The 144,179-nt window shown below is 47.4% G+C and overlaps 1 long non-coding RNA gene across 1 annotated transcript; it reads right to left on the bottom strand.

Annotated features, from left to right (window-relative positions):
• Positions 1–80,357: 80,357 nt before the first annotated feature.
• Positions 80,358–131,021, bottom strand: LOC138102776 (uncharacterized). The gene is made up of 3 exons (XR_011147534.1): positions 130,934–131,021; positions 112,134–112,182; positions 80,358–80,547 (listed from the first exon to the last, which is right to left on the bottom strand). It is a non-coding gene; the product is annotated as an uncharacterized lncRNA (long non-coding RNA).
• Positions 131,022–144,179: the final 13,158 nt, after the last annotated feature.

Here is a 144,179-nt window from a genome sequence, read left to right as displayed (position 1 = left end):
GAATTTTTTGTCCAATCATCCCAAATTACTTTTACTGCAGAATATGGAGTAGTAGAAGAAGAAGAAGGTTTGGAGAACAACAATCCTCCGTTTTGGTGTTTTTTGCTCTTATCTATTTGCTACAAAGAGAAGCCCAAAACCTCTAAATTTTTCACTATATGACAATCTTACATAGTAGTCTATCACCTAATTCACACCATTGTATTTTCTAGTTCTTGTCTGATAGTTGGTAATTTTTTCCAAGGACGAAGGTCAAAACAGTGTTGTTCAGGGGGTTAAGAACCCTTCAAAACAGGCAGAGAAATATTCTCTGCACTCTGGGTTCCTACAGGGTTCCATGGCTTTAGGACCACTGACCTTGACATCAAACATATTCTCAATTCTTACTGATTATATTCATGTCTCAAGTATCCATTTAGAGCCTCAAAGTTTGATCTGTGGCTAGAAGAACCATAAGAAGAAATTAAAATATGAGATTAGTTTTATCTTATGGTAATTTGATTTATTACTGTGGCAGGACGTGTGTCCCCCCCCCACCAACACCTCAGCTGGTGCATATGGATGAGATAACACAGGCCAGGAAAAATGCCTGACAGGGCGTTATCTCTGGCATCAAGAGGGCTGAGACCCCTAGCTAAGAATAAACATCTTGGTCTAGAGAGCAGATGTAGCGAGAGATAAAAATTAAATTAAATATCATTGACTAAAGGCACTGTGTTACAATATAAAAGCTACACAGATTTTCATGGAGACAGAAGCCTATTACACACTCCTTGGAAACGTGCAGGGCTTCTTCCATGAAGTTTGGACACATCTCCGTGGATACTTTTCCGGAAATTGAGAGGAAGGGTCCTATGTATGCCCCATCAGAAATTGGATGGTAAAATACATTGAATCCTTGTCGGTGATGAAAGAGACGGGGCAGATTGCTTGGATGCAATAAGCCAATTTTATTGATACAGGGTTGAGCATTTATACCTTTTTAGCAGTTATATAAGCAGTTATATAAGCAGCAATCACTATAACAACAATATCTATGTTTCTTAATAACATTGCAAAACTAGAAGCTAGCACTGACTATCACAGGTACATACCAAGCATGCCTTTTATGCTGACTGTTTCATTATAGGCCTTACTGCCTGCCACGGTTTGCGGCCTAGCAGCCTTAGCGCTTCTACTTCTGACATGAGTTTAGCAGTGCTCTCACTTCTGCTTTCTAGCTGTATCTCCACATCTCCCCCTTTCTTATCCACGAGTAAAATTTTCTTTGTTGACTTATCAATCAGTCTCTGAACACATTGCAAAACACATGGCAGACAAATCATCACAAGCAACAGCATGGATAAAATATAAATTCCTGCTTTAGCTAAATGCTTAAGCCAGACAGTAAGTCCCCATCCTCCAAGTATGCTTCCAAGCCAGTCGTTATCGTTTACAACTCTCAGTTTGCTAACACTATCCCGAAGGGCTCGTATGTTAGCATGAATAGACAGGGAGTGATCAGACAGGTTCATGCAGCATAAGCCTTCAAATTCATCACAGCTGTGTCCATGCGCTAAAAGCAAAAGGTCAATTGCAGCTCTATTCTGCAGTGTAGCATGTCTCACGCTATCTACGTCTGTTAATAAGCCTGTTAAAGCAGAGCAAGTAGCATTAGTCTGTTTTGCAAGCCAGAAGCCAAGGTTATTCAAGGTTTTCAGGGCATGAGCCATTCCGATAGATGGAATGATAGATGCAAACACTTGGGCTCCTAGGTTCCAAGATTGAACATTATCATCACAATCTTGGCTATATTTGTGTGCGCTGAGTTTTGCTCGCACCAGTTTATGCAGAGATGGCAAGTTTCCTCGAAATGAGTGAAACATAGTTAGTCGCCTGAAAGTACAAGGACCTCCTATAGCTTTGCCTGGTATTCCTTTCCATGCTCTGTTTCCACATATCAAAAATATATTGTCCAGCAGTCCAATAGCATCACTTCCAGGAATGATTGGTTGGGGCAAAGTATGATTACACCAGGCAGAAGCATTGGTGTAAACTCCTGTTCCTGAAACATCTAAGCCAAATTTCCTGCTGGGGCGGTTAGTATAGTTTAAATAAAAACATGCAAAAGACTGCGTGGAGCCAAAAATATCCAATTCTTGGGGCTGCATAGGGAGAGGGGGAAAATTAAGGACCTTTTTTATTCCTAAACCCCTGTCGTTAGAAAAGTACCATCCGGCTGATTCACCAGCCTTTTTTTGCCAACTTTCCTGGCACCACCAGGTCGGCTCAATTCGGCTCATAGCAGTACACTCCCTTCGAACTGTCAAATTGAATAAAGTATCCCATTCACTTTTCACTAGGGGCATAGCCACCAAACAGGTTTGGAAAGGGTCACCAGCGGAGGTCATGGACAGGCACAGCGTAGACTCATTTAAGGATTCAGCTAGCGTAAGCCAAACATTACGTTCTGGGAGGGGTGGCATTGCGGCCACTTCTCTGTCGTCGAGAAGGAGCCCTGCTAAGAGGACTAGCCTGAGAGGGCAGGTCTGGCTCCCAAAGATACAGTTGTGGAGGCCAGCCATACTCTTTCCACAGCGTGATCCTTTGTGCTACACAATTATAATAAGAACAGTACAAAGGATCTCGCTGTGGACAGTGTCAGGCCACTTTCGACTTGATGAGAATAATTTTTGCAAATAAAACAAGGAATAGGGTTGCTCTCAAGTCCAAGTATCTCTTTAAACCATTTCCAGTACTGCTCACGGAGAGAGACTTGATCTGCAATTATATTTTGTACTTCTGCTGGGGTCAGTTGTCCCTGGAAATCAAAAAGTGGTGTAAAATCAATAAGTCCCCTGGAATCAAGTAGAAGCTGGTTGAGCTGATAGTCGGGGCGAGGTGTCCTCTGTGGTCTCTGGAACTGAGGCAGAGGCTGGGATGGCCGGGTCTCTGCTGATAGTGTGCCAGGGTGATCAAGATTTTCAGAGTCCTCAGGAGAAGCTTTTAAGGATTCTCTGAAGGGTCTCATGTTCTTGGCTGGGATCCACCTCGGGCCATTCTCTGTAGAAACACAGGCAAAACCCCTTCCCCATGTGATGAGGGGATAAGGTCCCAGGATCTTACCTGTTTCTGGGTCTTTAACAAGGACTGGGGCCTGCTGTTTGACTTCTAACTGTCGGTTACTGCCGAAGTGCCTTACAATAGGAGGGTTGGGATCCATCAGGGAACAATTTAAAAAGTTAAGCACATACAATGCCTTCTGTAAGCGTTCATCTGGGGTAGCATTCCCCATTTCCCCTTTCTGTTGTAATAAAAGATGCTTTAGTGAACAGTGGGCTTGCTCAATATTAGCTTGGCCTGTCTTGTGTATAACTCCCCAGAGGGCAAGAAAATTTGAAACTCTCTGGGAAATATATGCTGGGCCATTATCACTTTTAATTTGTGAAGGAATTCCCAAGACTGCAAAGGCACTCGTAAAGTGACGGCAAACATCTTTTGCGGATTCTCCTGTATGACAAGATGCAAACAGGGCACCTGAAAAGGTGTCTATAGAGGAATGTATATACTTAAGTCTGCCAAATTCAGGAAAATGAGTAACATCTGTTTGCCAAATTTTGAGGCTCTGGAGTCCTCTAGGCTTAACACCTCCAGCTAGAGAGGGAAAGGAGTGTCTTTGACAGTCTGGGCACACAGTCACAATATTAGAGGCTTGGCGAGAAGGCAAAGCAAAAGTTCTCGCAAGTGCAGTAGCATTCTGATGAAAAAATGAGTGGCTGATTTTTGCTTGGGAAAAGCGATCATGCACTACTTGCCCAGGTAGCATAAGTAAATCCGCTTCCCGGTTTCCTTCTGCAATGAAACCAGGTAAGGTAGTGTGAGATCTAACATGCATTACAAAACTCCATATTCTGCAGTAAAAGTAGTTTGGATTGATTGGATAGAAAATTCCGCAGTTCCTAGTCATGTTACTGAATAATTGGTAAGAAAGTAAAAATAATGTACGTTTTTAATAACTATTGGTTAAAATGTCTTTAAAAGGCTGTGTAAATCTTGATAATTAGTCTTTCTTGCTCTCACTCCTACTTTGCCTCTTTCCATGCTGTACCTGGGTCACGCTAGTGGCTCAGTTTCTCTGATAAGACTTAATAAACAACTATCTGGAAGCATTGAAACTACAGAAGATGTCTTGTTTTATCTTTTAAACTCCTCGCAAGGACTTTCAGCAAATCCTCTCCCATTAGGAGACACTCAATTTATGGCACAATAAACTGTCACTTGGGAAAAGTGATCAGGCACTACTTGCGCAGGTAGCGTAAGTAGATCTGCTTGGCGGTTCCCTTCTGCAATGAAACAAGGTAAGGTAGTGTGAGATCTAACATGCATTACAAAATATGATTCTTGTCTGTTATCTAAAAGAAAAACAAGTTGTTGTAACCAATAAAACAAATCTGCATTAGGCACATCTTTCAACACAGCAGCTTCAGCTCTTTCCACAAGTCCTGCAACATAAGCAGAATCAGTTATTAGGTTAAAAGGAATAGACCAGCATTCAAAGGCTCGTACAACGGCCACTAATTCAGCAATTTGAGGAGATCCTGAAACAGTGGTGACATCTGTCTCGGTTTGAAAGACAGGTGTCTGCTAAGGAAGGCAGAAGCCTCCCTTGGAGTGGCAGATGTAACCCCTTTCCCTCTGAGTTATTATAATTTTGAAATCAAGGGTCTTTAGGCAGAGATGTGGGAAAATAGGAATAACAGTTCTTTACTATATATATATATATATATATATATATATAAAACTAGTCAAACAAAACAACAACAACTATGGCAGTAACAGCAAACACAAACCCAGTCCCAGCCTTCTCGGCTGTCAGGCTATTTCCCCTCGTTTGCAGTTCCGCTCTCAGCCGACAGGGATTGCTGGTGGCTCCCGGTGAGCAGGGCAGGTGCGATGGTTCCCCCGCGGCTGCAGGGGGCGCTCCGGAGCGAGCTCGGGAAGCACGCGGCTGCTCTGATGCCCTGGGATCCCGGGGAAGGATGGAACAAAGGAGCTTCAGAAACCGGTGGGCAGCTGGTCCCGGGTTCTCGGAAACAGCAGGCTGGACTGGTAGGCTGGAGCGGCAGGCACAAACACAAATCCTGGGTGGCAGACGAGATGTATCCAAAAGGGGAACCCCCCGGGGCTCCAGGCAGGCAGGGTAAGCATGGCTACAATGCAGCGAAGGCTCGAAGCAGCAGCGGGGCGGGCGGCCACAGCCCACGCTCCAGCAGGGCAGGGAAAGCAGCTTTGGGATCCCCGGTGTTGTTTCCAGCAGAAAGGAAAGACGCCGAAAAACGGGAACCAGCAGCTCCTCTCTCTGCACCTTCTCCCTCCAGACGCTGAGAGCGAACTGAACTGCCCGCCAGGTGAGAACAAAAGCCTGGCCGGGCCCTTTTGTCTTTCTTAAGTATGGCTATCTCCTCTCAAGTATGGCCATTTATCTCCTAGCAACATGCTATGGGAAAAAATTCCTTTAACAGAAAAAAACTAGGACTAAACTAAAAACCCCAACATTATCCACCCCGAATTTTTTTCCATACTAACATGTTACATGAAACTTAACTTTTTAACCATATAAATACAAGCATCACCTAAATTATATACATATGTACATGCTGATACTGATACAAGTACAGAGCCATGGGTAGTTCACCCTAAAACAAGGTCCCCTTGCGGTATGCATCGGGTCTCTCCATCCCTTTGCATCACCCACCAGGTACAACCTGGTCCCTGAGCAAAAACAACCCCACGGATGGGTTTGCCTTTGCTCAAGGCAGACTTTACCCAAACAGTTTTTCCAAGCATACCTCTCATGTGCACCACTGGAACCTTATCCCCATCCGTCGTTTGTAGGGGTTCAGATTGGGCAAGGCCTGCTCGGCTGGTGGAGCCTCGGGTGTTAACTAACCAGGTGGCTTTTGCTAAATGCACCTCCCAGTTTTTGAAACTCCCCCCACCCAGTGCCTTCAAGGTGGTTTTAAGCAGTCCATTACACCGCTCAACCTTCCCAGCTGCTGGTGCATGGTAAGGGATGTGGTACACCCACTCAATGCCATGTTCTCTAGCCCAGGTGTTTATAAGGCTGTTCTTGAAGTGAGTCCCATTGTCAGATTCAATCCTCTCAGGGGTACCATGCCTCCAAAGGACTTGCTTTTCAAGGCCCAGGATGGTGTTCCGGGCAGTAGCATGAGGCACAGGGTAGGTCTCCAGCCATCCTGTGGTGGCTTCTACCATTGTGAGCACATGGCGCTTGCCTTGGCGGGTTTGAGGCAGTGTGATGTAATCAACCTGCCAGGCCTCCCCATACTTGTATTCGGACCACCGCCCACCATACCACAGGGGCTTCACCCGCTTGGCCTGCTTGATCGCAGCGCATGTCTCACAGTCATGGATCACCTGGGAGATACTGTCCATGGTCAGATCCACCCCTCGGTCTCGTGCCCACTTATAGGTGGCATCTCTGCCCTGATGGCCTGAGGCATCATGGGCCCATCGAGCTAGGAACAACTCTCCTTTATGTTGCCAATCCAGGTCTATCTGGGACACCTCTATTTTCGCAGCCTGATCTACCTGCTTGTTATTACGATGTTCTTCATTAGCCCGGCTCTTGGGAATGTGAGCATCTACATGACGGGCCTTCACAGATAGCTTCTCTACCCGAGCGGCAATGTCTTTCCACTCCTCAGCAGCCCAGATTGGTTTTCCTCTGCGCTGCCATTTTGCCTTATTCCACCTTTCCAGCCAACCCCACAGAGCATTGGCTACCATCCATGAATCAGTGTAAAGGTAGAGCTTTGGCCACTTCTCTCTTTCAGCAATGTCCAGAGCTAATTGAACGGCTTTGAGTTCAGCAAATTGGCTCGATCCACCTTCTCCTTCCGTAGCCTGTGCAACTTGTCGTGTGGGGCTCCATACAGCGGCTTTCCATTTCCGGCTAGCGCCTACAATTCGGCAGGAACCATCAGTGAAGAGGGCATATTGTCTTTCACTCTCTGGTAGCTCGTTGTATGGTGGGGCTTCTTCGGCACGCGTCACCTGCTCCTCTTCTTCTTCAGAAGATAACCCAAAAGTCTCACCTTCTGGCCAGTTCGTAATTATTTCCAAGATCCCAGGGCGACTTGGGTTTCCAATTCGGGCGCGCTGCGTGATGAGGGCGATCCATTTGCTCCAAGTAGCATCAGTGGCGTGATGCGTGGAGGGAACCTTTCCTTTGAACATCCACCCCAGCACTGGTAGTCGGGGTGCCAGGAGGAGTTGTGCCTCAGTTCCAATTACCTCTGAGGCAGCTTGGACTCCTTCATAGGCTGCCAAGATTTCTTTCTCTGTGGGAGTGTAGTTGGCTTCGGACCCTCTGTAGCTTCGGCTCCAGAATCCCAGCGGTCGGCCACGAGTCTCACCAGGCACCTTCTGCCAGAGGCTCCAGGACAGACCATTGTTCCCGGCTGCAGAGTAGAGCACGTTCTTCACCTCTGGTCCTGTCCTGACTGGGCCAAGGGCTACGGCGTGAGCGATTTCCTGCTTGATCTGGGCAAAGGCTTGCTGCTGTTCAGGGCCCCAGTGGAAATCGTTCTTCTTGCGGGTAACCAGGTAAAGAGGACTCACAATCTGGCTGTACTCGGGAATGTGCATCCTCCAGAAACCTATGGCGCCTAGGAAAGCTTGTGTTTCCTTCTTGTTGGTTGGTGGAGACATCGCAGTGATCTTATTGATGACCTCAGTGGGAATCTGACGCCGTCCATCTTGCCACTTCACTCCCAGGAACTGGATCTCTCGGGCAGGCCCCTTGACTTTGCTCTTCTTGATGGCGAAACCAGCTTTTAGGAGAATTTGGATTATTCTCTCTCCTTTCTCAAACACTTCTGTTGCGGTGTTCCCCCACACAATGATGTCATCAATGTACTGCAGATGTTCTGGGGCCTCACCCTTTTCCAGTGCAGCCTGGATCAGTCCATGGCAGATGGTGGGACTGTGCTTCCACCCCTGGGGCAGTCGGTTCCAGGTGTACTGCACACCCCTCCAGGTGAAAGCAAACTGAGGCCTGCACTCTGCTGCCAGAGGAATGGAGAAAAATGCATTGGCAATGTCAATAGTGGCATACCACTTTGCTGCTTTGGACTCCAGCTCATACTGGAGCTCCAACATGTCGGGCACAGCAGCGCTCAGCGGTGGAGTCACTTCATTCAAGCCACGATAGTCCACAGTCAATCTCCATTCCCCATCAGACTTGCGCACAGGCCAAATGGGGCTGTTGAAGGGTGAGTGGGTCTTGCTGACCACCCCTTGGCTCTCCAGCTCACGAATCATCTTGTGGATGGGAATCACAGCATCTCGATTTGTCCGATACTGCCGGCGGTGCACTGTTGAGGTGGCAATTGGCACTCGTTGCTCTTCCACTTTCAGGAGCCCAACTGCAGAAGGATTCTCAGACAGTCCGGACAGGGTGTTCAACTGCCTAATGCCCTCTGCCTCCACAGCAGCAATCCCAAACGCCCACCTGAGTCCCTTTGGGTCTTTGTAATAGCCATTCCGGAGGAAGTCTATGCCCAGAATACACGGGGCCTCTGGGCCGGTCACAATCGGATGCTTTTGCCACTCCTTCCCAGTCAGGCTCACCTCAGCTTCCAAAAGGGTCAACTGCTGTGATCCCCCGGTCACCGCAGCAATGGATACAGGTTCTGCCCCCACATGTCCCGATGGCATTAAAGTACACTGTGCCCCAGTATCAACCAATGCATCATATTTTTGTGGCTCTGATGTGCCAGGCCATCGGATCCACACTGTCCAGAAAACCCGGTTCTCCCGTGCCTCTTCCTGGCTAGAGGCAGGGCCCCTCTAGCCCTGGTTATCATTCTTTCCCTGGGCATACATACTAGAGGTACCTTCGAGGGGATCTGACATATCATCCTCCTGTCTGTAATACCTGGCAGCTCGGTCACGGGAGGCTGAGGCTACTTTCACCTTAGCGGAACCCCCTCGGTTAGTGCCTCCCTCCTTGAGTTCACGCACCCGCGCTGCCAGGACAGAGGTAGGTTTCCCATCCCACCTTCTCATGTCTTCCCCATGCTCACACAGGAAAAACCACAGCTCAGCTCGTGGGGTGTACCCTCTCTCTCTAGCAGGGGGACGACGGGCTCTGACCTGGGGGCCTGTGACTCGCACTGGTGCCACACTGACCTTCCTCATCTCCTCCCTTATCTCCTTTATCTCCTCTTTGAGGTCCTGGACCACAGCAGAGACATGAGTTTTCAGTGGACCATTGACCATACTGTCATAATTCCTGAGCTTGTTGGCAACAGAGCCCACTGTTTCTCGGTTATTGTCAGCATCAATGGTTGCAATGAAGGTGGTGTATTGCGATGGCCCTAGTCTTGCCAGGTTCCACATCATCTGTCCTGTGCACCTGACCTTATCGGGGTCATTACCGTGCTGTCCATCCCTCCCAAAGAGTACCTCTAATACTGCCACCTCTCTTAGCTGTTGGATCCCTTCCTCAAGTGTCTTCCACTGCATTCTATGATGGTACTCCTGCATTCTCTCTTTGTGAATGAACCTTTCTCTCACACTCATTAAGAGCCGGTCCCAGAGAGAAAGGGGTCCTGGCTCCCTCACAAATACCTGGTTCACACCTGGGTCCTGGGTCAACGATCCCAGATACCTTGCCTCACCACTATCCAGTTGCACACTTGTGCCCATAAGGTTCCAAACCCGAAGCAGCCAGGTGGTATAAGGCTCACGCCCCCTTCGCACAATGTCGTCTCGCATACCACGGAGACTGTCGTACGACAGGGACTCAATGATGATTTCTGGCTCTGGCTCCCCTGCTGGTTGTGAGGGCCCTGGTTCCCCATCATCATTAACTGGTCGTACTGATTTGGTCTTACACTTCCTCCTTTGCACAGGGGCGACTGCTGCTGGCTGTACTTGTCCTTGGGGTTCAGCTGAAACCTGGGCGGTTGTAACATCTGTGGGTTCCACTGCTGCACCATCGGACTCACCCTCTTTGGGGCAGGGAGAGGTTTTTTCACTAGCTGAGGAGGTGTATTCCCTTAGCAATTGGCATATCCCCTGGTGCACCTGGCCCATCTCCTGGCGCACCTGGCCCATCTCCTGGCACATCTCCTGCATCCCTTTCGCCAGTACCCCCACCCATTTCGGGTAGTCCATTTCTGAGGTGGGCTGTTGGGCGGTATCAGGCTGTGGGGCAGGGTCTCTAGTGTCTGGGGCTGTGTCAGGCTCTGGGGCTGAATCAGGCTCTGGGGTAGGATCTCTAGTGTCTGGGGCTGTGTCAGGTTCCGGGGCAGGATCAGGCTCTGGGGAAGGAACTCTACTCTCTGGGGCCATGTCAGGTTCTGGGGCAGGGTCAGGCTCTGGGGCAGGATCTCTAGTCTCTGGGGCTGCTGTCTGGGTAGTTATCCAAGCCAATCTCAACTTATCTTTGAATGCTAAATAGAGTAGGCCTACCAGCAGCAGGTGGTTAGTATTCAGAGGGAATCTAAACCCTTCAAAAATTGATGGGGTGGGTCCAAATAACTGGTTGAGGGGTTGGGGGAAAACTTCCCCTGGTGTCATTTCCTCACAGAAGGTACCATTGTTAACATAACCCCAAAAACATGAGCTCAGTGTGTGATAGCCGTTTATCCACGTGCCCACATTCCGGAGGAAGTTAAAAACCCATGAATTCCTCACCTTCTCGACCCATAGCACAAGCTGGATAACAGCAATGGTAGCCTTAGTGAGAGGACCCATATTCAAGTAGGGAGCTGCAAAGGGGAAGAATATAGCCACGGCCACATGCCACCCGAACCAGGGCAAAGTAGACCACATAGTGCTGCCTACCAAGGTTCCTATATCCAACACACAAACTTAAGTTATTCAGGAACTGTTATTCCTTTTTCACCTCTCTCTCTTAATGCCCTCAGGCCCCACGGTTGGGCGCCAAGATCTGTCTCGGTTTGAAAGACAGGTGTCTGCTAAGGAAGGCAGAAGCCTCCCTTGGAGTGGCAGATGTAACCCCTTTCCCTCTGAGTTATTATAATTTTGAAATCAAGGGTCTTTAGGCAGAGATGTGGGAAAATAGGAATAACAGTTCTTTACTATATATATATATATATATATATATATAAAACTAGTCAAACAAAACAACAACAACTATGGCAGTAACAGCAAACACAAACCCAGTCCCAGCCTTCTCGGCTGTCAGGCTATTTCCCCTCGTGTGCAGTTCCGCTCGCAGCCGACAGGGATCGCTGGTGGCTCCCGGTGAGCAGGGCAGGTGCGATGGTTCCCCCGCGGCTGCAGGGGGCGCTCCGGAGCGAGCTCGGGAAGCACGCGGCTGCTCTGATGCCCTGGGATCCCGGGGAAGGATGGAACAAAGGAGCTTCAGAAACCGGTGGGCAGCTGGTCCCGGGTTCTCGGAAACAGCAGGCTGGACTGGTAGGCTGGAGCGGCAGGCACAAACACAAATCCTGGGTGGCAGACGAGATGTATCCAAAAGGGGAACCCCCCGGGGCTCCAGGCAGGCAGGGTAAGCACGGCTACAATGCAGCGAAGGCTCGAAGCAGCAGCGGGGCGGGTGGCCACAGCCCACGCTCCAGCAGGGCAGGGAAAGCAGCTTTGGGATCCCCGGTGTTGTTTCCAGCAGAAAGGAAAGACGCCGAAAAACGGGAACCAGCAGCTCCTCTCTCTGCACCTTCTCCCTCCAGACGCTGAGAGCGAACTGAACTGCCCGCCAGGTGAGAACAAAAGCCTGGCCGGGCCCTTTTGTCTTTCTTAAGTATGGCTATCTCCTCTCAAGTATGGCCATTTATCTCCTAGCAACATGCTATGGGAAAAAATTCCTTTAACAGAAAAAAACTAGGACTAAACTAAAAACCCCAACACATCTGAGTCCCATTGGTTGAGATTCGAATCCCACCACAACATCACAGACTTGAAGCTGCGACCAGACCCATCTGTAAAAGCAGTTAATGCTTGCAAGGGAACTTCGCTTCTTTTGGGTCGTGTTAGAAGATTGAATCCTGCTGCTACGAGCTTGTGTTTCGGGGGGTGTGTGGAAAGCTGTCCAGAAAAATCGTTAAGAGACATCTGAAACACTTCAGACTGTTGATAAAGCCATTGTAAATAAACAGCAGTAACAGGCAAATAAATCAAATGGAAATCAACACCTGCAAGTGTAACAAGTCTCTGTCTAGCTTTCACAATGAGCAAAGCAAACATTTCATGTTGGGTACTGACAGTTTTAGACGTGGTGTGGCAGAAAAATCCATTCAATAATTAATAAAGGGTCTGGCAAGTTAGGGTCCCACTGAAAAATCACAGCATGAGGCTGTTTAGCTGGATTTAAAATTATTAAAGAAAAGGGCAACTCTGGAGCCCAACGGGCTGCTTGCCCATTTGAGATAGCATCAGCTACCTTTTGCAATGCTTGGTGAGCTTCCAGTGTAAGCAGCCGAGGTGATTGTAAATCAGGCTCTCCTTTTAACAGTGCAAACAGAGGGCTCAAATCTGCGTTTGAGATTCCTAACAGGGGACGAACCCAATTAATTGTCCCCAAAAGTTTCTGAGCATCATGCAAAGTAGAAATGTTAGTTTGAATTTGTAAAGGCTGAGGAGAAATACTCTGGGTCCTAATTCACCAGCCCAGGTATTTCCAAGGGGGTTGACGCTGAATTTTTTCAGGAGCAACACAAAGTCCTGCTTGAGTTACAGCATTACTGACAAGGGCTAAGGCTTTCTCCATGACTTCTTGTTTTTCTGCAGCAATTAAAATGTCATCCATATAGTGATACAAAAGAGTGTCAGGCATGTCTAAGCAAACGGGACTGAGAATTTTTGCAACAAACCACTGGCAAATAGTGGGGCTATTTTTCATGCCTTGGGGCAGGACAACCCAATGATACCTTTGCAAAGGTGCCTGCATATTGGTGCTTGGGGCAGAAAAGGCAAATTTCAGTGCATCATCAGGATGCAAGGGAATGTCAAAAAAGCAATCTTTTAAATCAATGACTGTCAAGTGCAAATTTCGGGGGATCATGGTAGGAGATGGGAGACCAGGCTGGAGGGCTCCCATGTCCTCCCTAGCAGCATTAATTTTGCCGAGGTCATGGAGCAAGCGCCACTTGCCAGATTGTTTTTTAATAACAAACACGGGTGAATTTCAAGGACTGGTAGAGGGGACTATATGTCCCTTTTGAAGCTGTTCCTGGACCAATTCAGTGAGTGCATGCAGTTTAGGCAATGGTAGGGACCATTGATCCACCCAAATGGGTGTCTCTGTTTTCCAGGTTAATTTCAGGGTGTTGCGTGCCTCAATGGTCCCTATTAAAAATCCGATTGAATTCTGAAACCCCATTGTGAGAGTACATCCCGTCCCCATAACACTATGGGCACAGGTAGAACAAACGGCCTTACAGAGGCTGTGTGGTTTTCTGGTCCTGTCACTTGAATCAAATGGCGACTTTGATAACTGCGACAACTTCCTCCTATTCCAGTGAGGGCCATAGGCACCTCTATAAGGGCCCAGTGAGAGGGCCACTTATCTTGAGAAATGACAGTAACATCATCTCCAGTATCTAAAATACCGGTGAGTGTTATTTGTTGTCCCTGCGATGACAGGGTGTACCGACAGGTAGGACGCTTATCAGAAATTGATTGTGCCCATAGTATTTGTGGGGTCCCTATAAAACCAGATTCTCCCACCTTGGTACCATATTTTTCTACAAAGGATGGTGAATCATGTGGGAGAAGGATTAATTTAGCGATACAGGTACCTTGTAGGATAAAACATGGAGGGTTAGAGGTCCAAACTATGATCTTAAGTTCATCTTTAAAATTTAAGTCCATAACTACAGGGAGAACAGACAGTCCTGGAAGGCTGTTTGAGGACTTTCCTAAGAGTAAGGCACTCTTTTGGGATCCTAGCGGTCCAAAAATTCCTGTAGGGAGCAAATGAACAGAAGAATTGTTTAACGTTACTGTGGTTGAGGTGTGTAGGTCCAATCCGGCACTCCCTGCAGTTGCTGGACGAAGACTTGAGGGGCGCTGCTGCTGGACATCTGCGAGGCTGACATCTGTGGAGCAGGAATCTGCGGAGCAGGCATCTGCAGGGGCGGCTGAGGCATCCGTGTCAGAGCGTGGCACCGCCGTCCCACGCTCTGGTTCCAGTTTCCCTGGTATCCTTGGAGCAGGTGACCTTCGGAATCATACTTAGAGTGACATTGGTTAGGAGAATGTGGGCCTCTGTGGCACCGTGAGCACACAGGAGTGGCTTTAGGTTTATCTCTTTTTGGAGCAGAACAGTCCCTTTTCAAATGACTGGGTTTGCCACAGCTGAAACAGACTCCTGAAGCTTCAGGGGGCCCTCTCATGGCTGCAAGGGCTGCAGCCATGGCTGAATATTGGTGTTCTAGGGTTGCCAACACGATTGCATGCTTCAATCATTTAGACCAGAGTCGGATTCTGGTTAGGCAGAGACTTAAGGAGTTTTTTACAGTCTGCATTGGCATTCTCAACAGCGAGCTTCAGTAGCAAAATTTCATGGGCTGCTGCATTATCAATTTGGCATTCAAGCGTCTGCTTAAGTCGGTTGATAAACTGCATATAGGATTTTTGGGGCCCCTGGACAACGATTGTAAATGATTTCTGAGGCGTTTTTGCATCAGGGACCTTCAGGAAAGCTTGGCGAGCCGCTTTTCAGACTCCCTCAAGGGCTTCCTGGGGAATGTCTCCAGCTTGGACATTAGGGTCGATATATGGTCCCGTTCCCATAAGTTGTTTAATTGTGAGGGCCGCCAGGGTCTGATTAGCATGACCCACATAAGTTAGGAGCAGATCCTGGAGACCTTTTTCCCACTCCTTTTCCCATAAAGCGTTTTGAGTGGGAGATAGCAGCAGCCGTGTCAGTGTTTTTAAATCATATGGTGTCATAATATGAGCTGCAAGCACAGAATCTAGCAAGGTCACAAAATATGGTGAACTGATGCCGTGCTCTGTGGCTGCCTGCCGAAGCTCTTTGATCTCTGAAAAAGATATCTGTTCCCAATGGGCATTCCGTTTTCTCAGTTCCATATACAAGACCGGTGCCACAATCTTGTCTGCAAAGTCTAAGTCCCCTTCTTTTAATGCTTGTTGTTTCAAGTGGACCCAGGTCTCATGAGGGTTGGGGGGGAACAAATCTGGCTCTTTTTCAGGATCAATAGATCCGGGGTCAAAGGGATCCTCTCCTTCATCCTCTCTGCTGTCAGCTGGACCGTAGCCAGCGGTAAATGCTTTTATAGATCGTGAGGAGCCCTTCTCCTTTTTTGTTGCAAGGGGGGCTGAAGCTTTTGGTGAAGGAGGCACAGTTTCTTCAGATTGTAAAGAGTTCTGAGGCTCCGCTTCTGTGGAGGGGGAGCAAAGGGTATCCCCATTATCTTTAGCAAGAGATTTTTTATGAGCTTTTAAAGCTTCAAAAATTATTTTCCAGGAGGAAATAATTTGTGCAGCATTTTTATCACCGTTAGCCGCAGCATTCCAAAGTTCCACTCCTACTTTATCCCATAAATCTGCCGTAAAAATCGTGGACTGAGTTACTCCTTCTAGTTTAGAAGCGGTCCATTGAAGTATAGTTTTTAAATCTTGCTCAGGCAAAGATTTGCCTTGCTTGTCAAGCAGCGTAGACATAAGCTCAAGCACGTCTCTTTCTAGGGTGGTCATCCCCTGACCCTGGCCCATAGTTCCCTGCAGCGACTCACCTCTTTTTCAGAGGATCAATTGCTGGCCGGCGTGGCTCCTGCTTCTCCCAGCAGCTTAACCACAGTTCCCAAGGCTCCCACTTCCCCCGCGGCTTAACCTTCGGCGAAGTTACTGAAGTTCTGCAGGGCGTCGCCGACTGTCACGTAAGAGGTAGCCCAGTCCTCACACGGAGGCACCAGTTGTCACAAGACGGTTGGCAATGAAAGAGACGGGGCAGATTGCTTGGATGCAATAAGCCGATTTTATTGGTACAGAGTTGAGTATTTATACTTTTCAGTTATATAAGCAGCTATATAAGCAGCATATATATATAACAACCATATCTATGTTTCTTAATAACATTGTAAAACTAGAAGCTAGCACTATCACAGGTACATACCAAGCATGCCTTTTATGCTGACTGTTTCATTATAGGCTGTTGGGGTTTTAGTTTAGTCCTAGTTTTTCTTTTCTGTTAAAGGAATTTCCCCCCCCCCCATACATGTTGCTAAGGGAACAAATCACTGATCATTGGATACTTAAGAAAACAAAGAGCTACCCACTGAGGGTGGGGTGTGCCTGGCTACTCTTTTGTTGCACCTGGGTGTGGGGTCAGTTCGCTCTCTTCGTCTGATAGAGAGAGGAGTCTGCTTGCTTCAGCTACTTTGCTTTCTGCTGGAAACAACACCGGGATCCAAAGCCGCCCTCCCTGCCCCACTGGAGGCCGGGCTGTGGCCGCCCTGCCCCGCTGCTGCTTCGAGCCTTCGCTGTGTTGTAGCCATGCTCAGCCTGCCTGCCTAGACCTCTGGGGGGTTCTCCGTTTGGATACATCTTGTCTGTCCTCCGGGATTTGTGCTCATCCCTGCCGTTCCAGCCTGCTCCAGCCTGCTGTTCCCGAAGCTCCAGCCAGACACCAGGGCCAGCTGTCCAGGGGTTTGTGAAACCTTTGTTCCATCCCTCCCGGGATCCCAGGGCACCAGTGCCACGTGCTCCCCGAGCTCGCTCCAGAGCGCCCCCTGCAGCCGCGGGGAAACCACCACACCTGCCCTGCTCACCGGGAGCCACCAGCGCCCCTGCTGGCTGCGAGCAGAACTGCACCCGAGGGGAAAAGAGCCTGACAGCCAAGAAGGCTGGGACTGGGTTTGTGATTGTTTGCTGTTACTACCATAGTTATTGTTGTTTTGTTTGACTGGTTATAAATATATATATAATAGTAAAGAAGTGTTACTCCTATTTCCCACATCTTTGCCTAAAGGCCCTTGATTTCAAAATTATAATAACTTGGAGGGAAAGGGGTTACATCTGCCACTTCAAGGGAGGCTTCTGCCTTCCTTAGCAGACACCTGTCTTTCAAAACCAAGACATAGGCCTTACTGCCTGCCACGGTTTGCGGCCTAGCAGCGTTAGCACCTCTACTTCTGACATGAGTTTAGCAGTGCTCTCACTTCTGCTTTCTAGCTGTATCTCCACAAATCCTAATCTATACTATTTCATCACTAGCTGTAACGTAGGTGTTGCGGTGCCTAAGTCCACTTTACACCCCTCAAATTGCCTTATAAGTGGTCTCTCCTTACAACACTGTGCCAGAAAGTTCTCCCTCTGTCTAGATTCTGCTGGTCACTGGCCCTCTCCCCTCTCCCATCCCTTTTCCCATTGGCCCCTGTTATGTCATTCAACCTTGCCTCTGCCCCCTAGCCCTCAGACTATTGGTTTTGGATGCTCTGCCCACCTTTGAGAATTTTCAGGATAAAACGGGCGGGGGCTTTTGGTTGCCGTTCTTTCTTGCCTCTGTTCCCTTCGTGCGTGTTGCCATTAAACGCCTTGGAATTGCATGCAGGGAGCCCATCTCACCTCTTTGTCTCCGGTTCTTGCATAGACTGTGTGTGTGAGCAGCTGTTCACAACCACCTGCGAAGGTGAGATTGTGTGCACATGTAGGTGCTCGGAGATTGCCGCCTAAGCGGTCCACGAGGGACCCAGTAGGGACAAATGCGGCATCGATCCACCGAAGCTGCCTCTGCTTTAACTGGCGCATCGAACAGGGACTTCGGCTGAAGTCTTTGGAAGAGTGTCCCCCGGGGAGTTAAAGTCCCGAGGAGCCACCGTTCTGAGATGCCATGAACCCGACAGGAGATCTAAATTCTATTAGACCTGCCTGGAAGGACAGCCAATAACTCTCAGTGTGAGGGAGCCGGCTGACGAACAGAGAACCATCCACTGAGATTTTCCTTTTACCCGGGAGCTGGGAGCCAGAGGGCTTGGCCCGGCTCCGTGCTGGACAAGCCGCGCGAACAGGGAAGCCACAGCAGGGCTCAGCAGAGCGGCTTCGGAGTCGGTGAAAGCCGACAAAACTTGGGGTGAGTGAAGCTGAGGAAAGCTCATTCGGGTCCCTTTTCACCTTTTCTTTTACTAGCTTTTTTCTCTCTGTGTGGTCTTTGGGGAAAGATGGGTGCGAAATTCTCAATTCCCCAACGAGAGGCTTTCCTCCAAGTTAAAAATACCCTAAAAGCAAGGAAAATCTGTTTCTCTAAGAGACTTTTGGAACACTTTATGTAGTGGATTTTTTATTATTTCCCTAATGTTTCAATAGAATCTGTTAAGAACCCTGCGTTTTGGGACGGGGTGATTGAGAGGCTGGCTTTCCTGAGGCAAGGTGGGGATGAGTCGGTTAAGAAGTTTTTCCTGTTAGCAGTTTTAGTTTATAAAGCGGTCTTGGAATCAGAACAGGGGGCTATGACGCCTGAGAATGCCGATTCCCAGGTGGGAGACGCTCCTCCTGGCCGCACAGCGCCCTCCGTCCGCTGCTGACATGCTGCTAGCCTGCCCCACCACGGTGACTTCCCCAGTTCCAAGTTCACGCGCTCCAGCCCCAGCCCTGGCCCTGTTGCTGCCTGCTCTGAGCTTCCCCTCCCCCTCCCAAAGACACTTGCCCCTGCCATGTGCTCCGAGCTCCTTTGTTCTAAGCGCAGGCAAAACCAAATGTAACTCAAACTCTTTAGCAGTGTCTGATTGGCTGGTCACCCCGGGTCCACCCCCAGTCCTCCCCTTTCCCCTTCTCCTAATAAAAGAGATCATCAAGGGAGGCCCCGCCCTCTCTTGGCTCAGCTATCTTCCAGTGAACATCTCTTCTTGTCTGTCTCATTTGAAAGCTTCTAACTGCAGCTATATTTCTCCCTCTTTGCTTCAGCTGATGGTATTTGCTTTGCAGCTGATACAGGTACCGATTTAGAGCTACTAAAGTGCTAGATCACCCGTGCTACCTCTCTAGGCTTCTCGAAGCTTTCTAAGGCATTAAAGTACTAGCCTATCCGGTATAAAGCTAAAAAGATACCTTCCACACCGTGTCACAAACATGGCTCAGGCCACATGGCTGGCTCCGGCGCCTCACCCCCCCCCCCACCCCCCGCTACAGGGTCACCCGCTCCTGCCCTGAACAATGGAAGCCACGTGTCAGCTATGGCTTCTCAAAATGACAGAGACCATGCAGTGGGCATTTCGCAATCGCGCGGTCCCCATCCCCTGCCTTCCCCCACATGCGTCAGTCGAGCCGGGTCCCTCCCCTACATCAATGGGTGTTACCGTGCCGGGACCCTCCTAGGTTACCGGGAATCCCTTCTGTGAGGCAGACCCCACCCCTGTGGGCAATCCCTTTCGCGTCACAGGCTCCGCCCACACCCCCGCCCCTTCCTTCAGTGGCCCCTCCCCTAACCCCGCCTCCCCCTTTGGTTCCCACGCCTCCCCCTTCGGTTCACATGGTCTCACAAACCCGGAAGTAAACAGACACTGGGAGTTCATAGCTGCCCCTGTTAAATACAATAGACAGGGACAGAATCCCCAGTGGGAACCATTCCCATTTGCCAGTTTAAAAGAACTGTGTAAAGCTGCAAATGATTTCGGGCAGGAATCCCCTTATTTCAAAAACCTAGTTCAGGCTACCTTTGCTGCAAGTATTCTAGCGCCGCATGATATTAATAGAATCATGTCCTGCCTGCTCTCCCCAACTGAAAGTCTATTGTGGGAGAGGACATGGAAAAGGCTGCTCTGGGACCTCCATGCGAGTTACCAGAGTGATCCCAACAGATCAAATTTAACCCTAGAGCAGCTATGTGGCGAAGGCAACCTAGAAAAGCCTTTAGATCAGGCCTGGACACTCCCGGAGCCGGTCCTGGGTGACTTGAAGCAGGCTGCAAAGAGGGCGTTGTCCCTTACCCCCACCGGCTCTACCCCTCCTTCCAGCTACTCCAGTATAAAGCAGGAACAAGGGGAGAACTTCATCAAATTTGTAGACCGGTTAAAAGGGGCAATAGAGATCCAGGTCAAAAGCATAGCAGCTCAGAGAGAGCTGCTTAGAACTTTGACAAGAGATAATGCAAATGCAAGATGCCAAAGTGTCATAAGAGCCCTCCCCCTGGATCCTGCCCCCACTTTTGACCAAATGGCGGAAGTGTGCACCAAACTAGTGGGGGAAGAATCCACTGTTAACCCAAGCTTCCAACAAGGGGTGGTGGGTGCATTAACAGCAGGAAAGGATAATAATGAAAGGCCCCGGTGTTACAAATGTGGGAGTTTTTGACACTTTGCAAAACACTGCCCTAAACCCAAGAAATCTAACAGGAATGGAAAGCCTGTTGTTACAGACTATTCTACCTGCAAGCACCAGTTGGGAAATGCCCAATGAAGCGCGGCCTGGCCTCCTCGCACTTCGACACCAAATCAGCTGCCGTCTCTCCCTGCCCTGCCACTCATGCCATGGACAGTGTGTCCTCTCCGCAGTGGGAAGCAGGCAAAAGACTTTTGCTTGTGAGTACCTGTGCACACCTTTTCCATGACAAAACTCAGCAACCCATACACGCAGTTTTTGAAAAACTTTTTGGGTAAAACAGTAGACATTTTAGTAATTGGAGACACCGTGCGGGGTCCACCTGAGCTCTCTATTTCACCTGAGGTGCACATGGTAGACCCCAGTGGACAAATACAGATTGCTGTATCCTGTGCTAACACCCCTTGGTTTCTACAAAAGGGTCAAGTGATAGCACAGGCTATCACCCTGCCCGAGGACTTCCCCAGGTGCTACAGGACGCCGTCCATATGGTGGGCACAAGTTGTGGGGCAATACAAACCAACCCTTCATTGTAAACTATGCAACGGGAAATCCACAGCCACACTGGGGGGGATGGTCAATACAGGGGCTGATATCACCATCATATCTGCAGCAGAGTGGCCATGGCAGTGGAAACTTAAGCCAGCTGCTGGAGTGGTTACGGGGATTGGGGGTTCTGCAGCATCTATGAGGAGTACAAATAACATCATTATCGAGGGCCCAGACAGACACTATGCTTCCATCAGGCCGTTTGTTATCCCATCAGGATTCACCTTATGGGGCAGGGACCTCCTTAGCCAATGGGAAACTCAGCTGGTAATCCCACCTCCATCTTGGGATTTTTAGTTGGGGCCACTGGAAAGCATGCCACTCCAGCTCTTACCTGGAAGACAGACAAAGCTATCTGGAGCAAGCAGTGGTCCCTATCGACTGAAAAGCTGCACACACTTGAGTCCTTTGTAGAGGAACAGCTGGCCAAAGGCCACCTTATTCCCTCCAACAGCCCTTGGAACTCCCCTGTCTTTGTTCTAAAAAAGCCAAGCAAAGACAGGTGGACGCTTCTGCAGGACCTCCGGAGAATTAATGAGATAATTGAAGACATGGGTCCCCTGCAGCCCAACCTGCCCTCACCCTCAATGCTCCCCCAATGGTGGAAGCTTGCTGTTATAGACATTAAAGACTGCTTCTTTGCCATCCACTTTACACCCACGCGATGCCCCTCGGTTTGCCTTCTCCGTGCCATCCCTGAACCGGCAGGCCCCCTTGTGCAGATACCATTGGCAAGTTCTACTCCAGGGTATGAAAAATTCCCCGACAATCTGCCAGCGGTACGTCGGACATGTCCTGTCCCCTATCAGGAAAGAGTTCCCCCGGGCTATCCTACTCTTCTATATGGATGACATCTTGATCTGAGCACCTGACGACAATTACCTGGACTTGACCCTCCAAGAGACTCTCTGAGCCATCGAGAATGCAGGGTTTGAAATTCAAACCGAGAAGATCCAGCTTGCCTGCCCGTGGACTTACCTTGGACTCTTCATTGGTGAACGGACTGTCGTACCCCAGAAGCTCACCATCCAAGACTACCCAAAGACCCTTCAGGACTTGAATCAGCTTTGTGGGTCCATCAACTGGGTACGTCCTCTGCTGGGAATTGCAACAGAAGACCTCTCGCCCCTGCTCGAACTTCTCAAGGGTTGTGAGGACCTGGACTTGCCACGTGCCATCACTGCAGAGGCCCGAGAAGCCATCAATAAGGTGCAGCTCGCCCTGTCTTCTCAACAGGCTCACCGGACCCTTCCACACATGCCTTTCAGTTTCATTGTTCTAGGTAAGGTACCTAGATTTCATGACCTGATCTTTCAGTGGGACACAGCGCAGAAAGACCCTCAAATCATTATAGAGGGGATCTTTCTGTCGCATCAGTCACCCAAAAGCATCACAACACCTCAGGAACAAATGGCCCAATTAATCATGAGGGCCAGGGCTCGCCTCTGAACCCTCGCTGGGTGTGATTTTGCATGCGTACATTTGCCATTAACAGTTAGTAACTTGGAGCATTTGCTCCAGATGAATGAACATCTCCAGTACGCTCTGGACAGCTACACAGGCCAAATTTCAGTCCACAGACCCAAACATAAACGGTTTAACACAGTGTAGTGGTTTGGTCTAAAATACTCATTACTGTTTACCTTCTGTGAGATAAAAATTAGGAGAAATGCAAAGCAGGCACCAAACTTGAAAGAATATAAAGAAGTTTATTAACAGACCTAAAAGAAGGAAAGAAAAAAATTATACCATACCTTCAGAACACTTCTCCTCCCCCCACCTTCCTCCCTTCTCCTACTGACAATGTAAAAAGACAACCCTTAAGATGTTCAGTCTGTTTACCACTTCCATAATAACCTTGTTCAGTCCATTTAGAAAGAGAAGTCTCTTCTTGCTCGTGCTATGAAAACATTATCACAACGAGACAGCCACCCACTTCCAAATATTGTTCAGTCCATTTAGGAAGAGGTCTCTCTGCTCTCGATGTGAGTCCCTTCCCCCAACTTGCAGCTTTTCCCGCAACTGCTTTCAAGGGTCCACTCTTGAAGCTTTTGGGGTACAATTTTAAGGTTGAGCCATTCAGAAACAAAAAAACAGAGGCCCTTCTCCTTCCCTTGGAGCAAAGGGTCTTCCTCATCTTCATCATTAGGACTATCTTTGGGAGCATCTCTAGGAACTGAGGTTTTCTCCTTTCCCGTTTGGAGCAAAAGTCCTCATCTGGTCCATCTCTCCCTGTCCAAACTTCTCATGAAATTACAGCTGCGTCAGCATCTGCCTATTGCTTACGAGTTGAACACTCCACCCCCCATATCTTCATGAAATTACAAAGGGATACTCTGATATATCATAGCTTCACAACAGACTTTCAGTTTTAAGCATCTCCTCTCTCTCTTCCCTCAGGTTTTCAGCTCTTCACAGCACTAAAAGGGTTAATCTCACCTCGGCCCTGCAGCTTTGCAGCTGGAATGTTGAATTTTTCTTATCGCAGTGGAGAGGGGGGAGAGCCAAGCCACTCTGGCTGCCCACGGCAAGGCAGTGGGGGGGGTTCCACGGGTGGAACAGGTCCAGGATGGCCGTGGCCGGGCCTGCTGGCCCCCACATGGGGCCTGCAGCCACCTGTCCCTGCGGCGGAAACGAGAGAGAGCTTGGGGGGGGGGAGTTTGTCTATTCTTAAGTGTGTATCACAGAGGCGGTCACAACTTTAAGTGGCTTAAAGAATTGTCCATATTCAAACTGGCCAGCTGATAGGTTCTATCAGGTCCCAGAGGAAACTGTAAGCACCCCTTAGCAAGGACATCCCTTCTGGGACTATGCTTGCTAACCTATTACACACAGCATTCAATCTGGTGCCAAAATCACTGCTAAGTCGAACCCCTCTCAAGCCTTTGACAGTCTTTACGGATGGTTCAAGCTCGCACAAATCTGTGATGACTCAGAGGGACCCCAGGACACAGATGTGGGAATCTGATGTCCAGGTGGTAGAGGGATCCCCACAAATTGCTGAATTGGCAGCTGTGGTTAGAGCATTTGGAAGATTTCAAGAACCATTCAATTTAGTCACAGATTTGGCCTATGTAGCTGGTGTGACCACCAGAGCAGAACATGCCCTGTTAAAAGAAGTAGCAAATCCCCAATTATACCAACTGCTCTCAGAACTAGTCTACCTTCTCTCTCATGAAGAGCAGCCTTATCATGTGATGCATGTAAGGTCACACACAGATCTGCCAGGACCCATCACAGAGGGAAACCGGAGAGCTGATCCCCTGGCCATGGCTGTGCAAAGTCTCAACTTACCTGACACCTTTGCACAAGCCAAGTTAAGCCACCAGTTTTTTCCACCAAAATGTTCCTGCCCTCATTAGAATGTTTAACATTCACAGAGATCAAGCAAGGGCAATTGTAGCCATGTGCCCTAGCTGTCAACAGTATCAGGTACCATCATTAGGCACAGGGGTAAACCCCCATGGCCTCAGCAGCTGCCAATTGTGGCAGACTGATGTCACCCATGTCCCCCAATTTGGGAGACTGAAATATGTCCACGTGTCAGTAGACACTTTCTCTGGAGCCGTCTTTGCATCTGCCCATGCAGGAGAAAAGGCAACAGACGTGATAAAACACTTTCTCCTTGCCTTTTCTGTCGGGGTCTCCTCCCCCTGCCATGTAGCCCTGGGAGAGGGGCCCTGGGGGGGAGACAGGGGTTTCCCGAGCCCCTGCTCAGCCTCGTTGCCCATTGGTTGTTTTGTGTTTCCCTGCGAGGGCAAGGACCCTCAACCCAGACTGTGAGGGTTCCTCGGCAGAGCTCCGGCCATGCGGCTGGAGAAATAAACATCTCTGAAACATCTACCAAGAATCCGTCCATATATACTTCTTTCTACGGGCCTCCTGGTTTGATATACGCGTGTTACGTATACGTATACGCTGTAACACTTTTCCACCCTGGGCATGCCCAAAGAAGTGAAAACAGACAATGGCCCTGCCTATGTTTCTAATAAATTGCAAGATTTCTTTAGTCATTGGGGCACCCAGCACACCACAGGCATACCCCATTCCCCCCATTCCCCCACAAGACAGTCTATTGTTGAAAGGACCCACCAAACTCTCAAGAGGGTCCTTGATCAACAACGTGGAGGTGCAGAGGTTAATTCTCCCATTGTGAGACTCTGCAAGGCTCTCTTTACCATCAGTTTCTTAAACAACTCCTTCTCAGAACCCACCCCCCCTGTATTCTGACACTACCAATTCAACATAGGCTAAATTAAAAGAACAGCCACTGGTGATGGTCAAGGATCCAGAGAGCTGTCAAATTCAGGGACCCTTTCCACTCATCACCTGGGGAAGGGGATATGCTTGTGTTTCCACTCCAGCAGGTTTGAAGTGGGTGCCGGGAAAGAAGATCAAACCCTACCTTGGACCACCGACAACAGCTCCTGAGAACATGAGAAAAAACACAGATAACCCTGATGCTGAAGCAGACAAAGACAAGACTAGTGCCGCCTGGAGGCAACATCGACCCAAAGTGACAAGCCACGTGAACATCTAATTTGCGCCCCCTCCAGACTGGTTCAGTTTAAAATCCCCCTGAACCCCTCTGACCTTCCCTCATGGTTTCCCTGCCCAAATAATCCCTTACCCTTCCTATACCCCATACCTACCTTCTTTTTTGAAAAAGGGGGATGGAAAAGGGAAACTGACAAAGGGAGAATGAACATTTCCAGTTTCAGGTATTCTCGAGTCATTCGACCTTTCAATAATCTTGCCATGATCCTTAACAACTTTGTTTGAGACCCTTACAGAGACACTGGCCCCAGCTCCCCCATGGAACCTGGCACCTGTCACCCTGCCGTGTCCTAGATGTCCCTAACCCGAGCAAGTACAAAGAGACGCTCCTGTGGCTACAGATGCTGTGGCTGATAAGAGCATGGAAATAGCAGCCTCGGTAGCTCAGAAAGGTCCACCGCACCCAGCATCATCGAAGGAACTCAGGACTTGTTGGGACACTGGGAACTCAGGGGAGGGGTTGCCTCCCTCCAGAGGCTTTGTGGGTGTTTCTGGTTGTTCTGCCATCCATTCATTGTTTGAAATACTGCCACAACCCTGGACCCTCACTGTCAAAATCAAAATACACTTTCCCCACTCATAGAAAGGGGAAGAACAATTCCCACATTGGTTAGTTCCGAGTAAATGGAGGAGGCCTGCTTTTAAGGTAAAATAGGGGGAGATGTTGCCGTGCCTAAGTCCACTTTACACCCCTCAAATTGCCTTATAAGTGGTCTCTCCTTACAACACTGTGCCAGAAAGTTCTCCCTCTGTCTAGATTCTGCTGGTCACTGGCCCTCTCCCCTCTCCCATCCCTTTTCCCATTGGCCCCTGTTATGTCATTCAACCTTGCCTCTGCCCCCTAGCCCTCAGACTATTGGGTTTGGATTGTTATGAATGTATTGTGATGTTGGCTTTTTGCATGTTCCTTAATGTTAGAAAAACTTTACCTAGGTTCTGTAATGTAATACATGTAGTCAATTTAGAAAAGATAGGCAGAGAAAGTCTTCACATTCCTGGAGTATCTTATCAGAGAAGGAAGAAAAACCAGAAACCAGAGAGAGAAGAATTTATGGAGGGAGCAGAGACGGAATGGAGCCAAGGAGGAAGATAAGGCTGATGGGATGATACACAGAAACTCCAAAGAATTTATGAATCATGCATGACTGTGATGAATATGCAATAAGAGATGTACTTTTAAAGACGATCTTTTGGATGTAGAGGTGTGCCTTTGGCTCTGCCAAAGCACCCGGCCGTCATACCCTTTTTGCTGTTGTCTCCTAATTGTCCCTTTTATTAAACTTTTCTTAAAATTTTATAAAGAGTGAACCTCTTTTTTCCCAATTGGTGGCCCATACAGGGAAAAGGCCTCTGAGATCTCCCGGGGAACCCAGAGCGGGGGGGGGGGCGCCCCCGCCTGCTTTTGGCAGCCTCACTTTGTGTTTCCCGGCGTGGTCAGGGGGGTTTTCAGGTCAAACACCCAGAGGATGAAAGAGGAGACAATAAAGCAAAAAGAAAGGAAAGAAAAGGCTCCCTAAGATACTGTGGTAGTTAGGCATGTAAAAATCTTGTGCACAAAGGCTCAGAGAAAGGTGAGTATTTTTTCTTTCCTCTTTTTCTTGGGGGAGGAGCGGATACGGGGGATGAAAGTGTGTGTATGAGACGCGGGCTGGTTACCCCCAGATCTGCGAAGCGAGCGAGGAGCTTCTGAGGCTGCATTTCTGCTCTCCCACGAGGGAAGCAGTCAGTAAAGAGGCGAAGCAAAAGATAAAAGGAGTGAAAGAACCCCCGGTTTAACTGGGACTGGGTTTCAGGGGAGGGATTGGATCCCTTGAAGGAGGGGAGTCAAGAGTTTCCTAGTACAAACGATGAGGAAACGAGACAAAAAGTAAAAGTGCCCCTAAAGATTTGCCAGGTTGAGGATTGGATCCGAGAGATTTAAATTTTGAGACTGCCGGATTGAGGATTAAAAATTCCAATAAATCCAGTCTTAATTCTGCTAAATTGAGGATTACTCCAAGAAATTTGGATTTTGAGACTGCTGGATTGAGGATTAAATTCCAAGAAATCCGGGCTTAATTCTGCCAAATTGAGGATTACTCCAAGAAATTTGGGTTTTGAGACTGCCGGATTGAGGATTAAATTCCAAGAAATCCGGTCTTAATTCTGCCAAATTGAGGATTACTCCAAGAAACCTGGAACATTGGGCCCATGGGTGAATATTAGCCAACAATTTGAAATTAAAAGGTACCTTATTGGGGTGGCTCAGCCTGCTCTTGGGCTGAAACCATCAAATGTCAGTCAAACCAGGGCCATCCACTGGGTGGATTTCTCCACCCAGGACAGTGGATCGGAAGGCAGACCAGACGAGATCTAGGTTACCTCCCCCCTGGGTGGCTCCCAATCCTAAATTACCTGTTCCAGAAAGTTCTCCCTTTCTTAGTTATTAATTGGTTCCCTGTTATGACTCCTGCCTCCCTGCTTTCCCAATTTGTTCTGAAAAATTGTATCCTCCCCTCTGCTTGTACCCCATTGGTTGTTTTCTCTCTCCCTGCCTTGCTCCACCCCCCCATAAAGGGGTGAGCCTGCTTCTTCTCGAGGCTTTTTTCTGGTTCCTTGACCCTCCTGCAAATAAACCTGTTGGAACCCATACCAGAAGCCCCTGCCGCCTTCTTTGCTTTCCGGACTAACGCAGGCCTAATCCATCGGCCGCCTGACATGCTTCCTCTGAGGAGGAGCCAGCCCACGCATCCATCGCACGCCTATTCCACTGAGCCATCCAGCGAGGACGTTGTGGAGGCTAACGCTGCATCCCCTCTGCCTGAGGGCACACCGAGGCTTGTGATTACAAGCCCCCGGTTGTGTTAGGTTGGCGCCCCGAACAGGGACTACACGCACTTGTGTTCCTGCATCGTCCTCACTGCCAGGGGGCTGCGAGTGTGAGCGATTCGGAGCCACCGACGCCTCTCCCGGCAGCGCGCTCTGTTTTAAAAGCCGCGCTCCAAGAGGAGGTTGCCAACTCCTGCCAGGAGAGCAGCCTGATCCGGAGGACCCCACCGTGCCTTTTTGTTTCTTCTTCTCGTGTGTGTGAGTATTCTTGTGATTCCCAGCCCCTGGGAAATTACTTTTACTTTCTCCTTTTTGCCAGTGGTGGGTGAAGTTGAGGCTGAGGTTTAAGATGGGAGCTAAGTTTTGCCAGCCTCAGCAGGAGGTTTATCTCCAAGTTGGGGAGTCCCTGAAGAATTGTAGGTTAAAGTTATCAAAGGGGTTTCTGAAAACGTTTGTTAGGTGGCTCTTCTTTTATTTTCCCCAGATGTCCCCTGTTAATTTGAAGTCGGCCACATTTTGGCAATTCGTGGGGGACAAAATATTAGAATTAAACCAAAGGGGAGATCCCTCTGGAGAGAGGTTTCTCTACATGGTCTGGGCTTTGAGAGATATACACAAAGCTAATTGGAAAATAAAAGAAAAGCCCCGAGTTCTCCGCAGTTCTTCCCAAGTCCCTCCTTCCCCCCCTCGCATTCCTCATCCCACTACCCCTTCGCTGAGAAGACTGGGAGGTGTAAAATGCCCAGAGGCACAGGGCTGCCACCGTCTCCCTGACTCTTCTCGATCCTCTCAGCCACCCCGCCGCAGTAGCCCTGGCCAGGCTATTTTGGCTTCTACCCAAACCCGCTCTCCTATGCCCTCTTTCCAGGTTGTTTGCCCAAAAAGCGGTTCCCAGTTTTATTGCCCTGAAAATGACGGCGAAGGCTTTTCTTTGTCCACCGTTTTGTCCCCTTTCCCTGCTGTTCCTGCACTCCCCCAAAATGGAGGAGACCACATGGCACAGCCCCCCTTTTTTCCTTCTTCCCACAAACCTCTTCTCCTCCCTCCTCCTCGCCCTGTCCTGGCCCCGCCCCCTCCTAACGTGACGGCTGTGAGGTCCTCCTTCACGTCGGGTACCGCCCCGTGCGTCGGGAGTCCCCGCCTTTCCCATGGCCACTCCTCTTTGTCCTCAGTCCCCGCCTACTGGGAGGAGCCTTCTGGTTCCCACGCCTCGCCTTCCGGTTCCCACACTGTGGAAACCGGAACCGATGCCATCTTGAACCCGGAACCGGGAGCCTCCTCAGGTCCCTTCGCCGCTCCGGTTACTTATAACCGAGCTGGTGGCAACCCCACTTGGAAACCCTTTGACCCTGCTGGGCTCAAAGTACTTTGTAAAGCCCAGAAGGAGTTTGGGAGGGAGAGTCCGTATTTCCGGGATCTCCTGCGGGCCACCCTCACTAATACAGTGTTGGTCCCAGCAGACCTCCAAAGCATTTTTTCTTGCTTGCTTTCTCCAGCTGAATTTAAGTTGTGGGATGACGGGTGGAGAAAGCAACTAAGAGAGGTCCTCCCAATCCTGTTGCAAGACCCTAATAACGCAGGGATTTCCATGGACCACCTTGCCTGTGAGGGGTTGTTGGCCAAGCCACAAGACCGGGCCCGAAACACCCCAGAGCCAGACTTAAATGCTGTAAAGCATGCGGCGGAGCAAGCATTTTTAATGATGCCCCCTAAATCGGTGCCTCTACTAAATTTTACTGAAATTCGGCAACTTCCAAATGAGCCATTTATTGACTTTATTGACAAATTAAAATTAGTGGTGGAGAAGCAAGTGGAAGATACAAGAATTAGAGAAAGCATAATCACTCAAATAGCAAAAGCTAATGCAAATGAACCTTGTAAGAGAGTGATTATGACCCTTCCACTTGATCCTCCACCAACGTTAAAGCAGATGATTTGACACTGCACAGCCTTAGTTCCAATTGGCCAACCAAATTTAAAAGCGAGGGGGAATGTGGTAGGAGCTGCGGGTGCCGCTGAGGCAACGGCACCTCAGGACAAGAGGATGACAAACAGAACCTGGACTTGTCATAGATGTGGCAAGCCAGGACACATGGCCCGGAACTGCAGAGCTCCAGCCCCGATTAATCAAAGTTCCTGAGCTGTTTCCCCAGGGCAAGTAGCATTGCCCACTCCCATGGAGGTACAGCCGGGAAACTGAGGACCCAGCGCAGATCTGTGGCCCTGCGTGATGACATAAATAAAGAATCCGCAACCAGAAAAACTGTGACTACCACTACTGCAACCACGATGGACTCCATCACACCTCGTCGGGTCCTCGTGGGTTGCGAAGGACTGAAAATCTGCTGCTTGTTTATAATGGGAGACACCATGCGTACACCACTAGAGATCTCAATAACACCAGAGATTGTCCAAGTAGGATCACAAGGACTCTTTACAGTTAACATACAGTGTATTAACCCACCTTTCTTCCTTGCAGCTGGCCAGGTTCTTGCCCAGGCCATCCTCATGCCCAGAAGTTCACCAGAAAACTACAACCCATCTGTCTTCTGGGCTGAGGTGGTAGGGGAAGATAAGCCGATGCTAAGCTGCAAGATTTCATGCCAGGGCTCGGACATCAGCCTAGCAGGGATGATGGACACCGGGGCAGACGTGATGGTCATCGCCTCCAACAACTGGCTGTCACATTGGGGATTGCAACCGGCAGAAGGTATTTTTACGGGTGTGGGAGGATCTGTGGCTGCCCAGAGAAGCAGGACTCTCATCCAGGTTGAGGGTCCAGAGGGGCGGATTGCAACAGTCCGTCCATTTGTTATTGACTCTGCGTTTACATTGTGGGGAAGGGATCTCATGTCCCAGTGGGGAGCCCGGGTTGAGATCCCATCTCAACCCCGGGATTTTTAGTAGGGGCCACTGCGGAGCGCCCAACCCAGAAATTGAATTGGCTCACCGATAAAAGGGTCTGGGTGGATCAGTGGCCTTTAAAAACACACCAATTGAGAGCACTCACTGCACTTGTGGAGGAGCAGCTGGGGAAGGGGAACATCGAGCCTTCCAACAGCGCTTGGAACTCCCTGGTCTTTGTGATCCGGAAGCCGGGGACAGACAAGTGGAGACTCCTTCACGACCGGCGGAAAATTAATGAGGTCATTGAGGACATGGGACCCCTGCAGCCCGGAATGCCATCACCCTCTATGCTCCCTAGGCAGTGGAAGCTAGAAGTCAAAGACATCAAGGACTGCTTCTTCCAGATCCCCCTACATCTGGACGATGCACCCCAGTTTGCCTTCTCGGTGCCTTCCCTCAACCGAGAGGCTCCCATGCAGCGCTACCACTGGCAAGGCATGAAAAACTTGCCCACCATCTTCCAGTGGCACATCGCTAGCATTCTGTCCCCTGTCCGGAAAAAGGCAGTTAGAGCTGTGATCCTACATTTCACGGATGATGTTTTAGTGTGTGCGCCCAAGCAGCAGTACCTGGACTGGACTCTGGGGGAGGTAATCAGGGCTTTAGAGGCCAATGGATTCGAAATCCATCCCGAGAAGGTCCAGAAGACCTCACCTTTTAAATATTTAGGACTAAAAATAGAGGAGTAGACAGTGGTGCCCCAACCATTAAAAATCAACGATAACCCCAAGACTCTGCAGGAACTCCATCAACTCTGCGAGTCCATCAACTGGGTGAGGCAGCTCCTGGGACTGACGACTGAGGGCATTGCTCCTCTGTTCAACCTGCTTCGTGGGGACGAGGATCTCAAATCCCTGAGGCAGTTGACAGAAGGGGCAAGAAACTCCTTCATCATGGTCCAAGAGGTGCTGTAGATGCAAAAATGCTGTTAGCACGGATTTGCTTGCTATTTTCTAGGTCCGTGAGAGACTTTTCTTTCACACGGAAGAGGTAGCAGGGAATGTAAACAACCAAGACACCTGCAACCTTGAAAAGCCTTGTTTATGGTATAGTAGAAAAATATTTTGACAATGGATGTTTTAGGATTTTAGCCAATCACCCCAAGGGGTGGCTGATCCTTTGTCCAATTAGACTATGAAAGAAAAAGTCTATACAAGAGTTTGTAAAATAATTAAATAGATCAATCTTGCTTCACAATTCCTGCCTGCTGGATTTCTCTCCTCCTCCTCCCTATGGCTGCGGGACACAGTGATATACCCTAGGGCCCAGGCCTGTGGTAATAAGGCCTTGTCGTCTCTCCAAGCCCATCGTTATGCCTCAGGTCTTCCTTTCAGTTTATAGTGTTGGGGAAAATGCCATACCTCCATGGGCTGGTTTTCCAGTGGGATAAGGTGCAGAGGGATTCCCTTCTGGTTATTGAGTGGGTTATCCTCTCGCACCAGCCGTCCAAAAGTATTACCACGCCACAGGAGCTCATGGCTCAGTTGGTGATAAAGGCTAGGTCTCGCCTCCGTACCCTTGCGGGGTGTGATTTCACATGTGTTTACCTGCCACTAACAACCAGTGCACTGGACCATCTACTTCAAAACAATAATCATCTCCAATTTGCCTTTGATAGTTATTCGGGACAAATATCGGCTCACAACCTGAAACACAAATTGTTCAATTCAGCCTTTAAATTAATTTCAAAAGAAATTCAGAGTTGTGAACCCCTCAATGCCCTAACGATGGTTACGGATGGTTCTGGGGCATCTCAGAAGTCTGTCATTGCTTGGAGGAATCCTTGCACTCAGAAGTGGGAGTCTGATGTGCAGGTGGTCGAAGGATCACCGCAGGTTGCAGAGCTTGCCGCAGTGGTCAGAGCATTTGAGCGGTTCAATGAACCTTTTAATTTGGTAACAGATTCCGCATATGTAGCAGGAGTGGTGTCCAGAGCAGAAAGAGCACCGCTCAGAGAGGTGGTGAATCCAAAATTCTATAACTTGCTTTCGAATTTAATTCAAATTGTCTCCCACTGAAAGCAACCCTTTTACGTAATGCATGTGAGGTCACACACTGACCTGCCAGGATTTATTGCCGAAGGGAACAGGAGAGCAGATGCCCTAGCTATGCCCATCGAGTTAGCAAATCTGCCTAACAGATTCCAGCAAGCCCAGCTGAGCCATGCAATGTTCCATCAAAATGCTCCAGCTCTCGTCTGGATGTTCCACCTCACTCGAGACCAGGCGAAAGCCATTGTGGCAACATGCCCCAACTGCCAGAAACATCAGCTTCCATCATTAGGTCAGGGGGTTAACCGCCGAGGCCTACGCAGTTGTGAGGTATGGCAAACAGATGTCACCCACTTCCCCCAATTTGGCTGCCAGAAATATATTCATGTTTCAGTGGATACCTTTTCTGGTGCAACCTTTGCCTCAGCCCGCCGTGGGGAGACGGCCAAAGATGTCATCAACCACCTAGTCCAGGCCTTCGCTGTGTTGGGGACGCCAAATAAATTAAAAACTGACAATGGCCCTGCGTACACCTCTGCAGAGTCAAACAGATTCATGAGTTGTTGAAAAAGTTCGACGACTTCGGCGGGGGAAGACATTGCAGACAACCAATGTGATTGATAAACCAAGCTCCGTTTATTAGTAATCCAGAGGCACTTATATAGTATACCAGCTTGTTAACTCTTAATTGGCTTAAACCTATCAAAGTGCATTTCTGCTTCTACATAATTAGACTACATTGGCAAGCTTCTACTAGTTATGTTATGATTAAAGAATTCAGAGTTCACCCTCCCTTCTCCTGGTCAGTACATCTTATCTGCACAGCTGCACATTCTCAAAACTCCCTTTTTGTTCTCAGGCCTGTTTCTCACACAGGTGCTTTCTCATGCAGGCAGTTTCTCACACTAGCCTTTGCTTCCAGGCCTTTTGCTTGTACAGTTCTTTTATTGATCCCATAATTCTATCAATGACCCATGCCCCTGATCCTCAACAATGCAACAATGAGTGAGTGGGGTGTGGATCACATCACTGGCATCCCTCACTCGCCCACAGGCCAAGCCATCATAGAGAGGAAACATCAAACACTAAAAAGACTGCTAGAACAACAAAAGGATGGCAATGAGATCACTGCCCCCATCATAAGACTGTCCAACGTGTTGTTCACTTTGAACTTTTTAAACTGTTCCTATGAGGAACCTGATCCTCCCATCCTGAGACACTTCACAAACTCTGCCAAACATAAACTGACTGAGAGACCTGAGGTCCTAATAAAAGACCCTGATACTTTACAAATACATGGCCCAAACCCCCTAGTCACCTGGGGTAGAGGCTATGGGTGTGTTTCCATCCCAGAGGGTCCAAAATGGATCCCTGGGAAGTGGATCAAACCCTTTTTGAGACCACCTGCGGATGCCAGGCAAAGGAAAGAAGCTGCCACAGCCGGGAAAAGAAGAAAAACCAAACCATCTGGAAAAAAGACTCCTCCAGGCCTGAAAAACAAACCTTCCACCTCTCAGTCTCCTTAAAATGTGTCTCCCTTCCAAAAATGACCCCTCAGTTTTGTTTTGAAAGAGAGGGAGTCCAAGGGAGCCATTGTTATTTAAGTTAATTGTATTTGTATTAATTTATTTGTGTTATACTGTCCCTAAAGTTATCTCCCATGACTGCATGATGACATCCTACATGCTGCTGTCCCACCTGCTGCTGCAGCTCCTCCTGTACACCGGGAGCTCCAGAGGCCGGATTCCTTCCATTATCAAGGACATTGTATGGAGTTTTCTTTATGGAGTTGTTAATTTTATTAGCCTTTCACATTTTTAAGTGTTTGGTTTTGAAATCCCTTAAGCCTTTCCCCTCATTTCAATGTAATAAAGAAGGGGGAGATGTTGGGGTGGCTCAGCCTGCTCTTGGGCTGAAACCATCAAATGTCAGTCAAACCAAGGCCATCCACTGGGTGGATTTCCCCACCCAGGACAGTGGATTGGAAGGCGGACCAGACGAGATCACTGAGATCTGGGTTACCTCCCCCTGGGTGGCTCCCAATCCTAAATTACCTCCCCCTGTTCCAGAAAGTTCTCCCTTTCTTAGTTATTAATTGGTTCCCTGTTATGACTCCTGCCTCCCTGCTTTCCCAATTTGTTCTGAAAAATTGTATCCTCCCCTCTGCTTGTACCCCATTGGTTGTTTTCTCTCTCCCTGCCTTGCTCCACCCCCCCCCCCCCCATAAGGGGGTGAGCCTGCTTCTTCTCGAGGCTTTTTTCTGGTTCCTTGACCCTCCTGCAAATAAACCTGTTGGAACCCATACCAGAAGCCCCTGCCGCCTTCTTTGCTTTCCGGACTAACGCAGGCCTAATCCATCGGCCGCCTGACATGCTTCCTCTGAGGAGGAGCCAGCCCACGCATCCATCTCACGCCTATTCCACTGAGCCGTCCAGTGAGGACGTTGTGGAGGCTAACGCTGCATCCCCTCTGCCTGAGGGCACACCGAGGCTTGTGATTACAAGCCCCTGGTTGCGTTAGTACCTTAATCTTGTGTGGTTGTGACTGATGATGATTGAGAAAGAGAAATTGGAAAAATTAAAAAAAGAGTGAGTGAGAATGAATGAAAATGTATGTGATAGAAACGTTAAACCCTGCAATATAACTTTATTTTCTGGAGGGAGGCATATTGTATTAAGAGGGGGGAACTTTTGTATTCTAGGAGAGGAAAAGGGGAAAGAGGGGGTGGGGTCCGAATTGTTAGGTTTTTTTTTAATTAAAAAAAAAATATATATATATATATAGTGGGAAACAAAGGCCTGGGAAGGGTGGAAAAGATTCTGAGAAAATGGGACATAAAACCAGTAAGCAAGAATCAGGAAATAAAAAAGGGAATGGAGGCGTGCCAGCAGAGATACCCCAGGAAAGCCCTCTGGGAGTTATGTTAGCTAACCTGATTACTAACCCAAGTACAGGAAAAAAGAGCAAAGTCAAAATGATACAGTTTTGTATGTTTGATTGGGTCGAGAAGGAAATAAGATCCGACCATGTTTTCTGGCCCAGGTATGGCTCTTTTGAAGTTTAGATCTGTCAGGCTTTACAAGTATTTGTAAATTCAAAAGAACCCTTTAACACCGAAGAAGGCAAGTACGCTTCATGCTGGGTGGGAAACATAGAGCCTAAGGGGATAAGAATTTTAAAGTTATCAGAGACCCAAGAAAAGGAGAAAAGGGAAAACAAGAAAGAGAAGGTCTGGGACCCCCTGGAAGCATTGCCCCCTCCATTCCTGCTTGCCCCCCCCCCCCCCCCCAAGCCCAGGCTCCTGTTGCGGCACTCGCAGCTGCACCGCCGGTCTTGGGGCCCAAGGTCCCGCCCGTCCTAGCTCTTATGGCACCACCCGCGGCTCCACCACTTGTCCCAGCGGCGGCGGCTCCGTCGGTACCCCCGGCGTTCCTGCCGCCCCCTTCAGCCCCTGCGGGTCCTGTGGGAGCCCAGCCCACCCCCTTTGAGGTCCCCCCCGCCCCTACCCCGGCTTCGGCCCCGGTCCCGGTTCCGTCTCCGATTCCTATGTCCATGGCCGTTCCATCAGCCCCTGCCCCCGCTGCGTTGCCTGCCACGGCTTCGCCGGTAGTCCCGGCATTCCCACTTCCCCCTCCAGCCCCTGCGGGTCCAGCGGCAGCCCAGCCCGCCGCTTTCAGTGTCTCGCCCATCCCTAGTCCGGGTCTCTGTTCCGCGGCAGCCCAGCCCGCCGCTTTTGGGGCCCACCCCGCCCCTGCCCCTGTCCCGGCCCCGGTGGCGGCCCCAGTCCCGGCTCCGGCCCCAGTTCCGATGTCCGTGGCCATTCCACCAGCCCCTGCCCCTGCTGCATTGTCTGCCACAGCTCCATTGAACCCGGCTTCGGCCCCGCGGGCTGCGCTGGATCTGCCGGCAGCACTGAGTCCTGCCACCATGGCTGCTGTGGACCGTGTGCAGAGAGTCCACACTAAACTTTGGTATCCTCCAGAGGAACTTGTCCCCTTGGCAGTTCCGGTGGCAGTCTCCGCCTACGCCCCCCCACTCCGGGAGGAATCAGCTTCTGAGAGGACTCCCACCTCCTACCCCCCCTCCCTCGCCTGCACCGTTCCCCTGGCAATGACCGCTTCTGCTGTTCCTCTTAAAGAGGAAGCAAAACACCAAAGTACGGGGAGCTCAGTTACAGAACAGCTCTCTCCCAACACCCCTCCAAGACAGGAAATAAGTATCATAAGAGAAAAAGGACACAAGAACTGGGATAGGGAGGTCCCTTTGTTCCCTTTAAGGGAAGTTCCAACGGGAGCTGGGGGAACAGGATTTGTAAACGCCCCCCTCACTTCTTCAGAGGTTAGAAATTTTAAGAAGGAGATCAAAGGATTATTAGCGATCCTATGGGTACAGCTGAACAATTAGATCAATTTTTAGGCCCAAACATTTTCACTTGGGAAGAGATGCAAGCAATAATGAAAATACTATTTTCTCAAGAGGAACGAGAAATGATTAGAGTTGCGGGTATGAGAATTTGGGAAAGAGAAAACTGGCAGGGACTACCAGGGGACCAGAAGATGCCATTGACACCTCCTGCTTGGAATCACAATGAAGGGGCTGGGTGAAGGAATATGAATGATTACCATAATTTAGTAATCAAAGGAATAAAAGAGGCAGCACCTCGAGAGCAGAATTTAAAAAGGGCTTTTGAAGGGCAACAGGGAAAGGAAGAGTCTCCAACTGAATGGTTAGAGAGACAGGAGAAATATGAAACAACTTTCTGGGATAGATCCTGAGACAGTAGCTGGGCAGGCTTTACTAAGAGTCAATTTTGTCACTCATGCTTGGCCAGATATTAGGAAGAAATTAGAAAAAATGGAAGACTGGCACAAAAGATCATTAAATGATTTATTAAAAGAGGCTCAAAAAGTTTATGTCGGGAGAGATGAAGAAAAAGCCAAAGTAGAAGCAAAAATTATGGTAGCCACTATGAGAGAAAGTAACTTTCAAAGGAATCTGAACTCCACAAGGGGAAGGTCTTTTTCAGGTGCTACTGATGACTGAGGCAGCGACCCGGACCAAGGACCGAGGGTGGATCCACGCCAGCAGAATCAAAGGACCCATGGAAGAACCTAAGGAGTGGACTATAACATCTAAGTCTGGTGATACCAAGTTAACTCTTAAAAGGGAACTGGATGGTAAGGCACTGGGAAGGCCCAAATAATCCAAGAGATACACCAAGAATCACACCTGACTGGGAAATAAGGCCAAGCTTATATCAGTGGTTTCAAGTGCTGCCTGGACAAGTCCTGAGACACCTCCGATACCCTCCTTGGGGAAGAATGCTTCCACTCCAAACAGGAGGATCAGGACTATTTCGGTCTGAGAGTTCTCATATTCTGGCCTTAGCCTGTGACTTATTACAAAAAAGGAGGAGAAATTGCCACTTCCAACAGTGCCATACCATATACCCTGTCTGATTCATCCCAATACTGGACATGCTGGCTGGGTTAAATATAAATGTCTAGACTGTAAACAATATTGGTATTGTAGTTCACAGAAACGACACTCATTGCATGAAGTGTTGAACACCAAATCTATTCCTCATCCAGGTAGAGCAAAGAACAGCTGAAATAGTAACCTTGCTTTGTGGATGGGAATTACAAGTGCCTGTTGAATGGGAGATACCTGAGGAATGGTGGGAAGCTACAATTAAGAAGTGTCAAAAGCAATTTGCCTGGAAATCAGCAAAAAGGAAGTGACGAGGAAATAGAAGGCAAGACTGAATTGACCACTGTACTTGCCACCAAGAAGATCATATACCCCTGCTGTGGGTAGCAACCCCATAGGCATGGGAGGTGGAGGTATAAGCCATATCGAACTTCTGTTATTCCTTTATCTGTCACTCCTTTTGTGTCTCTTCCCTCTGGGGATACCGACAAAGGCATGCCATAGGTGTTGCCAAAGCTGTATATGGAAAAACACCGAGGTTCCTTTTTCATTGCGCATACACATGTCAACAGTCACTGTTATAACCCATCCAAAGTAGAAAACTGTATACAGAATGGGAAAAAGTACTGGATTGCAGAAAACTTAGGAACAAGTGGTAGCAAGTTGGGAAGTAAATGTCCCAAAGGTGAAAGCTGGATTTGTTTCACATATATTGTTGGGAGTAAAGTCTCAGGCTTAGTAAAAGAACAACTGATAAACAAGAAGGCAAAGCTGGCACAGCAATCTAACTCTATATAGACCCCAATTCAAGACATGTATGTGAAACTCAAGCAACAATTACAAAATGAAAAGGATATCTCAAAATTTGGAAAAAAACCTGTTTGTGGAATTAGGGGAAAGGATAGATAAAGAGCTTAATGTAACCAACTGTTGGGTCTGTGGAGAGCCTCTGATGACAGAGGAATGGCCATGGAAAGGCAGTAGCTTAAGCCCAATAGAACTCCTTAAGTGGAATCGGACAAAGATAAGGGGAGAAAACCGACTAGAAGGGTGGGTACTGAGTTCAACAGTGATGGAGAGGAGTGTCTTTGGCGTACCAGGAACAATTTCCTCAATGAAGTAAGAAATACTCCCTGTAAGAGATATAAGGTCAGTAATAGAATTTTTACATGGTGGGTCCCCAAGAAACCAACTCTGTATTGGACTCAGGAAAAAACAAAGGAAAAGAATTGTAAGTACAATAATGACAAACTCTTTCAATGCAATGATACAAACAAAAATCCTTATTTTGGGATCCCAGACATTTCAGAATTTTAGGAAAATATAAATCAACAAAAATTTGATTCCTGAAAGGCACCAGATGGCTTATTTTGGATATGTGGAAAAAGGGCATATGCAAAGCTCCCCTCTCGGTGGAAAGAGAGTTGTACCCTGGGAATCATACACCCAGGATTCTTTCTTTTACCACAGCCAGACGGAGATCAACTAGGCATACCAGGATCTAGGAACTAGGATCTAAAAAGAAATAAAAGAGAATTGATTGGAGGATCTCAAAAATAGAGAGACGAGGAATGGCCCGCTGAGCACATAATTGAAACGTATGGGCCAGCCACCTGGGCACAAGATGGGAGTTGGGGGGTATCGAACCCCAATTTACATGCTGAATTGGATTATAAGACTCCAAGCAGTTGTAGAAATAGTAACGAACCAAACTGGTCAAGCATTGGAATTACTAGCTAGCCAACAAAGCCAAACAAGAGCTGAGGCGTATCAGAATAGGTTGGCTTTAGACTATCTATTGGCTGAAGAAGGAGGTGTTTGTGGAAAATTTAATACATCAGACTGTTGTTTGAAGATAGATGACCATGGGGATGCCGTCCTAGATATAGCCAACAATATCAGAAAAATAGTCCATGTACCAGTACAAAGGTGGGAATCCACACTAAAACTTAGCTGGTGGGATAATGTATTGGGAATAGAATGGTGGAAGAAGCTAGGCTTCTTCCTTTTATGTGCCACCGCAGGCTTGATATTACTCCCTTGCCTGATCCCCTGTTTTATTCGATTAATATCTACCGTGGTCCAAGGCATGCAAATAGTACCAATGCCTATGGAACCAAAATTGGCTACATCTGGAATGGCACAAAAGATCACGGTATAGAAGAAGCAAATTGATATCAAAGACCCCTTTGAAGAAGCAAGATTTATTTATGGAAAAAAAAAGAGCAAATAATAAAGGCTAGAAAACAAGGGATACTGCTCAAGCCAAATGATCTGTAAAAAAAGAAAAGTGAAGTATTGTTATGAATGTATTGTGATGTTGGCTTTTTGCATGTTCCTTAATGTTAGAAAAACTTTACTTAGGTTCTGTAATGTAATACATGATATAGAATGTCTACTGTTTATGTAGTCAATTTAGAAAAGATAGGCAGAGAAAGTCTTCACATTCCTGGAGTATCTTATCAGAGAAGAAGATAAACCAGAAACCAGAGAGAGAAGAATTTATGGAGGGAGCAGAGACGGAATGGAGCCAAGGAGGAAGATAAGGCTGATGGGATGATACATAGAAACTCCAAAGAATTCATGAATTATGCATGATGGTGATGAATATGCAATAAGCGATGTACTTTTAAATATGATCTTTTGGATGTAGAGGTGTGCCTTTGGCTCTGCCAAAGCACCCGGCCATAATACTCTTTTTGCTATTGTCTCCTAATTGTCCCCTTTTATTAAACTTTTCTTAAAATTTTATAAGGAGTGAACCTCTTTTTTCACAGGATGCTCTGCCCGCCTTTGGGAGTTTTCGGGATAAAATGGGCACGGGCTTTCGTTTGCCTTTTTCTTGCCTCTGTTCCCTTTGGGTGTGTTGCCATTAAACGCCTCGGAATTGCATGCAGAGAACCCCTCTCGCCTCTTTGTCTTCAGTTCGTGCATAGACTGTGTGTGTGAGTGGCTGTTCGCAACCACCTGAGAAGGTGAGATTGTGTGCACATGTAGGTGCTAAAAGAGTGCCACCTAAGCGGTCCAGGAGGGACCCAGTAGGGACAAACATGGCATCGATCCACCGAAGCTCTCACTTCTTTACATAGGCACCTCAATCGTGCTGTATTGTTTATCTACTAGTCGTGTTTTTGTTTATCCTGTGTAGTAAGTAATTTGTTAAAGTCTTATGTCTGTTAAATTTGTATCTATCAAATAAATAATTAATTTTGTAATAGACCTTATCGGCCATTATTAAGAACTTGCAATGAGAGTGGGCTTTGGGGTGCTGGCCACCTCAATAAAAGTACTGTCTACTGCCAAAGGCCTGGGCAAAGGCAGAAACTTGTTTAAAACTCCCCTCTCCATTTGTAATAATTACATTTGTCAGCCATGTTATTCTACCAAGTGAGCTTGCCAAGGTAGAGCTGGAAGCAGGTGTGAGACATCATCTACACAAATGGAAATCTGACCAAAGGATGGAAAACCAGATGCTATTGAAGATCTGATTTCTAAGATTACTATTAAAATGAAATGTTGAAAACTTATCTAACTGGCCAACTGATTTTCTGCTACTTGAGTAGAAGCAGCCAGTTTTATTATTAGTTCTACTGGATTCACTACCTCTGTGTAGAAAGATAGTATTGGTTCATGTCACACCTTGTCTACTTGTCAAATTTCGCTGTTCTTTGTGTCCCTGCTCTTGTCTGTTAGAAAAATTAATGTAGGTGGGGGTTTTATTTCATTTAGTAAGATCTTTTTCATTATTCAAGGCTTTTTCAGTACAAACATCTCAAGGGTAAATACCTTTGTAATTCAACAGATGTGCTTTGAAGACCATGCTGCTAGAATTGACTAAATTACATTGCTTGAGTTGTTCAAAGCTGAATAACAGTGGTGGGTTAATGCCAGCTGCCCACCAAAGCTGGTCTGTCACTCCCCTCCTCAGCTGGACAAAGGAGACAAAATAGAACAGAAGGCTCCTGGGTGGAGATAAGAACAAGGAGAGATCACTCACCAATTACTGTCATGGGAAAAACAGACTCAACTTAGGGAAATTAACTGAATTTATTACAATCAAATCAGAGTAGGATAATGAGAAATTTTTAAAAATCTTAAAATCACCTTCCCCTCACCCCTCCCTTCTTCATGGGCTTAACTTCACTCCCAAATTCTCTACTTCCTTCCTCCAGTGGCACAGGGTGATGGGGAATGGGACTTGTGGTCAGTTAGTCACATGTCCTTTCTGCCTCTCCCTCCTCCTCAGGGGGAGCACTCCTCAGACGCTTCCCTTGTTCCAGGGTGGGGTCCCTCCAACAGGAGATAGTCCTGCACAAACTTCTCCAATGTGAGTCCTTATTGGCTGGAGCTCTTCATGAACTTCTTCTGCCTGGGGCCCTTCCATGGGGGCCACAGGTCCTGCCAGGAGCCTGCTCCAGTGCAGGCTTCCCACAGGGCCATAGCCTCCTTTGGGCATCCAGTTGCTCCAGTGTGGGCTCCTCCACAGGCTGCAGGTGGATCTCTCCACCCCCGTGGACCTCCTTGGGCTGCAGGGGGACAGCTGCTTCACCATGGCCTTCACCGTGGGCTGCAGGGAAATTTCTGTTCCAGTGCCTGAAGCACCTCTCCCCCCTCCTTCTTCACTGCCCTTGGTGTCTGCAGGGTTGTTTCTCTCATATTCTCACTCCTCCCTCTGGCTGCAGTTGCCATTGTGCAGGTTTTTTTCCCCCTTCTTATATATGCTATCTCAGAGGCACTACCACCACCACTTATGCCTTGGCCAGCAGTGGGTCTCTCTTCTAGCAGACTGGCAAAGGATCTATCAGACAGGGGAAGCTTCTGGCATCTTCTCACAGAAGCCACCCCAGCAGCCCTGCCGCTACCAAAACCTTGCCATGCAAACCCAATACAATAACTAATCATGAGAAAATAAAAAATACTGAAACACTTATGGTCTAATATTTTGATTGAGCTATGCAGAGGATTTAAAAAATGAGAAATAACTTAATCAAGTTTATAAAAAATCCTCATAAAGCAGTGTAGTGGTTTGGTCCAAAATAATCATTACTGTTTACCTTCTGTGAGATAAGAGTTAGGAGAAATGCAATGCAGGCACCAAACTTGAAAGAATATAAAGAAGTTTATTAACAGGCTTAAAAGAGGGAAAAAGAAAAAAAATAAAATCATACCACACCTTCAGAACTCTTCTCCTCCCCCCACCTTCCTCCCTTCTCCCACTGACAGTGTAAAAAGACAACCCTAAAGATGTTCAGTCTGTTTACCACTTCCATAATAACCTTGTTCAGTCCATTTAGGAAGAGGAGTCTCTCTTGCCCATGCTATGGAGATATTATCACAATGAGACAGCCGCCCGAGTTGGTTCTCTGCTCACATGTGAGTCCCTTTCCACGACTTGCAGCTTTTCCCGCAACTGCTTTCGAGGGTACACTCTTGAATTACGGGGGTATAAATTTAAGGTTGAGCCATTCAGAAACAAAAGTTCTCTTCACCCATCTCTGGGAGCATTTCATCTCTAAGAACAGAGGCCCTTCTCCTTCCCTGGGAGCAAAGGGTCCTCCTCATCTTCATCTCTAGGACTATCTCTGGGAGCATCTCTAGGAACTGAGGTTTTCTCCTTTTCCATTTGGAGCAAAAGTCCTCATCTGGTCCATCTCTCCCTGTCCAAACTTCTCATGAAATTACAGATGCTTCAGCATCTGCCTATCTCAGCGCAGGTGCTTTTGCTCACAAGTACAAGTTGAACGCTCCACCCCCCATGCCTTCATGAAATTACAACGGGATACTCTGATGCATCATAGCGTCACAACAGAATTTCAGCTTTAAGCATCTCCTCTTTCTTCTCCCTCAGGTTTTCAGCTCTTCATAGCACTGAAAGGGTTAATCTCACCTCGGCCTTGCAGCTGGAATTTCACTTATCGCTGTTGGTCACATGATCTTTTGCCGGACAGCAGGGCAGCTTCAGCTGAATCTTGGCCGCACTGGAGAGGGAGCTGGGCTGCTCCAGCTGCCCACAGCAGGGCTGTGGGGGGGTTCCATGGGTGGAACAGGGCCCATCAGCCCCAGGATGGCTGTGGCCCGCTGGTCCCCGCACGGGGCCCGCAGCCACCTGTCGTAGCACCGGAAACAAGACAGAGCCTCTGCCCTGGGGTCTGTGTATTCTTAAGTGTGGATTACAGAGGCGGTCACAACTTTAAGTGGCTCAAAGAATTGTCTATATTAAAACTGGCCAGCTGATAGGTTCTGTGAGGTCACAGAGGAAGCTGTAAGCACCCCTTTGCAAGAACATCACTTCCAGGACTATGCTTGCTAACTGATGACAAGCTGTTTGAGTGTGATGACATACTTTTTTGTGTGCTCAATTTATATTTGGGTTTAGACAACAGATGTTACCCTTCTTACCTTTCTACGGCTTACTAAAGTCAAACGTGGTCAAACTGTGGCTCTTAGGATGACTCCCTCAGGTTTACTAGTTGGACCAGACAAGGTCTGTGTCTTGGTTTGAAAGACAGGTGTCTTCCAAGTGAGGCAGGAGTCTCCCTTGGAATGGAAGAAAAAAAAATTGCAACCTCTCTTCCCTCCCACTTATTATAATTTTGAAATTAAAGGGCTTTCAGGCAAAGATATGAGGAACAGGAATTACAGTTCTTTACTATTATATATCTATATGCGTATAACAAGGCAAACAAACAACCATAACTATGGCAGCAACAGCAAACAGAACCACAAACCCAGTGCCAGCCTTCTCGGCTGTCAGGCCCTTTCCCCTTTGGTGCAGTTACTGTCGCAGCTGGCAGGAGCCCTGGCGGCTCCGGTGAGCAGGGCAGGTGCAATGGTTCCCCCACGGCTGCAGGGAGTGCTCCTGAGTGAGCTTGGGTAGCACGCGGCAATGGCGACCTGGGATCCTGGGGAGGGATGGAAGAAAGGCTTCACAAACCCCCTGGGCAGCGGATCCCGATGTCCAGCTGGACCCTCGGGAGCAGCAAGCTGGAACAGCAGGGACGAGTGCAAATCCCAGGTGGCAGACGAGATGTACCCAAACTGCGGAGCTGCGGTGGGAAGCTCCCAGAGGTCTGGGCAGGCAAGGTGAGCACGGCTACAACGTAGAGAAGGCTCGAATCAATGGTGGGGACAGGGCGGCCACGGCCCGACTCCCAGCAGGGCAGGGAAAGGCGGGCTTGGGAATCCAATCCCAGGGTCTCTCCGGTAGAAAAAAAGCAGCCGAAGAAGCAGCCTCTCTCTCTGTCCAAACACCGGGAACTGACTGCTCACACACCCAGGTGAAAGAGAGTAGCCAGATGCACCCCTCCCTCTGTGGCCAGGTCTTTTGTTTTTCTTAAGCAGTGAGTAATTTGTCCCCCTGGCAACATGTATGGGGAAAATTCCTTTAAGAGAAAAAGAAAACAGGAGGAGAACTAAACCCCCAACAGTCTGGAAGGGAGTTCTGGAGAATTCACTTTGTTGCGTGCTTTGTCTGGGAAGTCATATTGATCCTTCTCTTCTTTGGGAGGCAAAGTGCAATCTCGTCAACAACTGCACCCATCTGATTTTGTTCCTCTGCATGAGTAATTCTTGGGTTTCTCTCAGTAGTACACACTTGCAAGAAGAGGGTACTCCCTCCAGTTTGGGTGAAAGGCAGTAGTTCCTAATTTCTTTTGACAGAAATAATGGAGTGATAACATAACCATGGGGTATTATATAGTCAACCTCTCCTATGAAGACAGGCTGAAAGAGTTGGGGTTGTTCAGCCTGGAGAAGACTCTGGGGAGACCTTATAGCAGCCTTTCAATACTTAAAGAGGGTTTACAAGACAAAGACTTTTTACCAGGGCCTTCAGTGACAGGACAAGAAAGAGGCAGCAGTTTTAAACTGAAAGAAGGTAGATTTAGATTGAACACAAGAAAGAAAATTTTTTACGATGAGAGTGGTGAGGCATTGGCACAGGTTGCCCAGAGAAGTTGTGGCTGCCCCATCCCTGAAAGTGTTCAAGGCCAGGTTGGATGGGGCTTTGAGCAACCTGCATGACTGTCTTGGCTGACCCAAAAAAATCATCAGGTATTCCATATCTTCTCTACGCCAACTTGCCCAAGATTATTACTGTCCTGTCTTTTTAAGACTTGACAACCTGGGAAACTGAACTTGTGCATTTTGCCCCAGGTTCACAGAAGGGAAGCATGCTGAGTCCCTTTAAAAAGAGGGAACGCACACACACGAGTTGTCTTTCATTCTCTCTGGGCTGCTGAGAGGGTTGCCTGGGGCAGGTCTCCTAGTGGTGGCTTGAGAAGCTGCATTTAGCAGTCCAGGTCTGTTACAGAGTGAATTTCGTGGTGCCTTTCCCCAGCTGCCACACCAGGCTGGGACTGACAGGGAAGGGGCCACAGGTTTTGATGCCCGGCGAGTCTGTTTTCCTCCCCCTCCATTTGGACAGTGACCCAAGACCGCAGCACTGACACCGAGTGCAGCAGGTGGCAGGAGGAGGCAGCAAGCGGCAGAACTGACCTCACACACGTACCGCCTCTTAGGACCTCCCGACCCGGGGCCCTATCTTTTGGTGCTTGGCAGGACCGTTTCTTTCCCGGCAACGCAGCAGCAACTTGGAACTGCAACACCAACACCAACTGGGTCCAGCCAGGATGAAAGAGAGCAGGGAGGCTGATGCCAGCACCCCCATCTCCCACCAGAACTGCTTTGTAAGCTCCTACCTTCACTTTTTTGTTGTTGTTGTTCCAGGGAGAAGGTTGAGCCAAGCGGGGCTTCTCTGCCATATTGTCTTTGTCTTCTGTTCCATGTGGTCGGCTACGGCAGCTGCCATCTTGGGAAGAGGGGCTTCTCCACCATCTTGTTTTCTTTGTTCCTGGGGAGTCCACGGGATTCAGTACCTTTGTATCTAGTGGTTATTGCTGTTATCTTTGTTGTTGCTGTTTTGTTTTTTAGTAAACTGCGTTTTTTTCACTTATATCTTCTCACATTCATCTCTCCATATTGGTAAAAGGGGAGTGGTTAAAGCTAAAGGGGGGATAGTTCTTTTTGGAGTCTCCGCGCCATATAATTGTCTTAAGATAAGACAAATTTGGTGCCCAACTAAAGGGTCTTAAGAGAGAAAGTGAAAAAATAGCAATTTTGACCGAAACATTTCTATATTGGGTACAGAACTCCCTGGTCACCATGCTACTCAGGCTAGTCATGGAGGTGTGGCACCTAACCTTGTATATGTGTTTGTATATGTGTAACCATTTGCCCATGATGGTTCTCTGTAGAGGGATTCCTTGTGGAACAGGGGCATATGATACCCCTGGAAAAATTGGAAAACCCAGGGTTGCTGAGGAAAAACCCCTGAACTGGCCCCTGGCTGCAGGCAAGCCTGGAAAACACCTGGCTGCAGGCAGCCTTAAAAGTCATTGGCAAAGTTATACACTGGTCGGCTCCCCGGCGGATTAGAGGCCATCTAGAGGGACTGGGTGTGAATCTTTGCAAAGTAGATATAAGCTTGTATAGGTAAACAATAAAGCGGAGAACAATGCTCAAATCGTATCTGTGCATGGGTCGTTACTCTGGCTAGCTCTTCAGACTCGAGCCCCTAAACCTGGCACCTAAACAGGGACTCAAGTGATTTTCGCTTAAATGCGGTTTGTTTTCTCTTAAATGCATTTAGCTTAAATGCGGTTTCACTTGAATGCGGCAAGACTCCGAATTACGGCAAGGATGGTGAGAAGCCTGGAGAACTAGAGCGGGAGTGTCCCGGCAAAAAAGTTGAGTGGAGCTGGAGACTGGAGCTCGCGCAGCTAAGAAAGCCCCCGCAGGTAAGAAGCTATGGAATGCGAGGCTGGCACTCGTCTACTAGCCAGTATCCTCTCTAAGAGAGGCAAGACTGTAAAAGATCAAGATCTCTATAGCCTAATTACGTGGGCCTGGGAACAAGGGTTTTTGGAATGCACTTCGCTTTTGTTCTCGACCGAAGGGTGGTGGGAAGTTGGAAACAGACTGTGGCTGTCCACAATTGAGGGTGGAAAGGAAGGTAAAGAAGCAAAAGCTCTGGGATTAACTTGGAAAGCTGTGACTAATACCCTCGCAGAAATGAAAGCAGAGAGGAAGGTGGCCACGGCAGCCATGGAGCCCTGGGGGGTGGCGGCCCCGGACAGGAAAGAGACAGGGGTCTCATGGAGTGGCAGCCGGAGGCCAGGGCAGAGTCCAGGGTTGCACGATTCTTCGGGCTGACTGCAGGTCGACCGATGAAGGGAACAGCAGCACCTGTACGTTCGCTGTGGTAGCTGCTGGAAATGACGGGGAAGGAAATTACCCAACAGAAGTCTGAGGGACAAATGTACGCAAAGGCAGAAGTACAGGCTCCTGACCCTGGGGGTGGGGCGCAGGTGAGCAGGGGAGAAACGAGCGGTCCTAGCTCCCTGCCAAAAACGGCAGCGCACCACCTCCCTCTGCCAAACAGCAGATCATCGTCCGACTGCAAAGCAGCCTCTGCGACTTTGTCGCCTGCAGAGCCAGAGCCAGCCAGGGCTGCCAGGGGTCAGCCTTAAGAGGAGGAGAAGCACCGAGAGATGATGCATGAATTAATGAAGAAGCTTGTTGAATTGTCTTCGAGTCAGGACGCGCTGGAGTCTAAGGCTTGTGAAACCACACCATCAGCACAATGGCATCCCGTGGACCCACCAGTCAAGACAGCCACCAGAACTCCTACGTTCCCATCAGGATAACTGGGCACAGTGCCTACGGCCCCTCCCTTCCCGCAAGAGGAGGTGCAGCCATTGCCTTCATCAGCCCTGACGGAGAGGGCTGATCCATTGCGAAAGAGATGGAATGGAGTTATCTGTGACGCAATTATTGAAGGAGATTGGCAAGCCATAGATGCCCTAGCCTGCCCTGTACTGACACAAGGGGACACCGCAAAGTGGGAACCCCATGACTGGAAAATCCTGCAGCAAGCCAAGCAAACGGTCACCACGCATGGCCTATGGTCCGAAGCTACATGGAGCATCCTGCAGTTTATCTTCACAGCAGATGTCCTGTGTCCTAATGATTGCAACAGCATCACACAGTTGTTGTTAACCCCTTCACAGTTCCTGCTCTGGGAGCGAACATGGAAGCGGCTAGCACAAGAAGAAGCTAGCAAACACCAAGGTGATACACAAGACCCACTGTATGCGATCCAAGCAAACATGTGTCCTGGGTTGAGGTGTATTCTATTACCATCCTCATGAGCTGTGGAAATCAGGTGAGGCAGTGTTTCCTTGCCTCTTCCCCCCAGACTATCTTGCTGTCAATGGCCCATCATTGTCCTGCTGCATGACTCAGAGATAACTCCCTCCGGACTATCTTCTGTTAATGAGCCTAATCAACACCTGGCCTCATGACTCATTACCCCATTGTAGAGATGCTCCGCCCAGAGGGAGGAACCAAGCATCCCATCGTGGATATAATCTGAGACTCTAAACACCAGAGACACTCTTTCCACTGGATTTCCAGAGGACAGGAGCTACACAGCCACCACTGGACTTTTCTGAGGAAGAGCAGACCCCTTCTACTACAGGATCACCACTCCAGAGGACTGCTACCACCACCCTGCCTAACAGGGACTCAGGTTGTATCTTGACTCTGTCAGTGTTTTCTTTTACTTTCTTTTCCTTTTCTCTAATTCCCATTAAATTGTTATTCTGACTTGGTGCCTCCCACTGGTTTGTTTTCAAACTAGCACAACATGCTAACTGGGTGCGGGGCTTTTGGAGGGATGGTGACGCAGCTGACCATGCCCATAGTCATTCATCAGTTGTCACAGACTCTTGCCCATAAAGCCTTGTTGTCAGCACCCCAAAAGAAGAAGTCTTCTCCGCATGCAGCAGTCTGACAGGGGCTGTCGGAGCCATATGGTCAGTTCATGGACAGTCTGTCAGCAGCCTTGAAGGATGCAACTGAGCTCTCTGAAGAGCTCCAAGAGCAAATGCTCCGGACTCTTGCCTTTGAAAATGCTAATAGGCAAACTAAGACAATTCTTGCCGCGCTGCCCCAGGGAGCAGGTGTAGACGAGATGCTCATGCGCGCTAGCAGTGCAGAGCAGTAGTCTCAAACAGCTACATTTACTGCAACAGTGCAGAATGTCCTGCAAAAACAGGGACAAGTCATCGCCGCAGCACTGACCGGAGGGGTGCAAAGAAAAAAGAGGGTGAAGGCCTCTGGCCCACCTCCTGGTCCCCGGACGGGTGGAGTAGCCTGTTTCCGATGCGGTGAAGAGGGGCACCTGAGGCGCACTTGCCGGAAAACAGTGTGGTGCCACAACTGAAATTCTGGCACCCATGCCACCATAGCATGCCACCGTGCGGGAAATGGCCAGGGCAGCGCGGTGGGGCCACGCGCCAGGACACAAGTGAGCTCCCCAAAGAGCCACGAGTTGAGTGCAACCCCGGTGGTTTCCTTCACCAGAACCAGCCAGCCACCCGAGGGAGCCTCGGAGTGGACGTGGCAACCTCAGTAGAAGTCACGCTGACGAACCACCAGGTCACCCTGATCCCAACCATAGCCAAGGGCCCCCTGTCATCAGATGGCCCTCGTCTGGGTGGCCTACTCCTGGGGCGGTCATCAACCAGCCGGCAGGGAGTAGTGGTGCTCCCTGGAGTCTTCGACGCCGAATTCACCGGTGAAATTAAGATCATGGCCTACGCGATGCAACCACCCGTGAATATCCCGCAGGGCAGTCCCATTGCCCAAATCGTCCCTATTCCCCTAATGACCAACGGGGGAACCAGCAGCAACAGTGTCCACGGAGACCACACTTTTGGGTCCTCTGGGTTCAACGTGTTTTGGACATTGAACCTGGCCCAGAGACCTCAGCGGCAAGTGATCCTGCAAAGGGGGGCAGAAGCCATCAAAATACAGCTGCTTTTCGACACAGGTGCTGTTGTTACCATAATCAGCCAGGCGGTATGGCCACCTGGTTGGGGACTGGAAAAACCAGTGGCCACCCTGGTAGGGGTGGGAGGAACACAAATCCCCCCAGTAAGTGCAACCCCAATTGCCCTAGAGTTTGAGGACAATCAAACCATTGTGTGTCGCCCCTATGTTATGAAGCTGCCTCAGACCCTGCAAGGCCTGATCGGACTCGACATCCTTGTGCAGCTAGGCCTTGTGCTCACCACAGACCAGCATTTATGCTGATGGTCACTGCCGATCAGCCGCCCATACGGGGTCTCACCTGGTTAACAGATGACCCTGTTTGGGTTGAGCAGTGGCCGGTAACAGACGAAAGGCTGAAGATAGTAGAACAACTTGTTGCAGAACAGCTAGTGGCAGGACACATCAAGCTGTCGGTCAGCCCATGGAACACCCCTATCTTTGTGATCCCAAAGAAGTCAGGAAAATGGCTCCTCCTTCATGAGCTTCGCCAAGTAAATGCGTGTATGCAAGCTATGGGAGCACTGCAACCTGGGCTACCGGCTCATGCAATGATCCCAGCGGGATGGCAAATCACTGTAAATTGACTTAAAAGACACAGAATGTTTTGCTTTTAGAGTGCCCACAAAGAATCACAGTGAGCTTGGTAAGCGCTATGAGTGGGTTGTCCTACCCCAGGGGATGAAAAATTCCCCCACGCTGTGTCAGCTATATGTTGACTGGGCGCTACGTCCGATTTGACGACGCTACGCAGAAGCACTCATTTACTATTACATGGATGACATCCTGATAGCTACTGCTAAAGAGTTCTCAGACCAAGAGATGCAATGGGTCAGAGAACACCTGCAGGAGATTGGATTAGAGATTGCCCTCCAGAAAATCCAGCAGACTGCACCATGGAAGTACCTGGGCTGGCTCATATCAGACTCGCAAATTAGGCCCCAAAAGATCGAGCTAAACACAGAAATCTCCATGCTCCATGATGCGCAGCGGCTGTTAGGAGATCTGCAATGGGTACGCGGGGTCATGGGAATCACGAATGCCAACCTCGCCCCCTTCCTGCCATCGCTTCACGGGATGAATGCTGCCAAGCCTCGAGAATGCTCCCCAACCAAGCAGCAGCTCTCGCCAAGGTCGCAGATAAGCTGCTGCACGCCTGGGTATCAAGCAGAGAAGAAGGAGTCCCACTTGCCATCCTTATCACCCTGATCAGTGCAGCAGGTTCACATGCCATCATCCATCAATGGCAGAAGAAAAAGGGGGAGGACATCCAGATTCTCGAATGGATCTTCCTGCTGACTCAGCCATGCTTCAGATTGCAGTCCAGGGTAGAGATGGTGGCGTTTTTAATCTGAAAGAGTCGCGACCGAGTGGTGGAGTTGGATGGCAGAGAGGCAGAGGACATCAGTATACCAGTCCGAACAACGGACTTGGAGTGGATGCTACACCATGCGGAGGCACTGCAAGAAGCTCTGCTAGGATTCACCGGCGTGGTCCATAACAAGCACCCACAGGGAAGGCTGGCGCAGTTACTGGGGAGCTATCAGTGGCTGGGCTGCCCGCTGAATGTAGAACTAGGGCACACAGTGTTCACGGATGCGGGGAGGAAGACGAAGCAGGCTGCCTGTACGTGGAAAGAGAATGACCACTGGAAGACTCATATCATAGCAGGAGAACTGGCCGACAGCTTGCAAACACTCGAACTGCGCATCGTGATATGGGCCTTACAACAGTGGTCGAAGGAACCGGTGAACGTAGTCAGCAATTCCCTATATGTCGTTGGAGTAGCCCAATGGATCCATGATGCAGAAATCCGGCGTACCAACAACGAACATTTGGGCAGACTGCTTATCACATTGCAGCACACCCTGCAAGAACAGACACACCCCTACTGTATCCTGCACGTTCGAAGCCACCAGTGGAACATCGGGCTGGAAGAGGGCAATGCCTGTGAAGACGAGGCGGTGACCTGTTCCCCATAGTGCATCTCCCGCCTGCGAATGCTTTTGAGCAGGCCAGATGTAGCCATGATTTGTTCCACCAAAATGCAAAATCTGACAGTTTAAGATCCTGCTGATAGAAGTGAAAGGCATAGCGCGGGCTTGTCCCTGCTGTAGCCATCATGGCCCTGGGTTAGGTGTGGGAGTTAACCCCAAGGGTTTAAAAGCCCTCGAGCTCTGGCAAATGGACGTCACTCACGTCCCTGAGTTCGGCCGACAGCGCTATGTCCATGTAACAATTGACACTTTTTCACACTTCCTGTGGGCTACCGCTCAGACAGGAGAGAAGGCATTGCATGTGGAGCAGCATCTGTTCTGTTGCTTCGCAGTAATGGGGGTACCCAAAAAGATCAAAACGGACAATGGGCCAGCATACACCAGCGGTCACCTAGCCAGATTTATGAAGCAGTGGGGGTTAGAACATATCACGGGAATCCCACACTTGCCCACCAGTCAGGCAGTGGTAGAGAGAGCCCATCGTACACTAAAAGAATATCTGGGCCGACAGAAAGGGGGAGAGATGGAACCAAGTAAATGGCTAAGCAAAGTGCTATTTACATTGAACTTCCTCTCTCTGGACAGGGATAGGGAGGAGCCTCCAGTGGCAACCCATCATCAGACAGTTTGTAGGGGAATCGAGCAGGCCCTTCCAGGAATAAGTGTTTTGTGCCATAACCCTCAAACGGGGTTGTGGGAAGGTCCCAGCCCAGTGCTGTTTAACAGCCGAGGATATATGTGCGTTTCCTCCCCAGAGGGACCGCTGTGGGTGCCCAGCAAGTGGTGCCGTGCTACGCATGCAGGACCCCGAAGCGAGAAGGCACAGTCAGCATTGGCTCCTGAGGAAAGTAACACCACTACTACAACAGCTGGAACTCTGGGACCCCCGTCCAGAGAAGCCTTGGGAGAGGCTGCAGATGTGGCTGAGTGAGGGAACTGAGAACTTGCCAGGTCCACCGCTCTCTGTAGTGGGGGAAATAGTGAGACCCTGTGGCAAATGTAACAGTTGCCCTGGGTGGTTGCTAGTGACTTGCAGTGGTTGTCAGGGGACCCTCTGGACACACAAGCTAACGTTAGAAAGAGGGTGGTATATGTGCCCACCTTGTGCGGACCGTGATCGAAGGCAGAACCAAGAAGGGGAGTTGAGTAAATTCTTGGGTATAGCACAAGACACAGAGGTAGAGTGGGGAATTGTTTTTGACTGTCTTGAGACAAGGGCATTGGCGGACATCTTTGATTGGCTGTCTGCCCATTTAGATCGAGTGAAGGCAGTACAGTGTGGCAGTGTTAAGGCGAGAGTGTAGCACACAGCTTTGTGTCCCGCAGCAGCATGTGGTGGCCCCTGAGCGCTGGGAAGCGACAAAGCAGAGCTAGGCCCACAAACATTCTAAGAGGTTTGCTTCTCGTAAGCATCCTAACCGGGTCCCATGCAATGTTGACAGCAATCCAAAAGAGACAAAACATGTGGGTCACCCTAGCTGAATTAATGGGGCAAGACTCCATGTGTCTGAGCCTGGCCACCCCAGGGGACCCATTTCGCACCTGCTTAATTGGGGTCCCATATTTTAACCCGCAAGACTTCTGAGGGATGCCAGACAACAGCTCCCTAATAGGGAACGCCACAAACAATGGCAAGTGTTCAGGGCTGATCGGACTCATGCCTGTGCAGCACCGTGCCTGCTGGCAAGCTGCATTCTTAAAAGCATCAATGTCACCATGGGGACACCAGAAGAGTTAGATCTACTGGGTTCCACAAACCAAACTGGGGATGGTTACATGACATTCGAGCCTCCCACTACCAGTCAATTAAATGTTAATAGGTGCCTTTGGGCCACTGTTGACCCTCTTGCAGACTGGTTTCTGAGAAACTACAAGTCCCAAGCACTTTACTACTGAATCAACCTCATGGGTCAAGCCTCGAAACATCTCCCCAGTGGTACGTTCTTAATATGCGGGAACCGCGTGTGAAATGGGGTTCCCACCAGCCCACATGGGGGACCGTGCTACTTAGGGAAACTCACCCTGTTCCACCCAAACCTGCATCAACTCTTAAATATCACCCACGGCACTGAAACCAGGGTGTGGTGTTCAGTCCATGAGCTCAAATGGGAAAGGACTAAAGAGCCCGTCTTTTGGAGTCGTAGTACAATTTGGCTAGAATCCAAGTTTTAACCTGGTGCTTCACCAGCCAGGGCTCACGCTATTTTGCATAAACTTGCTTTCTGGGCGAGGGATGAACTAAACATAACTTTGCAGATGCTTGGCGAGCTAAGTGCAGATGTTACCAATGTTAGGCATGTGTTCTGGTTTGGCCAAATTTAGAAATATATCCTCTGAGAGAAGGCACAACCACCCCTCCCCCACCAGGTTTGGGAAAAAATAAATTTTCCTCGAAGGAAAGTGAAGAAGATAAAACTATTTATTTAACAGAATGTCATAGGTTAGCAAGCATAGTCCCGGAAGGGATATCCTTGCTAAGGGGTGCTTACAGCTTCCTCTGGGACCTGATAGAACCTATCAGCTGGCCAGTTTGAATATGGACAATTCTTTAAGCCACTTAAAGTTGTGACCGCCTCTGTGATCCACACTTAAGAATAGACAAACTCCCCCCCAAGCTCTCTCTCGTTTCCGGTGCTGGGACAGGTGGCTGCAGGCCCCGTGCGGGGGCTAGCAGGCCCGGCCAGGCCCTGCTTGGGCCAGGCCGGGCCGGGCCACGGCCAGCCTGGAGCCATGGGCCTGTTCCAGCTGTGGAACCCCCCCCCACTGCCTTGCCGTGGGCAGCCGGAGCGGCTCGGAACCCCCCCCCTCTCCACTGCGGCCGAGATTCAGCAAAGCGGCACCTCTGTTCGGCAGAGGTCAGGTGACCAACTGCGATAAGCCACATTCCAGCTGCAAGGCCGAGGTGAGATTAACCCTTTTATTGCTGTGAAGAGCTGAAAACCTGAGGGAAGAGAGAGAGGAGATGCTTAAAGCTGAAAGTCTGTTGTGAAGCTATGGTATATCAGAGTATCCCGTTGTAATTTCATGAAGATATGGGGGGTGGAGTGTTCAACTCATAAGCAGAAGCACCTGCGCTGAGATAGGCAGATGCTGACGCAGCTGTAATTTCATGAGAAGTTTGGACAGAGAGAGATGAACCAGATGAACCAGATGAGGACTTTTGCTCCAAAGAGGAAAGGAGAAAAACCTCAATTCCTAGAGATGCTTCCAGAGATAGTCTTAAAGATGAAGATGACCCTTTGCTCCCAGGGAAGGAGAAGGGCCTCTGTTTTTTTTGTTTCTGAACAGCTCAACCTTAAAATTGTACCCCAGAAAACTTTCAAGAGTGGACCCTCGAAAGCAGTTGCGGGAAAAGCTGCAAGTCGGGGGGAAGGGACTCACATCGTAAGCAGAGAGACTCCTCTTCCTAAATGGACTGAACAATATTTGGAAGTGGGTGGCTGTCTCGGTGTGATACTGTTTTCATAGCATGAGCAAAAAGAGACTTCTCTTTCTAAATGGACTGAACAAGGTTATTATGGAAGTGGTAAACAGACTGAACATCTTAAGGTTTGTCTTTACACTGTCAGTGGGAGAAGGGAGGAAGGTGGGGGGAGGAGGAGAGTTCTAAAGGTGGTATAATTTTTTTTTTCTTTTCTTCTTTTAGGTCTGTTAATAAACTTCTTTATATTCATTCAAGTTGGTGCCTGCTTTGCATTTCTCCTAATTCTTATCTCACAGAAGATAAACAGTAATGAGTATTTTAGACCAAACCACTACACTAAATTGGTGTTTCTGCCCGGTTACAAACCCAACCCGCGACACAAACACGCAGGAAAGGAAAATAATGCTAAATAATAAAATCTTTTGCTGTGGAAGAAAAACCTGGGAAAATGTTAGAGTCCTCTCTCTGGTCTCCTCGGAGCTGGGGCTTGGGCTAGGGCCTCTGTGCCTGGTGGAATGTCCTCCCGATGTGCTCTGATGTTAAAGCAATCAAGCAGTCCAGTAGAAAAGGGAGAAAATCTGAAATTCCAGGGAAGGAAAAATTCAACTCTCAGTCTCTTTCTGGAGAAAAAAAAGCAGCTGAACCACTGGCAAAAAAAGAAAGCAACCTGTCCTGGGCGCAGCAAGCCGGGTGCTTCCTTCCTCCCCTGCTGCAGCTGGAAACAAATTGCTATCTGTGTGTGACCTTGAACAAGCTGCAAACTGCTTTGAAAAAGTTTTGCTCAGTTTTTTCCTTCCCCCTCTCAGGCTCATTTTAGAGGCATAGAAAGGCACAGGAATTAATTTCTGGGCATAGGCAGCGATATGGGATACACATCATAAGGTCACCCGAAGACAGCATGCAGTATTACAAAATAGGGCAGCCATTGATTTTCTACTATTAGCCCACGGCCATGGCTGTGAAGATTTCCAAGGTATGTGCTGTATGAATATTTCTGACCACTCTGTCTCAGTTCACAAGCACCTCTCCGACCTCCAGAGGGGCCTGCACAACCTTCGGGAGACAGACGACCCTATTGGAGATTGGCTTACGGATCTGGGTATCACCAGATGGCTGCGTACCTTGGTAGTAGAAGGCTGCCGATTGCTATTTGTAGTTATATTAGGCTTAATAGTATTTGGGTGTAATTTTTCTTGCCTTAAAGCGAGGCTGCGAAAGATCATTGACCAGGCCTGGGTTGCCCAAAAAGAAAATGGGGGATGTGTAGAGGGAGTCCTTGTGGAACAGGGGCATATGATACCCCTGGAAAAATTGGAAAACCCAGGGTTGCCAAGGAAAAAGCCCTGAACTGGCCCCTGGCTGCAGGCAAGCCTGGGAAACACCTGGCTGCAGGCAGCCTTGAAATTCCTTAGCAAAGTTATACACTGGTCAGCTCCCCCACAGATTAGAGGCCGTCTAGAGGGACTGGGCATGAATCTTTGCAAAGAAGTTATAAGCTTGTATAGGTAAACAATAATACGGAGATTGATGCTCAAATCGTATCTGTGCATTGTTGGGAAATAGAATTATTGGGATCAATAAAAGAACTGTACAAGCAATAGGCCTGGAAGCTAAAGGCTTGTGTGTGAGAAAACTTTCCATGGGAAAGTCCCTGTGTGAAAGATAACAAGCAGGGCTGGGAACAAAGAGGGAGTCTTGAGATGGTCCAGCTGTACTATCCGGGAGTGAACGAGGGAGATAGACACTGACTTCTTTTAATCATAATGAGATTATGGAAGCTTGCCAATGTAAGTCCAATTATGTGGAAATAGAAATGTGTTTTGATAAGCTTTAAGCCACTTAGGAGTTAACAAGCTGGTATACTATATAAGTGCCTTTGGACTGCTAATAAATGGAGTTTTGCGGAGTTTGCTCTTATCAACCATATTGGCTGGCTGGCTTCTCTCTCTCTCTCCCCCCGCCGGGGGCCCGGGCTTCTCGTCCTGTTAAGTTTCTAACAGTGCATAGGTCGTTACTCTGGCTAGCTCTTCAGACTCAAGCCCCTAAAGTTCTCTTTTTCAGATCAGAGAGAGGAACCAAGATTGCTTTGTTGATACACTCTGTGATATCAGTTTATGTAAAGATACCATTAGAGGCAATGAAGATTATTTGGTATGTATTTGCTGCTGTTTGCTTGTCCTGGGCAGGGCTGTTACTTCTGGGGGTTTATTAATAATCACACCTAGCCTGTTGGGGGAACAGGAGAGGATGATTTTTCCCAGCCTTTCACCCCCTTCTCCCCTTTCAGGTCTGACACATCACATTTTGAGAATGTTGAATTCCCTCTGGATGTTAAGGACACCATATTCTTATTGCTAGTTCTGCTATGTCTCCTCCATACAGTCTACAACACATTTAGAGTCAGGGCTGAGATTTCCAGGGAGGTTGCCCAGAGATCTGACCCAGGGGTGGGAAATCCTGAGTGGCATGGAATGTGGGAGGATATGGGCCAGATTTTGAAGAAATACTCTACTCCAATAGTTTGGAAGTTCCCCCCTGAACAAATACAGAACCCCACTAAGGTAGTAGAATATTTGAAAGAAAATTGCAGTGGCAGTTCAAGAGAGGGCCGGCTTATTGCACTGCTCTGGGCCTTTGCTAATGCTTATCACACACTGCTCGATACTGTACAGCAGCAGCTACAGCTGGAGGGGAAGGAGAACAAATGTACAGACACCACAGTCACTGAGGCTGCAGTTAAACCAGATGGGCAGCCTAAGCCAATAGCAGTTGCCCCTGTCCAAAGGAGGAAATACAAGACCAAATCCATTTGCCTGGTGGATGACGAGGGGGAGGCAGGACCCTCAAAGCCAGCAGAGGAATCAGAGTTGGAAATAATCACCAAATCACTGTCCTTAGAAAGTTTACACAACCTGTGGAAAGACCTCAACCAATGAACAGACTAGTCCATATTGAGCTGGTTGATCCAAGTCTGGGATACCGTAGGTGACGGTACGATTTTGGACAGTACTGAAGCGAGGCTCTTGGGATCTTTGTTGAGGGATGTGGGTATTGACCTTGTTAAATGTACAAAACAGATGTGGTTGAAACTCACACAACTTGGGCCACAAGCATACTCCCACTTCTTAGCAATGCTGCAATGGAATGAGAAACACAAGACAGCGAGCACAACGATAAGAAGTCTCTGGACATATGAAGACACTGTCCATGCCCCGATACAAGTCCAAGTCTCGGTTATGGAAACAGACCTGACCGAGCATATCCAGAAATTGGAAGAGAAAATTGACAAGGGCCATCAGAAACTCAGAAAGGAGCTTAGGGAGGAAATGTTCCATATTTTGCCAGTACAGACCAGATGCCCTACTATTAGAAGCAGGCATCCCCTGGCTAGGGAGAGGGGGTACACCCCATGAGGTGATATGTGGTTTTTCCTACATGAGCATGGGGAAGACATGAGGAGGTGGGATGTGAAACCCACCTCCATCCTAGCAGCACGGATATGTAAGCTACAAGAAAAAACTACTAACAAAGGAAATTCAGCAAGGATGAATGTAGGCCCAGTTTCCTGTGGGCGAGCTCCTAGGCAGAACAGAAGGGAGGATGACATGTGTGATCCCTTTGAAGGGACCTCCAGAATGTATGCCCAGTGAGGGAACAACAGGCAGAACTAGAGCAGCCCTGCCTCAAGCCAGGTAAAGGCCAGGGAAAATTGGGTTTTTTGGACTGTGTGGCTGTCTTGGAGTGACTTTATGATGTGCATCCCCTATCGCTGCACAGAAATTAATTTTGTGCCTTTCTGTGCCCTTAAACTGAGCCTGAGAGGGGGAGAGAAAAAACTGAGCGAACTTTTCATAACAGTTGTTCAAGGACACAGATACACACTCCTGCATTCTGCTGCTGCAGCAAGAAGAGTGGAGGAAGCACCCTTCTTGCTTTTCAGCCAGCTTTTGGCTCCTTTTATCCAGAGGGAGACGGTGAGTTGAACTTTGTTTTTTCCTGGGACTTCGGTTTTTCCCTTCTTCTCTTCTGGACTGTTTCAACATCAGAACACATTGGGAGAATTTTCCACCGAGGCCCCGGAGGTGGGCCCACATTGACCCAGCTCCGAGGAGGAGGAGAGACACCACATCTACAGAACGACTCTGAAATCTTCCCAGGTTTCTCTCCACAGTGAGAGATTTTATTATTTAACATTATTATCCTTTTCATGTGTGTTTGTTCAATAACTAATTTTTTATCTCTTTCACTTTCCTCCAAGGAATTTTTTTCTTTTCCCAAACCTGGTGGGGGAGGGCTGGTTGAAACCTGCCTTTTATTGGAGAATATTTTCCTCCAAATTTATCCAAACCGGCACAAATAATTAATGGCGCCCAATGCATGGCTCGAAGGAAAGTGATAAAACCTGTACTAATTACATTTTGGTTTGAATTTAATTACTTGTATTGGGGTAAAGTACTCACCATGTTGGAGGAATTCATAATGTCTCTTTGGCTTGATGTACTAATGTCTTTCTGGTCCCTAGGCTTGTTTGAGGTACTAATGCCTTTCTGGTCCCTAGGGGTGTTTGCCTATCCACAGATTGCTCCGATCTTGTCCCTGATACGTAACTTTTACCAAACAGCAGCATGAATCTGGATTTCTATTTTGCTGTGCTCAGTGATAATAATTTATAAGAAGTTAACAGAGGTACAGGCAGTTGTTCAAAGTGTGTATGATATGTGGTTTCTCTGTCCTGATCCCAGTCCTAGTTTCAGTAGCCTGTTTTGGGGGTTTATTAGTAATTGTACCCAGATTGTTAGAGGAGGAGGAGAGGGGGTTTCCCTTCCCTTTAAATTTGATAGGTTATCTTTTGAGAGTGTTCAGTTTCCCCTGGATGTTAAAGAGACCACCTTCCTGGTATTTTATCTGGTAAGCTTCCTTATGGTTTGCAGCTTGTCTAGAATGAGGGCTCAGATTTCCAGGCTGAGACACCTGACCCAGAGGTGGAACATCCTGAGTGGTGTGGGGAATGGGAGGATATGGGCCAAACCCTGAAGGAATTCTCTGACCCAATAGCTAGGAATTTCCCCCCTGAACAAATTCAGAACCCAGCTGAGGTAGGAAAATATTGGAAAGAGAAATGCAATGACAGTTCTAATGGGAAAAAGCTCATTGCAATATGCTGGGCCTTGGCATATGCTTATCGCACACTGCTAGATACTGTAGGGCAGCAGATAAAGGCAGAGGGGCAGGAAGATAAATCAGCAGACACCCCAGTCACTCAGGCTGCAGCCAAACCAGACAGTAAGCCTAAGCCACTGACAGTGGCTCCTGTCACGAGGAAAAAGCATACAACCAAAACCAATCGCCCAGTGAAAGATGATGATGATGCAGGGGAAGGAACCTCAAAGCCAGCAACTGACTCAGGCACAGAAACCATTACTGAGTCCATGTCCATAAAGGACTTTCACAGCCTAAGAAAGGACTACACCCGACGGCCTGATGAATCCATAATAAGTTGGATGGTCTGTATTTGGGACACTGCAGGAGATTATATGATGCTGGACAGTGCTGAAGCAAAGCATTTGGGATCCCTGTCACGTGATCCGGCTATCGACCAAACGATAATAAGGAGGGCTGACTCTGTCAGTCTCTGGACATGGGTCTTGACAGGCGTGAATGAAAGATACCTCTGTCCAGACAATTTCTATATGCAGGAAACCCAGTGGATGACCACAGAACAAGGGATCCAATGCTTGAGAGAACTAGAGGCGGTAGAGATTGTCTACATGAATGACCCAGGATTGAGGAGTCCAGACCGGGTGAGAGTTAACCCAGTGATGTGGCGAAAACTCATATGACTTGGGGCACAAGAATATGCTTCTGCTTTAGCAATGATGAAACTGGATGATGGCAGGAATGAGACTGTGCAGGATATGGCAGTGAAGCTCCGAGCATATGCAGATGCTGTGCGTGGCCCAACACATGTAAGAATCGCAGCTGGGGAAACACGTCTGTAGAAAGTGGAAGATAAGATGGAGAAGAATCACCAGGAACTCAAGAAAGAGATTAAAGAGGGCCTTCTCTAAATCTTGGCGGTACAGATCAGAGATCCTGTTACCCGAGGCAAACATCCCCCAGCGAGAGAGAGAAGGCACATCCCACGTAGTGAGCAGTGGTATTTCCTGTATGATAGGGGGGAAAACATGAGGAGGCGGGATAGACAACCCACCTCTGCTCTTGGAAACACGAGTACGTGAATTGACAGAGAGCAAGACTCAGAGAGGAAGTTCGACCAAAAAGCAAGCAGCTCCAGTTGCCCATAGCTGAACCACCAAAAATGATGAAAGAGAAGATGACATGTCTGATCCCCTCGAAGGAACTTCTAAAATGTATGCCCAGGGAAAGCAGGATAACCAGGCATAGAGGGGCTCTGCCTCTAGCCAGATACAGGCCAGGGAAAACCTCGTTTTTTGGACTGTGTGGATTCGTTGGCCGGGTACATCAGAACCACAAAAATATGATGCCTTGGTTGATACTGGGGCACAGTGTACAATAATCCCATCACAACATGTGGGGGTAGAATCTGTTTCTGTTGCCGGTGTGACAGGTGGATTACAAGATTTGACCCTGGTGGAAGCTGAGGTGAGCCTGACGGGAAATGAGTGGAAGAAACATCTCAATGTGACTGGTCCATGCATTTTAGGCATAGACTTCTGCCAAAGCGGGTATTTCAGAGACCCAAAGGGACTCAAGTGGGCTTTTGGAATAGCTGCTGTGGACACAGAGGGCATTAAGCCATTGAACACTTTTCCTGGACTATCAGAGAACCCATCTGCAGTCGGTCTTCTGAAGGGAGAAGAGCAGCGAGTATTAATTGCTACCTCGACAGTGCAACGCTGACAGTACCCACCAACTCGAGAGGCTGTGATTCCCATCCACAAGATGATCCGTGAGCTGGAGAGCCAAGGGGTGGTCAGCAAAGCCCACTCACCCTTCAATAGTCCCATTTGTCCTGTGAGCAAATCTGAAGGAGCATGGAGATTGACTGTGGACTATGGTGGCTTGAATGAAGTGACTCCACCATTGTGCGCTGCTGTGCCGGACATGTTGGAGATCCAGTACGAGCTGGAGTCCAAAGCGGCGAAGTGGTATGCCACTATTGACATTGCTAATGCATTTTTCTCCATTCTTCTGGCAGCAGAGTGAAGGCCTCAGTTTGCTTTCACCTGGAGGGGCGTGCAATACACCTGGAACCGACTGCCCCAGGGGTGGAAGCACAGTCCTACCATCTGTCATGGACGGATCCAGACTGCACTAGAAAACGGTGAGGCTCCAGAACATCTGCAGTACATCAATGACATCATTGTGTGGGGGAACACCACCACAGAAGTGTTTGAGAAAGGAGAGAAAATCATTCAGATTCTCCTGGAAGCCAGTTTCGCCATCAAGAAGAGCAAAGTCAAGGGACCTGCTCTAGAGATCCAGTTCCTGGGAGTGAAATGGCAAGATGGATGAAATCAGACCCCCGCAGACATCACCAATAAGAACATGGCAATGTCTCCACCAGCCAATAACAAGGAGACACAGGCTTTCTTAGGTGCCATAGGCTTTTGGAGGATTCATATTCCTGAGTACAGCCAGACTGTGAGTCCTCTTTACCAGGTTACCCGCAAGAAGAACGATTTCCATTGGGGGCCTGAACATCCACAAACCTTTGCACTGATCAAGGAGGAGATTACTCATGCTGTAGCCCTCGGCCCAGTCAGGACAGGACCAGAAGTGAAGAACATGCTCTACTCTGCAGCTGGGAGCCATAGTCTGTCCTGGAGCCTTTGGCAGAAGGTGTCTGGTGATACTCGAGGTCGACCACTGGGATTTTGGAGCCAAAGCTACAGAGGGTCTGAAGCCAACTACACCCCAACAGAGAAGGAAATCTTGGCAGCCTATGAAGGAGTCCCAGCAGCCTCAGAGGTAATTGGCACTGAAGCACAACTCCTCCTGGCACCCCGACTACTGGTGCTGGGGTGGATGTTCAAAGCAAAGGTTCCCTCTACCCACCATGCCACCAATGCCACATAGAGCAAATGGATTGCTCTCATCACACAGCGCACCTATATCAGAAAACTGAATCGCCCTGGGATTTTGGAAATAATCACAAACTGGCCAGAAGGTGAAAACTTTGGTCTCGCTGATGAAGAAGAACAAGTGACACACGCTGAAGAAGTTCCACCGAACAACCAACTACCATCAGAAGGCACATGCTACACTCTTTTCACTGACGGTTATTGTTGCATCGTAGGGATGAAACGAAAATGGAAAGCAGCCGTATGGGGTCCCACATGATGGGTTGCAGCAACTCCTGAAGGAGATGGTGGATCAAGCCAACTTGCTGAACTCAAAGCTGTTCAACTAGCCCTGGACATTGCTGAAAGAGAGAAGTGGCCAAAGCTCTACCTCTACACTGATTCATGGATGGTAGCCAATGCTCTGTGGGGATGGCTAGAAAAGTGGGAAAAAGATAATTGGCAGCATAGGGGAAAACCAATCTGGGCTGCTGAGGAGTGGAAAGACATCGCTGCCCGAGTAAGAAAGCTAGTTGTGAAAGTCCGCCATGTAGATGCCCATGTCCCCAAGAGTAGGGCTAATGAAGAACACCAAAACAACAAGCAGGGAGATCAGGCTGCTAAGATAGAAGTGTCACAGATAGACTTGGACTGGAAACACAAGGGAGAGTTGTTCCATGCTCGATGGGCCCATGATGCCTCAGGCCATCAAGGCAGAGATGCCACCTATAAGTGGGCACGAGACCAAGGGGTGGATCTAACCATGGACAGTATCTCCCAAGTTATCCATGACTGTGAGACGTGCACGGGGATCAAGCAGGCCAAGAGAGTGAAACCCCTATGGTATGGTGGGTGGTGGTCCAAATACAAGTATGGGGCGGTGTATGAACCCAGAGTGCAGAGAATATTTCTCTGCCTGTTTTGTAGGGTTTTACCCCCCTGAACACCACTGTTTTTGACCTTCGTCCTTGGAAAAAACTGCCTACCCTTAGAGATGATTTAGAACTACACTGCTGTAAACTAGATGATAGAATATTATGTAAGATTGTCACAGGGTGAAAAATTTAGAGGTTTTGGGTTTCTTAATGTAGTAAATAGATAAAAGCAAAAAAAAATCAAAATGGTGGATTTTTGTTGTTCTCCAAACCTTCTTCTTCTACTACTCCATATTCTGCAGTAAAAGTAGTTTGGGATGATTGGACAAAGAATTCCACAGTTCTTGGTTGTCTTACTAGATAATTTGTAGAAAAGTGAAAATAATGTACGTTTTTAGTAACCATTGGTTAATTTACCTTTTAAAAGGCTGTGTAATCTTGATAATTCGGCTTTTTCCTGCATTCTCTGCTTTGTGCTATGTCTGTGTCATGCTAGTGGCTCTGTTTCTCTGATAAGACTTAACAAACAACTATCTAGAAGCAGCGAAGACTGAGAGTCCCTTTTGTCTCTCAAACTCCTGGCAAGGACTTTAAAAACTCTCTCCCATCAGGAAAGGCTTAATTACAGCATGGTCAGTGTCAGGCGGCCTGGCAGACTGATTACATCACACTGCCTCAAACCCTCCAAGGCAAGCGCTATGTGCTCACAATGGTAGAAGCCACCACAGGATGGCTGGAGACCTATCCTGTGCCTCATGTTAAGGCCCAGAACACCATCTTGGGCCTTGAAAAGTAAGTCCTTTGGAGGCATGGTACCCCTGAGGGAATTGAATCTGACAATGGGATTCATTTCAAGAATACCCTTATCAACACCTGGGCTAGGGAACATGGCATTGAATGGGTGTAACACATCCCTTACCATGCACCAGCTGCAGGCAAAGTGGAACGGTGCAATGGATTGTTGAAAACCACTTTGAAGGCACTAGGTGGGGGAACTTTCAAAAACTGGGAGCAGCATCTGGCAAAGGCCACCTGGTTAGTTAACACCCGAGGTTCCACCAATAGAGTTGGTCCAGCCCAATCTGAATCCCTGCATACAACAGATGGAGATAAGGTCCCAGTAGTGCAAGTCAGAGGTCTGTTAGGAAAGACTGTTTGGGTTAATTCTGCCTTTAGTACAGATAAAACCATCCATGGGGTTGTTTTTGCTCAGGGACCTGGTTGCACATGGTGGCAATACAGAAAGATGGAACAACACATTGTGTACCGCCGGGAGATCTGATTGTTGGGTGAAAATCACCTGTAATGTGAAATGCCTTTATACCACTGCTTGCTGAGTGTCACTGTCACTGTTTGTACATAGCTGTGTATATATATATGTATGTATGTATTAATGTGTGTGTGTAGAGTTAGAACATATTAGTTTGGACATGAGCTGATGATATGGGATAAGGGGTGGAATGTCTTGGGGTGACTTTATGATGTGTATCCCCTATCACCACTCTATGCCCATACATGATTTCTGTGCCTTTCTCTGTCTTTAAAACTGGGTGCGAGAGAAGAAAAAAAAAAAAGCCAGATGTACCTTTCAAAGCAGTTTGTGCTCCAATGTCACACTACTATCTCTCTCTGCGGGCTTCTATGGAGGCAAGAGCGGAGGAAACACCTTTCCTTTTTTTTTTCAGATTTTTTCGGTTTTTTCTGAGGAAAGAGACAGAGTTGAAATTCTTTGCTGTTTAGCCAGCTTGCTTGCTGAGACAAGAACTTTCCTTGGACTGTTCTGCTGTGGTCTGGATCACCAGCACTGGGAGACCCATGCCACAGCCTGGAGGGGCCACACCCCAGCTCTGGAGAGAGAAGAGCCACACCTACAGAAGGACTTTGAATTTCACCAGGTTCTCTCCACAGCGAGAGGTTTTATTATGTGCATTGTGTCTGTCAAATAAATTGTTTTTTTCTTTCACTTACCTCTGAGGAAAATTTTTCCCAAACCTGATGGGGGAGGGGTGGCTGAAACCTGCCTTCTATCAGAGGACGTTCCTTTTGGACATTCCTCCCAATTTGTCTCAAACTGGCACACCAAGTCAGTTTAAGTAGCAGCTTTTCATCAATGGCCCCTTTCAAAAATGTGTTTAAATGATCAAACCCTACTGCGTTATCAGGTCTCATCCCCACAGAGTGCCTGGAATCGGGGGTACATACGGCCGCAAGGTGACAGTCTTGCCCTCTGGGCCGATGATTTTCAGTTCTTTTGTAGGCGGCCAGGGAATCTGCTGACCTCCGACGCCTACTAGGATTGCAGCTGAGGGGGCCAGAGACCACTCGGGGGACCAGTCCTTTTCGGATATTATGTAATCATCTCCACAAGTGTCGACTAAACCTGTAAAAGACTTAGATTCTATTTGGCATGTGAGAAATGGTTGTTGAACCCCTATGACTTTGACCAAAATATTTGTGGGGTGCCTGTGCTCCCAAATCCTCCTGCATTTCATTGTTGCTGGAAGATCGGTGCTGAACAGGGATTTGCTGGCAGTGGTATTAATTGTGCCAGTGTGGTCCCCTGTGCCACAGTACAGGGACGACAAGGTGTCCAAGCCATGATTTTAATTTCCCCTTTATAGTCAGCATCAATGATTCCTGGTAATACAAATAGTCCTGTGCAGATGGTAGAGGAGCGTCCCAGGAGTAAAGCATGTGTTTGAAATGGCAGTGGCTCTCACACAGAGGTGGGCAGCAGGTGAACCAAGGTATCATTCAGGGTTGTGGTAGCGCTGATGGCCACATCCAGACTGGCACTTCTGGGGGTACCCCTTGCAAGGCTTGTGCTTGTATTGGTGTCAGATTGAGTGGGATCCTGCTGAATTGAGGGGCACCGGGCCCCAGTGTGCCTCCCTCCGAGTTTTCCTGCTGTGGAAGAAGGTTGCTGTCTTTGTCATATTTAGACCGGCATTGATTGCTCCAATGAAACCCTTTTTGGCAGCGAGGACGAGGGTTACCGGGCTTTTTATTGCCTTTTTGTCCCTTTGGACATTGCTTCCTGATATGTCCTACCCCCCCACATTCAAAGCACTTTAATAGCTACTCTGGCCACTTGCAGTTGTTGGGCTATTGCACTAGCAATCACTTCTGCTTTAAATTGTTCTGAGCCGATATTAGCACATGCCTTGATATAATCAGAAAGTTCAACATCAGCACGATTACAAATCGGGTCCAGGGCTTTTTTACAGTCATTGTTAGCATTTTCATAAGCAAGAGATTTTAAGACAGCATCAGCTGCTTCCTGCATATCAATTTGCTGCCTAACAGCGGATTGTAATTGATTAATAAAGGTAATGTATGGTTCCTGAGTCCCCTGCCTCACAGCAGCAAAACCAGACTAATTTTTTTGTGTCAGGTACTTTTCATAGCTCATGCATGGCAATAACGGTAGATTGATCCCACACTTGTGGTGGGAGTCTTAATTGTGCCCTAACAGTAGCATACATGTCTGTGCCAGAGAGCTGTGATGCAGTGATATTAATGGGTGGTTGTTGGTTGCTATTATTCAATGCCTGAGTCTGAGCCAAATCTACAAATTCCGTCCACCAGAGTATTGCTCTCCTGTCAACATTGTCTTAAAAAGAGATTTCCAGTCCACTGGCAACATAGTATGTGCTTCTGCAATTGCATCTAATAAATTCATAGTAAAGTGTCGAATTTCCCGTTTCACTCGTCGGAAGAAATAACTTCCAGGGATGGGACTATGCGATTACACAGATTTATTGTTTAAAATAACAAATGCATCAGTTGAGTGGTGAGATTTTACAATACCTCCGAATAATGGTGATTAGTCACAAGATTTAGAGTTACATCGTAATTTATAACTTTCTAATCCAATAGACACTTAAAACGACACTTTGTTTTGGATTTATGACCTATCACCTGTGGCAGTTCTCACTGCAATGCAGCTGTGTCTTGACCAATAACTTCCCATGTCACGTACACACAGATGTTTCTTTTATACCATCTACATTCTTAACTTAAACTATATAAAATCACACTATTATATTCAAAATCCTCCACCAAAACACCCAGTGTACATTTTTACTTATAACTATAGGAACACAGGCTTGTAATCTTTTTGCTTAAGATCTATAAATCTCTGTCAATTAAGCCAGACCTCGTCTCTTCCAGGGTTGTAAATCAAAGCCTCCTTTAATTGCAGGAGTTTCTATTCCTCTGTCTCCCACAGTAAAGGAGGAATGTAAACCATTTTCTTTCACCAATTTCTTCAGTTCCTTTACCATCTCATATGACAATTGTTCATGATGTGGGTTTTGATTACGATACACCACAGGCATTGCTTGAAAAAATTCAATATAACCCTCCTCCAATGCTCGTCTCTGGCATTTCTGTATAAACCTTTCTGGCTCAGGTCCTATAGGTGGTATTGTTTCCTCATCATAGTCACTAGAGGAATAGGACATGGTATAAGATGGTGGTGGAATATGTGAAACATTTGCGGCAGCCTTTTTGCATGCTGTTTGCAGTATTTCTTCCACGCTAGGAGCAGCTGCTGCCATAGCACATATTGGGGCTAGAGGAGGATATAAATCTGGTTCTTTTCCAGAGTGAATTGGACCAAGATCAAACAGATCCTCTTTCTCCGGATCATTCTCCTCAGCTGAAGTTTCATTAATAAAAACAACACAATCTGATGGCAATGCAGGTGGAGCATCTGCAAGGACGTGCTCTGCGTCCTTAAATTTTGCAAAGCCGAGTATATCTAACTCCAAGAATTAATATCATCAGGGTGGACATCATGATGGGTAATTTGGCGGGTTTGTAAACACTCACTGACCTTTTGCCAGTGAGTAAGGTCATAGGAACCATCTGATGGGTACCAGGGACAAAATTGTCTGACCCATATAAGTAATTGGATGAGGCTTTGGGGTTGGAGTTTATAACGCTGTTCCCTGGTGATGTGCAACAGACAGTCTTTATGCAGTTTTTTTGGATTTTGTTGCACCTTGCCCCATTATAAAAAAATGCTGCCTGACTATTCCCAAAGTCTAACCTGTTCTATAGCCAGCGATGAAAGGAGCTCCTTGGTGATCAGTTGAACATATCCACGGTTGGTTCGGTCAGGGTACACCACCAGATTGGATCACGTCAGTAATAATGAAGTCCCTGTTAATCGGGAGGCCATTTCTGGAATATGAATGCGAGACTCATAAGCTGAGAGCAAAATGAATCTGTTTATTCCAGACATAAAACAGTACTTATTCTCTTAGGGTGAGAATCTCTGTTCAATTCTTCGCACACAACCTGGTTGCAGGCCTGTAATAAATCTGTCAGCCTGACAGTTTGTTATTTTTCTCAAGGTTTGCAGGCTTCGAAGAAACAGGATGCCTTTCCTGTCTTCAGATTGTGTGTAATCTGCTTTCTTTGGTGCTTCTCAGGGTTTTTTTTTCAGCGCCAGACTTCCTGTACCTCCACAAGTAGTATGAGCAGTTCCTTTTATCCAGGCTCAGTTTGGTAACCATGAGGTAAGTGTATGGAAAATATAATCAAAGTTCAGTGAGCCCTTAGAGAGCTACCTGATGTAGAATTTGTTTCCAAAATTCAACCAAATTCTTATTAATTCTTTCACTCTGATCTACATAAGAACAACAACTAGTTTTAATGATTTTGAGGCTAGTAGGAAATTGAGAGCCGTTCTGTTCTGCAAAACTATACCAGACATATCATGGACTTCTTGTAAGGCTGAAATTGCATCTGAATTTTGCTTTTCAATATGTTCAATAACACTTAATATGATCAAATACTGTTATGTTTGGAATTACAGTCCCATGGGCACAGGCCCCATTTTTATCTAGGGGCATAAATTACCCAACCTCAATTTCACATATCCAAAATCACCTTGACAAGTTGTTTTTATGAAGAGTTTTTGGATACATTTTGGGCTAAAGCCACATGCAGATTTTGGGGCCAAACCTGAACCATTGTAACCAACTGTGCACATAACAGGCACAAAAGAACAAATTTAAACCACATCGTCCTGATTTGTATCAGTCCTTGTTTTCCAGTTATTTCAGGAGCAGAGGTCTTCTTAACTCTGAAGCAGTGAATTCAGGGTTCTCTGCCAGCACCTTTGACTGCAGTGAGTGTAGTCAGGACTTGGAATGGTCCTCTCCACTTACCTTGCAAGGGTCACTGTCCCACCATTTAAAGTATACCCAGTCTTCAGGCTGGAACAGATGGGCAGGTGTGTCCAATCCTTATAGATCTGGATAACAGGACAAATCTCTGGAGCTTCTGCAACGTGGAACTTAAAGCTATTAAATATCTCTGTAAGTCAATTTTCCCCCTCATATGGATTTCTCCTGGGATATGCAGAATCTGATAAAGCCTTCCATGCAATATTTCATAAAGACTTAGATTGTCTCTCCGCCTTGGTTGTATGTGGATTCTCAGTAAGGCTATAGGCAAGGCCTGAACCCATGTTATGGATGTTTCTTGACAAATTTTACTAACCTGTGTTTTGAGGGTTTGTCATAGGTTAGCAAGCATAGTCCCGGAAGGGATGTCCTTGCTAAGGGGTGCTTACAGCTTCCTCTGGGATCTGATAGAACCTATCAGATGGCCAGTTTGAATATGGACAATTCTTTAAGCCACTTAAAGTTGTGATCACCTCTGTGATACACACTTAAGAATAGACAAACTCCCCCCCAAGCTCTCTCTCGTTTCTGGCGCTGGGACAGGTGGCTGCGGGGCCCGAGCAGGACCCAGTGGGCCGGGCCCAGGCCCTGCTCGGGCCAGGACAGGCCGGGCTACGGCTCCAGGATGACCCCCCCCCCAGCAGGGCTGTGGGTAGCTGGAGCGGCTCGGAACCAACCCCCCCTCCACTGCGGCCAAGACTTCAGCAAAGTGGCACCTCTGTACGGCAGAGGTCAGGCGACCAAGAGCGATAAGCCACGCAGCTGCAAGGCTGAGGTGAGATTAACCCTTTTATTGCTGTAAAGAGCTGAAAACCTGAGGGAAGAGAAAGAGGAGATGCGTAAAGCTGAAATTCTGTTGTGAAGCTATGATATATCAGAGTATCCCATTGTAATTTCATGAAGATGGGGGGGTGGAGTGTTCAGCTCCTAAGCAAAAGCAGCTGCGCTGAGATAGGCAGATGCTGACACAGCTGTAATTTCATGAGAAGTTTGGACATGGAGAGATGAACCAGATGAGGACTTTTGCTCCAAATGGGAAAGCAGAAAACCTCAGTTCCTAGAGATGCTCCCAGAGATAGTCCTAATGATGAAGATGAGGAAGACCCTTTCCTCCCAGGGAAGGAGAAGGGCCTCTGGTTTTTTTTTCTGAATGGCTCAACCTTAAAATTGTACCCCAAAAGACTTCAAGAGTGGACCCTCGAAAGCAGTTGAGGGAAGAGCTGCAAGTTGGGGGAAGGGACTCACATCGTAAGCAGAGAGACTCCTCTTCCTAAATGGACTGAACAATACTTGGAAATGGGTAGCTGTCTCATTGTGATAATGTTTTCATAGCACGAGCAAGAAGAGACTTCTCTTTCTAAATGGACTGAACAAGGTTATTATGGAAGTGGTAAAGAGACTGAACATCTTAAGGGTTGTCTTTTTACATTGTCAGTGGGAGAAGGGAGGAAGGTGGGGGGAGGAGGGGAGTTCTGAAGTTGGTGTAATTTTTTTTTTCCTTTTCTTCTTTTAGGTCTGTTAATAAACTTCTTTATATTCTTTCAAGTTTGGTGCCTACTTTGCATTTCTCCTAATTCTTATCTCACAGAAGATAAACAATAATGAGTATTTTGGATGAAACCACTGTTGGGAAATAGAATTATTGGGATCAATAAAAGAACTGTGCAAGCAATAGGGCTGGAAGTTTTTAGGCTTGTGTGTGAGAGACACTTTCCATGGGAAAGTCCCTGTGTGAAGGAAAACAAACAGCCTGAGAAAAAACAGGGAGTGAAAAACTTGCAGCTGTGCTATCAGGGAGTGAAACGAGGGAAATGAACACAAAATTCTTTTGATCATAACAAGACTGTGGAGACTTGCCAATGTAAGTCCAATTATGTAGAAATAGAAATGTGTCTTGATAAGTTAAGCCACTTAGGAGCTAACAAGCTGGTATACTATATAAGTGCCTTTGGACTGCTAATAAACAGAGTTCATTTATCAACCATATTGGTTATGGACTGTGTTTCTCTCTCCCGGGCCCGAGGATCCGGGCTCCTCATCCTGCGCAGCTTCCAACAACTGGTGCCCAATGTGGGGCTCGAACCCACCACCCTGAGATTAAGAGTCTCATGCTCTACCGACTGAGCTATACCCCCTACAGATCCGACACCAGGTACCGTACCTACCGCACCTCCGGTGCAGACGCAGGCTGAGTTATCGGACGGCGACAACAAACAGTTGGGCCTAGAAGCCACTAGATGTCGCCCTGAGCCTGCTGGAACTGATATTCACAGAGCATGTAACACCCCTTCGTTAACATGTACTCGGGTTGATTGGAGAAAGATCGTAAAAACAGCCCTTGAAAATGAAGATTATGAACTCCCCGAGGCGATCGGAGATGCAGTTGCCTTTCCGGTAATATATCAAGCCGCTGGAGATAATGTAGTAAGAGAATATAGTCCAGTAAATATGAAGCTGTTAACTCAGCTGCGGGGCACAGTCAATGAGTCCGGGCTGCACAGTGAGCCTGCCAAGCAGATGCTGAACTACGTATGGGGTTGTGGGATTCTTTGCCCGGAGAATATTAAAACTATTATGAGAATGATTATGACTCCCTTACAGGTTATGCTGTGGCAGGCGCACTGGCAACGCCTTTGTGATGCTTCTGCCAATACCCATCATGATGCACAGGACCCCTTACATGGGGTTACGGTGGAGCAGCTTATGGGTATTGGGCAGTTTGCCAGAGTGGAAATGCAGGTGCAAGTGGGACCAGAAAGATTATTGGAGGCTATGAGACTTGCCCGGCAGGCGATGTCCTTTGTAAAAACAGCACCCCCCCAGCCTTCCTATCTGTCGGTTAAACAGGGCAGGGATGAATCCTTTTTGAGTTTCATTGATAGGGTTACTAATGCTATACATAATTCGGATGTACAGGATTTTATGAAGGGACCATTGTTAAGGCAGTGTGTCATGGAGAATTGCAATTGGTACACCCGGTCCATACTAGTTACCCTGCCTGCTGATGCACCGGTAGAGCTGATGCTAGATAGGATGACCCGTGTGCCAGTAGGGCCACAGGCAATGTTAGTGGAAGCTGTTAAGGCAGTAGGGAAAGATCTCCTGCAAGCCCAGACGCAAGCTTTTGCAGCCTTTGCCCCCCTGAAAGGGGTAGAAGCACCAAGAGACGGGTGCTATATTATCTCTAATGAAGTCAAGTACTACCGATGTGGCCGGAGAGGGCAGTGTCGGGTCCAATGACTATGGTGCCGTAACTGTAATCTCAATACTCACTCCACGGAACTCTGCCAGAGGAGGTCGGGAAACGGGAGATCGAGCGCCAAGGGTCGCGGCGCCGGGACACCAACAGCGATGCCAGTCTCCGCAGCTCCCTGCAACCTGCCGGTTGCCTTAGGCCAGAAACCCGAGGAAGCCTTGGCTTGGACCTGGCAACAGCAGTAGATGTGACCTTAATCGACGGCCGGCCCCAGAGGATTCCAACTGGCATTAAAGGGCCCCTGATTATCAATGGACAGTGCTATGGAGCTTTGCTGTTAGGCCGCTCTTCTAGTAGCCTGAGAGGACTTTTTGTATTGCCTGGCCTAATTGATAAGGACTATAAAGGAGAAATTTGCATCATGTCTCAGACTCATTTTCTACCTGTGCACATCCCAGCACACAGCAAGATCGCTCAACTGATCCCTCTGCCCCACCTGACTGCAGACATAGCCGAGGGAACGCCAGAGCGGGGAACGGGAAAATTTGGTTCAACGAGGAGCCTCGCTCTTCTCACCCTCCCACTAGCTCAGCGGCCGGTTGCTACCACAGTGTTCACTTGTGATGGTGATTCTATAACACTGTCTGCACTTTTGGACTCTGGAGCGGACCTGACAATTGTGGCCAATTCATGCTGGCCTCCACATTGGCCCCTTCAACAGGCAATAGGGGGGTCAAAGGTGTCGGGGGCACTGCTTCGGTGCAACGCAGCCAGGAGAGACTTCAAGTCATACTAGATGGACGCACTGCATCTGTTGTAGTTACAGTGATGCCTCTGCTTGAGAAAGTTAATGCTTTAATAGGGAGAGACGTGCTCGACCAGCTGGGATTTGTGCTGACCACTGACATGCCTTTTTGGTAGAGGCCGCTGCACTGACTTTCCCGATAGCCTTGCACTGGATTACAAATGCCTCAGTGTGGATCGAGCAGTGGCCGCTCAAAGAGGAAAGTCTGCAGCAAGCTCATGCGCTGGTGCATGAGCAGTTAAATCAAGGACATTTGCGACCATCTACGAGTCCATGGAATACACCCATCTTTGTAATCAAGAAGAAATCTGGGAAATATCGGCTGTTGCATGATTTGCTTGCTATTAATGCTCAGATGCAGGCTATGGGGACCCTGCAGCCTGGTCTTCCCAATCCTGCAGTTGTACCTCAGAACTGGCATTTACTAATAGTGGACTTAAAAGACTGTTTTTTTACTATCCCATTGCATCCTGATGGTATGCATCGCTTTGCTTTTACTCTCCCTGCAATAAACAGGGAGGGACCTGCTTCTCGTTATGAGTGGACAGTACTTCCACAGGGGATGAAGAACAGTCCCACTTTGTGCCAGATGTATGTTGATGCTGCACTAAAGCCGGTTTGAGTGCAGTGGCCGAAGGCCATCATTTATCATTATATGGATGATATACTGATGGCTCAACCAGACCCAATCACCCCCCAGCAAGAGCTCCTGCTCACCAGACAGTTGAACCGGTATGGCTTGATCGTTGCGCCCGAAAAGGTTCAGCGTACACCTGTTTGGAAATACCTGGGGTGGAGTATTACTGAGGCACAAATCAGGCCACAGAAGGTGACAATTCAAACCAATCTCAAAACTCTGAGGGATGCACAAAAACTCTTGGGTGACCTACAGTGGCTGCGGCCCATTGTTGGCATCAGTAACGAGGATCTGGAGGTGCTGCGGCCCCTGCTGAAAGGGACTGATCCTTCCTCGCCTGTTCGGCCCACACCGGAGCAGGTGGATACTATTCAGCGTATTAGTACTGTTATTGCAGACAGAGAGGTTGATCGAATGGACGCTGATATTCCAGTCGACTTCACCATCCTCCATGGAGAGACGCAACTTATTGGTGCACTGACTCAGTGCATAAAGAAAAAGGGGGAGCAGATTAAGGTCTTGGAATGGATGTTTACAAGCCTACAGCCTAAAACAACATTGCAACAGAAAATTGATAATGTGGCAGAATTGATACAGAAAGGCCGCACCTGTATAATACAAGTCACTGGGCAAGAGCCAGGAACGATCTACTTGCCAATGAAAAGAGCTGAGCTCGAGTGATATCTACAAAATTCTCAAGCTTTGCAAATTAGCCTGCTAAGCAATGCCCAGCAAATTGAAGTACAACCACTCAGGGCCCCGGTACTGAAATGGATGACACAGCATACATGGATTCAGATTCCCAAAAGGAGTAAGCACCCACTACAAGAAGCAGTAACCGTGTTCACTGAGGCTGGAAAGAAGTCCCGACAAGCAGCTGCAACGTGGCAGGTTCAAGGACAATGGTGTCATCAGATACTAGAGGCTGAACCTGGAGACTCTTTGCAGACCCTTGAATTAGCTGCAGTGGTCTGGGCCTTTAAGTGATGGTTGTCTGTTAAACTCAATGTAGTAACAGACTTGTTATATGTTGCTGGCATTGTGGAACGGATAGAGGATGCTAGGATCAAAGACATAAATAACAGACGCCTGTTTGAACTACTGCGCCAGCTTCAATCAGCTATCGGTCAGAGATCGTGTGCCTATGCTGTAATACATGTCAGGAGTCATCTATGGACAGAGGGCCTGGGCGAAGGGAATGCCTATGCAGATCAGTTAGTCTCTGTGACAGTGCCATTGAATGAATTTGCAAAGGCACGGGAAGCCCATAACACATTCCATCAGAATGCAAGAGGTCTTCATAGACAATTTGATATTACCATGGAAGAAGCTAAAGGAATAGTACGGGCATGTCCTACATGCAGTCATCATGGCCCGGGTCTCGGTGTAGGGGTTAATCCCCGAGGCTTAGGCCCGAATGAACTATGGCAAATGGATGTGACCCATGTTCCTGAGTTTGGCAGACTGAAATATGTGCATGTCACCATAGACACTTGCAGCAAATTTATATGGGCATCAGCGCAGACAGGAGAAAAGGCCCTTCATGTGATACGACACCTGACCAGCTGTTTCGCCGTGATGGGGGTACTGCAGCAGATCAAGACAGACAATGGTCCTGCCTACATTAGCGAGCGGCTGCGAAAGTTTTGTCAGCAATGGAGTGTGCAGCACGTCACTGGAATCCCTCATTTACCTACAGGGCAAGCTATTGTGGAGCGTGCTAATCAGACACTAAAGTTATATTTAGCCAAGTTCAAGGACATTTCAGATGTGCAGGAAAAATTAGCAAAAGCCTTGTACGTATTAAATTACTTGTGTTTGTTTGGGGATAATGACGCTGCACCTGCCTGTCTTCACAGCAGTATTGTAGAAGCAAAAAGGAAAGTAACCAAACATTTTTATGTGATGTATAGGCACCCAGCTACAGGGATCTGACAGGGGCCCGCTGAGGTTCAATATTCAGGCAGGGGGTACATGTGTGTGCTTACCCCAGCAGGACCTCTGTGGGTACCCAGCCGCTGGACTCGTGCTGCGACAGAGCCTGCAATGAACAGAGCCGACCCTGGATCCAGAAGTGCATCCACTTGAGGAGGAGAGGCTGAAAAGGGCTTTGTGCCCTCTGCATATAGACTGTAAATCTGACTTGGAATAAGAGTATTAGCAGGCATTTTTCAATCAGCTGCCTGCCTATTTAGATCAAGTGAAAGTAGTCAATTTAGCAATTAGTTATGCATTTATGTTTTTACCTGGTATTTTAGCAAACAGGCCTTATGCTATTTTGCTTAAACTTGCTTGCTGGAAGATGTTATGTTTAAGTTCTGTTACATTTAAGTTCTGTTAAGTTTACGTGCTGTTAAGGTTAATTTCTGTTAAAGTTAAGTTCTTTTAAGTTTAATTTCTGTTAAGTTTAAGTTCTGTAAAATTTTAGTGATAAGATTAAGTTGTGTAAAGTTTAAGTAATGTTAAGGTTAATTCGTGTTAAGTGTTGTTAAGTTTAAGCAAAGTTAAGTTTAAGTGAAGTTAATTTTAAGTTCTGTAGAGTTTTAAGTGAAGTTAATTTTAAGTTCTGTAGAGTTTAAGTGATGTTAAAGTTAAGTAGCCACTAAGTTTAATATAGCCTTGCAAGTGCTTAAGAAGTTGGGGGGGTGTGTTATTAGTGTTAGACATATAATATTATAAAGTTAAGTAGCCATTGATCTTCTGCTATTTGCCCACAGCCACGGCTGTGAAAGGTTCCAAGGTTTGTGCTGTTTAAAGGTTTGTGCTGTTGAAGTCTTTCTAACCATTTTTTCCCACTTCACTAATAGATAAGTGAGTTACATCAATTAACTACATAATTATAGAAAAAAAAAAGAAGACGGTCTCAACTTAGAGGGATGGTTAAAGTTATTAGGTTTAAAATCATAACTAGTTTTATTTGTGTAGCATTTGATTACTGTAGAACTAGCAATACTGTTAATAACAGTGTGTTCACCTTGTCTCCCGATGCTTGCAATAGATAATATACAAAGTCACTACATCTGCGACCCATCAAGTATTGCTTCCACAAAAGAAAAACGGGGAATTTGTTGGGAAATAGAACTATTGGGATCAATAAAAGAACTGTGCAAGCAATAGGGCTGGAAGTTTTTAGGCTTGTGTGTGAGAGACACTTTCCATGGGAAAGTCCCTGTGTGAAGGAAAACAAACAGCCTGAGAAAAAACAGGGAGTGAAAAACTTGCAGCTGTGCTATCCGGGAGTGAAACGAGGGAGTTGAGCACAAAATTCTTTTGATCATAACAAGACTGTGGAGACTTGCCAATGTAAGTCCAATTATGTAGAAATAGAAATGTGTCTTGATAAGCCACTTAGGAGCTAACAAGCTGGTATACTATATAAGTGCCTTTGGACTGCTAATAAACTGAGTTAATTTATCAACCATATTGGTTATGGACTGTGTTTCTTTCTCCCCCCGCTGGGATCCGGGCTCCTCGTCCCGCGCAGCTTCCAACAAACCACTACAGGGTTTCATTCCTAAGTTCAGCCTTACTTCTTGTCTGGGGTGTGTAGGGAATTTACAGATCCCAAACAATTCCCAACATTTGACTAGTTTCCCCGATCACTGGGGACCAACCCCAGAGGAACCCCAAACCTGGGAATTATATGATTGAACAAAGCTCTCACCACTTCCCTTGCTGTGTTAGTGCAACAGGGGTAAGCTTCAGATCATCCACTAAAGGTGTCAACTAACAGCAATACATACCTATAGGAGAAAGTTTCACGAAGGATGTCTGGACTTCAGGTGGCTGTCTTGAAAGCTGTTTATTGCATAGGGGAATTTACAGCATTTCAGGGAGTGGGTATCCAGAGCCAGCCCTACAGCCGACAGCTCCAGCTTGTAGGCATACCTGAAGCCGCCTTCTGTTCAAATTAACAAAGCATTTTATACTTTTCTTTGCAGTGTATCTTAATACATAACAACCAATAAGCACCATACACAATACATTTACATTTGCCTATAGCCTAACATAGCTACTACCATCACCATATTATAGTCATTATTATCCAATCACAAGAGTAAGTAAGTTACAGTTTAAGCTGCCAAAGGAAAATTCTCAGACCTCTCTATTACCGCCGGCCTGGGCCCTAGGGTATATCACTGTGTCCCGCAGCCATAGGGAGGAGGAGGAGGAGAAGATCCAGCAAGCAGGAGTTGTGCAGCAAGATTGATTTATTTAATTATTTTACAAACTCTTTTATAGACTTTTTTCTTCATAGCCTAATTGGACAAAGGGCCAGCCACCCCTTGGGGGTGATTGGCTAAAATCCTAAAACATCCATTGTCAAAATATTTTTCTACTATACCATAAACAAGGCTTTTCAAGGTTGCAGGTGTCTTGGATGTTTACATTCCCTGCCACCTCTTCTGTGAGAGAGAAAAGTCTCTCACAGAAAATAACAAGAAAATCCTCACTAATAGCATTTTTGTATCTACACCTCTCTTCTTCCTACATCAACATTTCTTGTTTGCCTGCGATATCTCTCTTTTTGGTAAAGACATGTTTTTCATTTACTTATGCTCTTCTTAAGACTTATTTACTTGGTGAAAAACATGTCTTTGTTTGTAGTCACATACCTTTGTCCCATTCCTAAAAATTTCCTTCCAACTCATCTCCAACCTTTGCCTTCTCATTTATTCAGTGGTCAGTGTTTGAGCAAAACATCTTTTACTCTATATCAAAACTTGCTTTCATTTCTACCTCATCCTCAGTTTCTACATTCAGAGATCTTTCTGCCAAGCTTACAAATCTGTGAAATTTCTTACCAAACTTTCATCCTCCCCAACACATACCTGTTACTTTCTTTATCTGGTAACTCAGCAAAATCTATTTGCCAATGTTCTGGTTTGGCCAAATTTAGAAATATATCCTCTGAGAGATGGCACAACCACCCCTCCCCCCCAGGTTCGGGAAAAATAAATTTTCCTCGAAGGAAAGTGAAGGAGATTAAACTATTTATTTTACAAACACACGGGAAAAGGAAAATAATGCTAAATAATAAAATATTTTGCTGTGGAGGAAAAACCTGGGAAAATGTCAGAGTCCTCCCTTTGGTCTCCTCCTTAGAGCTGGGACTTGGCCCAGAGCCAGGCCCTCTGTGGCCGGTGAAAAGTCCTCCTGATATGCTCTGATGTTGAACCAGTGCGGTAGAAAAGGGAGAAAATCTGAAATTCCAGGGAACGAAGAAGAAGTTCAACTCTCAGTCTCTCTCTCCGGAGAAAATGAAACTGAACAACTGGCCAAAAGCTGACTGGGAACAGCAAGCCAGGTGCTTCCTCGCTTCCCTGACGCAGCTGAAAAAAGTCGCTATCTCTCTGTGACCTTGAACAAGCTGCAAACTGCTTTGAAAAAGTTTTGCACTGTTTTTCCTTCCCCCTCTCAGGCTCAGTTTAGAGGCATAGAAAGGCACAAAAATTAATTTCTGGGCATAGGCAGTGATATGGGATACACATCATAAAGTCACCCCAAGACATTCCACCCCTTATCCCATATCATTGGCTCAATGCCCCAACTAATATATGCTAATTCTACACACACACATTAATACATACATATATATATACACAGCTATATACGAACAGTGACAGTGACACTCAGCAAGCAGTGGTATACAGGCATTTCACATTACAGGCGATTTTCACCCAATAATCAGATCTCCCTGCGGTACACAACATGTTGTTCCATCTTTCTGCATTACCCACCATGTGCAACCTGGTCCCTGAGAAAAAAAAAAACAACCCCAAGGATGGGTTTGTCTGTACTCGAGGCAGAATTTATCCAAACGGGTTTTCCTAACAGACCTCTGACTTGCACTACTGAGACCTTATCTCCATCTATTGTATGCAGGGGTCCAGATTGGGCTGGACCAGCTCTATTGGTGGAACCTCGGGTGTTATCTAACCAGGTGGCCTTTGCTTGATGCTGTTCCCAATTTTTAAAAGTTCCCCCACCTAGTGCCTTCAAAGTGGTTTTCAACAATCCATTGCACCGTTCTACTTTGCCTGCAGCTGGTGCATGGTAAGGGATGTGGTACACCCACTCAGTGCCATGTTCTCTAGCCCAGGTGTTAATAAGGCTATTCTTAAAATGAGTCCCATTTTCAGATTCAATTCTATCAGGGGTGCCATGCCTCCAAAGGACTTGCTTTTCAAGGCCCAGGATGGTGTTCCGGGCAGTAGCGTGAGGCACAGGGTAGGTCTCCAAACATCCTGTGGTGGCTTCTACCACTGTGAGCACATAGCGCTTGCCTTGGAGGGTTTGAGGCAGTGTGATGCAATCAATCTGCCAGGCCTCCCCATATTTGTATTTGGACCACTGCCCACCATACTAGAGGGGCTTCACCCGCTTGGCCTGCTTCATCGCAGTGCACGTCTCACAGTCATGGATAACTTGGGAGATACTGTCCATGGTTAGATCCATCCCTCGGTCTCGTGCCCACTTATAGGTGGCATCTCTGCCTTGATGGCCTGAGGCATCATGGGCCCATCGAGCATGGAACAACTCTCCCTTGTGTTTCCAGTCCAAGTCTATCTGTGACACTTCTATCTTAGCAGCCTGATCTCCCTGCTTTTTGTTTTGGTGTTCTTCATTCGGCCGACGCTTGGGGACATGGGCATCTACATGGCGGACTTTCACAACTAGCTTTCTTACTCGGGCAGCGATGTCTTTCCACTCCTCAGCAGCCCAGATTGGTTTTCCCCTATGCTGCCAATTATCTTTTTCCCACTTTTCTAGCCATCCCCACAGAGCATTGGCTACCATCCATGAATCAGTGTAGAGGTAGAGCTTTGGCCACTTCTCTCTTTCAGCAATGTCCAGGGCTAGTTGAACAGCTTTGAGTTCAGCAAGTTGGCTTGATCCACCTTCTCCTTCAGGAGTTGCTGCAACCCATCATGTGGGACCCCATACGGCTGCTTTCCATTTTCGTTTCATCCCTACGATGCAACAATAACCGTCAGTGAAAAGAGTGTAGCATGTGCCTTCTGAAGGTAGTTGGTTGTTCGGTGGAACTTCTTCAGCGTGTGTCACTTGTTCTTCTTCATCAGTGAGACCAAAGTTTTCACCTTCAGGCCAGTTTGTGATTATTTCCAAAGTCCCAGGGCAATTCAGTTTTCTGATATGGGCGTGTTGTGTGATGAGAGCAATCTATTTGCTCCATATGGCATTGGTGGCATGGTGGGTAGAGGGAACCTCTGCTTTGAACATCCACCCCAGCACCGGTAGTCGGGGTGCCAGGAGTTGTGCCTCAGTGCCAATTACCTCTGAGGCTGCTGGGACTCCTTCATAGGCTGCCAAGATTTCCTTCTCTGTTGGGGTGTAGTTGGCTTCAGACCCTCTGTAGCTTTGAATCCAGAATCCCAGTGGTCGACCTCGAGTCTCACCAGACACCTTCTGCCAGACGCTCCAGGACAGGCCATGGCTCCCGGCTGCAGAGTAGAGCACATTCTTCACTTCGGGTCCTGTCCTGACTGGGCCAAGGGCTACCGCATGAGCGATTTCCTGCTTGATGTGGGCAAAGGCTTGTTTCTGTTCAGGGCCCCAATGGAAATCATTCTTCTTGTGGGTAACCAGGTAAAGAGGACTAGCAATGTGTCTGTACTCAGGAATATGCATCCTCCAAAAGCCTATGGCACATAGGAAAGCTTGTGTTTCCTTCTCGTTGGTTGGTGGAGACATTGCTGTGATCTTATTGACGATCTCAGTGGGAATCTGACGCTGTCCATCTTGCCATTTCACTCCCAGGAACTGGATCTCTTGAGAAGGTCCCTTGACCTTGCTCTTCTTGATGTCAAATCCAGCTTCCAGGAGAATTTGGATGATTTTCTCTCCTTTCTCAAACACTTCTGCTGCGGTGTTCCCCCACACAATGATGTCATCAATGTACTGCAAATGTTCTGGAGCCTCACCCTTTTCTAGTGCAGTCTGGATCAGTCCATGGCGCATGGTGGGACTGTGCTTCCACCCCTGGGGCAGTCGATTCCAGGTATACTGCACACCCCTCCAGGTGAAGGCAAACTGAGGCCTGCACTCTGCTGCCAGAGGAATGGAGAAAAATGGATTAGCAATGTCAATAGTGGCATACCACTTCGCTGCTTTGGACTCCAGCTTGCACTGGAGCTCAAACATGTCCAGCACAGGAGCGCTCAATGGTGGAGTCACTTCATTCAAGGCACGATAGTCCACAGTCAATTTCCATTCTCCTTCTGATTTGTGCACAGGCCAGATGGGGCTGTTGAAGGGTGAGTGGGTCTTGCTGACCACCCCTTGGCCCTCCAACTCACGGATCATCTTGTGGATGGGAATCACAGCCTCTTGAGTTGTCCGATACTGTTGGCGATGCACTGTCGGGGTTGCAATTGGTACTCTTTGTTCTTCCACCTTCAGAAGGCCAACTGGAGACGGGTTCTCTGATAGCCCAGGCAAAATGTTCAATGGCTTAATGCCCCCTGTCTCCACAGAAGCTATTCCAAAAGCCCAATTGAGTCCCTTTGGGTCTCTTAAATACCCGTTCCGGAGGAAGTCTATGCCCGAAATGCATGGGGCCTCTGGGCCAGTCACAATGAGATGTTTCTTCCACTCATTTCCAGTCAGGCTCACCTCAGCTTCCACCAGGGTCAAATCTTGTGATCCACCTGTCACACCAGCAATAGAAACAGATTCTACCCCCACATGCTGCGATGGAATTACTGTACACTGTGCACCAGTGTCAACCAAGGCATCATATTATGTGGTTCTGATGTACCCGGCCAACGAATCCACACAGTCCAAAAAACACGGTTTTCCCTGGCCTGTATCTGGCTAGAGGCAGGGCCCCTCTATGCCTGGTTATCCTTCTTTCCCTGGGCCTGCATTTTAGAGGTTGCTTCATGGGAATCCGACATGCCATCCTCTTTTCCATCATTACTGGCAGTTTGGCTACAGGCAACTGGAGCTCCTTCCTTTTTGGTAGAACTTCCTTTCTGAGACTTGCGCTCCTTCAATTCACTCACTCGTGCTGCCAGAGCAGAGGTGGGTTGTCCACCCCACCTCTTCGTATCTTCCTCAGTGTCACACAGGAAATCCCACAGCACACTTCGTGGTATGTTCCTTCTCTCTGGGGAAAGTCTCCATCTGGTATCAGAATCTCTGATCTGTACTGTCGAGATCTGGAGGTGATGCCATGAAGATTTTTGCCTTTTCTTTTATACCCCTGTTATATCTTTTTACAACTTCTGTACTCCTAGTGCTTTTTGCCTACATTCTTAGACTTGTTTGTCAAGCTAAGAGACTAAACATTTTAGAAGCTTCGTAGCTAGGGATCAGTGTGCCCCAGACCCCAAGGTCCTCTCCAGAACACATTCTGTAAACCAAGATAGAACCATGCAGGGGAAGGTTCTTTGGGGAGAGGGGCTCACTTGAGCCTCTCATTGGGGAGTCTTTGATAGATATGCTAATTAGTAAAACCTCTGCTATTATACCCGATGTTGGGGAGGGACTTGACTTTGCAGGGTGCATCTCAATGCATATGACCTGGACGTGTGCACTTAGGGATCCTTAAAAATAAATACCAAGGTAAAATCCCTTTTCCCCTTCTAACCGTGTATGACTCTTGATTTTAAGACCAGGAAAAGACATCATTTGCCAAGTTACGAAGGGACCCTAAAGACCTTGAAAATCGCAGTCTTGGGTTGGAACACATCTTGCTTTGCCCCTCTCTTTGCCGGCAAATTACAGAGGCGCCGGAGCAACAATCTAAGACTGTGACCAGGACTTTAGAACCCAGCACGGAAAGGCTGAAGCACGGAAAGTGGTGAGTGAAAAGGGGACCGATACTACCGAGACTGTGCTAGCACTAGGGAAGGAGATCTCCGAGGGGGGTTGGAAAGGTTGGGGGCATAGAAGCGCGCAAAACGGGAAAGCTTAAACTTTTCCCCTGCAAACTGTGGAAAGGAGGGGACGCCCTCCGTGGAGTCCACAAGAGCCCAGGCTCTGCACCCTACGCAGCTGCAGGAGTGGCTCAGAGGTTGGTTGGTTGGTTGGTTGGTTGGTTGGGACGTCGGGAAATTGTGGGCTCGAATCCTGTTGAGACCAGATTTTCGCGGGCGTGCATTTACTGCTCGCTAAAACTAGTTGCTTTTTAGTATTTTAAAGTGCTGTTCTTAAGGGTTTGTGTAGTAAGCTAGATAAGCTGCCTGGGAAATAGGAATTCCAAGGCCAGATTGTGGACTGAATTCCAGAGTTAAGAGCTTCCCTCTGGCAGAGTTTTCCTGTCTGTGAGCAAACATGGGCGGTGTGAATGAAAAAATCCCTCCTAACAGCCCATTAGAGCTGATAATAAAACACTGGAGATGGCTGACAGGGCAAAAAATTACTTTGGACACCTGAGAACTGATCAGACTGTCCACACGGGTTTGGCCGACTTTAAAATTAAGTCAAGGAAATTGGCCTCGCTATGGGAGTTTGGAAAGTAACATCATTACTGACCTGATTGTAGAACTGAGATCATTAAGTAGGTTTGATGAACTAAGATATGCAGAACTTTTTACTATGTATCTGAACAGGGAAGAAGCATATGTGGTAGACAAAAGTAGTATGGAAATGGCTTTGAGGAAGAGAAAGGGAAAGAAAAAGTCGCAGCAAGCTGACTCGTATACTAATACGGACAGAGAAATGGATATGACAGATACAGATATGGTAGTACCAGCTTCGCGCAATTGGGGGGGGGGGGGGGGGCGGGGCCCTGTAGCGGATTTGGTTTGTAACTGGGCGGAAACACCAATTCAGTGTAGTGGTTTGGTCCAAAATACTCATTACTGTTTATCTTCTGTGAGATAAGAATTAGGAGAAATGCAAAGTAGGCACCAAACTTGAAAGAATATAAAGAAGTTTATTAACAGACCTAAAAGAAGGAAAAAAAAACATTATACCACCTTCAGAACTCTTCTCCTCCCCCCACCTTCCTCCCTTCTCCTACTGACAATGTAAAAAGACAACCCTTAAGATGTTCAGTCTGTTTACCACTTCTATAATAACCTTGTTCAGTCCATTTAGAAAGGTAAGTCTCTTCTTGCTCGTGCTATGAAAACATTATCACAACGAGACGGCCGCCCACTTCCAAATATTGTTCAGTCCATTTAGGAAGAGGTCTCTCTGCTCGCATACGAGTCCCTTTCCATGACTTGCAGCTTTTCCCGCAACTGCTTTCGAGGGTCCACTCTTGAAGTTTTTGGGGTACAATTTTTAAGGTTGAGCCGTTCAGAAACAAAAAACAGAGGCCCTTCTCCTTCCCTGGGAGGAAAGGGTCTTCCTCATCTTCATCATTAGGACTATCTTTGGGAGCATCTCTAGGAACTGAGGTCTTCTCCTTTCCCATTTGGAGCAAAAGTCCTCATCTGGTTCAGCTCTCCCTGTCCAAACTTCTCATGAAATTACAGGTGCGTCTGCACCTGCCTATCTCAGCACAGGGGCTTCTGCTTTCGAGTTGAACACTCCACCCCCCATATCTTCATGAAATTACAACGGGATACTCTGATACATCATAGCTTTACAACAGAATTTCAGCTTTACGTATCTCCTCCCTCTCTTCCCGCAAGTTTTCAGCTCTTCACAGCACTAAAAGGGTTAATCTCACCTCGGCCTTGCAGCTTTGCAGCTGGAATGTTGAATTTTTCTTATCGCAGTGGAGAGGGGGGAGAGCCAAGCCGCTCTGGCTGCCCACGGCAAAGCAGTGGGGGGCGGGTTCCACGGCAGGAACAGGTCCATTGACTCCAGGCTGGCCGTGGCCAGGCCCGGCCTGGCCCAAGCAGGGCCTGGCCGGGCCCGCTGGACCCCACACGGGGCCCGCAGCCACCTGTCCCAGCGCCGGAAACAAGAGAGAGCTTGGGGGGGGGGAGTTTGTCTATTCTTAAGTGTGTATCACAGAGGTGGTCACAACTTTAAGTGGCTTAAAGAATTGTCCATATTCAAACTGGCCAGCTGATAGGTTCTATCAGGTCCCAGAGGAAACTGTAAGCACCCCTTAGCAAGGCCATCCCTTCCGGGACTATGCTTGCTAACCTATAACACCCCCCCTGTTCAACCGCTGGAAGAGCCCGCACGGGGGGGAGTGGAGGAGCCGTAGCTCCGCAACTGCTTCTGCCGCCTTAGCCGGTGGGGCAGCCCGCACAAGTGGGGGCGGGGGATGGGGGAGCAGTGGCTCCCCCACTGCCACCGCCGCCGCCTCCGCCTCCGCTTTCCCCGCCGCTGTCCGAGCGGGGGCAGGGGAGGAAGCAGGCAGCCAGCTCCAAGGCGGGGGAGGGGTGCGGGGCCCCCCCACCCCCAGCCTCGTCAGGAGCGGAGGGCGGGCGCGGAGGTAGGAGAGATGCGGACTGGCCACCGCCCCCTGACCGCCCCAGAGGTGAAGAAGGGGTGGATTGGCTGCCGCCCCCTGACCGCCCCGGAGGCAGAGACAAGGCAGGCATGCCACCACCCCCTGACTTTTCCAGAGGCTGGGAAGGGGTGGATTGGCCACCACCCCCTGACGGATCCAGAGGCAGAGAATGTGCAGACTGGCCGCCGCCCTCTGACCTTTCCAGAGGCAGAGACGGGGAAGAGGGAGGGGAAGGGGCAGGCTGGCCACCTTTCCCCGAGTACCCTGAACACAGAAGTGAAGGTAGAAATGGACACAGGCAATTGCGGTGGCATTCCCCAATACAGAAAACCGCAAGTTTCCGAACCAGAGACAGGAGGAGCTGCTCGCTCTCCCCACCCTACGGCACAGGCAGTGTTAAAGCTGAGGGCAGATGGGATGGCCCCGACTAAGGCGGCTCTTACAGAGCTAGGGACGGGAGAACCTGCTTGCCGCCCCTGCCTCCCTACCCCTCCACTGCCGCAAAGAGTGAGACAGTTCCTGATCAACATTTGCCTGGAACAATCTTTAAAACCAATGAACCAATTTCAATTAAAAGGGAATGGGATGATTTTGACACAGATGGTTCTCATGGGGAGGGTGGTAGAAGAAGGGGCAGGATAGCCCGAGAAGCTATGAAAGCAGTCAGCCCCATCGCTAAACACACAAGGTCCAAAACAGATAAAGGGGGCGAGGAAGAACTTGTATTAGAAGCACCTCTGAGACAGGCTGTGGGAAATCAAGGAGTCATTTATATAAAAGCACCATTTTCTCTCGGAGAATTACAGCAGTGGAAAAACTCAATTGGGAAGTACAAGGACAACCCGGAGAGAGTAGCTATGCGTGTAGAAATGGCCATAAAAACCCAAAACCCATATTGGGGTGATCTAAATGTTATGTTAGATGAATTATTGGATAAAACAGAGAGAGAAATGGTCAACAAAGCTGCTATATCTGCTATAGAAAATCAAATTACAACTGGGAGTCTTCAAGGGTCAGTTAATGATATCTATCCCCTAGCAAACCCTAACTGGGATCCTAATGTCCCAGAACAGATGGAGAAGCTGAAGCGATACCAAAAATGGGTGGTTGTTGGGTTAAAATGTGCCGTTCCTAAAGCAGTGAATTCGGCTAGGTTGTATGAGAAAAAACAAAATCCAAATGAGACCCCCACAGAGTTTCTAAATAGGCTTAAAGAGGCTGCATGAAAATACACTACCTTAGACCCTGACTCACCTGAGCAGCAGATCCACCTGGCTTACCTGTTTATAGGTCAATCTGCTAATGACATAAAGAAAAAGCTGCAAAAGATAGATGGGCCACCGGACATAAGTAAATTGTTGACTGTAGCCTGGAAGGTATACCAGAACATGTTGCTACCTGTTCTGAACTTCCCCTCCCCCTCCCAAAGACACGTGCTCCGGCCACGTGCTCCGAGCTCCTTTGTTCGAAGCGCGGGCAAAACCAAATGTAACTCAAACTCTTCAGCAGTGTCTGATTGGCCACTCACCCCAGGTCCTCCCCTTCCCTCTTCTCCGAATAAAGGATAGTCGAGGGGAGGCTCCACCCTCTCTCAGCTCAGCTATCTTCCTGTGAACATCTGTGGTTGTCTCTCTCTTTCTTAAGGCTTCTAACTGCAGGAAATTGAGCGGGCAGGGAGCTATATTTCTCCCTCTTTGCTTCTGCTGATGGTATTTGCTCTGCAGCTGATACAGGTACCGATTTTAGAGCTATTAAGGTGCTAGATCGCCTGTGCTGCCTCTCTGGGCTGCTCGAGGCTTTCTAAGGCATTGAAATACAAGCGCTAGCCGGTATAAAGCTGAAAAGATACCATCCACATTTGGTGCCCAACGTGCTATCTCTGAACTCCGGTTCTGAGAGACTTTCAGGGTGTCCCGGCAGCTGTGTGTCTGCTGGAGTTAGCTCTGCACGTCGTGCTGTGCCAGCTCTGTGTAGCGAGCTGTTACTTTTTGCGTAACAGTGAGCCCAGAGGCTCAGCCTGTACCTCCCCCACACCACGTGGCGAGGGAACGGCTTGAAAGCAGAAGACCCTTCTCTCATGTTTTTTTTCTCCGGACCTGCTTTCCTGTGGTAAAATCCAGATTTCTGGAGAGTATTTCCCTGCTAGTTTAGGGGCTCCTGTCTTAAGCTGGTGCCGGTTCAAACTTTCTCTTTTTTTCCTCCTTTTGGGCGAGTTGGGTTGAGGTTTGTGGTGTTGCTTTCATAATGGGATCTGAAGTTTCTGCACACCATAGAGAAATATACCACCAAGTTCAAAGCTACCTTTCCTTAACTGGGCATAAATCGCCTAAAAATCTAGTTCAATCTTTTGTACAATGGCTTTTTCAGTACTTTCCTAATCTTACCTCCGAAGACATAAGATCTCCTGAATTTTGGGATAAGGTGGGGAGAAAACTTTCCTCTCTTAGGCGTGCAGGAGATGAAACAGTTTCAAAATTCTTTCCTCTCCTGTTACTAAGTTATACTTTGCCTGAGAAAAAGGCAGTACATGAAAAACCTCTGCAAGAAACCCCTGTTAATTCCCTTATAACCTCTTCCAACCCCTTTGTCCCAGACCCCTCTTCCCCTAAGCTGGTAAACACAGCTAGAGCAGACTGCTTTTTAGCACAGGAGAGCTATCGTCCTCCTGGCTCACCCGTGTTTCCTCAGCACCCTGCCTCGGACGGGAATCCGGAGCCCGTCCCAGGACCTTCCCAACCCCTTTTCTCCACTCCCTTGTCCCCAGTTTCTAGCCCTCATGTTTCAAGCGCGCGAAAAAACCCCTTCTCCCCTGATCTCTTTGTTCCCAGGGAGAGCCATTGCCATGTGCTCGCAGCCCGGGGAAAAACCCCTCCCCCCAACCCCTTTTCTTCGAGTTTGCTCGTCTCCAATAATGGCGGCCGCGATGTTCCTTCCTCTCCAAACTACACCTCCCACAATCCCTTTCTCCCCCACCCCACAAACCCCTTCTTGTCCCCATCCCCTCCCACTTCCGCGTCACAATCTGACCCCGCCCCTAACCCCACCCCCACAGCGTCGTGTTTCACCCCTCCCTCTGTGCCCGCCCATGGCTCAAGTACCGCCCCTGCCTCCCACAACCCCGCCCCCAACCCCTCCCCTCCTCCGGCCGCGTCCCTGCCTCCACTCCCCGCCCCTGCGCCTCCACTCCCTGCCCCTGCTTCCTCTTGTCCCGTCCCTGGTTTCCACAATCCTGTAAATACCTCTTTAAATCCGGGAACCCATGGCTACCAGGAAGTAACTCCAACTGCTTCTACTACACTCTCTCCTACTAGCAATGTAGCAAACCCTGACTGGAAACCCTTACCTTATTCTAATATTAAGGATTTGTGCAAGGCCATTAAGGAGTTTGGAATTCATAGTAATTATTTTAAGAGCCTTTTAAGTGCTACTTTTGCAACTCACTTACTAGTACCTCATGATTTACTTACATTGATGCAAACTCTTCTCACACCTGGTGATTTTATGATGTGGAAAAAGCAATGGAAAATAATTTTATCTGATTTACTAAAAATTTTGTGGCAAACTCCAGATAATTACCTGGACCTTGAGAATAATTATATCACATTAGACCTTTTATCTGGTGACAATAATATGGCAAATCCTCAAAAACAAGCAATGCTTATCCCTCTTCCAGTTCTTACTGAAATCACACGTGCTGCTGAAAAGGCCTTAACATTATAACCATCTCAAACTCCTAACTCTCATTATACCACCATCAAGCAATTGCCAAATGAAAATATTATTCACTTTTATAACCGTTTGTGCGAAGCTGTCTCTTCTCAGGTCCCTAATCCTGACCTCCGACAAGCGCTCCTACTCGAACTTCTCCAAGTGAATACCAATGATGCTTGCAAACAAGTCATCCTCACTCTCCCTCTTCATCCTCCTCCTACTGTTGAATCCATCCTCGAAGTCTGTACAAAGAAGGTGCAGCTGAACACAGCTGCTCCTTTTTGGAAAAAGTGGGGATGGTTGGGGAAGTTGTGGAGAATGCTATGGGTACAGGAGAAACTCAATCGCGTGGTAACCTTATATGCTATCGTTGTCAGAAAAAGGGACATGTAGCTCGCAATTGCAGAGCCATTATAACTGCTGATAAAAACTCTCCAAAGACTGTTTTCCCAGGTCAACAGCAGGGAAACCAGCAACTCAACGCGTCCTAACAGCTCCGCGTTCAGACAAAAATAGAGCTGCAGACAAAGCAACTTGGACTTCTGGACTAAGGTTTAAGGTAACCTGTGCCAAAACACACCATTTCAACAACAACAAACAGACTGCAATACCTATCTCATTCCAGAATGTGGACCACATGCCAGACTTTACATACCTTTTTGTTATTGGGGACACTCGGGTAACACCTGCTGGGATAGAGGTTACACCCACACTCATGAAAGTGGATCAGAACGGGTGTTCTAACGTAATGGTACAATGTATATATCCGCGGTACTTTATGCAAAAGGGTCAAGTCATTGCACAGGCCATTCCACTGCCCAAATACCTGCCCACAGATGGTCATATCCCAGCCATCTGTTGGACTGAGGTTTTGGGAAATGACAAACCTGTAATAGAATGTAAGCTCCGTCATAAATCACATAAAATCTGTATAATGGGAATGATAGACACAGGTGCTGATGTGACTGTCATTCCATTTGATAAATGGCCTGAGCAATGGGAGCTACAATCTCAGGGCATCATACATGGGATTGGAGGTACCCAAATTGCAAAGCAATCCAAATACACCATCCAAATTGAAGGTCCTGAAGGACAACTAGCAACTCTTCGTCCGTATGTCCTGGACACCAAATTCACCCTGTGGGGAAGGGATGCCATGTCTCAGTGGGGAACAAAAATTGATATCACCCCTAGATATCAAAATTTTCTCCTGCAGGCCACTGAAGCAGAGTGCCTTCCACAAAAATTAACTTGGAAAACAGATGAACCCGTGCAAGTTAAACAGTGGTCTCTAAAAAAAGAAAACTTAGAGGCATTCAAAACATTAGTAGCTGAACAATTGGCTAAAGGAAATATAGTTCCAACTAACAGCCCATGGAACACACCCGTGTTTGTAATAAAAAAAACAGGAAAGAACAAATATAGGCTACTCCAAGATCTTAGAGAAGTTAATAAAGTTATTGAAGACATGGGACCCCTTCAACCAGGTATGCCATCACCTTCAATGCTCCCACAACATTGGCATTTAGCTGTTCTTGACATTAAAGATTGCTTCTTTCATATTCCACTCCATCCTGCAGATGCCCCTCGATTCGCATTTTCTGTACCCTCTCTTAATCATGAAACCCCCATGGAACGTTACCATTGGCTTGTGCTTCCCCAAGGTATGAAAAATTCCCCAACTCTCTGCCAAGAGTACATTGCTAAAATTCTATCTCCCATCCGTGCCAAAGCAGAGAAAGCCATCATCCTACATTACATGGATGATGTGCTGGTGTGTGCTCCCAATAATCAGTATCTTGAGCTGACACTTAACATGGTGATTGAGGCCCTAGAGGCCAAGGGCTTTGAATTACAACCTGAAAAAATGCAGAGAACAAGCCCTTGGAAATACCTCGGACTCAAAATCACAGAAACCTCTATCACCCCAACACCCGTCACCATTAATAATAACCCAAAAACATTAGAGGAAGTGCAACAGATCTGTGGGACACTGACCTATTTAAAACCCTGGTTAGGACTCACCACAGAGGATGTAGCTCCTATTGCAAACCTAGTAAAAGGGGAAGGCGGTCCAGCATCCCCCAGATCCCTGACAGAAGAGGCAAGGCAGTCTCTCAGAAAGATACAAGAGCTCATTTCCACCAGACAAGCACACAGATATCAGCCCTCCCTACCCTTTAAGCTTGTCATTCTAGGGAAGGCACCACGCTTTCACGGCCTCATATTTCAGTGGGACAAAGAGCAGAAGGACCACCTCATCATAATTGAATGGGTTTTCCTTCCACTCCAGCCTCCTAAAACCATCACACAGCCACAAGAATTAATAGCAAAAATTATCATGAAGGGTAGAGCAAGGCTCCGCACCCTGGCAGGATGTGACTTTGCATGCATCTACTTACCAGTAACAACAGACGCATTAGATCACCTACTCCAAAATAATATAAATTTACAATTTGCATTAGATAGTTACTCAGGCCAAATCTCCAATCATTACCCAAAACATGGCATGTTTAATCTGGCATTCTCTTTCATCCCTTGAGAGATTCAAAGCAGAAAACCCCTCGATGCGATTACTGTTTTTACTGATGCATCAGGGAAAAGTAAGAAGTCCGTGGTCACGTGGAGAAATTCAAAGACACAAAAGTGGGAATCTGACATAAAGGTAATCCAAGGATCACCACAAGTAGCTGAATTAGCAGCTGTCATTAGAGCATTTGAGAGGTTCAAAGAACCCTTTAATTTGGTCACAGACTCAGCATATGTAGCTGGAGTAACTGTTAGAGCTGAGCATGCTCTCCTAAAAGAAATCTCAAACAAAAAAAATTATGATTTACTCTCAAAATTAATTTACCTGGTTTCCCACAGAGAGCATCCCTATTTTGTCATGCATGTGAGGTCACATACAAACCTGCCAGGATTTATTGCAGAAGGTAATTGTAGAGCTGATGCTCTGGCTATGCCAGCAGACATAGTTCTATCAGCCGACCTACCAAAGCTCCCCCAAGTTTTCGAACAGGCAAAACTGAGCCATGCTATGTACCATCAAAATATTCCTGCTCTTATCCGCATGTTCCATCTGTCGCGGACACAGGCAAAAGCAATAGTGGCAACATGTCCCAACTGCCAGAAGCTACAGCTTCCATCACTGGGCATGGGAGTCAATCCCAGAGGCATTAATAGTGGTGAAGTGTGGCAGATGGACGTCACACATTTCCCTGAATTTGGGAGATTAAAATACGTTCATGTTTCTATTGATACCTTCTCTGGTGCTATGTATGCCTCTGCACATGCAGGCGAAAAAGCTAGGGACGTTGAAAAACATCTTGTCCAAGCTTTTGCTGTGCTCAGTATAGCTGAGGAGATAAAAACTGATAATGGACCTGCCTACACCTCTCAGGAGTTTAAAAACTTCCGTCAGCAGTGGGGATTTTGACATGTTACAGGTATTCCTCACTCCCCAACTGGACAAGGCATTGTTGAACGTGCCCATCAAACCCTCAAGCGAATGCTGCTACAACAATCAGGGACCACCAAACTCAATTCACCTGTCCTCAGACTCAGCAAAGCACTGTTTACCATAAACTTCCTGAATGGCACCTTTGAGGATCCAAACCCTCCCATCTATCGTCATTTCCAGAACACTGGGAGACAGAAACTGAAGGAGAATCCAGAAGTCCTGATCCGGGACCCAGAGACTCAAAAAATGCAAGGACCATACAAACTTGTAACTTGGGGACGTGGGTATGCCAGTGTATCTACCCCTCAAGGACTGAGATGGATCCCAGGGAAATGGGTAAAGCCTTATGTCACTTCCTCAAAAATTAAGGAGGTTAAAACTGCCTCCTGGAAGAGACGCCGTAAAAAGGATCCTAATTTTGCACCCTCATGTAAACCCTTTGCTGCAGATTTTGATGTTAATCCCTTGAGTTAAGTTGCACTGTTTTGCACTCAGGTTTTGCACTGTACTCTGTAAGTCTTCGTCCTGATACTCCATACCATAGATGTCCTAACTAACCCCCTGAGTTTTGCTGGGGAACTAGTTTAAAGGCATCCTAGGTACTATCGAAGTTGTAGGGACGATAGATTCCAATTATGTTTTGCACTGTTGTTCTGTTACTGTTCTATGCACTTTAAGTTACTAAGAGTTACAACCCAGCTTTAAAGAAAAAAAAATAGGGAATTGTTGCTACCTGTTCTGAACTTCCCCTCCCCCTCCCAAAGACACGTGCTCCGGCCACGTGCCCCGAGCTCCTTTGTTCGAAGCGCGGGCAAAACCAAATGTAACTCAAACTCTTCAGCAGTGTCTGATTGGCCACTCACCCCAGGTCCTCCCCTTCCCTCTTCTCCGAATAAAGGATAGTCGAGGGGAGGCTCCACCCTCTCTCAGCTCAGCTATCTTCCTGTGAACATCTGTGGTTGTCTCTCTCTTTCTTAAGGCTTCTAACTGCAGGAAATTGAGCGGGCAGGGAGCTATATTTCTCCCTCTTTGCTTCTGCTGATGGTATTTGCTCTGCAGCTGATACAGGTACCGATTTTAGAGCTATTAAGGTGCTAGATCGCCTGTGCTGCCTCTCTGGGCTGCTCGAGGCTTTCTAAGGCATTGAAATACAAGCGCTAGCCGGTATAAAGCTGAAAAGATACCATCCACAAGAACAGGGACTTAGCAGACAAAGATAAACATCATAAACCCCACTACAAGAAGAAGTATGATAAGGAAAAGTCATCTGACACATCAAAAAAGGGGGGTCCCCCATTTCCCTTATCTGCAGATCAATGCGCAATTTGCAAAAAACGAGGGCACTGGAAAAATGAGTGTCCATCAGGAGCAGAGAAGAAGCCCCCAGTTCCAGAACAAACTGTAAATACAGACTGACGGGGACCGAAGGTAACTACCCCAGCAGAGCCGTCGGTTGTAGCTAAGCTGGGGAATGATGATGTTGAATTTCTGGTTGATATTCTGTGTTAAATACTTTAAAAGGTACACTGAGTCAAGACACTGTGGATGTGATTGGAGCTACAGGGGTAAGTGAAACAAGGCCATTTTTCCATCCTTTAAAATTTAAATTGGGAAAACACTGGGTCACTCACCAGTTCCCGTATATGCAAAATTCCCCAATGCCATTATTAGGCAGAGATTTATTGGAAAAATAGGAAGCAGAAATTAAGTTTTCCAAGGAAGGGGGAGTGAAAGTTATGATCCCAGAATCTAAAATTATCGAAGCAGCTGCAATACTTGTACAGGAATGCCATGGAAAAATTCCCAAAGAAGTTGAAGAAGCTGTCATTCAAATAGTGTGGGCCTGTAGGTACAAAAATGCTGTTAGCGAGGATTTTCTTGTTATTTTCTAAGTCCGTGGGAGACTTTTCTCTCTCACAGAGGAGGTAGCAGGGAATGTAAACAACCAAGCCACCTGCAACCTTGAGAAGTCTTGTTTAGGGTATAGTAGAAAAATATTTTGACAATGGGTGTTTTAGGATTTTAGCCAATCACCCCCAAGGGGTGGCTGGCCCTTTGTCCAATCAGACTATGAAGAAAAAATTCTATAAAAGAGTTTGTATAAATAATTAAATAAATCAATCTTGCTGCATAATTCCTGCCTGCTGGATCTTCTCTCCTCCTCTTCCCTATGGCTGCTGGACACGGCGATATACCGTAGGAACCAGGCCTGTGATAATATTTGGTTCTGCCCGACGTGATCTGCACTCTCTGACGTGCCCTGCACGCTGCGAGCCAAGCCGAATTTCTCTAGAGGTACACTGTTCCCCTTCCCCCCCCGGGACCGGGAAGTCCGACAGGACCGAGAAATGGCGAACAGTGGCTCACAGACCAACGCTGTGGTCATGGTCTGGAAAGGTGTGTTTACCATATTGCACACCTCCATTCCTGATAACTCAGTTCAGGAATTATTAGACTGGGCTACTTTAAAAGGGATTTCCATGGACAGAGATACTGCCCTGGACTTTGCCTTATGGCAGGAACTCGGATCTGCTGTCTGACACGAGCTCCTGACTGGGAACCCAGCAGCGTTAGAATTATACAAAACCTGGCACTCGTTTTTTATCCTGCTGACAGACCTTGACTGTGATAGCAGAGCTGGATCGCCTATTTCGGGGATGAGTGACGGAGGAATGTCTGAGTGGGGCCCCGTTGACTGGGCTTCCAGGGCAAATGATGGTGTATTCGGAAAACCCCCCTGGCTCCACAGGCAGAGCCTGCGCCGGCTCACCCTGCACAATTGCAGGACTCAGCAGCCCCCAGAGACCCCGCGCCAGCAGAGGCGGGAGGGTCAAGGGAACAGGAGGGCGCACAGCCTGCCTTGCCGTTCAGCTGGGCAGTGGCCACGGCTTATCCAGGGCCTCAAATCAGCCGCTTAGCAACTTGGACGCCCAGAGCGGCTCCTAGCTCGGTTTGTGTATGCACCTGGATCTAACTTCTTAGCCGGGGTAGCTCTGGGCATGCCTGCACCTAGACTCCCTGGCTGTGATCCGCTGCCCTCCTTGGCGCTGGACTGTTCTGCGCAGTCGCAGAACTGAGCCATCAACTTCTTAATGCAGCATCTGCCTTTGCTGACAGAGCTGCCGAACCTATCCCTAAGGATGGAGGATCTGCTCAGCCTGTTAGAGCGGCGGTTGCCCGAGGCCCCGCCGGCCGCATCTCCCGCGCCCCCCCCACCAGCCGTGGGAGACGCGGCTCTGAGCCAAGAAACAGCACGGCCAGCGGCGAAACTGAAAGCAGCGCAGCCGCGGGAAAACCCGGAAGGGGCAGAGGCTGCGAAGACGCGGCGAGAGAGAGCGGCACTGCGCGCGGCCAGGGAGCGTGAAACAGCAGTGGAAGCGGCGACCGTGCCAAACGCAGCTGTGGTGCAAGAGACAAGCGAGGTGCTGAGCGGCGCCAAGAGCGGCTGTAGCCCCAGAGACGGCGGAAGCAGTTCCAGTACTCGTTCGGTCGGGACTGTCCGAGACGGCCTGCTGTAAAGAAACTGCTGTAAAAACTGCCGCGCTGCCAGCTGCAGTCTGTCCTGTCTGTTCTGGCTATAGCGAACTTAGCCAAAGTGCCCCTCCTCCCTGTCCATTTCTGTTCAGTTCCAGCACCCCAAAGTTGCCTTTGCCTGATGACTCATCGTCAGGCAGTGAGGCAGATGAGGTGCTGGCCCCAGGTCGTCAGGCGGCTGTAGCCGCGCTGCGAAGTAAAAGGCTGCGCCGGTCTCGCCCCTGGACCTTTCAGGACTGCACAGTAACAGTGCGTCCGACTCATTACAATCGCTTCTTAGAGTCTGTTAAGATGCGAGCATTGGAGGAGGGTGACTGGAGGTCATTAGAAACCCTTGGAATGCAAAATAGATCTGAGGATTCTGGGGGTAACCGGGGAGTTGTTACACTCCATCCACAGGCTGTGCCAGAAGTTCAGGATGGTAGTGCTTCCCGTAAAGGGGAGATCCAAGCTTTCCCAGTGTATAAGGCTCTCCCAGATTCAGGGGAGCATGACAAGCATGAGGTAATTGCTTGGAAAGTTGCCTAGGACCTCCAATCCAAGGTGGCACAATATGGACTAGGTTCTGCTGAGGTTATGCAGATAATAAGGGTGATAAATACAGATTTGCTTTCTCCGTTTGATATCAGACACTTAGGTCAAATTCTATTTCAACCTGTACAATTTACAGTTTTTGAGAAAATCTGGAGAAAGCTGGCCGGCAAGACTGCATTAGCAAATTTGCAGCTCCCTGCTGCTGATCCTAGACAGACAGCAGGAGTGGATGCTTTGATGGGGACTGGTCCCTTCTCTGATCCCAGTCTACAGGGTACCTTGTCCTCCAGCGTCCTGCAGCAAGCTCAACAGGTCGGCATGGCTGCCCCGTTGAAAACCATAGAGATATCTGCGCCCAGAAAGCAATATACTGAGTTAGTTCGAGGGAAATCCGAGTCATTCCTCTCCTTTGTAGAGAAAGTCACTGCTTTTCTCGAGAAGCAGGTTGAGGATGACGGGTAAAGACAGATGTTGTTAAGGCAGTTAGTGAGAGATAACGCAAAGGAAGAGTGCAGAAAAATCATAGATGCCTTACCAGGGGACCCTGAGGTAACAGACATGGTCGAGGCCTGTGCTAAGGTGGGATCTGGGAACCAGAAAAGGTCTGCTTTGGCTGCGTTCCTGCAGCCTGTTCACGCATCTTCTGGTCGTGAACCAAAGCCACCAAAACAGGTGAAGAAACGGAAGCGGCCTAAGCAGAGACAAAAAGAGAACTCAGTGATCCCCCAGTGCAAGAGGTGTGGCAGGCCAGGCCATTGCTCGGACTATTGTAGATCCCAGACTCATGCCGATGGTGGGCCGTTGCCGGGAAACTTCTGCCGAGGTGCACGGAGGGGAAATTGCTCTCCGATGCAGTTGCTCCCCCAGAGAGTGGCACAGGTACAGGCACAGGCCTACCCAGCCACCCTAGAGACAGCACCCAGGGATCAGATGGCACCCAGGGATCAGACGGGTTTGACGTCCACACCGCAGCCGCAGTCATCTTAGTCTCTAGCGGTATTTATAAGGTTCCCTTGGATGCATATGGACTCTTAGCCCAGGGATCCAGTGCAATGCTGGTGGGAAAACCTGATGTTGCCCATCAAGGAATCTTAGTGCACTCCGGAGTTATTGATTCTGACTTTAAAGGTCAGATTTGCGCTATGGTCTCCACTCAAAAACCCCCTGTAACTATTCCTGAAAAGACCTGCCTTGCTTAATTAGTGCCTTTTGAGTCTTGTGTCCCCAGGGTAGAACAAACTCACGAAGATAACGGCACTGGATCTACGGGACTTCTGCAGGCCTTCTGGACTGCAGATATCTCTGACCAAAAGCCACAGATGACATGTACCCTGGCCTTGTTGAACTCCCGTCCGCCTCGGACTCAGCTTCGAGGTTTGATTGATACGGATGTTGATGTAATTGTCATCTCCTTCTCTGCATGGCCTCTCTCATGGCCTTTAGCCCCGGTGGGATCAGCCATGGCAGGATTAGGAGGAACCACACAGAGCTATTTAAGCAAATGGCCTGTGGTGGTGAAGGACTCAGAGGGGCACACAGCTACAATTAGGCCTTATGTTGCTACCACTTCCTGTAACCTTTGGGGACGGGATGTGTTGGCAGCTTGGGGCGTACAGATTGGGATAAATTTTTAGCAGGGGTCACTGTGTGTAAGAGCGCACAGTATCTGACACTGCCTTTGTGGTGGTTCATTAACACAACAATCCGAGTCATACTCTGCTCAGTTAGTTGAATTAAAGGCTGTTACCATGGCTTTTCAGCAATTCTCACAGGAACCTTTGAATTTGCTTACTGACTCTGCTTATGTAGCAGATATCACACAACACTTAGATTGTTCACTTCTGAAGGAGGTGAACAATGCGGCTCTGTTTTCGCTGCTGCAAACCTTGTGGTCTGCAATTCAGGTTCGAGTGCATCCGTATTACATTCTGCACATTCGAAGCCACACCAATTTACCAGGGTTTCTAAGGGAAGGCAATGCCAGGGCTGACATGCTGGCCAACCCTGCATGGGTAGGGCCTCAGCCTGACAAAATTGCACAAGCCAAGGCATCGCACGTTTTTTTCCATCAAAGTGCACATACCCTGCAGAAGCAGTTTCATTTAACGCCAACCGAGGCGCGCGACATTGTCAGCGCTTGTGCTGACTGTCATGGACTCGCTGCGCCTTTGCCAGTGGGGGTAAACCCCAGAGGGCTAAAAGCCTTGCAGATTTGGCAAACGGATGTAACTCACATCCCTGAATTTTGTCAGCTGAAATATGTGCACATGTCTATTGACACTTTCTCCTCGGCTATGTGGGCTACTGCTCACACTGGAGAGAAGGGCCGTGATGTCATTGCCCATTGGAAATTGGCTTTCTCGGTCCTGGGCATGCCAGCTTCTGTGAAAATCGATAATGGTCCTGCCAACGCCTCGGAGAAGACGCGGCAGTTTTTACACCTATGGGGTGTAGACCATACCTTTGGTATCCCACATTCTCCTACTTGCCAAGCCGTTGTCGAACACACTCATGGTACCTTGAAGCGTTTTTTGGACAAACAGAAAAGGGGAATGCATGGAGAAACCCCACAGAGCTGACTAGCAAAAGCTTTGTATACAATTAATCACCTTACAGTACCACAAAATTCAAATAATCCTGTTATTCTGAATCATTTTCTCTCATTGCAGTCTGCAGGCGACGGACAACTGCCCCAGGCAAAAGTCTGGGTGCGGAATTTACTCACTAACCAGTGGCAAGGCCCTCATGAGCTTATCGTTTGGGGTCGTGGGTATGCTTGTGTTTCCACAGATACTGGGATATGGAGGCTACCTTCAAAATGCGTTCGCCCTGACCTATGGCACCAGAGGCAGAACAGGCAACCTCCAAATGATGACCAGAACGCCAATCATCCAAATGGTGACCAGAATGTAGATCATCAGCCTAATGACTCTTCTGATGATGACCAGGACGTCAACCATCAGGCAGATGGTCCCCTGACAAGCAGAGACTGGGATGGTCCTTCCACAAGCAGAAACTGAAATTTAAATTTCTTGTTATGGAGTCAGATAGTTAAAGCCTTAAGGACATATTTAGAATTAATTACTGATGTAGATTTCTTTTTAGGATTAATAGTAGAGTTGTTATCTTATAAAACAAAAAGAGGGAATTGTAGGTACAAAAATGCTGTTAGCGAGGATTTTCTTGTTATTTTCTAAGTCCGTGAGAGACTTTCCTCTCTCACAGAAGAGGTGGCAGGGAATGTAAACAACCAAGACACCTGCAACCTTGAAAAGTCTTGTTTATGGTATAGTAGAAAAATATTTTGACAATGGATGTTGCTGCATAATTCCTGCCTGCTGGATCTTCTCGCCTCCTCCTCCCTATGGCTGCGGGACAAGGTGATATACCATAGGAACCAGGCCTGCGGTAATATGGGCCAGTGATTCTTCTGGGAGATCCAAAAAAGTTGAACCTGTGAGTGTCACACTCAAAGCAGGGGGCTACACCAGTAAGGGAAAGACAATATCCTCTGAAATTAGAAGCTCATAAGGGATTAGTACCTGTGATTGAAAAGTTTCTCAAATTTGGGGTGTTAGTAGAATGTGAATCCAGGTACAACACACCAATCTTGCCAGTAAAGAAAGCTGATGGTAAAAGCTACAGGTTGGTACAGGATTTGAGGGAAATCAACAAGATAACAGAGGACATACACCCAGTTGTAGTGAATCCTTACACTCTTTTGACAACACTAACAAATGAATTAGGGTGGTTCACTGTTTTAGATCTCAAGGATGCCTTTTTCTGCATTCCTGTGCGCAAGAATAGCCAAGAACTCTTTGCTTTTGAGTGGGAGAATCCAGAAACAGGGAGGAAGACCCAGCTCACCTGGACAGTTTTACCACAAGGATTCAAAAACAGCCCGACCATATTCGGAAACCAGCTGGCAAAGGAGCTTGAGGACTGGAGGAAACAAGAACCAGGAGGAGCGGTTCTCCAGTATGTTGATGACATCTTGATGGCAGCCAAGACACGAGATAACTGCATCGAGCTCACTGTAAGTCTGTTGAATTTTTTGGGCCAAAGTGGGTATCGGGTCTTGAAAGAGAAGGCACAGGTTGCCAGGGAAACAGTAGTATACCTGGGCCTGGAAATTTTCCATGGACATCGACAACTCAGCAGAGAACGGAAGGAAGCCATCTGCCGACTTCCAGAGCCCCATACCGTAAGGGAGATGCAGGCCTTCGTGGGAATGGTAGGTTGGTGTAGCCTGTGGATATCAAACTATGGTATACTGGTGAAACCTTTATTTGAGGTCCTTAAAGCAGCTGAAAAGGGGACAATCATGTGGACAGAGAATGCCAGGGCTGCATTTAAACAGCTGAAACATTCCTTGATGTCAGCCCCAGCTCTGGGGCTGCCGGACTTGACTAAACCTTTTGAACTCTTTACACATGAGCGACTGAATGTTGCTCTGGGGGTACTGGCACAACACCTTGGAGACCAGCGAAGAGCTGTGGCCTATTTCTCAAAACAACTAGACAATGTAGCCCAGGGTTGGCCAGGATGCTTGAAAGCTGTGGCAGCAACAGTCCTTCTGATACAGGAGGCCCATAAATTCACCCTTGGGCAGCACATTGTCGTGTATGTACCCAATGCAGTGATAAATGTGCTGGAGCAAAAGGGGGGACACTGGCTCTCCCCTAGCAGAATGCTCAAATACCAGTCTGTGTTGTTAGAACAGGATGATGTTACTCTAAAGACAACTTCTGTGGTAAACCTTGCAATGTTTTTATCATCCACGTTACTTGACAGTGTGCCTGAGCATGATTGTTTGCAGCCAATAGAGGAAACTTATTCCAGCAGACCAGACCTGAAAGATGTTCCTTTGAAAGATCCAGACTGGGAATTGAACACTGATGGGAGCAGCTTCATGAGAAATGGTAGGAGGATGACCAGTTACGCCGTAACCACCTCAGATAAAATCACTGAGGCAAAAGCCTTGCCTCCAAATGTATCATCACAGAAAGCTGAACTAATTGCACTAACAAGAGCTCTAGAACTGAGCGAGGGGAAGAAGGTGGACTGATTCCAAATATGCCTTCAGTGTTGTTCATGCCCACGGAGCTATTTGGAAGGAACGTGGCCTGTTGGCTGCTCAAGGTAATGAGGTTAAGCATGCTAAAAAAATTTTTGCACTTTTACAGAGCATTTGGAAGCCTACGGAAGTGGCTATCATGCACTGCAAGGGTCATCAAAAAGGGAAAACAGCCCCCGAACTGGGAAATTGTTTTGCTGACGAAACAGCCAGGGGGATTGCAGAAAAAAGCATTTTTGCAGTGGTACCACAGAAAGAGAGAGATTTGACATCATTTACCCCAAAATACGATCAGAGGGATCACAAATTAATTAAGTTCCTTAAAGCTGAAATCAAAGAAGGTGGGTGGGCTGTTACCCCAGTAGGACAAGTCGTAGTTCCACCCCTGATCCCTCGGGAAATAGCCCAACGAGAGCATGAAAGTACCCACTGGGGAACAGGAAATCTTTTAAAACGTTTGAGGAAAGTACTGATAGGGAGAGGAATGACTGATATTGTACAATCTGTAACAAGCAAGTGTGAAACCTGCTGTAAAAACAACCCTGACCTAAGCAAGAGAGTTGTGTTAGGAGTGACAAAAACAGGAGAGCTCCCGGGAGATTATTGGCAAATAGATTTTGCTGACATGCCACGCAAAGAGGGATGCAGGTATATACTGGTACTGGTTGACACCTTCAGTGGATGGCCTGAGGCTTTCCCCTGTCGCACCAACAGCAAAAGAGGTAGTGAAAGCTTTGCTCAATCATATAATACCAAGATTTGGGGTTCCTTTGGGAATGTCATCAGATCGGGGACCACATTTTGTTGCAACAGTGGTTGGGGAAGTTAGCAGGATTTTGGGACTTACCTGGGACCTGCACAAAGCATACAGGCCCCAGGCCAATCGTAAAGTTGAAGGCATGAACGGGACCCTCAAAACCCAGATTTGTAAGGTTTGTCAAGAGACATCCATGACGTGGGTTCAAGCCCTGCCTATAGCCTTGCTGAGAGTCTGCATACAGCCAAGGCGAAGGGACAACATCAGTCCCTATGAAATATTATATGACAGGCCATACCAGGTTCCACATATTTCAGGGGAAATTCATATGAGAGGTAAAAATGATTTGCATAAGTATTTAATGGCTCTGAGTTCCACTTTGCAGAAGCTCCAGAGATTCGTCGTGTTATCCAAACCAATAGGATTGGACCCACCTGCTCATCCATTCCAGCCTGGAGACTGGGTCTACATCAAGTGGTGGGACAGCGACCCCTTGCAAGCCAAGTGGAAGGGACCATTCCAAGTTTTGCTGACCACTTTTACTGCGGTCAAGGTTGCTGGCAAGGGACGGTGGATTCACTACTCCAGGGTGAAGAAAGCTTCTGCTCCCAAAATCACCAAGAAGACAGAGACTGATACAAATCAGAAAGATGCAGTCTAAACTGTTTTTTACATGTTTGCTGTTTGCCCAACTGGTAACCATGGTTCAGGGTTCACCCTATGATTTGCATAAGACTGTGGTCCAAAATGTGTCCAAAATTCTTAATAAGAGCGATTGCTGGATCTGTACTCAGTTACGGCCTCTCGATGGGAAGGGTCACTGGCCATTAATTAGCATTTTAATAGAAAAATTAAGAAAGATTTGGATGAAATTTGGAAGGGAACTCAAATTCTACATGAAGTGGCTTCTAAAATAACACTTTAAAATTTGATCATATTTTTGATACCCTCACCTCATGGTTACCAAACTGGGCCTGGGTAAAAAAATATTCATAATAGTTGTAATTGTAGTTATTATCTGTGTAATTTCCTGTGGAGCAGCCGGTTGTGTAAAGTGGTTCTGCGGGTAAAAAAAAAATAGAGTAGAGACTAGACAAGATAGAGTTTTGTTAGTCTCTAAAAGGGGGGAAATGATGCCATGAAGATTTTTGCCTTTTCTTTTATACCCCTGTTATACCTTTTTACAACTTCTGCATTCCTAGTGCTTTTTGCCTACATTCTTGGACTTGTTTGTCAAGCTAAGAGACTAAACATTTTAGAAGCTTCGTAGCTAGGGATCAGTGTGCCCCAGACCCCAAGGTCCTCTCCAGAACACATTCTGTAAACCAAGATAGAACCATCCAGGGGAAGGATCCTTGGGGAGGGGGGGCTCACTTGAGCCTCTCATGGGGGAATCTTTGATAGATATGCTAATTAGTAAAACCTATAATGTTATACCCGATGTTGGGGAGGGGGAGGGAGGAGACAGATAGATTCGGCGGAGTGCATCTTGATGCATATGACCTGGACGTGTACACCTAAGGATCCTTAAAATAAATACCAAGGTAAAATCCCTTTTCCCCTTCTAACTGTGTATGACTCTTGATTTTAAGACCAGGAAAAGGCATCACTAAGAAGCCAGTCTTATTTATACACTTTTGTATGTTTATCATTCATGGTACTTATCCATTGGTTGCTTAACTACTACACTAGGTTCATTGGCTATTATTTAACTACAACATACTGTTATTGGTTTCCTACAGCATAAGCATTCTAAGCATTCTAAGCATTCGGAAAAACACCCGATGCAGCTTTGTTGCTGTGTTCTCTTTCTGTTGTTTAGGTTTCTTGCTTCTGTTTCTCACGGGCACAAACGGATTGTGCTAAGATCTGTGTCGGAACCAGACAGGCTTGCTGACCTGCTGTTAATTCCCACAGTTCCCCCTTTCTGTTTTTCAACCAGAAATGCATTGTTTATGGTCCTCTGCAGGGCCCTTTGCAGAAAGGACAACAAACACAGCACAAGGGGTAAAATGACAAAGATGACAATCACAATCAAACATCCCATTTTCAGGCGATTTTCAACCCATTTAGCAATTTGCCAATTACCAAACAAAGCATTGAACCAATTGGACTGACTCTCTTAACTTTGAAACACTTATTTGTAGTTCTTTGATATTTGCAAACACAGATTTAGAGTGGTCAGAAAGATTCATGCAGCACATGCCATCAAATTCTTCACAACCATGTCCATGTGCTAACAGCAAAAAGTCAATGGCTGCCCAATTTTGCAAAGTAGCGTGTCTAACAGAATCGACATCAGTTAATAATCCTGATAGAGCAAGTGAAGTGGCATTAGTCTGTTTAGCAAGCCAGCAGCCTAACTTATTTAACAATCCTAACACTTTTCCAGCTGCTACTGCTGGGGCAAAGAAGGAAACCAAAACATGCTTTTCTAAACTCCAAAAACCAAGATTGTCATCACAGTCTTTTGCAAAAGAATGCAAAGACCGTTTGTCACAGGTTATATGCGTGTGACTTAAAAGCATAGTTAAATTTGGAGCAAGCTTAGTCAGGCAGCCAATAGTACATGGTCCACCAACAGCACGCAAGGGCATTGCAGGCCACGCGCGATTTCCGCAAATAAAGAATACTCCTCAAGGCAATTTGCATGAACATTTGTCTGAAGGGACTTGACAATATATAACATTGTCATAATTTAAAACTGTCCAATTGTATCATGCTGAGACGTTCTGAAGTACAAAATTTTTAGAATTTTTGGGTGACACATTTTGAGTAGCATTAGAAAATGAATCACCTTTGCACCTGTGAAGCCATTAACTTATTAAGACTGTTACTGGTTATCTGCAGGTCACAGGATAAGATACATGGAATACATATCAAAATCAATAAGAACCCATCTAGAACAACCATGCTACTGACAAAGAGACCCATAGCATAGGAAAACAAAAATAGTGACCAGTGTTCCTAGAGAGAGAGCTGCTGCTTCTTCTGCACTTGGCAGTAAATGGCTACTGTTCCAAAGCTCATATGGCTGGAGCTCAGGGGCTGTGCTGTTTAGACAGGAGAGAGTCCATTAGCTGGAAATGCTGACTTTGACATTACTGAATGTCTTTCTGGAAGCATGGAACAGGGAATAGCTGAAGAAGGTCAGCAGGAACACAATAACACGATGGTAGGTACAGTGGGACACAAGGCCTCTGTTGGCAGGCCGCCTTCATAAGCTTCCAGGAACAGCCATGTTCCTGGCAGTCCTACCCCTGCTCTTGCATTGGCCATGAGGTCTAGATGGTGATTGGGTCATTTTTCTCTCACTGGGCCTCATTTTCTCCGAGGCTATTGATGTTTGTTCAGTCTAGCAGGTAACCACTCTAGACCTGTTGGCAATAAAACACATGCATACCTTCTCTCCTAGGTTAGTAAATCAGCTAGGTCTTGCCATTGTACACACAATTGTAGATCCTTATGCAAAGCCTTTTCAGAAATTAGTTCCACACATGCAAATCTTCAGACTGATATTGCTCTGCTGGGGATCAAATTGATGATTTGCCTGCAAAAACTTTAGCATAAATATTGCATTATCCAAATGTGCCTGAGGAGCCATATTCCCCCTTTTGTTTTTGTGATAACATGTGCGTCTCTCACTGTAAATGTGAAGGCAACATAAAAGCAAGGAAATACATGTAATGAAACAATAAACCTACACCCAGCAAAAAGCAAAGTAAGACGTGTAATCAGTATCACACTGTCATGGTTTAGCATAGTTTGGGTTTTTAGTTAGAGGTCTCCATCAGCCACGGAAGTGATTCACTTGCAAAGAGGTGCTTACAGCTTCCTCTAGACCCAACAGAACCAATCAACTGGCTAGTTTGAATATCGGCAACTTTTTAAAACCCCTTAAGAAGCTTGACACGCCTCTGTGATCCACATTTAAGAATGAACAAATGCCAGGAAAGCTCTCTTGCTTCCAGCTTTTGGACAGGTAACTGGGGGGGGCCTGCAGCATGGCCCAGTGGGGCTGGGCTGGGCCCTGCTCGGTGAGGCCCAGCCAGGTCAGCCGTGGCACGGCTTGGCTAAGATCTCAGCCTCTTCTGCTCGCTGGACACCTGGCGCAGCTCCCCTCAGTGGGGGCTGGGCCTGCCGGGAGACAGCCACCCCAGAGCCATGCGGCCCTGTTCTGCCCGCGGCCCTGCTCCATGCAGGTGGCCCCGTGGCTGGGCCAGCCCCTCCCAGTGAGGCTGCTGAAATAAAATGCTACACCGAAACGAGCTCCAGCTGGCACCCGGCAGAAATTAGGTGACCAACAGCAAATGGCGAATTCCAGCTGCAAGGCCTGGGTGAGATTAACTCTCTTAGTGATGTAAGATTCTCCAGAACAGATGAAGCCTGCAGACATCAGTCCTCTCCCGAGTCAGAGGAAGAGGGAATGTGAAGGCAAGTGAAGAAAACACCATAAAGACACCAAAGTCAGTGAAGAAGGAAGAGCTGAAACCCAGAGAGAGGAGAAAGAGGAGATGCTTCAAACCTAGAAGCTGAAATTCTGTTGTAAAGCTATGGTGATGGACTATGATACATCAGAGTACCCACTGTAATTTCATGAAAGCATGGGGGGGGGGGGGGGGGGTGGAGCATTCAAACTGCAATTGTGAGCAAAAGTACCTGTGCTGAAACAAGCAAATGTTGAAGTAGCTGTGATTTCATGAGAAGCTTGAACAGAGAGAGATGAAAGTGATGAAGACCCTTGCTCCCAGGGAAGAAGACCTCTGTTCCTAGAGATGAAGATGCTCCCAGAGATAGGTGAAGAGAACCTTCACTGCTGAACAGCTCATCCTTAAAATGGTACCCCATTAGCTCAAGATTGAACCCTCGAAAACAGTTGTGGGGAAAGCTGTAAGATGAGGGAAGGGACTTTCACATGGGAGCAGAGAACCAACCCGGGTGGGCTGTCTTGCTGTGACATTGAAGCTATGAGAGAACTGTTTTTTGTGGAGATGTCTCCATAGCATGAGCAAGAGAGACTCCTCTCCCTAAGTGAACTGAAAAAGGTTATTATAGAGGTGGTAAACTTACTGAAAATCTCAAGGGTTGTCTTTTTACATTGTCAGTGGGACAAGGGAGAAAGGTGGGGAGAAGAGAAGTGTTCTGAAGGTTTAGTCTGACTCTTACTTTTTTTTCTTTCTTTTAGTTCTGTTAATAAACTTCTTTATATTCTTTTAAGTTTTGTGCCTGCTTTGCTTTCTCCTAATTCTTATCTCACAGAAGCAAAATAAGTAAGTAATGGATATTTTGAACCAAACCACTACACTTAATTGATGTTTCTGCCCGGTTTACAAACTGAACCCGCTACACACACGACAAAAGGATAGTGCTTCAGAACAATACACTTTCAATTGCCTAAATACTGGACCATCACCTAGAGTCTGCTGTAGCTGATGAACCCTGTTTCACAATGAGGACCTGGAGGACCTTCCCGGACAAGGCTTCCAAGTGTACCTCGAAAGGGGTCCAGCTTCTATACATCTGAATCAGCAAGTCAAAGTGACTCAATTACATTTTTAGTGCAGAAACACCTGGGTCTATTGGCATACTTCCCAATCAGGTAGGGCCAGGGCTTGGCCAGAGCCAAGGCCTTAACTGGAAGGGTTCCCTTAACATATCCTGGAAACAAGCCTGTATTAATAACACTTGGAAAAGTTTCTTAAAATGACATGTCTTGCAGATAGCTACATAACAGTATGTGAAAGTCTGTAAAACAGCCGGCTTAATCATTTATCCTTAGCTAAATAGTCAGTGGTACCATAAACAAACTGCAAACAATCAAAGAAATGCGTATGCATAGCATCAAATAACATCTTATGGATAATGCCTTTTTATAAAATGTCAGTGAATTCACATTATGATATTAAGAGCATAAGACATCTACAGTAACTTATTCTGAGAAATCAAGAGTATACTTCTCTACACATCTATGCATATAAGATAATAAGGCAAAATAAAATCAAGAAACAAAGCACTGAACAACTTACAATCAATCATATCCATAACTTGAAATTGTTAGTCATTCTTCTGTGTTACCTGTGAAAGATGGAACAGGAAAGATTGTTATGAATAATTATTTTAACTGAGCAATGCAGAACATTTAAACCCATAGAATTTTCAATGAATTTAAGGATTTAGCAAACCAAATCTTCACATATTTTTACAACTTATTATCTCATGTTCTTAAACAGTTGCTTGCCAATTCTTCATCATAATTGTTTCAGTCTGTTCAATCTTATCTCTGTAACAAAAGAACTGCATCTTTCAGTTTAAATGAGCATATTTCAGCAGAAGTTAAACTTAACTCAGAATAAATGTTACTCAAAAGTAACAGAAAGTAAACTGAACAGAACTTAAAGTTAACATAATTGAAACTGAACAGAAATCAATCTGACTATAACTTAGACTTAACAGAAATTAAAATAACAGAACTTAAGACTGAACAGCAGTTAAACTTGTCAGAAATTAACTTCAGCAGAACTTAAGCTTAACAGAACTTAAATGTGACAAAACTTCAAATTAACAGAATTTAAATCTGACATCACATAAATTTAACGACGCTTAAGTTCAACAGAACTTAACATCACTTGAATTTAATAATACTTAGAGTTGAGAGTGTTCCTTTAAAAGTGTCTGATACAACAGAATTTAACTCATCTTGACACCATCATTGCAAGAAAGCTAGCAAAAAGCTGTAATACAACACTTAAATATCAACTAAAAATATGCAAGCAAACCACTGATTTGTAAATAAAATAGCAACATGATTTACTGGAGAGATTACAAAGTGTGGCAAATCTGGACATTTACAAGGACCCTGTGTCCTTGGGCTGCAGCCACACCTCTGCAGGGGCTGCATCAAGCCATAGCAAAACTGCTGAAACAGGAAGAAGGACCAAATGCTGAGGAAAGCCTGCAGAGGGAACAGCCAGAGGGACATACTATTCAGTTCTGATGTCATCATAGGTTAGCAAAGCATAGTCCCGGAAATGATGTTCTTGCAAAGAGGTACTTACAGCTTCCTCTATGACCTCATAGAACCCATCAGCTCGCCAGTTTGAATATGGACAATTCTTTAGGCCACTTAAAATTGTGACCGCCTCTGTGATGCACACTTAAGAATAGAAACCCTGAGGCAGACTCTCTGTCTCGTTTCCGGTGCTGGGACAGGTGGCTGCGAGCCCTGTGGGGGGGGGAAGTGGGCCCGGCCCAGGCCCTGCTCGGGCCAGGACGGGCCGGGCCAGGGCCATCCTGGAGCCGATGGGCCCCATTCCACCCGCGGAACCCCACCCACAGCCAGAGCGGCTCGGCTCCACCCCCCCCCCCCCCCCCCCACTGCTGCCAAGATTTCAGCAAAAGTGGCACCGCTGTCTGGCAGAAGTCATGTGACTGACAGCAATAAGCCACATTCCAGCTGCAAGGCCTAAGTGAGATTAACCCTTTTAGTGCTGTGAAGAGCTGAAAACCTGAGGGAAGAGAAAGAGGAGATGCTTAAAGCTGAAATTCTGTTGTGAAGCTATGATATACGAGAGTACCCATTGTAATTTCATGAAGGCATGGGGGGTGGAGTGTTCAATTTAACTTGTAAGCAAAAGCACCTGCGCTGAGATAGGCAGATGCTGAAGCAGCTGTAATTTGATGAGAAGTTTGGACAGGGAGAGATGGAAGCGATGAGGACTTTTGCTCCAAATGGGAAAGGAGAAAACCTCAGTTCCTAGAGATGCTCCCAAAGATTTCTTAGAGATGAAGTGCTCCCAGAGATGGGTGAAGAGAACTATTGTTTCTGAACGGCTCAACCTTAAAATTGTACCCCAAAAGACTTCAAGAGTGGACCCTCGAAAGCAGTTGTGGGAAAAGCTGCAAGTTGGGGGAAGGGACTCACATGCGAGCAGAGAGACTCCTCTTCCTAAATGGACTGAACAAACTTATTTGGAAGTGGGCAGCTGTCTCGTTGTGATAATGTTTTCATAGCATGAGCAAGAGAGACTCCTCTTCCTAAATGGACTGAACAAGGTTATTATGAAAGTGGTAAACAGACTGAACATCTTAAGGCTTGTCTTTTTACATTGTCGGGGGAGAAGGGAGGAAGGTGGGTGGAAGAGAAGAGTTCTGAAGGTGTGGTATGATTTTTTTTCCCTCTTTTAGGTCTGTTAATAAACTTCTTTATAAACTTCTATATATTCTTTTAAGTTTGGTGCCTGCTTTGCGTTTCTCCTAACTCTTATCTCACAGAAGGTAAACAGTAATGAGTATTTTGGACCAAACCACCACATATAATTCAGTCGTGAGAATAGGTAATGGTAACTATAAACATGATTGAAAATACTCTTTCACAGTCAGGACTTTTCTGGTATAAGCACAATTTTGCAGGATTTTCCAATCTGCAGCCGTACTTTAAAAACGGCAATGCTATATGTCTTTCAATATCTTTCAGGCATAAGCATAAGTTTGCTAGGGTCTTTTAAGATACAGCTTTACAAATCATTAAACCTCTGGCAATTTTCAAGATGTGCCGAAGAATACCATGAATGTTTTTAGTCAGAAAACTGACAACAGTGTATATATTGGCAAATTGCACTTAAAACTTGCTCAGTTCACAGATGGCAAGACAGCCTTTTGTGATTATCAGTATGTCCTAGGTTACAATGTAAGATGTACCCACAAGCATGTATTCTATCACCATCTTCATGAGCTGTTAAAACCAGGTGGGGCAGTGCTCCCTGCCTCCTCCCTCAAGACTATGTCCTATAAATGGCCCATCAGTGCCTTATCTCATGACTCATCATTCCATTGTGAGATGCTCCACCCAGAGGGAGAAACCAAGCATCCCATCCTGGATATAAACTGCGATTTTTGAAGACCACAGGCAGCCTTTCCCACTGGATTTACGGAGGACAAGAGCTACATACCTACCACTGGACCTTCTGAGGAAGACCAGATTTTTCTACACAGGATCACCGCTACAACAGAACCACACCCATTCACTTCAGGAGGACTGCAGCCGCCATCTTATTGGACTGCTACTGCTACCCTAACAGGGTCAGGTCATATCTGACTCTGTTAGTTTAAATCAGTTTTTTCCCTGCCTTGTTTTATATATATATATATATATATATATATATATATGTTGGGGTCTCCTCCCCCTGCCATGTAGCCCTGGGAGAGGGGCCCCCTGAGGGGACAGACATGGGGTTTCCCGAGCCCCTGGTCAGCCTCCTTCCCCATTGGTTGTTTTGGGTTCCGTTGCGTGGGCAAGAATCCTCGGGTCCATGCGGCTGGAGAAATAAACATCTCTCGGAAACATCTATCAAGAATCTGTCCATATATATTTCTTTTTCACGGGACTCCTTGTTTGGTACATCATGTTACAGTATCCCCACTGCAACATATATATATATATATATATATATATATATATATATATATATAAGTAAAGAAAGTAAAGAACTGTTAGTCCTGTTTCCTATATCTTTGCCTGAAAGCCCCTTGATTTCAAAATTATAATAATTCAGAGAGAAGGGTGGTTGCATTCTCCATTCCAAGGGAGGCTCCTGCCTTCCTTAGGCAGATACCTGTCTTTCAAACCAAGACACAGTATAATAGATTTGACCTTGGACTATTAAAGGCAACGATAAATACCGAGGGCCTAGTCATATAATACTGCCCTGAGTTTTGCACATGTAACTCTGGTAGGTCAGTGGGTGCATAAAACTGACAAGTGCATATAAACAGCTACAAAGCCATGGTTTCAGATGATTTCAAAGGAGGATACTACTGTTTACTGTTTTCCTGTCTGCATAAGAGTAGCCAATATTAGAAACTCAGCCACTGAGCAGATAACATATACTCAGAGAGCAAGTCTGTTTTGTAAGGTAGTATCACTCCTAGTCACTTTACTGGCCCATCACTGTACTTAAACTTTTTTGATATCAAGTCAAATTCTAATTTTGAAGTGGTAAGGAAAAAATCTACACCTGAACCACTAAATAGCTGTACCAATTTGAAAAGCTGTTGCATGTTCATTCATGGCAAAATATTCACGGTAAAATTACCTTAGTAAAGCTCTGGGATAAAAGAGCAAGCAAAATGGTAAAGCTGACTGTACCGGTTTGGCCAAATTTAGAAATATATCCTCTGAGAGAAGGCACAACCACCCCTCCCCCCACCAGGTTCAGGAAAAATAAATTTTCCTCGAAGGAAAGTGAAGGAGATAAAACTATTTATTTAACAAACACACGGGAAAATGAAAATAATGCTAAATAAAATCTCTCGCTGTGGAGAAAAAAACCTGGGGAAAAGTGTTAGAGTCCTCCCTTTGGTCTCTTCGGAGCTGGGGCTTGGCCCAGGGCCAGGCCCTCTGTGCCTGGTGGAAAGTCCTCCTGATGTGCTCTGAGGTTGAAGCAGTCCAGCAGAAAAAGGAGAAAATCCAAAATTCCAGAGAAGAAAAAGAAAAGTTCAACTCTCAGTCTCTTTCCAGAAAAAAAATTAGCCTGAACAACTGGCCAAAAGCTGACTGGAAAACCGCAAGCCGGGTGCTTCCTCGCTCCCCTGCTGCAGCTGAAAAAAAAAGTCCCTATCTTTATGTGACCTTGAACAAGCTGCAAACTGCTTTGAGAAAGTTTTGCTCAGTTTTCCTTCCCCCTCTCAGGCTCAGTTTAGAGGCATAGAAAGACACAAGAATTAATTTCTGGGCATAGGGCAGCGATATGGGATACACATCACAAAGTCACCCCAAGACACTGGCACAGGTCCCTATGCTTTTGCAGTGGAGAATCATGAGCCAATTATATGTAAACCTCAAATAGTTTCTGCAGATAACGTTAATAAGGGAGTGTGCCGGTTTGGTCAAATTTAGAAATACATCCTTTAAGAGAAGGCACAACCACCCCTCCCCCACCAGGTTCAGGAAAAATAAATTTTCCTCAAAGGAAAGTGAAAGAGATAAAAACTATTTATTTAACAAACACACAGGAAAAGGATAATAATGCTAAATAATAAAACCCCTCGCCCTGCTGAGAGAAACCCGAGAAAATTTCAGAGTCCTTCTGCAGATCTCTCTCTCCCCCTCCTTGGAGCTGGGATGGGGTGGTGGGCCCACCTCCAGGGCCAAGGCCTCGGTGGAAAGTACTCCCAATATATTCTGATGTTGAAACCGTACAGCAGAGAGAAAAGGGAAAAAAAGGAAGTCCCAGGAAAACAAAAAGTTCAACTCTCCGAAGGAAAAAAGAGCTGAGGAAAAAAACTGCCAAAAACTGGCTGGAAAGAAAAGCATGCCGGGTGGTTCCCTTCCCTCCTGCTCTCCTGCTGCAGCTGAAAAAAAGATCTCTATCTCTGTGTGACCTTGAACAAGCTGCAAGCTGCTTTGAAAAAGTTTTGCTCAGTTTTTCCTTCCCCCTCTCAGGCTCAGTTTAAAGGCATAGAAAGGTACAAAAATTAATTTCTGGGCATAGGCAGCCATATGGGATACACATCATAAGGTCACCCCAAGACATTCCACCCCTTATCTCATATCATTGGCTCAATGCCCAAACTAAGATATTCTAACTCTACACACACACATCAATACATACATATATATATACACAGCTATGTACAAACAGTGACAGTGACACTCAGCAAGCAGTGATATACAGGCATTTTACATTACAGATGGTTTTCACCCAACAATCAGATCTCCCTGCGGTACACAACGTGTTGTTCCATCTTTCTGCATTACCCACCATGTGCAACCAGGTCCCTGAGCAAGGACAACCCCACGGATGGGTTTGTCTGTACTCGAGGCAGAATTTATCCACACAGTCTTTCCTAACAGACCTCTGACATGCACTACTGGGACCTTATCTCCATCTACTTTATGCAGGGATTCAGATTGGGCTGGACCAGCTCTACTGGTGGAACCTTGGGTGTTAACTAACCAGGTGGCCTTTGCCAGATTCTGTTCCCAATTTTTGAAAGTTCCCCCACCTAGTGCCTTCAAGGTGGTGTTTCTGCCTGCTCCGAGCTTCCCTTCCCCCTCTCCAAGACAAGCCAGGACTTGCCTCTGCCATGTGCTCTGACCTCCTTTGTTCCAAGCGTGGGCAAAACCAAATGTAACTGAAACTCTTTAGCAGTGTCTGATTGGCCAGTCACCCCGGGTCTGCCCCCAGTTGTCCCCTTTCCCCTTTTCCGAATAAAAGAAGGACCCGAGAGGGGGCCCGCACTCTTTGGCTTTGCATTCCTTCTGCGAACATCTGTGTGTCTCTGTCTCGGTTTGAAAGCTTCTAATTGCAGGAATTAGGAAAAACAAAGGCTATATTTCTCCCTCTTTGCTTCTACTGGTGGTATCAGCTTTTCAGCTACTATTTGCTGCTTTTAGAGCTACTAAAATGCTAGATTGCCCATGCTACCTCTCTAAGCTGCTTGAGGCGTCCTAAGGCATTGAACTACGAGCGCTAGCTGGTAAAAAGCTGTGAATATTCCACAAGGTGGTTTTCAACAATCCATTGCATCGTTCCGGTTTGCCTGCAGCTGGTGCATGGTAAGGGATATGGTACACCCACTCAATGCCATGTTCTCTAGCCCAGGTGTTAATAAGGCTATTCTTAAAATGAGTCCCATTGTCAGATTCAATTCTCTCAGGGGTACCATGCCTCCAAAGGACTTGCTTTTCAAGACCCAGGATGGTGTTCCAGGCTGTAGCATGAGGCACAGGGTAGGTCTCCAACCATCCTGTGGTTGCTTCTACCATTGTGAGCACATAGCGCTTGCCTTGGCAGGTTTGAGGCAGTGTGATGAAATCAATCTGCCAGGTCTCCCCATACTTGTATTCGGACCATCGCCCACCATACCACAGGGGCTTCATCCGCTTGGCCTCCTTGATCGCAGCGTATGTCTCACAGTCATGGATCACCTGGGAGATACTGTCCATGGTTAGATCCATCCCTCGATCTCATGCCCACCTATAGGTGGCATCTTTGCCCTGATGACCTGAGGCATCATGGGCCCATCGAGCTAGCCCAGATTGGTTTTCCCCTACACTGCCAATTAGCTTTTCCCCACTTTTCTAGCCATCCCCACAGAGCATTGGCTACCATCCATGAATCAGTGTAAAGCTTTGGCCACTTCTCTCTTTCAGCAGTGTCCAGGGCTAGTTAAACAGCTTTGAGTTCAGCGAGTTGGCTTGATCCACCATCTCCTTCAGTAGCTTCTGCAACCCATCGTGTGGGACTCCATACGGCTGCTTTCCACTTTCGTTTCATCCCTACGATGCGACAAGAACCGTCATTGAAAAGAGCGTAGCATGTGTCTTCTGATGGCAATTGGTTGTATGTTGGAGCTTCTTCAGTGCGTGTCACTTGTTCTTCTTCATCAGTGAGACCAAAGTTTTCACCTTCAGGCCAGTTTGTGATTATTTCCAAAATCACAGGGCCATTCAGTTTCCCGATATAGGCGCCCTGTGTGATGAGAGCAATCCATTTGCTCCATGTGGCATTGGTGGCATGGTGGGTAGAGGGAACCTTTGCTTTGAACATCCACCCCAGCACCAGTAGTCGGTGTTAGTAGTTGAGTGTTGGAACCCTGGGTTCTGAGAATTTCAGCCTGTCAGTGCTGAGAAGCAGTGATCCCCAGAAGTGCACTGTATTCGATCCAAAGCCCTGGGAAAAGCTTCCTAAATTGTGTGATAACACTGAGGTTATTGCTGTGTAATTAAAAGTTATATCACTGGGTGGAATATGTAGAAATGTAGAAAATTAGGTTTAGGGGATATAGGTAATAATAGGTTACAATATGGAGGACTTTGGGTGTGGATTTGTTCTTTATCTTTTCTCCGTCTTCTGCACAAATCTGAGTGCTCTGTCATTGGGTCAAAAGTCCCACACTGCAGGACATGAAAAGTTAGTAATTGGGTTGTAAGTAAAAACATATTACTTGGTATTTCATAATTGGGTGATTTAGACTTTAAAAGCCTTGAAAATTAAAACTCATGACTATTTTCCACCCTGCCAACTAAGAGGCACACTGTGCAGCTGTATTACTGATAAGATATAATAAACAACTTAGTCCGCACAAGAATTCTCGATCTCCTGAATCTCAATTCAAACTCTGAGTAAAAGAGCTCGAAATACAAAAACAGAGAAAACTAATAGTTAAGCAACCAATGGATAAGTACCATAAATGATAAACATACAAAAGTGTATAAATAACACTGGCTTCTTAGAATAAACAACTTTTTGCCTGGAATTGTTGTGGGGTCTCGTCTTGGGGTGACCTTATGATGTGTATCCCATATCGCTGCCTATGCCCAGAAATTAATTTCTGTGTCTTTCTATGCCTCTAAACTGAGCCTGAGAGGGGGAAGGAAAAAACTGAGCAAAACTTTTTCAGGGCAGCTTGCAGCTTGTTCAAGGTCACACAGAGATAGCAGTTTTTTTTTTCCCAGCTGCAGCAGGGGAGGAAGGAAGTACCCAGCTTGCTGCTTTTCCAGTCAGCTTTTGGCCAGTTGTTTCAGTTTCTTGTTCTCTGGAGAGAGAGACTGAGAGTTTGGACTTTGTTTTTCCTTCTCTGGAATTCCGGATTTTCTCCCTTTTCTACTGGACTGCTTTTCAACCTCAGAGCACATCAGGAGGACTTTCCACCGGGCACAGAGGGCCTGGCCCTGGCCCAAGCCCCAGCGCCAAGGAGACCAAAGGGAGGACTCTTAACACTTCCCCAGGTTTTTTCCTCCACAGTGAAACATTTTATTATTTAGCCTTATTTTCCTTTTCCCGTGTGTTTGGTAAATAAATAGTTTTATCTCCTTCACTTTCCTTCGAGGAAAATTTATTTTTTCCCGAACCTGGGGGGGAAGGGGTGGTTGTGCCTTCTCTCAGAGGATATATTTCTAAATTTGGCCAAACTGGAACAGGTCTGTATGTGTGTTGTCCGTCTCAACAGCGACATCTTTTGGCCCCAATGCGATATTGCAACAAAAAGTAATATTGCAATGAAAAGTAATATTGCAGCAAAAAGTGATACTGTAATGAAAAGTGATATTGCAATGCAGCGAAAAGCGATACAATCACAGGAACGGCAGGGCGAGGTGCCGTGGAGACAGAGCCTGGTGTAGCTGAAAAGGCAGAGGAGTTCTGCCAACGACTCGTGTCATTGTTTTTATACCTTGTCGAGTTTTTGTCAAGCCACCAGGGCCTGATTAAAATGGGAAATAATTTATTGAATGAGGAAACAACTGTAGCGTCGACTTGGATGGCACTTTTAAAGCGAAAGGGTGTTAAAACCACAGACTGTGCCTTTCAAAGCGTCTTTCTGTGGGCATGCTCCCAGGATTTCCCCGCGGACGCCAGTGTAGCGTTCAGTGTGTCTGCATGGAAGGCGGTGGGGGAGAAACTCTGGGATGTGATTGCCAATGGAGACAAAAATGCCGCAGGCTTGGTTCCCACCTGGTGGCTGCTGTATGAAATGCTGAAGGAGTGGAAAAATGAACAGGACCAGCGGGAGCGGGAGACAGCAGAAGTTGCACAGCCGGTTGCTGAAGCGGAGGGGGATGTGCCGATGGTGGAAGAGGAGGAGGGGGAGACCTCGGGTACCTCGGGTGCCTGCTCTGGTGGGCTGACCAGCACGCCTCACGTTGTTAAAGCAGAAGTAGAAAAGAATCCCAGTGGGTCCTCCTCGTGCCTGTCTCTGAGAGACTATGTTAAACCGAAGTACCCCCCTCCCCCCACTGAAGCAGCTGGCTGAGCTTTCACTGAAACATCACAAGGGCAGGCCTCCGGTTGTGCCCTCTGCTCCACCACGCCCGTCTCCTCCGAACCTGGGTGACAAACCGTAAAAACAACAAGAGAGGGCGGGGGATCCCACACCGACACAGGGGGGTGTGGTCGGCGCTGGCCCACGTGGCGGGGAGCAGGTGGAGCCCATTCGTGAGCCCTGTGCTGAAAGTCCTGGAGCGGGGTGCCTTACTCCCCTCGCTCCCATGGATCCACTTTATCCACTCTTGCCTGCGGATGAGTGGAGAGAGTGGAACAACCCTTGGTACCATCTTTGGAACCCTCTGGTACTTTCTGTGGGACGGGGTGGCTCCAGTGGCGGCTGCAGTGGCTCCGTCCAAGGCCCTGTCAGAGCACCCAGGAACAGCAGCAGCTTCTTTCCCTCCCTTCTCCCCCCGCTGCTGCCTTTTCGCTGTGTATCACCAAGAAGAAGAGGGCGGGGGGGGGGGGGGGCAGGTGAGCCCTGGCATCCTCCCCACGCTCTCCTCGGAGGACCCAGACAACTGCGGAGGGGGCCCGAGGGGGCCTGTTCAGGACTGCTCAGCTCCATTCCAGCTTCCAGCTTCTACCCTGCTCTTCCTCTCCCTTCCCGTGTTTGTGATTGTCAGAGACTGAAAATAGTTCATGCCTCAAACATTGATATAAAGTTTTGCTCATTGTAAAGAAGCTACAACCAAAGAAGCCTCCGTGAAGACTGGGACTTTGAACTGAAAGTCAAACTGCTGATTAGATAAAGGGAAACCCATTGTTCAATCATCCCCGCCTGAGTGTGGGGTGGGGGGAGGGCACAGCTCACAGAAGCCAGGTTTAAGCAGACCAGCCCCCCCAATCGAGGAGGGAGGAGGAGGTTTTCGGTACGTGGCGTAACCTCTGGTCAGAGGCACTGAACACCCATCCTCCGTTACACAAACCGGCCCAGCTGTGGAACCCGCAACCCCACAGGGCACATCCACGGGACTTTCACGTGAGAGGCTTTGCACCACAGGGCTGCACGTGATGCAACAGATCCAGAGTCTGCTGTGAGAGACTACCCCCCTCCCCCAGGGGGACATGCCTGAACATTGCTACCTGGCTTGAGGGTATATAAACCCATCGGATTCTATGCTTTTTGGGGGGACCTTCACCACCAAGAAGACCAGCTGGAGAGGATCAATGGAACATCGTTGGGATCCACAGAGTGGTGATATTTTCCTTATTCTGTCCCTGTCACTATTCTGTCCCCTCCACCTATTTTCTCCTTCCTTCCTTCCTTCCTTCCTTCCTTCCTTCCTTCCTTCCTTCCTTCCTTCCTTCCTTCCTTCCTTCCTTCCTTCCTTCCTTCCTTCCTTCCTTCCTTCCTTCCTTCCTTCCTTCCTTCCTTCCTTCCTCTCTCTCTCTCTCTCATATTTACCATCAAATAAAACCCTTACTACTGTCATTGGCATATGGTCTCGTTTGCACCTTAATTCAGGCAGAGGCATTTCTAAGAACCTTAAAACTGGATCACAACAGTGATATGGAAAGGTTACTGTCATATGCATCATTTTGTCGGTGCCTTATTATCCAAGAGATGGGATGATCATGTTATCACGATTTATTACTTAAAACAGCAAACAAAGCATCAGTCTCAGAGGCCGTGGCTTTAGTAACAAACCGCCATAACTGGAGACAGTCATGAGTTTCAGAGTTACATCGTAATTTATAACTTTTTGGTCCAATAAGCAATTAACACAAAACTCTGTTTTGACGTTATAACCTATAACTTTTGGTACTTTTTCCTGCATTGCGTCTGTTTCACAACCAATAACTTGTTAGCTCACGTACACACATATACTTCTATTATAACATCTAAATTCTTAAACTATAAAATCACATTACTATACTTAAAACCCTTCACCATATTACCCAATACATTTTCTTACTTATAACTATAAAACACAGGTTTATAATTCTTCTGCTTAAAGCCTGTACAGCTTTGCCACTACATCAACCCAAGCTCCTTCCAGGGCTGTAAATCAAACTCATTAATGCCTGTGGAAGTTTCTGTTTCTCTGTTTCCCACAGGTTACCACTAAAAGAGCTTCTGGAAAATGCTTGCTTTGTCCCAACCTTAGTGCCCTTGCAAATGCATATTACTCATGTCAAAAAATACATTTTACTATGCATCTCCAGAACATTTGTGGTTTCTGTAAAAAGTAACTTATATTTTCAGTAAGCTGTGGATTCTGATAGGATTGTTTACTGGAGAGGTTCAAGATTATTTGTACCGGTACCCTCAGCTCCTTCCTTGAAAAGAGCAATTAACTTTAAGATCTGATGTTGAAACCTTGAATGATTTGCAGGGTTGCTGAGAGTAATTAGCTGGCTGAATTGCTTTCTTTAACCATCTGTAATGTGATTGGCAGAAGGTGTGTGGTGAGACTCGAGGTCGACCACTAGGATTTTGGAGCCGAAGCTACAGAGGGTCTGAAGCCAACTACACCCCAACAGAGAAGGAAGCCTTGGCAGCCTATGAAGGAATCCAAGCAGCCTCAGAGGTAATCGGCACTGAAGCACAACTTCAATAATAATTAGCCAAAATAATAACAATAATTAGCCAAATAATTGGCTATTATTTAAATAAAACATACTGTTATTGGTTTCCTACAGCATAGGCATTCTAAGCATTCTAAGCATTCGGAAAAACACCCGGTGCAGCTTTGTTGCTGTGTTCTCTTTCTGTTGTTTAGGTTTCTTGCTTCTCTTTCTAACGGGCTCAAGCGGATTGTGCTAAGATCTATGTCGGAACCAGACAGGCTTGCTGACCTGCAGGTACAAAAATGCTGTTAACGAGGATTTTCTTGCTATTTTCTAAGTCCGTGAGAGAAACAGCCGAGGGGGCAGCGGCGCCGAGCGCAGCCGGGGAGCGAGAAACAGCCGCGGAAGCGGCGACCGCGCCGAGCGCAGCAGCGGTGCAAGAGACAAGCGCGGCGCCCAGCTCGGCGCCGAGTGCGGCGCCAAGAGGGGCTGTAGCCCCAGAGGCGGCGGCAGCAGTTCCAGTACTGGTTCAGCCGGGACTGGCCGAGACGGCCTCCCGTATAGAAACTGGTGTGAAAACTGCAGCGCAGCCAACTGCAGTCTGTCCTGTCTGTTCTGCCTCTAGCGAACTTAGCCAAAGTGCCCCTCCACGTAAATTTCTGTTCACTCCCAGCACCCCAAAGTTGCCTTTGCCTGATGACTCATCGTCAGGCAGTGAGGCAGATGAGGTTCTGGCCCCAGGTCGTCAGGCTGCTGTGGCCGCACGGCAAAGAAAAAGGCTGCGCCGGTCTCGCCCCTGGACCTTTCAGGACTGCACGGTAACAGTGCGTCCGACCCATTACTATCGCTTCTGAGAGTCTGGTAAGATGCGAGCATTGGAGGCGGGTGACTGGAGGTTATTAGAAATCCTTGGAATGCCAAATGGATCTGAGCATTCTGGGGGTAACCGGGGAGCTGTTACACTCCATCCACAGGCTGTGCCAGAAGTTCAGGATGGTAGTGCTTCCCCAGAAGGGGAAACCCAAGCTTTCCCAGTGTATAAGGCTCTCCCAGATTCAGGGGAGAATGACAAGCATGAGGTAATTTCTTGGAAAGTTGCCCAGGACCTCCAATCCAAGGTGGCACAATATGGACTAGGTTCTGCTGAGGTTATGCAGATAATAAGGGTGATAAATACAGATTTGCTTGCTCCATTTGATATCAGACACTTAGGTCAAATTCCATTTCAACGTGTACAATTTACAGTTTCTGAGAAAACCTGGAGAAAGCTGGCCGACAAGGCTGCATTAGGGCATATGCAGCTCCCTGCTGCTGATCCTAGATGGACAGCAGGAGTGGATGCTTTGATGGGGACTGGTCCCTTCTCTGATCCCAGTCTACAGGGTACCTTCTCCTCTAGCATCCTGCAGCAAGCTCAACAGGTCGGCATGGCTGCCCTGTTGAAAACCATAGAGTTGTCTGCACTCAGAAAGCGATATACTGAGTTAGTTCAAGGGAAATCAGAGTCATTCCTCCCCTATGTAGAGAAAGTCGTTGCTTCTCTCGTGAAGCAGGTTGAGGATGATGGGTTAAGACAGATGTTGTTAAGGCAGTTAGTGAGAGATAACGCAAACGAGGAGTGCAGAAAAATCATAGATGCCTTACCAGGGGACCCTGAGGTAACAGACATGGTCGAGGCCTGTGCTAAGGTGGGATCTGGGAACCAGAAAAGGTCTACTTTGGCTGCTTTCCTGCAGCCTGTTCACGCATCTTCTGGTCGTGAACCAAAGCCACCAAAACAGGTGAAGAAACAGAAGTGGCCTAAGCCGAGCCAAAAAGAAAACACACCGATCCCCCAGTGCAAGAGGTGTGGCAGGCCAGGGCATTGCACGGGCTTCTGTAGATCCCAGACTCATGCCGATGGTCGGCCTTTGCCGGGAAACTTCCGTCAGGGTGCAAGGAGGGGGAATTGCTCTCCGATGCAGTTGCTCCCCCAGAGAGTGGCACAGGTACAGGCACAGGCCTACCCAGCCACCCTAGAGACGGCACTCAAGGATTAGACAGCAACCACGGATCAGACGGGTTTGACGTCCACACCGCAGCCGTAAGGGCACACAGTATCCTACACTGCCTTTGCAGTGGTTCATTAACACAACAATCCAAGTCAGACTCTGCTCAGTTAGTTGAATTAAGGGCTGTTACCATGGCTTTTCAGCGATTCTCACAGGAACCTTTGAATTTGGTTACTGACTCTGCTTATGTAGCAGATATCACCCAACGCTTAGATTGTTCACTTCTGAAGGAGGTGAACAATGCGGCTCTGTTTTCGCTGTTGCAAACCTTGTGGTCTGCAATTCAGGCTCGAGTGCATCCGTATTACATTCTGCACATTCGAAGCCACACCAATTTGCCAGGGTTTCTAAGAGAAGGCAATGCCAGGGCTGACATGCTGGCCAAATCTGCATGGGTAAGGCCTCAGCCTGACAGAATTTCACAAGCCAAGGCATCGCACGTTTTTTTCCATCAAAGTGCACATACCCTGCAGAAGCAGTTTCATTTAACGCCAACCGAGGCGCGCGACACTGTCAGCGCTTGTGCTGACTGTCATGGACTCGCTGCGCCTTTGCCAGGAGGGGTAAACCCCAGGGGGCTAAAAACTTTGCAGATTTGGCAAAGGGATGTAACTCACATCCCTGAATTTTGTCGGCTGAAATATGTACACGTCTATTGACACTTTCTCCTCGGCTATGTGGGCTACTGCTCACACTGGAGAGAAGGGCCGTGATGTCATTGCCCATTGGAAATTGGCTTTCTCAGTCCTGGGCGTGCCAGCTTCTGTGAAAATCGGTAATGGTCCTGCCTACGCCTCGGAGAAGGCGTAGCAGTTTTTACACCTATGGGGTGTAGACCATACCTTCGGTATCCCACATTCTCCTACTGGCCAAGCCATTGTTCAACGCACTCATGGTACCTTGAAGCATGTTTTGGACAAACAGAAAAGGGGAATGCATGGAGAACCCCCACAGAGCTGACTAGCAAAAGCTTTGTATACAATTAATCACCTTACAGTACCACAGAATTCAAATAATCCTGTTATTCTGAATCATTTTCTCTCATTGCAGTCTGCAGGTGACAGACAACTGCCCCAGGCAAAAGTCTGGGTGCGGAATTTACTCACTAACCAGTGGGAAGGCCCTTATGAGCTTATCGTTTGGGGTCGTGGGTATGCTTGCGTTTCCACAGATACTGGGATACGGTGGCTACCTTCAAAATGTGTTCGCCCTGACCTACAGCACCAGAGGCAGAACAGGCAACCTCCAAATGATGGCCAGAACGCCAACCATCCAAATGGCGACCAGAATGTAGATCATCAGCCTAATGACTCTTCTGATGATGACCAGGATGTCAACCATCAGGCAGATGGGTCCTTCTACAAGCAGAGACTGGGATGGTCCTTCTACAAGCAGAGACTGAAGTTTAAATTTCTTGTTATGGAGTCAGATAGTTAAAGCCTTAAGGACATATTTAGAATTAATAACTGATGTAGATTTCTATTTGGCATTAATAGTAGAGTTGTTATCTTATAAAACAAAAAGGGGGAATTGTAGATACAAAAATGCTGCTAGCAAGGATTTTCTTGTTATTTTCTAAGTCCGTGAGAGACTTTTCTCTCTCACAGAAGAGGTGGCAGGGAATGTAAACAACCAAGACACCTGCAACCTTGAAAAGTCTTGTTTATGGTATAGTCGAAAAATATTTTGACAATGGATGTTTTAGGATTTTAGCCAATCACCCCCAAGGGGTGGCTGGTCCTTTGTCCAATTAGACTTAGAAGAAAATAGTCTATAAAAGAGTTTGTAAAATAATTAAATCAATCAATCTTGCTGCACAATTCCTGCCTGCTGGATCTTCTCCTCCTCCTCCTCCCTATGGCTGCGGGACACGGTGATATACCGTAGGAACCAGGCCTGCGGTAATACTGACCTGCTGTTAATTCCCACAGGGAAACCCATCCGTGGGTTTGTCTGTTGCAGCGGGGATTTCTGCAACATGTGCAGACAGCGAGGCCCGTGGAAAGAAATAGGGACCAATTCTTGATAGAAGTTTCAGAGATCTTTATTCTCCAGCCACATGGCCGGGGGCCTGCTGAAGAACTGAGAAATCATGGGACAACCAGGGTCCTCCCTGGGCAGGGGAACACAAAATAACCAATGGAGAGCAAGATTGACCAGGGAGTAGGGAAACCCCGTAGGCCATGCCTCTGCTCCAGGGTCCCCTCCCCCTGGACCCCACGCCAGGGGGGAGGAACCCCAACAGTTGTCTTTGCTCAGGGACCAGGTTGCACATGGTGGGTTATGCAGAGAGATGGAACAACACATTGTGTACTGCAAGAAGATCTGATTGTTGGGTTAGAGCCCCCTCTAATGTGGAATGCCTGTATACCACTGCTTGCTGAGTGTCACTGTCACTGTTTGTACATAGCTGTGTATATATATGTATGCATATTTGTGTGTGTGTAGAGTTTGAATATATTACTTTGGGCATTAAGCTGATGGTATGGAATAAGGGGTGGAATGTCCTGGGGTGACTGTATGATACTGTATTCCCTATCATCTGCCCTATGCCAGATGTGAGCCCTGTGCCTTTCTGTACCTTTAAGAGAGGCGGGGAGAGCCAGTGGAATTCCTTTGGCGATGTCTTCAAAACACAGATAAGTTCGCTGGCTTCTCCTGCCTGGCTGCTCTGCTTCTGCAGCAGGGAAGAGAGTTACATTCCTTTTGCTTTTTAGCTAGTTTCTTGTTCATTAGCTAAAGTACAGAGCCCTGGGACTTTGGCTTCTTCTTCTCTTCTGGAACTGTTCAGAACACCAGAACATGAGAACCTCACTGGGAGGCCTTTCCACTGAGGCCCGGAGGGGCCCACGCCAAACCCCAGCTCCAGAGAGGAGAAAGCCACATCCACAAAGGACTCTAAAATCTACCCAGGTTCTCTCCACAGTAAGAGGTTTTATTATGTAGCATTATTCTTTTTCTTTGCCTGCATGCATTGTGTTTGTTAAATAAAGAGGTTTTTTTCCTTTCACTTTCGTCTGAGGAAAATTCTTTCCGAACCTGGCTGTAACCTGCCTTCTATCAGAGGATGTTCATTTCGGATGTTCCTCTGAATTTGTCTCAAACCAGGACATTCATGAAGTTAGAAGTCTCCTACACACACCCTGGAAACATGTAGAACTTCTCCCTGAAGTTTGGAAGCAAACTCCATGGTTACTTTCCTGGGAATTGGGTGAAAGGACTTTATGTGTACTCCATCATCAATTTGGTGGTAAGTCACACTGACTCCTAGTCTATACTGTTCCTTTGCTAGCTGTAATATAGGTACCTTTTATCGTGCACTGTATTTTTATCTACTAGTAGTTCTTTTTGTTTATCCCGTGTAGTAAGTAAGTCTGTTTAAAGTCTTCTGTCTGTTAATCTTGTCTATTCAAAGAATAATTCATTTTATAATAAACCTAATCGGCCATTCTTAAGAACTTGGGAGAAAGAAATATTTGGGGTGCAGGCTGCCTCAAACAGAGCTACTGCCAGAAATCTGACTCAAAGGCAGGACTTGTCTAAGCTCTTGTCTCCATTCATAACACAGCTGTCTCTGAAGAACTGTGGATGGTATCTTTTCAGCTTTATACCGGCTAGCGCTTGTATTTCAATGCCTTAGAAAGCCTCGAGCAACCCAGAGAGGCAGCACAGGCTATCTAGCACGTTAATAGCTCTGAATCGGTACCTGTATCAGCTGCAGAGCAAATACTATCAGCAGAAGCAAAGAGGGAGGAATATAGCTCCCTGCCAGCTCAATTCCCTGCAGTTAGAAGCCTTAAAAAGGAGAGAGACGACCACAGATGTTCACAGGAAAAGCTGAGCTGAGAGAGAGAGTGGAGCCTCCCCTCGACTATCCTTTATTCGGAGAAGGGGGAAGGGGAGGACTGGGGGCAGATCCGGGGTGACCGGCCAATCAGACACTGCTGAAGAGTTTGAGTTACATTGGTTTTGCCCGCGCTTCGAACAAAGGAGCTCAGAGCACGTGGCAGGAGCAAGTGTCTTTGGGAGGGGGAGGGGAAGCCCAGAACAGGCAGCAACAATTCCCTATTTTTTTTTCTTTAAAGCTGGGTTGTAACTCTTAGTAACTTAAAGTGCATAGAACAGTAAGAAAATAACAGTGCAAAACATAATTGGAATCTATTATCCCTACAACTCGATAGTACCTAGGATGCCTTTAAACTAGTTCCCCAGTCAAAACTCAGGGGCTAGTCAGGACATCTATGGTATGGAGTATCAGGACAAAGATTTACAGAGTACAGTGCAAAACCTGAGTGCAAAACAGTGCAACTTAAGGGATTAACATCAAAATCTGCCGTAGGGGGTTTACATGAGGGTGCAAGATCAGGATCCTTCTTACGGCGTCTAAAACAGGAGGCAGTTTTAACCTCCTTAATTTTTGAGGAAGTGACATAAGCTTTTACCCATTTCCCTGGATCCATCTCAGTCCTTGAGGGGTAGATACACTGGCATACTCACGTCCCCAAGTCACAAGTTTGTATGGTCCTTGGATTTTCTGAGTCTCTGGGTCCCAGATCAGGACTTCTGGATTTTCCTTCAGTTTCTGTCTCCCGGTGTTCTGGAAATGACAATAGATGGGAGGGTTTGGATCCTCAAAGGTGCCATTCAGGAAGTTTATGGTAAACAGTGCTTTGCTGAGTCTGAGGACAGGTGAGTTGAGTTTGGTGGTCCCTGATTGTTGTAGCAGCATTCACTTGAGGGTTTGATGGGAATGTTCAACAATGCCTTGTCCAGTTGGGGAGTGAGGAATACCTGTAACATGTCGAAATCCCCACTGCTGACGGAAGTTTTTAAACTCCTGAGAGGTGTAGGCAGGTCCATTATCAGTTTTTATCTCCTCAGCTATACTGAGCACAGCAAAAGCTTGGACAAGATGTTTTTCAACGTCCTTAGCTTTTTCACCTGCATGCGCAGAGGCATACATAGCACCAGAGAAGGTATCAATAGAAACATGAACGTATTTTAATCTCCCAAATTCAGGGAAATGTGTGACGTCCATCTGCCACACTTCACCACTATTAATGCCTCTGGGATTGACTCCCATGCCCAGTGATGGAAGCTGTAGCTTCTGGCAGTTGGGACATGTTGCCACTATGGCTTTTGCCTGCGTCTGCGACAGATGGAACATGCGGATAAGAGCATGAATATTTTGATGGTACATAGCATGGCTCAGTTTTGCCTGTTCGAAAACTTGGGGGAGCTTTGGTAAGTCAGCTGATAGAACTATGTCTGCTGGCATAGCCAGAGCATCAGCTCTACGATTACCTTCTGCAATAAATCCTGGCAGGTTCGTATGTGACCTCACATGCATGACAAAATAGGGATGCTCTCTGTGGGAAACCAGATAAATTAATTTTGAGAGTAAATCATAAATTTTTTTGTTTGAGATTTCTTTTAGGAGAGCATGCTCAGCTCTAACAGTTACTCCAGCTACATATGCTGAGTCTGTGACCAAATTAAAGGGTTCTTTGAACCTCTCAAATGCTCTAATGACAGCTGCTAATTCAGCTACTTGTGGTGATCCTTGGATTACCTTGATGTCAGATTCCCCCTTTTGCGTCTTTGAATTTCTCCACGTGACCACGGACTTCTTACTTTTCCCTGACGCATCACTAAAAACGGTAATCGCATCGAGGGATTTTCTGCTTTGAATCTCTCGAGGGACGAAAGAGAATGCCAGATTAAACATGTTATGTTTTGGGTAATGAATTGAGATTTGGCCTGAGTAACTATCTAATGCAAATTGTGAATTTATATTATTTTGAAGTAGGTGATCTAATGCGTCAGTTGTTACCGGTAAGTAGATGCATGCAAAGTCACATCCTGCCAGGGTGCGGAGCCTTGCTCTACCCTTCATGATAATTTTTGCTATTAATTCTTGTGGCTGTGTGATGGTTTTAGGAGGTTGGAGTGGAAGGAATACCCATTCAATTATGATGAGGGGTTCCTTCTGCTCTTTGTCCCACTGAAATATGAGGCCATGAAAGACTGGTGCCTTCCCTAGAGTGACAAGCTTAAAGGGTAGGGAGGGCTGATACCTGTGTGCTTGTCTGGTGGAAATGAGCTCTTGTATCTTTCTGAGAGACTGCCTTGCCTCTTCTGTCAGGGATCTGGGGGATGCTGGACCGCCTTCCCCTTGCAACAGGTTTGCAATAGGAGCTACATCCTCTGTGGTGAGTCCTAACCAGGGTTTTAAATAGGTCAGTGTCCCACAGATCTGTTGCACTTCCTCTAATGTTTTTGGGTTATTATTAATGGTGACGGGTGTTGGGGTGATAGAGGTTTCTGTGATTTTGAGTCCGAGGTATTTCCAAGGGCTTGTTCTCTGCATTTTTTCAGGTTGTAATTCAAAGCCCTTGGCCTCTAGGGCCTCAATCACCATGTTAAGTGTCTGCTCAAGATACTGATTATTGGGAGCACACACCAGCACATCATCCATGTAATGCAGGATGATGGCTTTCTCTGCTTTGGCACGGATGGGAGATAGAATTTTAGCAATATACTCTTGGCAGAGAGTTGGGGAATTTTTCATACCTTGGGGAAGCACAAGCCAATGGTAACGTTCCATGGGGGTTTCATGATTAAGAGAGGGTACAGAAAATGCAAATCGAGGGGCATCTGCAGGATGGAGTGGAATATGAAAGAAGCAATCTTTAATGTCAAGAACAGCTAAATGCCAATGTTGTGGGAGCATTGAAGGTGATGGCATACCTGGTTGAAGGGGTCCCATGTCTTCAATAACCTTATTAACTTCTCTAAGATCTTGGAGTAGCCTATATTTTTTCTTACCCAGTTTTTGAATTACAAACACGGGTGTGTTCCATGGGCTGTTAGTTGGAACTATATTTCCTTTAGCCAATTGTTCATCTACTAATGTTTTGAGTGCCTCTAAGTTTTCTTTTTTTAGAGACCACTGTTTAACTTGCACGGGTTCATCTGTTTTCCAAGTTAATTTTTGTGGATGGCACTCTGCTTCAGTGGCCTGCAAGAGAAAATTTTGATATCTAGGGGTGATATCAATTTTTGTTCCCCACTGAGACATGGCATCCCTTCCCCACAGGGTGAATTTGGTGTCCAGGACATATGGACGAAAAGTTGCTATTTGTCCTTCAGGACCTTCAATTTGGATGGTGTATTTGGATTGCTTTGCAATTTGGGTACCTCCAATCCCATGTATGATGCCCTGAGATTGTAGCTCCCATTTCTCAGGCCACTTATCAAATGGAATGACAGTCACATCATCACCTGTGTCTATCATTCCCATTATACTGATTTTACGTGATTTGTGACGGAGCTTACATTCTATTATAGGTTTGTCATTTCCCAAAACCTCAGTCCAACAGATGGCTGGGATATGACCATCTGTGGGCAGGTATTTGGGCAGTGGAATGGCCTGTGCGATGACTTGACCCTTTTGCATAAAGTACAGCGGATATATACATTGTACCATTACGTTAGAACACCCGTTCTGATCCACTTTCATGAGTGTGGGTGTAACCTCTATCCCAGCAGGTGTTTCCTGAGTGTCCCCAATAACAAAAAGGTATGTAAACTCTTGCATGTGGTCCACATTCTGGAATGAAATGGGTATTACAGTCTGTTTGTTGTTGTTGAAATGGTGTGTTTTAGCACAGGTTACCTTAAACCTGAGTCCAGAAGTCCAAGTTGCTTTGTCTGCAGCCTTATTTATGTCTGAACGCGGAGCTGTTAGGACGCGTTGAGTTGCTGGTTTCCCTGCTGTTGACCTGGGGAAACATTCTTTGGAGAGTTTTTATCAGCAGTTATAATCGCTCTGCAATTGCGAGCTACATGTCCCTTTTTCTGACAACGATAGCATATAAGGTTACCACGCAATTGAGTTTCTCCTGTACCCGTAAACTTTCTCTACAACTTCCCCAACCATCCCCACTTTTTTCAAAAAGGGAGCAGCTGTGTTCAACTGCACCTTCTTTGTACAGACTTCGAGGATGGATTCAACAGTAGGAGGAGGAAGATGAAGAGGGAGAGTGAGGATGACCTGTTTGCAAGCATCATTCGTATTAACTTGGAGAAGTTCGAGTAGGAGCGCTTGTCGGAGGTCAGGATTAGGGACCTGGGAAGAGACAGCTTCGCACAAACGGTTATAAAAGTGAAAAATATTTTCATTTGGCAATTGCTTGATGGTGGTATAATGAGAGTTAGGAGTTTGAGATGGTAGTAATGTTAAGGCCTTTTCAGCAGCACGTGTGATTTCAGTAAGAACTGGACAAGGGATAAGCATTGCTTGTTTTTGAGGATTTGCCATATTATTGTCACCAGATAAAAGGTCTAATGTGATATAGTTATTCTCAAGGTCCAGGTAATTATCTGGAGTTTGCCACAAAATTTTTAATAAATCAGATAAAATTATTTTCCATTGCTTTTTCCACATCATAAAATCACCAGGTGTGAGAAGAGTTTGCATCAATGTAAGTAAATCATGAGGTACCAGTAAGTGAGTTGCAAAAGTAGCACTTAAAAGGCTCTTAAAATAATTACTATGCATTCCAAACTCCTTAATGGCCTTGCACAAATCCTTAATATTAGAATAAGGTAAGGGTTTCCAGTCGGGGTTTGCTCCATTGCTAGTAGGAGAGAGTGTAGTAGAAGCAGTTGGAGTTACTTCCTGGTAGCCATAGGTTCCCGGATTTAGAAAGGTATTCACAGGATTGTGGGAACCGGGGGCGGGACAATAGGAAGCAGGGGCGGGGAGTGGAGGCGCAGGGGCGGGGAGTGGAGGCGGGGACACGGCCGGAAAAGGGGAGGGGTTGGGGGCGAGGTTGTGGGAGGCAGGGGCGGTACTTGAGCCATGGGCGGGCACAGAGGGACGGGTGAAACACGATGCTGTGGGGGTGGGGTCAGGTTGTGACGCGGGAGTGGGAGGGGATGGGGACAAGAAGGGGTTTGTGGGGTGGGGGAGAAAGGGATTGTGGGAGGTGTAGTTTGGAGAGGAAGGAACATCACGGCCGCCATTATTGGAGACAAACAAACTCAGAGAAAAGGGGTTGGGGGGAGGGGTTTTTCCCCGGGCTGCGAGCATATGACAATGGCTGTCCCTGGGAAAAAAGAGATCAGGGGAGAAGGGGATTTTACGCGCGCTTGAAACATGAGGGCTAGAAACTGGGGACAGGGGAGTGGAGAAAAGGGGTTGGGAAGGTCCTGGGAACGGCTCCGGATTCCCGTCCGAGGCAGGGTGCTGAGGAAACGCGGGTGAGCCAGGAGGACGATAGCTCTCCTGTACTAAAAAGCAGTCTGCTCTAGCTGTGTTTACCAGCTTAGGGGAAGAGGGGTCTGGGACAAAGGGGTTGGAAGAGGGTATAAGGGAATTAACAGGGGTTTCTTGCAGAGGCTTTTCATGTACTGCCTTTTTCTCAGGCAAAGTATAACTTAGTAACAGGAGAGGAAAGAATTTTGAAACTGTTTCATCTCCTGCACGCCTAAGAGAGGAAAGTTTTCTCCCCACCTTATCCCAAAATTCAGGAGATCTTATGTCTTCGGAGGTAAGATTAGGAAAGTACTGAAAAAGCCATTGTACAAAAGATTGAACTAGATTTTTAGGCTATTTATGCCCAGTTAAGGAAAGGTAGCTTTGAACTTGGTGGTATATTTCTCTATGGTGTGCAGAAACTTCAGATCCCCTTATGAATGCAACACCACAAACCTCAACCCCAAATCGCCAAAAAGGAGGAAAAAAAGAGAAAGTTTGAACCGGCACCAGCTTAAGACAGGAGCCCCTAAACCAGCAGGGAAATACTCACCAGAAATCTGGATTTTACCACAGGAAAGCAGGTCCGGAGAAAAAAAAACATGCGAGAAGGGTCTTCTGCTTACCAGCCGTTCCCTCGCCACGTGGTGTGTGTGGGGGGGGTACAGGCTGAGCCTCTGGGCTCACTGTTACGCAAACAGTAACAGCTCGCTACACAGAGCTGGCACAGTGTGGAGAGCTTATCTGAGGAATGGTTGCACAGTAGAGGACATGATAAGATAGAGCCTTGCGGAATGCAGGGTCAGTTTATCTTAGGAAAAGCGGTTTCTTATCAGCAGGATATGTAACAGGATACAAACCAGCCAGCCCCGCAGAAGGAGCAGACTGGAATGTGGAAAGGCGTGTTGTTCCCACGAGAGAAGATGACCAATCATGAGCTCAGCTTTTGCAATATGTATCAGCTGTTTAAGTGCTGTATGAGATGAGAAGACAATAAAGTTGAGACTTGCTGATCATGAAATCATGGTGGCGTGTCTCCTGCGCCTCTCCCGACAGCACAGCACGACGTGCAGAGCTAACTCCAGCAGACACACAGCTGCCGGGACACCCTGAAAGTCTCTCAGAACCGGAGTTCAGAGATAGCACGTTGAGCGCCAAATGTGGATGGTATCTTTTCAGCTTTATACCGGCTAGCGCTTGTATTTCAATGCCTTAGAAGGCCTCGAGCAACCCAGAGAGGCAGCACAGGCTATCTAGCACGTTAATAGCTCTGAATCGGTACCTGTATCAGCTGCAGAGCAAATACCATCAGCAGAAGCAAAGAGGGAGAAATATAGCTCCCTGCCCGCTCAATTCCCTGCAGTTAGAAGCCTTAAAAAGGAGAGAGACGACCACAGATGTTCACAGGAAAAGCTGAGCTGAGAGAGAGAGCGGAGCCTCCCCTCGACTATCCTTTATTCGGAGAAGGGGGAAGGGGAGGACTGGGGGCGGACCCGGGGTGACCGGCCAATCAGACACTGCTGAAGAGTTTGAGTTACATTGGTTTTGCCCGCACTTCAAACAAAGGAGCTCGGAGCACGTGGCAGGAGCACATGTCTTTGGGAGGGGGAGGGGAAGCTCAGAACAGGCAGCAACAAAGAACAGCCATGAGCAGGTCAAAAACCTGTGGGTAAGAATCAGAGACTGAGGCAACAAAGGGAACCGTGTGGCTGGTGGCTACAGGCTGCCTGACCAAGAGGAACCTATTGATGAAGCCATCTTGCTCCAGCTGCAGGGGGCATTGTGCTCACAGGCTCTTGTTCTGCCAGGGGACTTCAACCACCCTGATGTCTGCTGGGGAAGTAGCTCGGTGAGCTGTAGGCGATCCAGGAGACTCCTGGAATGCATGTAGGATAACTTCTTGAGCCAGGTAATAGACAGCCCTACCAGAGGGGATGAGATACTGGATCTGATGGTCACCAACATAAGCAAACTAATTGGGGATGTCAAGACTGGAGGCAGCCTAGGCTGCAGTGATCATGCATCAGTGGAGTTTTCAGTCCTGAGGGACAAGGGTCAGGTAAGGAGGAAAGTTAGGCCCCTGAACTTTAGGAAAGCAAACTTCCAGCTCTTCAAGGAGATAGTCAATAGGATCCCCTGGGACACTGCCCTCCAGGACAAGGGAATGGAACTGAGCTGGCAGATCTTTAATGAAGACTTCCATAGAGCGCAAGAGCTTGCGATCCCCAGGAGCAAGAAATCGGGCAAGGAACACAAGAGACCAGCATGGCTGAGTAGGGAAGTGCTGGTCAAACTAAAGAGAAAGAAACAAATGCACAGGCAGTGGAAACAAGGACAGGTGACCTGGGAAGAGTATAAAGATGAAGTTGGGTTGTGTAGGCATGCGGTAAGGAAGGACAAGGTGAAGCTGGAACTGAGCCTGGCAAGGGATGCAAAGAATAACAAGAAGGGCTTCTACAGTTATGTCAGCCAGAAAAGAAAGGTCAAAGAAAGCATATCCCCCCCCCTCCCGATAAACAACACTGATAAACTGGAAACAACAGATGAGGAAACAGCTGAGCTGCTCGATAGCTTTTTTGCCTCAGTCTTTAGTGGCAACCTCTCTTCCCACGCCTCTCAAGTGGGTGGACAGCAGGATGGGGACTGGGGGAGCAAAGTCCCTCCCACTGTAAGTGAAAATCAGGTTTATGACCACCTGAGAAACCTGAACATGCATAAGTGTATCGGACCCAACGAGATGCATCCCAGAGTCCTGAGAGAATTGGCTGATGTAGTTTCCAAGCCAATCTCCATGATATTTGAAAAGTCATAGCATTCAGGAGAAGTCCCAGGTGACTGGAAAAGGGGAAACACTGTACTCATCTTTAAAAAGGGTAGAAAGGAGGACCCTGGGAACTACTGACCTGTCAGCATCACCTCTGTGCCTGGGAAGATCATGGAACAGATCCTCCTAGAAGCTCTGTGTTGGGGTTTTAAGAGATCTAGTTTTTTTTCTGTTAAAGGAATTTTCCCCCATTCTGTTACTAAGATGATAAATCGCTGGGTGCTTAAGAGAAGACAAAAGGGCCTGGCTAGTCTTTTGTTTCACCTGGGTGTGGGTTCAGTTCGCTCTCAGCGTCCGGAGAGAGAAGCTGCAGAGAAAGGAGCTGCTGGTTCCTTTTTTCGGCCGTTTTTCTTTCTTCTGGAAACAACGCCGGGATCCCAAAGCCGTTTTCCCTGCCCTGCTGGAGGCTGGGCTGTGGCTGCCCTGCCCCGCTGCTGCTTCGAGCCTTCGCTGCATTGTAGCCGTGCTCGCCCTGCCTGCCTGGACCTCCAGGGGGTTCCCCTTTTGGATACATCTCATCTGCCACCCGGGATTTGTGCTTGTGCCTGCCACTCCAGCCTGCCGTTCCAGCCTGCTGTTCCCGAGAGTCCGGGATCGGCTGCCCGGTGGTTTGTGAAGCCTTTGTTCCATCCTTCCCCGGGATCCCAGGGCACCAGTGCTGCGTGCTCCCCGAGGGGAAAGCATCGCACCTGCCCTGATCACCGGGAGCCACCAGCGCCCCTGCCGGCTGCAAGCGGAACTGCACCCAAGGGGAAAGGGCCTGACAGCTGAGAAGGCTGGGACTGGGTTTGTGATTGTTTGCTGTTACTGCCATAGTTATTGTTGTTTTGTTTGACTGGTTATATATATAATAGTAAAGAACTGTTATTCCTATTTTCCCACATCTTTGCCTAAAGGCCCTTGATTTCAAAATTATAATAACTCGGAGGGAAAGGGGTTACATCTGCTACTCCAAGGGAGGCTTCTGCCTTCCTTAGCAGATGCCTGTCTTTCAAACTAAGACACTGCTAAGGCACATAGAGGACAGGGAAGTGATTTGGGACAACCAGCACAGCTTCACCAAAGGCAAGTCCTGCCTCACCACCCTGTGGCCTTCTATGATGGGGTGACTATATCGATGGACAAGGGAAGGGCTACAGATGTCATTTATATGGATCTCTTTAAATCCTTTGACACAGTCCCCCACAACATCCTTCTCTCGAAATTGGAGAGAGATGGATTCAATGAGTTGACTGTTAGATGGATAAGAAAATGGTTGGATGGTCACATTGTTGCCTTTTTGGCCCCTGAAATCATGAGCCAGACATGGTTAGGTGATAAATTTTACCTTTTATGTAGGGTCACTTCAGGTGCACAACACGCCGAAAATGCGCCAAAGATGCACACAGGACATAGAGCGAGTACAGTTTCATAAGTTTGGCAAATTAGCATAATTGACAAGAACCCCCAATTAGAAACACAGGTGATGAGGTAATTCTCCCCCTTGGTTCAACCCTCTTCTGAAGCCCCCCTTCCTCGCTACTAGGTCTACTTTGTTTATGAGAAAGTATCTCAACCTTGGTTCTCAGAAGATAGGGCCCTAGGAATGTGTTTTGTCTTTCTTTCTAACAGGTTAGGAAACTTACTAGCTATGAATCTATATAGTTATACAATAATAGGCTATAGGGCTACAAATATATGAAGTATATATAAAAGCAAAAATCAGTTTGGCATCAACATCCAGAGGATGGTGGTCAATGGCTCAGAGTCCCAATGGACATCACTGACAAGTGGTGTCCCTCAGGCGTCTGTATTGGGACCAGTGCCATTTAATATCATCATTAATGACACAGACAAAGGGATCAAGTGCACCCTTAGCAAATTTGCTGATGACACCAAGCTGAGTGGTGCAATTGACATACCTGAAGGACAGGATGCCATCCAGAGGGACCTGGACAAAATCAAGGAGGGGGCTGGGTTGGTTTTGCACAGCCTGGTTTTTGGTAGCAGGGGGGCCACAGAGGTGGCTTCTGTGAGAAGCTGCTAGAAGCTTCCACCATGTCCGGCAATCCCTGATGACTCTGAAGATGGACATGCCTCTGGCCAAGCCTAGGCCAATTAGAGAGGTTTGTAACACCTCTGTGATAACATAGTGTCTTGGTTTGAAAGACAGGTGTCTGCCAAGGAAGGAAGGAGTCTCCCTTGAAATGGAAGAAAAAAAATTGCAACTCCCTTCCATCCAAATTATTATAATTTTGAAATTAAGGGGCTTTCAGGTGAAGATATGAGGAACAGGAATAACAGTTCTTTACTAATATATATCTATATGTGTATAACAAGGCAAAGAAACAACAATAACTATGGCAGTAACAGCAAACAATCCCAAACCCAGTCCCAGCCTTCTCGGCTGTCAGGCCCTTTCCCCTTTGGTGCAGTTACGGTCGCAGCCGGCAGGGGCGCTGGTGGCTCCTGGTGAGCAGGGCAGGTGCGATGGTTTCCCCGCGGCTGCAGGGAGCGCTCCGGAGCGAGCTCGGGGAGCACGCGGCAATGGTGGCCTGGGGTCCCAGGAAGAGATGCAACAAAGGCTTCACAAACCCCCTGGGCAGCCGTTCCCGGTGTCTGACCAGACCCTCGGGACCAGCAGACTGGAACAGCAGGGACGAGCACAAATCCCGGGTGGCAGAGGAGATGTATCGAACTCTGGAACTGTGGTGGAAAACCCCTGGAGGTCTGGGCAGGCAAGGTGTACAGGGCTACAGAGTAGCGAAGGCTTGAAGCAGGGGCAGGGAAGCCGCAGCCCAGCTCCCAGAGGGGCAGGGAAGGTGGGCTTGGGAATCCCAGGGTTTCTCCGGTAGAAGGAAGGAAGGCAGCCGAAAAAGCAGAAGTCTTCGGTGCTGACGAATTCCTTCCAGCCTCCCTCTCTGTCCAAACGCCGCGGACTCCTGGCTCACAAGCCCAAGTGAAAAAGAGTAGCCAGATGGATCCCTCCCCCTCTGGCCAGGCCTTTTGTTTTTCTTAAGCACCCAGTAATTTGTCCCCCTGGCAACATGTATGGGGAAAGTTCTTTAACAGAAAAAGAAAACAGAAGAGAAACTCCTAAAACCCCAACACATATTTAAGAACAAAATCAAAACTAAGGTGGGGGTGCAATTTGAATTTGAGCTTGAGAAGAGGAGGAGGTGAGAACATGTGAGGGAAACAACATGGAGACACCAAGGTCAGTGGAGAAGGAGGGGGAGGACGTGCTCCAGACACCGGAGCCAATATTCCTCTGCAAGCCATGGTGAAGACCATGGTGAAGCAGGCTGTCCCCCTGCAGCCCATGGGGGTCTACAGGGGATGCAGAGATCTATTACTGCAGGCCTGGGCCCTAGGGTATATCACCATGTCCCGCAGCCATAGGGAGGAGGAGGAGAGAAGATCCAGAAGGCAGGAATTGTGCAGCAAGATTGATTTATTTAATTATTTTACAAACTCTTTTATAGACTTTTTTCTTCATAGTCTAATTGGACAAAGGATCAGCCACCCCTTGGGGGTGATTGGCTAAAATCCTAAAACATCCATTGTCAAAATTTTTTTCTACTATACCCTAAACAAGACTTTTCAAGGTTGCAGGTGTCTTGGTTGTTTACATTCCCTGCCACCTCTTCTGTGAGAGAGAAAAGTCTCTCACGGACTTAGAAAATAGCAAGAAAATCCTTGCTAGCAGCATTTTTGTATCTACAGAGATCCACCCACAGCCTGTGGGGGAGGTGCTCATGCCAGAGCAGGTAGATGCCTGGAGGAGGCTGTGATCCAGTGGGAGACACAGTAGAGAGAGGGGGCCCCTGCTTCCAGGATGGAGGAGCCTGTCCTTGGAGGACTGCATGGGGTAGAAGAGTGACCCATGCTGCAGCAGTTTTTGGAGGACTGTTTGCCCATGGGAGGGACTCACGTTGCAGCAGTTTTGGGAGGACTGCTGCTTGTGAGAGCGGAACTACACTGGAGAAGTTCATGGAGAACTGTCTCCTGAGGGAGGGACCCCACGGTCTCACAGGGGAATGACTTCTCTCCCTGAGCACAGTGGAAGAAAACCTTTGGTGGTGAACTGACCAACCCCCCACACCCTGTCTCCCTGCACTGTTGGTGGAAAGGAGGGAGGGATTGGGGGAAGAAAAAGTGGTTTTAAGGGCTTATTTTACTTCTCAGTATCCTCCTCTGATTTTGTTAGCAATACATTCACTTTGTACCTTTAAGTTGGGCCTGTTTTGCCCTTGGAGTGTTTTCTCCTGGTCCTTATCTCAACTCATGAACTCTTTGTTAATTTTTTCCTCTCCTCTGCCCAGCTGTAGCAGGGGAGGGTGTGTGAGGAGATGTTCTCAGCTTGCTCAGTCATTCAGCTCACCGTTCTGTGCCTTAGAAAGCCCCGAGCTGCCTAGAGAGATGGCACAGGCAATCCAGCTACTCGGTGGCTCTGAAATGCAGCAAACGATAGCTGTAAAGCTAATGTCAATAGCAGAAGCAAAGAGGTAGAAATACAGTGTTGTAGTGGGGATTCCTACAACACGTATATACAGCGAGGCCCGTGGAAAATTATAAGGACCAATTCTTGGTAGTTGTTTTCAGAGAGATGTTTATTTTCCAGCCACATGGCCGGCAACTGCTGAGGAACTGTAGCAATCACGGGACCAGAGGGTCCTTGCTGGGCAGGGGAACACAAAACAACCAATGGGGAACAAGGTTGACCAGGGAGTAGTGAAACCCATGCCTCCACCCCAGGGCCCCTCTCCCAGGACCCCACGCCAGGGGGGAGGAACCCCAACAATACAGCTCAAACTCAGTGCCTCAATCCTGTTTGTTCATTCCTCCTGGAGGGGGAGAGAGAGAGAGAGAGAGAGAAGCAGCTGTTTACAGAACAGGGGCCAGAGCAAGAGGGGGCGAAGCCTGCTCTGGTCACCTTTTATTCGGGGGAAGGGAAAGGGGAGAGCTAGGGGTGGACCCGGGATAACCAGACAATTGGACTATTTTGGGGGAATCTGTGTTACTTTCGAGTTTTTACCCATGCTCAGAACAAAGGGGATTCAGAACACATGGTTGAAACAAGTCTGGACTTGTCTGGCCAGTCCCGGGGCAGTGCCGCACCTCAGGGGCAGACAGCAACAGGTGAGTGAGAGCGACTTCTGTGGGTGCCTGGTGTTTGGCCAGTGTCAAACCATGACAGGGTGGATTTGGTGTGGGGAGATTTTTTCCTTTTCTTTCTGTTTAGTTTAGTTGGTTTTTGTGGTTCTCAGTGAAGATTGTATGTTGAATATGGTTTAAATGATAATTCTTAAATATGTGATTCACAGAGGTGAGGGGTGGAATGGGTTAGTTTTGCACGGCCTGGTTTTGGTAGGGGGGCCACAGAGGTGGCTCCTACCATGGACGGCTCATTCGTGGTTTCCATAGTAACGAGTTTTGTTTTGGATAGAAACCGAAGCAGCTGTGGGTGGCAGGAAGGGGCCAGCATGGGCGAAGTGGGGCGCACGGAACCTGTGCTGCTGGGAGTGTCCCCGGGCGAGTGTGTCTCTGCCACATGTACAGTCTGTGATAATGGGGCTACCCTATCTGCCCCTCTCCTCTTTGCTACTCAAGGGGAGAAGGCAGGGTCCAGTTATGGGCCAGTTGCCTGGTCTGGCAGAATCAGTGTGCCTTTTGCA

Source organism: Aphelocoma coerulescens (genome assembly GCF_041296385.1).
Source record: "Aphelocoma coerulescens isolate FSJ_1873_10779 chromosome W unlocalized genomic scaffold, UR_Acoe_1.0 ChrW_unloc_scaf_1, whole genome shotgun sequence".
Taxonomy (NCBI): domain Eukaryota; kingdom Metazoa; phylum Chordata; class Aves; order Passeriformes; family Corvidae; genus Aphelocoma; species Aphelocoma coerulescens.
This window is presented reverse-complemented; position numbering and strand designations above follow the sequence as displayed.